The sequence below is a fragment of the Rhinolophus ferrumequinum genome, chromosome 26 (assembly GCF_004115265.2).
Source record: "Rhinolophus ferrumequinum isolate MPI-CBG mRhiFer1 chromosome 26, mRhiFer1_v1.p, whole genome shotgun sequence".
In the NCBI taxonomy this organism is placed as follows: domain Eukaryota; kingdom Metazoa; phylum Chordata; class Mammalia; order Chiroptera; family Rhinolophidae; genus Rhinolophus; species Rhinolophus ferrumequinum.
This window is the reverse complement of record NC_046309.1, coordinates 4,674,208-4,818,386: the sequence shown is the minus strand read 5'-3', so window position 1 is coordinate 4,818,386 and position 144,179 is coordinate 4,674,208. Positions and strand designations below refer to the sequence as shown.

Sequence of the window (144,179 nt, the reverse complement as noted above, 5' to 3'; positions counted from 1 at the left end):
GCTTTAAAAGAAATGCAGTAGTTTCATTTCTGAATATATTTAAGCATTCTAAAATAACAGGTGAATATGCTTTTTGACAATAACCTACACAGTAAGTTTTTCTACAGAGTGTGTTTGCTGATGCCTGTGAGAAAACTCTCTGCTCGGGTTGCCAGTGTGAGCAAATAAAAATACCAGGTGCTCAGTTACATTTGAATTTCAGATAAACACCAAATAATTTTAATATGATGTAAGTATAATAAATAATGAATAATTTTTAGTATAAGTAGGTTGCAAGTGTTACATGGCTGCCCATTGCTATTTCTTTGGGCCCTCCCTGTTCTAATACTCTACGAAAACATCCCCTTAACAACAAATCGTGAATATAACAATGTTTTTTTCTAAATGCATTTCGAATCCATTCAGATTCTCAGTTTATCACGGTCCACAAGTGCACTGTGTATTCGAATACTCTATTCCATTAGGTTTGCTCTGAACTGAGCGATTTAAAATGTCACAGAGAATAGCTGGGTTAGGTGAGACAGGGAGATAGCTTTGTAGCCTTACAACACCCGGGGTTTGGCACTTGGTGAAACAAACATCATCACAAATACTCACTTTGTTCATGACCTTCTTGAGGCAAACCTTGACTAGCCCCCCATTGTTTATCCTGACCTGATTCAAAGTGCTTTGCAGCTTACCTCATGGTACTTACTGACTGGTCTCCAGCTGTTACCTCGCTTTTGCTGTTTCACCTCCTGATTCTACACAGTACTGGGAAGATTTCCTGATTCTTTTTGATGAAATAAATTTTGCTTCAATATTTTTTTTCAGGCGTACCTAGGAACATAGAGCATTTTACCCTTTTTCTCTTTAATAAGAGTGACCGAAACTATGGCAAACATTTTTTTCTCTACTAAAAATAGACGTTGAATGATGTATACCATCCTGCAAAATAAAAGCATAACTCAGGAACTAACATCATTAGGATCAGTGAATTTGTACACACTCATCTCACCTCTAGAACCTTCTGAACCTGAGCCAGTGGAAATATAAACTCAATAGTCAGCGTTGGATCCATCTTAGAGCAGCAGAAATACACAATCGTGTTATTCTCCCAACGACTGACTAGAGCTCCATCAAGAAGCAAATCTGAGCGCCTAAGAATGACAGCACCACAATCTCCTTCCTCTCCCTTCTTTTCCAGGCGATGGATAATGCCTCCGAGTCGCCCACAGAAAGAGGTGGAGACACAGGGAAGTCTGATGAGACAGCAGCAGCTCCCAGGGGTCTCGGGGCTACTGCCACAGATGGAATCCAGGAGGAAACTGCCAGGGACGGTGATGAGGCCGGGAAAGAAGCTGCAGCTGAGGAAGCCGAGCTCAGGAGTCAGGACATGTCAGGTTTAACAGCATTTGAAAGGGAAGACTCATCACTGCTTACTCCTTCAGCCAAAAACTGAAAATAGATGCCAAAGAAAAGAAAGAGAAGGAGCAGGAAGAGATTCAAAAGATGCAGATCCTGGTTTCTTCTTTTTCTGAGGAGCCCCTGAGCCGTCATGAAATGTATCCCCCGTCAGCTTTCCCGAAGGCAGCCATTAGAAGGCTGGTCCAATCCATGTGGCACCTCTGCGGCTCAGAAATAACCTCTGTGGTTATTGCTCTGTCTGATATTTCCAAAGTTTTCAACAGAGAAATAGTAGGAGAAGCCCTGGATGTGTGTGACAAGCGGAGAAATGCCACCACTTCAACCCAAACACATGAGAAGTTAGAGACAAAGGGACAAGTACCCGACTTGAAGCACGAAAGCATCATCTTCTGCTAGACCAGAGCCTGACAAGGCCTTATGCTGAAGGAAGTGCTGCTTCCAGACGTGGAGTTGCAGGAAACTTCCTGAACTGGTGCGCTAATCTCTCCGTCCTCCAAGAATTCCACGCCGGTTTTAATGTCTTTCTCAAAACTCTGATCTTCATCACACCTAGAAGAAGGCATGCAGCCTGTTTCACACTTGCCTCTTGCCTTGACTAAATATGGGGACCTCTCTGGGCATTTTGAGGCATTTAACTGTCCCTGGGCTCGTTGGAAGAAGAAAGGTCCATGCCTTCAGCATTTTCTGGACAAGGAACTCCTCTCAGAGAGAAAACTTCCCCAAGAAAACTTTGATGATTTCACTCTGAAGCCTGAAATTGCCACGAGTTAAGGTGTTTCTTACATCTGGTGTTAAGCAGGCCAAACAACCAGAAACTTTTCACTTGCAACGCTCTAATATGAAGGACATAGTGAAGCAGGAGTGGTGAGATCGTTTGTCCCGGTAAACTTCTAAGATTCTCCAATGGGTTTTGGTGAATGATCACTAAACTGTTTTCTAACTCAGGGGAAAAAAAGAAAAAAGAAGAAGAAGCAAATGTGAGCTGCTGTCTTACTTAGCTGCTCTCCCAGGGCCACACTTCTTCAGATTCTGGAAAAATGCAAACTGTTATTCCAGCCTTGGGGGAGCAAAAAATAGTGCGTCATCTAGAATTCAGAGTCTGTATTTAGTTCCCATATCTGATGGTGGGTCCTAATTAGCTCAACCATCAGAAGTGGTCTTTCCTCAGACTCTCGCTAAAGTGAGATGTACTTCAGAGAGAGAGAAAGGAATTCAAGATAAATGGCCTGAAATGCAGGAAGAAATGAAGAACAAAGAAAGAGATAAATCTGCAGATTAATGCACATGAATAATGACTAAATAACTATGTAAATTACCAATAACAATGTCTGATGCAGTTTTGAAAATTAAAATACATGACAATATGTAAGTCAAGAAGGAGATGAATGGATTTAAAGTGTTCTAAATTACGCAGATTGTCCAAAATCAGGGTAAAGATACTGAGTAATTTAGACCTGGATAAAATAAGGATGCAAGTAAAAGGATAGAAACAGAAAAAATAATTTCAAAGTTGGAATTAAGAAATAATTGAATATTGAGAAACACTATGTCATTCAAAAATAAAGCAAGGGGCCGGCCCTGTGGCTCAAGCGGTTAGAGCTCCATGCTCCTAACTCCGAAGGCTGCCGGTTTGATTCCCACATGGCTCAGTGGGCTCTCAATCACAAGGTTGCCAGTTCGATTCCTCGACTCCCACAAGGGATGGTGGGCTGCGTCCCCTGCAACTAGCAACAGCAACTGAACCTGGAGCTGAGCTGCACCCTCCACAACTAAGACTGAAAGGACAACAACTTGACTTGGAGAAAAGTCCTGGAAGTACACACTGTTCCCCAATGGGGTCCTGTTCCTCTTCCCCAATACAATCTTAAAAAAATAAAATCTTCGTAAATAAATAAATAAAAATAAAGCAAGAAAAAAGTAAGAGAGGAAGAAAGAAGAGCAAAACAGAAAAAGCAGGGAAATGGAAAGCACGAAATAAAACAATACATTTAATTATAAATGCATCGTTAATTATTAAAAGAAACTAGAGTAAATTCTCCAGATAAAAGAAAAATATTATCAGACTGGATTTTAAAAATTAAATCCAGCCCTATGCTGTTTATAAAAGGCACATCCAATGCAATAATACAGACAAGTTGTTTTTGTAAATATTAATAAATGGATTCTAAAATGTATGCTTAAATGCAAATATCCAATATGCTCTTGAAGATGAAGAAACACATGAGAAGATTTGCTTTTGTTAGATATCAAAACTTATTATAAAGTTTTGATAATCAAGCCAGTGTGGCACTGGCTCAGAGAGAGACGGATAGACTAGTGAAACAGATCAAAAGGGAGAAACATACCCCACATTTATAGAGACTTGATATGAAATGACAAAGAGTGGAGAAAAGGACTTTTCAACAAATGGCCGTCGGGCAATCAAGCTCCCTATTACAAAGTTCAGTTGCATGCACAAAAATCAGTTCCAAAGGATGGAAACACCTAAATATGAAAAGAAAAACTATAAAGTTTTTAACATGTAACAGAGAAGAACGTCTTCAGGACTGCTAGGTGAGGTTAAGCTTAAAGACAAAAGCAAACACAAAACCAAAGCCCTGGGGTGGATGTCTTTGTGTAACACTTGTATCTAAACCAGGAAGAGAAGTCACAGTCTGGAGAACGGGCCAGTTTATCTAGCATCCCAGGTATTGTGAAAGGTCATAAAAACATTTCTGAAAATGAACTCTAACATATACATATTATTGCTTTTTCACATTGTCCAATTCTGCTAAATAAATTTGGAAAGTTCCCTGGAATTCCTTTCATTCTCCTTTTATGCCCGTTCTTATTTTGTGCTTCTCTTGGTGGAATGTTACTTCTTCACACTTAGCTCTTAGTTCTTCTTTCATACTCGCCCACTCAGATTATTTTCTTTTTGACTTCTTTCTATAGAAAGCATATAAAATCAACTTCCTTAAAATAAGACCTATGTTTATTCAATTTTTAGAGCATGACATATGCTTATAGAAATATTTTTTGAACTAAAAGAGAACATTTGTTTCTGAACTCGTCCAAATATGGCTTAATATGTATGACGATATTATGATTACATAATTATAACTTGTGATTGCATACGTCTGTTAACCGGGGCTGTTTTTTTCAATATTTGTGAATGACTACATTAAAAAAAATGTTTTTAACTTAATTTTTCAGAGCAGTGTCAGGTTTACAACAAAATTAAGAGGAAGGTGCAGAGATTTTTCCCATAAGCCCCCTGTCCCCACACATGCACCACCTCCCCCCACCTACCCCCCAGTTGCCAACATCACTCTCCAGAGGGGAACTTTTTTTATCAAGGATGAACCTTCATTGACACAACGTAATCACCCAAAGTCCATAGTTTACATTAGGGTTCACTCTTGGTGTTGTGCGGTCTGTGGGTTTGGACAAATGTATAAGGAAAGACATGTATCTGGCATTACAGTATCATACAGAGTCGTTTCACTGCCCTAAAAATCCTCTGTGCTCTGACTATTCATCTCCCTCCTCCCCCACCCCTGGCAAACCATTGATTTTTGTTGTTGTCCATTGTTTTGCCTTTTCCAGAATGGCATGTAATTGGAAGCATACAGTATGCAGCCTTTTCAGATTGGCTTCTTTCACTTAGTCATATGCATTTAAGGTTCCGCCACGTCTTTGCTTCATTAGTTTCTAAGTGTTCAAGCCATCTTCTACTTTTGGGGGAAGCTGGAAAGGAGAGTGTATAGGGATCTGTACTAGGAAACAAATGCCTATAGATATAAGAGACATTTTCTAATTTTAAAAATATACACGAGCACCATTTCCCAGTTGACACAGAGGTACTTATATATCTATTCTTTGTTCTTTTTTCTTCGTTTTGGTGGTGGTGGGGGAACATGGTAAATTTATCTCCTAAATAAATATCCCTAATGAAATTAATACCCACAATATCAAACTGCTTTTGGGGTGGGGGTTAGAAATACAAATTAATCATTGTGAGCAACCTTCTTTGGATGATTGAATATATTCAGTATTTGCTTTATTCTATTACTTTAGATTATTAGATTATTTAATCTGTTCTGCATGCTTGAGGTCTATTTTGCTCTTATTTTTCTGGGATCTTGAAGATAGAGTTTATGTTATTGATTTGAGACATTTCCTCTTTTATAATATATGCATGTACATTTAGCCATAAACTTCCCTCTTAGCACTGATATATCTGTGTCTTATAAATTTTGACATTTTGTATTTTTATATTCAGTGTGCGCGTGTGTGTGTGTGTGTGTGTGTGTGTGTGTGTGTGTTTAAATTTCCCTCAAGACTTCCTCTTTGGTCCATGGTTTAGTAGGAGTGTGTTGTTTAGTTTCCAAGTGTTGGGAAATTTTCTTGTTCCCTTTATGTTTTGACTTCCAGTTTGAGTCCATTGTCGCTGGAAAACATATTCTGAACGATTTCAATTCTTTTAAATTTGTTGAGGTTTGTTGATGGCTCAGGCTATGATCTACTGTATGTTCCATGAGCACTTGAAAAGAATGTGTGTTCTGTTGTTGTTGGGTGGAATGTTTTGTAAATGTTGCTTACATCCTTTATATCCTTGCTGATATTCTTTCTAGTTGATCTCTCAATTGTTGAGAGAGGGGAGTCTCCAACTATGAATGGGGATTTGTTTATTGGTCATTTGAGTTCTATGAATTTTTCTTCACATAAATTTAGCTTTTTAAAGGTTTTTTATTTTTCAATTACAGTTGACTTACAATATTATATTAGTTTCAGTTGTATAACATAGTGATTAGACATTTATATAACCTACAAAGTGATTACCCCGTAAGTCTAATACCCACCTGACACCATATGTAATTACTACAATATTATTAACTATATTCCCTAAGCTGTACGTTACATCTCTGTGACTATTTTTATAACTGGCAATTTGTGCTTCTTAATCCTTTCCCCTTTTCACCCATCCTCCCAACCCCCCTCCCATCTGGCAACCATCGTTTGTTCTCTGTATCTATGAGTTTGCTTGTTTTGTTTGTTTTCTTTTGTTTTGTAGAGTGTACATATAAGTGAAATCGTGTGGTATTTGTCTTTCTTGGTATGACTTATTTCACTGAGCATAATACCCTTTAGGTCCATCCATGTCGTTGCAAATGGCAAGACTTCATTCTTTTATCTGAGTAATACTCCATTGTTTATATGTACCACATCTTCATCCAATCGTCTATTGATGGGCACTTAGGTTGTTTCCATATCTTGGCTACTGCAAATGATATTTCAATGGACATAAGGGTGTATACATCTTTTCAAATTAGTATTTTGGATTTCTTCGGATAAATACCCAGGAGTGGATTTGCTGGATCACATGGCAGCTCTATTTTTAGTTTTTGAGGAATCTCCATACTGTTTTCTATAGTGGCTGCACCAATTTGTAATGCCCCCAACAGCGCACAAGCATTCCCTTTCCTCCACATCCTTGCCAACACTTGTTCAAAAAACAAATTTTTTAACAGATATAACATTCATGGTTTTGTGTAGGAAAAAAAAACCTGTTTGCACGCTTTGTTTCAAAACTGATTGTACTGAGGAACAAACTTAAAAGTTTTAATAATTGCTGAATAATATAACCATCAAGTGATCTAAACAGAGTGATACTGGTATTTTCACTGTTTCTCCCGGTAATTCATTCTTATTTGCCTCCCCAGAGAAAAAGGGACCTGTGAGGATGTTTACAGCCAGCCCCTACTGTGTTATAAAAGCAAAGACCTGAGTAAATAGAGTGTTTCTGCCTTAAACTTAATGAGAGGACTTGTCATCATGATCAGACAACAAAACTCACTTACCAACAATGAGCATTTAAGCCCTAAGTTCTTGTCGACAACATATGTGTCTCTTAAAGCACTAAGTGTTGTACTCTCTGTCTCATACAGGGAGGAAAATGCAGCTAAGATTCCCACTACCTGTTATTGTAAAAAAATAAATAAATAAATACCACCGCATTCCATTTTCTGAATTTTATCCTCATTAGCAAGAATGAACACTGTACTTAGAAAAACAGACACACCTGAAAATACCCTGATGCCAAAAACTGTGTATCCATGACTTGTATTCATCTTTTGTTGTCGGTATATATTGAGTATTACGATTTTAATACAGTTTTTTCCTTTCTTAAAATGTGTATACATTTTTTTGGCACCCTCTGTACGTTCAACTAGACTGTACTTACCCTGCCTTTTAGTTTCAAGGTGAGATTTCAGATCTTAAAATTGTAGGTACCTCAGATGATTACCCAAATGGAGAGGTAATGACATCCTATATGTGTGACTATTGATGTGTCTTTTTATAGAGTCGTGTTTGTGTTGAACTACTTACTTTATATGCATTGATGTGCATAATTGTAATTAGTTGTCTAGTTTGGTAAATGAGTATCTGGGATAATTTATGAGTGCTTCCAATTTTAAGTTTGGAGCTGACATTTTAATACTGACTTGAGTATTTTATGTTCCTTGCTGGCTACGTTTGATAACTCACATTTACAACGAAGCATATAGCTACAGATATTTATAAACTTGAAGGTAAGCCTTAAGTTTATTCACTCAATATTTCCTTCAAAGTGTAGTGAGCTTCTACTGCCCCAAAAGGACCCTCCAGCTTAGAAAAATATTCCTAAAAATATTCTGATTCCCTCAAGTTAAATTTATTAAAGTTATAAATTAGAAACCTAATTTCTTTTAAAGCTTTAAGCTCAATTTATGAATCTTGCTATTTTATTTATGACTCGAACAAATTTTGTATAAAAAATAACAATCACTTTGATTTGTTCTTTCATTAGTATTTCAATGAACTCTTAACAGACCAAATCATCCTTAAACACTTAACATTACTTAGAAGATTTATTAAATTCTTTCAGACATTTAAACTCTAATTACAAATTTAATGTATCTGGTTCTCTCAAATACTTCAAACAGCTACAAAAATGTCTTCAGTTGGGTTTATCAGTAGCGTACCCTGAGACAAGAGATCACGGAAAGGGGTTTAATGGGGAAAAATTGGTAAGGGGATGGAAATTTAGGGATAGAAAGACAAGGAGGCCACGTAAGGGTACAAATACCAAGGAAGGCCCCAGGGAAGGCCACTTTGTGGGACCGTGTGTCCCACACAGCTGCTCTGGAGACCAGGTAAGTCACACTTTAGAATTGTCCTAATTAGCTGCAAAAAAGCCAGAGTATTTATGCTGCATGACCTATCCATCCATCATCAGTCAAGGACTGCCTAGTGGAATGGAAATTCTCAAATACTTCCAACCTTGGCAGCCTGCAGGCATCCCTCTGACAGAGATGTAGGTCCTGACGGTTGAAAGAGTACCAGAAACCCGAGCACACAAAAACAGTAAAGGGATCCAAGCGGACGTGGGTGGAGCAGTGGCCCCCTCTTACTCCACTCTGATCCAGGTGTGCCTCTCACAAGTTCACTCCGCTAGTCCTTCAGGGGGGTGGATGGTCACAATTTCTAGAAGAAAAGACTTTCAAGAGAAGGGTTAGCGGAGCGAGCTACTGCTGCTTGGTCCATAGACTGAAATGATTTTCATCTCCCTCCTCTAGTCTCCATTCTAGATTCCCCTCACCCTAGGCCAGCGTCTGTCTCATGGGGTACTCCGGTCATCTCTAATGTGACCAGACCTCACCTGGAAGTATTTTAAACAACCTCAGCCCTCCTTCTAGCCCTCCAAGGTAGTTTGAATCCATGGAGTGTTCCTACAATAGCTTTTGTGGATTTGGGACCTGTCTCCAATTTGAAACTCCTTGAGAAAATTTGGGACTTTTATTTGCCCTTCTCTCCCCAACCAACACTGTTTGTTCCTCCCTCACAAAATATAAATCACTTATCTGTGTAATCCAAACAAATGTCACCTAGCCTCACTGCCTACCTCATACAATGGGAACATGATAACATCCACTTTTAAGGCCCAAACGATCATAAAACCTAGGGCCTTTAACGAGGTTTTTCTTTCCCAGGTATTTCTGAGAATTTACAAGGAATAATGACATGTCCTACAAATCTATCCAGTTCGAAGGTTTCTGCCTTCACCGGTGATCTGGCTTCGGACTGCCATTGTCCACTTCCTTAAGCTGTGGCTGCTCTCCCACAAAGCACTGCATTCCAATGCATAGACCCTTCCTGAATTTCCCAAAGTGATAGAAGACACACAGCTCAGGTATGTAACAAGATATCTTTAGGAACAAGTGACAGAAATCCCAATTAAAACTGACAAATCAAAAAGGGAGTTTTTTGGTTCTCATAACTGAAAAAGGGCAGGCGTATTCTCAGTTTGGGCATGGCTCCCTTAGAGGCTAAAAAAAAAACGTGGTCAGGATTCACTCCCTTTCTTGGCTCTGATTTCCTCTGTGTACTTTAATCTCTAAGTGGGGAGCCCAGCAGCTCCAGGCTTGTCCATCCCAGTTGTAAGACAATGACTCATTTTCAGTAGTCCCAGGAAATCTTAAGGCTGGCTCTGATTGTCCCAGGATGGATCATACGTTCAGTCATGAACCAATCACCATGGCCAGTACTCTCACTGGCCAGGGCTGTGTCACATACATGAAGACCTGGGATGGGGCCACCTGTCTCAAACCCAAGGAGCACATGGGGAATCCGATTGCCTGAAGGAACTTGAAGGTGCTATTACCAGAAAAGGGGTAAAATTAATATTGGGAAGGTGAAAACAATAGATGTCCACTGCCCTTGGGCATAATAGAAAGGAATTGCAATACAGAAATCCTTTAAGACTGCATTCCAGGTATGGCTGTTTTCAGAACACACAGGCACAGATCAGTCCACATGGGTCCCTACTCGGCCATGAGGCCCAGAGGAAGGCAGTTTCTCCAGGCACGCTTCCAGGCCAAATCCCCCTCTCTCAGTACTCCCTCTCCCCTGACTCACCTCTTTGTAGGACTCTCCACTCCCTTCAGGAAAACTCAATTTCTGCCTTCAGTGTGGTCTGGCCATAGGATTCCAACATGACATTCATATCAAAACACAAGTTCAAGATACATTAGATTCCCAGAACCTGGTTTATTCAGTCTAGAGTAACACCATGAACGGGACACCACCATTTTAGGGCACATTGGGCTTTGCCAGGCCAAGTCCAGTTCCTTCTCTCCAGATGAGAATTAGGCCTGTGGGTCCTTCCTTCTCTCCAGATCTATGTCAACAGCTACTTGACTAGGGAGCCATGTTCCCCTAAGAAAAGTTATTGGTCTGCAATTGTTTGGGTGAAGTGGTTTCGGGGGGATAATTCATTTGCAGTGCTTAGCATTTCAGAGCTCAAGACACATTAGATATCATTGTTTTCCATTATGATAAAGATATTTCAGGCAGGATTACCGCTCAGGTACAGACTGACTAATGTGAAGTCGTAGGTGGAAAAAGCCTCCAGTTAGGAACGTGGCAAGAGAAAGATGGGCCACAGCAGCTGCTCCACTGCTCCTTGGAGGAAGCTTCCGGAGCCCCAAGGCAGCTGTTGTCAGCCCCCAGGATGCCCTGACCGCCAAAGCCCAGAATAGAAGCAGGGCTGCTGGGGCAGTCTAATCGCACTGAGGGCTGCAACCCTTGGCTGCAGCACCGTGTATCTTTCCACAGTGCGGCAAGTGCTTCCGTACGGAAAGGGTCAAACATCTCTTACAGCTTTGTGTTTATATTTGGAGGTTTCTAGGTTAGGTGTCAATGTCTTAGGGACCGCCAAAACGTGCGTCTGAAATTATGGCCGAGACTTTTGAAACTAAATTCATCAGTATAAACATAGTGATGATAAACATTTTTAGCGTCTTTTCATACAAGGCAAAAGTCAAAGGTATATCATCAATGAGAAAAGGAAGTGTGTCGAGTGACAAAAAGTCAGGGTTGGTTTTAAGTAGACTTTGGGTTTGATTTTAGTGTAAATAGCTGAGCTATGATACTCCGGCTTCATCTGTGTAGATACGAAAACAGAGCAAAGCCCTAGAAAGTACCAGAGACACCTCACAGGACAGGGTCTTCATGCCCAAACGACCTCCCACCGTTGGCGCCATGCCTGGGCACTCATTCTGCTGCCCCGTCGCTGGTATGGAGGTTGAGGTTTGCAGGAGGACCCCTTCCGGTCCTCAGCAATGGGTTTATCATTTGGATTGGGAACCCAGGTGAACTCTGCTGATGGGATGGAATATAAATAGCCACCAGTGGGAACAATGATGCTTCTCTTTTGTAGGATAAATACCAGATAATTAGGGCTTATCTGTGAAACTAGTTTTAATAAATGTACTATTAAGGTAATAAAGCATTAGTATTAACTAATTACTAACGTAGGCAAAAAAGACATATTTTAGAGTAAAGGTGGAACACACACATTCATAGAGTCATTAACTGTGGATAAACAACACCTGGTTGAAAATTGAGGGAAACCTCAATTTCTCCCTTTTCATAAACAAAACTTTGTAATTTGGGGGGGAAAAGAAAGACAAAAAAACTTTGTCATTTGAAAGAGTATAAGATTTTATAATGATCGTGTTCCTCAAAATTATATGGCAGTTTTAGCTTTTCTTTAAGTAAAGAGCTTTCAACACTTTGACAGAGAAAAAGCATTGATTTCTGCCTCCCGGCTCCTTTAATTAGCTGTCTTGCTCTCTGCTCCTTTGTTCTTTTAGTGGTCTCTGCATGCGGAATGTCTTCTATTCTGCTAGGACAGTTACTAGTTCCGTTCCTGTCCCCACCCACCCCTCTAGCTCCATGCATGTTCAAGCTCCATGGTGTCATGCGGGGTGTCATGCAGGGTCTCTAGTCCCACTCCCCACATAAGAATGCAGAACATGGTGAGCCCAAAAAGGAACACCCATGGAGCCATAGATAGGGGAGTCATGCCCAAACCACTCTTGGTAGCTCAGCCACCGTCTTCTTGCTAGCCCCCATTTGCTGCTAGCGCAGCCACAGCAGTTATATTAGTGGCCAGTGGCTCACTGGTTACAGCTGACGACCAACGAGCCACAGCTGATGGCCATCCAATCACAGTTGATGGCCATTTACTACCTGAGCCAGCACCTTTCCACGTGAGGCCGAGAACCTGGAAGCTGCACTCCTGGCTCTGTCCCCACACATGGCCTGGGGAGCCCAAGCATATGCCCCAGGTAAGGCCACTGACAGCCGGTTTCTACCAGGACTACCAAGATCTGATTAACTCATGGGGTGGGTTGAAGGTGTATTTCTCACTAGCTCATCAGTCATCGTTCAGAGATGTAAATCTCACACACCACACAGAATCAGTGGCCTGGTGAGGGCATTGTTGCTCACATGGAGAGCTGGGCCATTTGTCGCAGCACTGAAATGTCCTGGCATTTTAGGTGATGGGGTAATGGTCTCTTTGTTCGTGGATTTCAGGATGAAGTCCTCCAGTAGGGTTCCATGACTGGATCATGTTTAAGTACTTTATAATGTCCCCAGACGGGGCCCTGGTTGATGAGACTGCATGTCACAGGGGTTAGGAACTCATCTAGTGTAAAAACCCGTCCAGAAAGCGAGGGACAGAGTGTCCCCTAGCACAGAGGCAGCAGCAGAAGAGAAATCCAGATCTCTGCTCTAGGATCAAAGGTCTTCGATTGTCCCTGAGGGGTTATCTTCTTAGTCCCTCCCCATTGCGTAACACCTGAGGAAATCTCTGCATCAGCGTATGACTCACAGAAATGCATCGGTATTCCCCGAATCCAACTGGGGTCATTAAAACAACAATTGGATTTGTCCATCGCCTCGGTCCACCCCTTGGGTGACCAGCTGTCTCACTCCTCAACCCAACTTCAGGAGATTCTTTGTCTGGGAATGACTTCCAGAATTCTCTGATTTACTCTCATCTAGGTCCACTGGTCTTGCTTGACCAAATGTTACGTGTTCCTAACTAAAGGTGTTAACATTTTTAGAGGCACTTTAGGAAATAACACCATGAGGTCTGTGTATTGCTCTAATGACTAAAGACAGAGAAGCAAAGGCAAGAAGAGTCCACGTAGATGGCTGCAGGTTCAAATTTCCACACCAAGTTCTTGGACTCCGGCCCTACCAGCCCTGTTCCAGGTCACCATTCTCCTCACCACCCACGGGAAGTATTTGCAGAAAAAGAAAATCCCCCCTCACCCTCCCTCAAGGGTGGTGTTGAGCCCATTAAACTTTTTCCCAGCAGTATTCAAAGGGACTCTAGTAGGAAAAAAAAAAACACCAAAATTCTGCTTCTTTATGCTTCCCCAGATGGCCCTAGGGGACATATGATAATCAGGTGCCAGGGACAGCCTCAGGTCTCCCATAATTCCCCAAGGTGCACACTCACCTTAATAGCAGCTGTCTTCTAAATGGGTCTGCATCTTTCTAGGCATCTCTTGTCATGCTAACCTGTTTGTCACTGCCCAGGAAGTCTAACATTTCTGCCATTTTAACTAATCCTAAGGGATTAAATCACACTGCATGATCTTCCTGCCGACAAACAGTATTTCATCCAGTGATTTATGGGAAAAGATTTGCAATCGATGGGCTAAGCCCATCCCTGGAGATTTATGAAATTGTCAGTCTAGGTGGAGACTCATCCATTAATTCCTCATAATTACAAGAGTAACAATAGAGGGGGAAATCATTCAATGAAATGACAATTCCAATTTGTAAATCTTATAATATTTTTACATTTGTGATGTGATTCTTCACGAAAAACATAACTCACCTCATCGAAATGAGATTTTTCAGGATGATATCCCCAATATTTTACTTTTACCTCTTGGTTTAGTAAACTCCCAACCACTTTTTCTTACCAAAAAAAAAACGTTTCTCATGATGCTCTGAAACATTAATTCTGATTTTCGAGGTTGAAGCTCATTTCCTCTGGGTGTTAATCACCTCTGGCCACGTGATGAGAGGGAGGTAATTCACCATTACTTTGCCATCAATGCCGTCACATGACCGTAGTACTGTCCGTCCTTCTGTTTATTTGAGTTCCTAAGAGCTGCAGGCAACGTGCTTGAATTACATGGAGAATGAGCTCCAGCTGACTTTCTGTAAATTCGACTTAGGATTCTGATCTGAGAAGACAGGAGCAGGTGGGGATCACAAGCGTGGAGGGGGCCGTTTGGGGGGGGTGCTGCCCGTTGTACCTCCCCACCAGGCCCCTCTTTCACCTCCAGCTCACATTTTATACTTAGCTGTGACCTCAGTGGTGGTCACGCCGATTTGGTGGTCAGGAGCCAGGCGCCCATCCTATTTCTGAACCGTCCAGCTGCCTCTGGGGAGAGACTCATTTCAGGGATTGGTGGTGAATGGTTGCTCTCCCTGACAGCATCCGGGAAAGTGGTTACTTTTTCAAAACGCATCTGGGAGTTCACAAGCCTCAGCCTTAAAGAGTGTTCCTGGGAATTGCCAGGCCCTTCATGGGAATGTGAAGAGCTCGTGCCCAGTGGGGAGGGCCCGAAGGGGGTCCTTGCATGGCTGAGAGGGCAGCCCCTGCTTGGGTCTGTTCTGATGGTGAGAGAGGTCAATTTAACATTGCACGGGAAGACGTAAGGTAAGTTTACGGTTCTAAGATGCATCAACTGCCATTTTAGTCAGTAGTATCTCTTGCAAATCCATTTATCCAACAGAGGTTGGTGGCTGTCTGTTGTTTGTCTGGGCACTAGGCTAAAGGACATTTAAGAGAGAGACAGAGACTGGTTTGCTGCCCTAAAGAGACCAGGACTCTCCTTTGGGAGAATAATCCTCACAAAGCAGTCTTCTGGGTAGTTTTTGGGTTAACCCCTGAGTCACGTTGACTTGACATTTTGCAGCATAAAAAACTGTCTATCTGTCCCCACCAAAGTGGTCTGCACTCTTCTCTGTTCTGGAGCCTGTGCTTGACTCCCACACGAGGTCCTGCCGTGGAGAGAAGGCAGCAGGAGGCCTGGACTTTGTCACCCACTGATGCAGAGCCAAGCACCTTCCTTACACAGCCCAGCACCTGTTCCCAATCTCCTGGCCTGGGTCCCTTCGTCCCTCTCTGGAAAGACCTGGACCTCTAACTCACCGCTTGTCTTTGAACTCTGACACCTCGTCACCCCCCAGGCTTTGCTGTTCCTGACTCCCCAGACCTCTCCCTCCTGCTAACTGTGCCTTTTGGTAGAAGTATGAGCCCCTCTTTGGATTTGTCTGGGTCTCAGGTGCCCCGTTCCTCTGGGACCATAGGCTTCCTCCTCCGGCTCCCTGCCACTGATTTGCTTTCTTCCCGTTTTTCCTTCCTATTGCCCATACTCGGTGGCATTGGGCCTGAAACTGACACATGCTGTGGGCTCAGTATTTTCTGGGCCCGTCATGAGAGGACAGAATAGGGCTAAACGATCCTTCCCTGGGAATAGCCACGTGATCAGACGGGTCAGCAAGGGGATGATAGGTACCTGCCAGTACAGGCTCAGCGCCAGGCTTGCTGTCGTTGGTCTGCTCCAGATGTCAGGGAAAACTAAGATAGCATCAAAAGATGGGGCGGGCGGGGGAGGGCTCAGAGAAGACGAAGTAAACACCTCTGAGGGCTAGGGGTATTTTGATGTGAAATACCCCCAATGAAATGAGTCTTTGAACTATGAATATGAATGATAATTAAATGACGTATATGTGTTTGAAAAAAGATGAGAAAAGATTATCACTGTCCAATCACATCTTTTGAAGGAGGCTACAAGTGGATGGGTGGAGCATATGGAGTAGATCTCATTTAAACCCAATTAAATCACTAGAATGTACATCAAAGTCTTAACAATAGTTGCCTCTGGATAGCAGTATGGGTGTCATATGATTTTTCCAAAATTCAAAATATTCTGAATTTTTTAAGTACAAGAGCGTAAATGTGTATATATTTCTGAAATATATATATTTAGGTATTATGAACGCTGTATGTATATACACCGTTCATAATAAGATTTTTTTTCATTGTATTTTATTTAAAATGTTAAAGTCAAGATAATTCAAAGTGCTTTTCCTCTGACTCAGTGTCTAATACATTTAGAGAAGGCTGCACATGGAGCCAATGTCAGGGGAAGAGCCTATTTGGAGGAGAAGATAAAAAGGGAAAGTCGAAGCTGGGACCAAGTGGAAAGGGACAGAGCCCCAGAGAGATGTCAGTTGGAAATGAAGTAAGAGGCGACACGGGGCCAACTGACCAAAAAGGAGTTGAGCTGACACCTAAGTGCAAAGCAGTCCAGTTATCACTTGATTGGCTTAGAGAAGGTGGGTACGAGATTATAGGAATACATAATCCATCCATGTGGTTGAGGGCAAACGTGATGGACTCTGACGTGTTACATGTATCCCTAGAGGTTAAGATTTGGCATGACCACTTTGGGTCACTTGTCTTCTGTTCAGGAGGTGACATCTGTGTGCAGGTTGTGGTTCAGGAACCTAAATGATAATCGAGCCCGTGTTCATGGCCACTCCTGGTCATGTGTGATGATCCGGAAGTGCCCCGCCCCCTTCCGGATCCCAACCCGTGTGGCCCTGGAAATCAGGGACTCTGGCAGCGGGAAGTCAGAGAAGTTCCTGCCACAGAAAAATGAGTAGCAGGGTTTCAAACTTAATGGTTTCTGAATATTCACCAGGTCACTGTTGGTTGCTTACTTGCTTGCTTGCTTGTTTGCTTCTTTTTAACCTACAGTATTCTTGACTACTTTACCTTAAAGCTGATTAGACTTGGGATTGTGAAAGGATGCTTTGGCTTAACCAGGTCACAACCAATAAAATTTCACCTTATCCACAAATGACTAAGAATCCTGGCAAAAATTAGCAACTATAAAATTACAAGAGATCATGTGCCACTTAAATTTTTTCCCAAATAGATCTCTTACGTTAACATTAAACATCCCTGAGTTCCGATCTCTATTCTGTGGTTGATGCAGTTGAGTTGGAAAAAATAATTAAACTTTTCACAGGAACGTGGATTTTTTAAATCAATTTTTTAATTAACAAACTATTTTGTAGAGAAGTTTCAGGTTCACAAAATTGAGCAAAATTGAGCAGAAAGTACAGAGAGTTCCTATGTCCCCCCTGCCGCCCCCTACATGCACCACCTCCCCCAATATCAACAGCTCTCACCAGATGACACATTTGTTACAGTGGGTGACACGTCATCATCACCCAAAGTCCATAGTTCGCCTTAGGGCTCACTCTGGAGATTGTACATTCTATACTTTGGATAAATGTAGAATGTCATGCAACCATAGTATCATACAGAATAGTTCCACTGCCCTAAAAATCCCCTGTGCTCTGCCTAGCACACTAACCCCTGGTAACCACTGACCTATTAACTGTCTCCATAGTTTTGCCTTTTCCAGGATGTCATATAGTTGGCACCACACAGTACGGAGCCTTTTCAAATTGGCTTCCTTCACTTCACTATATGTGTGTAAATCTCCCCCCAAGTCTTGTCATAGCTTGATAGCTCATTTCTTTTTAGTGCTGAGTAGTATTCCATTATCTGATGTACCACAGTTTATTTATCCATTCACCTACTGAATAACATCTTTTGCTTCCACGTTTTGACTATTACGAATGGAACCAAGTGCAGGTTTTTGTGTGGCCGTAAGTTTTCAGTTCATCTGGGCAAATACTAAGGAGCGTGACTGCCGGATTGTATGACTGATGGTACAATATATTTTTTTACAGAAAGTGTTTAACCAAAATTCAAACCGAAATATTTTCTGAATGTATTTTAAAATGTCTCAGACAAAAAGGCATTCAATAGCAAAACAACAACCTTCATACCCACTCCCCAGTCCTTCCAATCGCCCCCTTCCTCTCCTGGAAGTCGCCGTTATCCTGAATTTGCTTGTTGCCCCTTCCCTTGTATTTCTTCTACTTTTACTGCTTATATATGTACGCCTAAGCAACACACAGTATTGTTAGACCTGATATCTAGACCAGTAGTTCTCAAGATTAGAATTTGTAAAAATTATCTGGGATGCTGGTTAAAAATACTTTACCCCCCACCCCCAGAGATTCTAGGTCATCAGGCTGGTGTGGAGCCTCATGGTACACGTTTTTTAACAAGTGTCCCAGGATTCTGAAGTCAGTAGCCCACAGACCACACTGAGAAGTGTTGATCTAGATACTACCAAAATGAAGGAAATGATGTAGCATATACACAAAATTATGTATCTGGAAGAAACGGTCAAATTCTCCGAAATGTGTATTTGTTGATTACAAGGGGCAAAGAAAGAAAGGCTTAAGAAATCAGTTTGATGAAACTATAGGACTTCAGAAAGAGATCAGATCCTTCCTGCTTGGGTTTAGGCAATAAATGCTTCTTGTCTAACTGACCAAGACACCACGGCCTTCAGAGAAATAAACTAGGGAAATCTGCTTCTTTTAGTTTTTGAACTGTTCATTAGTTTAACCAGCCTTTAAAAGAATCCTGCAGGATATTTCCACTTAGTAACCACCCATAAACATAACTCTGGCCTGTCACCATGTAAAAGCATGTCAGGTTTACATATGTTTCTTTCATTGTACCCTGATGAGCCTTACTCTTCTCTTGGTATGTTTCTATATTTTCTTATTCTTTTTTTTTATTCAAATTTATTGGGGTAACAATGGTTAGTAAAGTTACGAGGGTTTCAAGAGTACAATTCTGTATCACATCATCTATAGATCACATTCTATGTTCACCACCCAGAGTCAGTTCTCCTTCCATCACCATACATTTGATCCCATTTACCCTCATCTACCACCCCCCTTATTTTCTTATTCTTAAGCCATGATTTATCTTCCTTCTTTCCTGGCTCCAAACCCCTTAATTCTCCCCCTTGCCCAGTAAATTTCTGATGATATGTTGTCACTTCTTCAGCCACAGGTGACCCCCATAAAATGGCTGCCAGTCCTTGGTCCTGTTTCCACTGTAGTATGTCCCATCCGCTCAAACTTCAAATGAAAAGTTTTGCTGGGAGACAGGTGGAGGAAAAGGAGATCTTTCTACCCAGAAAGACATGTACCTGGAAATTACGAATAAACCAGCCAGAAATTTTGTCCACAACTAGCCCCCTTCCCCTTGACTACTGAATGCCTCCGGTAATCACTCCACATGGACCTTAATTTACTCAAGAGCTGGTTTTATTTCCCATCAAAATTTCAAGGAAAGGCAAAAATCCATTTCACCAGGAATTTGGCCTGTCAATTTATGTCATAAATAACCCCATTTCCTCCCTATTATGAAGCATCAGGTTCTGCTAAGAGTTCTGGGTAAAGGCCCCTCTAGTAAATACGGCTTTACTTTGGCAGATACTGTGGTTGATTTTCCCTGGATCCAGAACGTAAGGGCTTAGGGCTCATTCTTACCTTGAAGAAGCCTAGAGTTGTTTTGTGTGTAGGGAAAAGAAAACATCTTTAACATTTTAGAGACCCTATTAAAAAATATTCAGGCCCCCTGTAATGGGCTAGAGATAGCACATAAACAGGATCCTAGAACGAATGCAGAATAAACCCTGGAGGACTAGCTACTCTGAAGTGATATATGACGTTCAGGCTTGCCAGGGGCTCTCTGGTATAAACTGTTCTTACATTCCTGGGCACAGAGGGAGTCTAAACATTCCGAGGGCGATCCAATTATATTTTGGCTCCTATAACAGAAGAATGAAAGAGGGAAACAATGGCAGGGCGTATGTGCCTGCTTCCAGATCCAGAGCAACAGAAAACCCAGCTCAAAGGTCTTTCCAGCAAAGGGACTATGTTTATTCACAGAAGGAGAAGTCCAGAGGTAAAGCAGGCCTCAGCTTGCCCTCAGTGCTGTTAGCAAAGACCCATTTCTTTTCAAAGCCTGCTCTGCAATTCACAGTGACATCTTTACCTTGAAGCTGGTTCTTCTCCTCCTAGTTGTAAAGTGGCTGCCTGTAAGAACTGGAGCTTCTCTCTAAACAGGGAGGAAGGACCTTATTTGATGTCACAAGCAACCCCTCCTTAAGGCCCTGTCATCAGATCTTGGTCACATGTCCACTCCTAAACCAGTTCCTGGCAAGAGTGAAGGCATGCCCTTTAAATTCTTCTAGCCGGGGTAAGCTTCTCCTCTGATACATGACTCTGTGTGTGGGGGCTGGGGGGGCGGGCAGGGGGGGTGATAAGGCCTGAACAAAATCAGAGATCTCAGGAAAAAGGAGAAATGCTGAGAGGGCCACCAACAGTGCCCCCACCTAGAGACAGGAGCATGAAATAGCTATGTTCATATCAGAAAGCCATTGAGGACCCTGCCAGCAAGCAGGTTCCAAGCAGCCTAGATAATTTCTCATCCTAAATCCGTCTGTTCGTCAGGTCTTAGCTGAGGTGCCATGTCTCGTCAGGGCTGTGTGCAGGTCCTGCAGAGGTGCAGAGGTGAATAAAATGGTTCTGCCTCGGGAGTCCATTAAACAGAGCCGCATGGCGTGTCTGTCAGTAACAGTAAGGGTTAGAACCACTGTGTGGCTAGTTCAGTCTCCATGAGGACTTCCAAGGTGGGAGATCTCTTCCAAGCCAACTAAGATGAGCAGCAGGAAGAGGGCATTGGCATCTGAGCTGAGAGATCAGACTTGACATGCCCAGTACGGGGCCAGGTATTCCTGGGAGAAGGGAGGGCAATGGGATGAAAGTTAAAAGATATGATGAGGGCGTTATCTGCCTTTTTTTTTTTCCTTTTTTTTTCTTTTTCTTTTTTTTTTTTTTTTTTTGGTGTCACTCGCTCCTTCTCCCTCACCCCAAAGGGAAAATGTCTAACTCACCACCTCGTGATGACACTAGGTATGTTTCTTCAGCTCCACCCTCCATTCTTCTCCATCTTGTTCTGTGGCCTCAGAGGCTGGCTTTTATGGACTGCATGAACCAGATCCCCTGGCTTTTAAAGGCACAGGCAGTGGATGACAGAGGTGAAGGTACCATTTCTCCAGCTTCCTCCTTGCCTCACTGTAGGTGAGCAATGACCACATACTTTTACTAAAAGTCACGCCTTCCCTTGAGCAACCAACCCTTCCCTATAACTAATTTCTGGTAATTGCTCCCTCCCTGTTCACCACATTGTGACAGCAGCTTCCCAGGGTGCTTCGTCATCATTTGTTGGTTTCCTTTGTGTTGGGGGCCGTGTAAAAGTCCTGTCATTCAGCTCTCCGCAGCTACCCCCTTTTAGTATCCCGTCTGCTTCCTGCCAGGACCATGAATGACATAGAGACCTTCATAGTCAACTGAAGTTAGCCCATGCTTTTTTTTTTACTCTCCTTTGTCAGCTGTTTTCTTATTTCTTGGTTCTACGTGTCTTATTTCCTCATTTCCAAAGTGTCACGTTAGTAATGAACTTCCCATCAGACTTGTAAGTTGTAGCTCTTTCACCTCTACTCCAGGGAGCTAGATATACTTTTCAAAATATTGGAATTGCACAAGTGACAAAAGGAAACATAGATAAAAATTGGACTTCATCAAAATTAAAATCTTTGGTGCTGCAAAGAGTATCAAAAAGAAAGTGAAAAGGCAACCCACTGAGGAGGAGAAAATATTTGCAAATCATATGTCTGATAAGGGTCGTGTATCCAGAATACATAAAGAATTCTTACAACTTGATAAGAAACAAAAAACCCAGTTTTTAAATGGGTAAAGTTTATGAATGGACATTTCTCCAAAAGCAATATACAGATGGCTAATACGCACATGAAGAAATATTCAACATCATTAGCCTTTGAGATATGCAAATCAAAGCTACAGTGAGACACCTACTAGGTGTCTCACTCGGATGGTGATAATAAAAAAGACAGATAATAACAAGTGTTGGCGAGGATGTGGAGAGCTTGGCACCCTCATGCCTTGTTGGTGGGAATATAGAATGGTGCCGACATTCAAATGGGTCACCCTATGACCCAACAAGTCCACTTCTTGGAATATACTCAAGAGACATGAAAATACGTGTTTATATAAATGTGCATTGCAGCATTATTTGCAAGCACCAAAAAATAGAAACAAACTAAATGTCCACCAACTGATGAATGGATAAAAAAAATGTGGTATGTCCATACAGTGGACCCTTTATCGGGCATAAAAAGGAATGAAGTACTGACACGTGGTACAACGCCGAGAACCTTGACATTATGCTAAGTGAAAGGATTCAGTCACAAAAGAACCACATGTGGTATGATTCCATTTATAGGAGATGTCCAGATGGCAAATCCGTAGCGATAGATTAGTGGTTGCCTAGGGAGACTTGGAGCGGAGTGGGGAGTGACTGCTAATGGGTAAAGGCTTTCTTTTGCGAGAGATGAAAAAGTTCTAAAATTGTGCACATTGCTGTGAATACACTGTTCTCTGTCCTCCTATTACCTCGTTCTTCTAAGTGTCTCTTAGAATTCATACCTAAACATAAATTCTGAAGGATCTCAGAACCTACGGTCTTAAGAAAACCCTCAGGGATCCTCTGTAAAACGTTCCCAAGAATTAAGACTTAGATGGCTTGCGTCTTGCTAGCGTGCCTGATATTTTATAATTCTCGGAATATCCAGCATGAAACAACCGATCGCAAGCTTTTTGGCCAGAGTGTTTTAGGTCAGAATAAAAGAAAACATCTTTACCCACCTCTCAGGGCATCCGGTTAACGTCTTGCTTCTCTTCTCCTTTATATTCATGATAACTAGTTTTACTAAGAGACCGTATGGCAACTTTAACAAAAGAGGAACTCAATAACGGGGGTCCTATGTCTAAGCTTGTCTATGCAAATGACATTGCTGAGCTAGTTTTGTGCTGTGGAAAGAGGACACTGCCGGAAGCCAGGGCCTCAGAGTTACGTGACCACGGGGAAATCACTCAGCACATGTAGCTGCTCCCTAAGAGCCTGCATCTAGGGTATCTCTGAGGAGCGCCCAACTCCAAAAAGTAATCAATCACCGTGAGCATTCAGATGACCTCCCTAACCTAAAATTTTAAAATACTGTGATTGGTACTACAACCACAAAATTGCTCTAAAATTATTATTGCCTGCATCACTCTAAATCTTTTCGATAAACAGAGACGTTCATGGAAAAATTCTGAAGTTGCAAACAAATCAAATAGGTTGACTGTCAATAAACGCTTAGATGAAGTAAGTAAAATTGATTTCGTTTGATTCCAATGGGAGTGGTGGAAACAGTGTTTTAACTGTTGTTTTAACGTGCTGTTGACATTCTGGGGAGAAAATAAAGCAGTCTGAGATGACGTAAGTCCTTGTAAGCTGCATGGACATGAAGCTCCAGCACCCTGCCCTGATGAGGCTTTAAGTGGTCCCTGAACTGGCAGCGATTATAAGAATTTTGCAGAATTAAAGAGTCATGTCTCCAAAGGTGTGTGGACTGTGGAATAGCCTCTTGCAAGAAGAAAGGGTAATCGCTGGAGTTACGGAAATAACAGCTGATGAAAACTTGGCAATCTAAAGCCTGACTTTGAACCACAGTAGAGAAGCTGAGAATTCTCTTCAATGATGAGCCCTAGGTCCATACACACCCCCAGGAATCAGTGCGGCAGGTGTGCAGTAGCGTTGGACCAAAATGAGCATGACAGGATGACACAGAACCAGGCTATGGCGGAGAGGAGGGTCCCACAAGAGCATGTCAGTGATGTGGCCCAGACCCTTGCCTGCTAAGTGTGTACCCAGGAATGGGACCCTGGCGTTTATACCTGAGCGACGCTGTCCTTCTTCTGAATATTATTTGCAATACCTGGTCTGTCGAAGTTAACTGTTCGCTAAAACATGCTATGTGACCGCCCTGTTGTGATGAGAACCAGCTAGTTTAAGGTTGGGGGGTTTAAAGTCATTAGGGTTTCAGGATGGAAGCTAGAGTAAAGCAAAACCAGAGGCAGGACGAGACTTTTCTAGAAATGTGTTCACAGCCAAAAGAAAAGGGAAAAATGATATCGCGTGAAACAGAGCTGGGAGGATTATGAGGGAGAAATAGGCAAGTTCAAAGGCCTTGAAGATACTTGACAAAGTGAGGTGGTGACCAACTGGATATGGGGGTGAGGGCAGAAGAATCGAGGGTATCCCCAAGATTCCTGGTTCCTCACACAGAGGATGCTGACACCCGTACACAAAGAGGATAATAAAGGCGCAGCACTGGTTTTCGGGAGGGAGTGAATTCAGTTTTGAGCCTCCGATTACAAGAGGCTTTGGCCTGCAGGTTTCTCCCACCCAATTCATGTTACCTAGAAATACCTGACTTTCACCATTTTTGTGAATCAAGATGTCCTGACATGTAACCTGGGAACTTTAGCTGTGCTCCTCAGCATCTTACACCGGAGCTATTCTGCTACTGCTTGTCAATATTAGATACATGGACCTTTATTTATCGACCTTTATATCTTAAATCGAAATATATCCTCAAGAGGTTTTTGTATGCAAAGTGAAACTCATTTCAGTCATACAGCAGATATGTGCGGGTCACCTGCTATGTTTCAAGATGTCATCCCGGAGACGCGGAGATCACATACGCAAATAAAACCCAGGGCTGTCCTCCAAGAGTTAACAAGCTGATCGCTGTTTTGATAACCTCTTTGTGATTCTTGGGGAAAGGCAGCTTTTCTAACCACAAACGACCTCTCTCTCGTTTACTAGGTAGCTTTCCAGCTACAAAGTAGGTCAGGCAAGCACCATGTGCTCAGTGACAAATGCACATAGTGCTTCTTGGGTCCAGGCCTTCCACAACACAATGACCTATTCCCGAGCCTGCTGCTGCATGCCCCAGGGCAGAATGGAGGCCACACCGCTGACATTCAGGGCAGGGCTATGCAGATGTGCAGAGCAAGCCCAGACTAAGAAAGACCAAGACAGAGGGATGGGCCGTGAGACTGACTCAGCACGGGCATCCCCAAGCAGAGAGCATCATTGCTCCCATTTATGTAAAACAGGGAAGGAGATACAATTTGTACGGACGTAGAAGATTCACAGATGGGTAACCCAGGAAGCTGTTCACCCCTGGGGACCAGAAATTCTTCCTAAGGAGGAAGGCCGAGGGTCAGAGTGGGAAAGAGACTTCCTTTTCCTGTGTCCCCTTTTGTTCTATTTGAATTCTTAACATGAGTAACTTCTTCAGTAAAAAAGAAAAAGTGAATAAGCATTCAAAAATAAATAAATACATAGATATGCCATAGGATCCAGCAATTCCACTGCAAGGGGTACACCCCAAAAAATTGAAAGCAAGGACCGAAACAAATACTTGTACATGCTGCTCTTAGCAACACTCTTCACAATCGCCAAAAGGTGAAACAACTCAAATGTCCACCAACAGACTGGTAAACAAAAGGAGGTCCATCCATCCATCCAGTGGAATATTACTCAGCCGTAAAAAAAGAGTGGAGCCCTGACACGTGCTACAACGTGGATGCACCTGGAAAACAAGCTAAGTGTCAGAAGCCAGTCACTAAAGGTCCTATAGTGTATGATTGCATTTACATGAACTATACAGAACTAGTACATCCGCAGAGACAGAAAGCAGATTGATAGTTGCCAGGACCCCCAGGGGAGGAAGGAATGAAGGACAACTGCTTAGTGGGTCCAGGGTTTCTTTTTGGGGGGTGATGAAAATGTTTTGAACTAGATCGGGATGGTGGTTGCACACCACTGTGAATGTGCTAGATGCCAATGAATTGTTCACTTACAATGGTTACTTATGTGGCTATCACCTCAGTAAAAAAATAAATTTTTTTTTAAGGGACAGGGATAAAGTGTAGCAGGCAGGTCACCCTGGCAATTGTAACCTGAATGTTAGTGGGGACAGGGCAGGAGCCGGAAAACTAGCTTTCCATGCATCAATCCAGGGCACGCTTTCAACACAATTCCTTGAAAACAGAGCATGACGAGATTACATCAAAATTCAAAATAATGATCATGAAGCTTACCCTTAATCCCATCACACTAAGAACTATTTTCATTTCAGTTCCAGCATCGTCTGGACAAAGCATTTCTTAGAAAACACTGACTCAATAAACTTTTCCTGACACTCCTGCTCCTGGAAGCACATCGACTCGTCAGGATACACTCCTCGTTCTTCTTGTTGAACTGGGCACGTGTCCAGCTTGAAAAGAGAATCACTCAGTTGTGTTTAGAACCTGCAGGGACCTGCCCCTTTAAAGTCCTGCTGTCAGCCAGGTGGGGGCGCACCTGTGGAAAAGGGTGTCTTGCCATGAGCTGTGGTCAACACTGTCCCTTCCTAGGCCTGGCATTGTTGGGCCCACCCACCCACAACCTCTTCATCACGTGGTTTGTGTTCACCTTTCTGACTCGGCACCTTTGCACTGACCTGTGGTGACTCCTTGCTGATACGCCCTGGTCCATCCTATACCTAGCCTTGGACCCCAGATAAATTCCATGTCCCAGAAGTTTCTTCAGTAGCACACGAAAACCATGTGGAAACCTCATATCGAGCATTAAGGAAAGAAAAATCTTGATTAGTTTGTAATGGAGAAGTTGGACCCCTGCTTTATTCTGTAATGATCTCACTGTGTTAGTCTCCTTGGGGCACCACAACAGAGTAGCACAGACTGGGCAGCTTAAACACAGACATGCTTTTCCTCACAGTTCTGGAGCCTGGGAGTCTGACATCAAGGTGTCGGGTTTGTGTCTTCTGAGGATGGGACTAGAGCCTGAGAGAGGAAAAGGCCCTCTTTTCCCGTTTTAAGTGTACCGTAAATGCAGATTCCTTTACAGCTCTCTACTCATGTCTGTTTTCTCTATGAGGTCGGAGGCAGGTCATCCTCTGAAAAGGGGAGAATGGTGGGGCTGGAGGCTTCACAGCGTCATCTGCAGAAATACTGCTGAGCGTACGGAGGGCCAGCTATTCCTGCATTTACCTGCATCCTCTCCTTCATTCTGCCCTGAGCTCTGAAAACCAGCGCCTTTTAGTTGAGACCCAGGCCCTTAATGATTTCCCTGCCCTGAGTCAGTACCAGATTTCAGTACCCTCCAGCTCCCCATCTGTTACAGCCAAGCAAGACCTTTGTAGTGGACACATTCCCTCCAAGTATCTGTCAATGGGGCTACCGGAGTTGGTTGTTCTCCTCTTGAAACTTTTCTGTGGTTTTGAAATTTGTCAAAATAAAAACGCAATAAATGAGTAATCCGCCCAAATCCTTTTCCAGACAGAATCAGGTTGCTGTATTGTGAGCCCTGACACCTCTCAAGGAGAGGGAGCTGTTCCGTGGAACAGTCAGTAGCACCCAGAAACAAAACCAAACTCACTTCGCCCTAGACCCTGTCCGTGCAGAAGCAGACACTGGAGGATACTGAGAAAGAGAAGGCAAGTTGGTGGATGGGGTGGGATCGCCAGCTGCCTTCTGTGCTGTCCCATCTACTTGCTGTGTCCCGTGAGTTCCCCACCGCCACCAGTGCTATATAATTGGCTTCTACTCTAGTAGACGTGTCAGTTGGAGCTTCCTAGTTGGAGTAACTAAGTGTCAATTTAGCTTTCAGTCTGGTGTGGCCCAGTCTCCTCATCCCCATTCCCAGTCCAGTTGTCCAGCAGCAACCTCGACTTACTGCTGACTTCTTGTGTTGCCTCATCCAGACTTGCCCTTTGCTCCTGGAGAGTTCCTGGTTCCTGGCTGCTGATCTGTCTTTGACCTGCTGCCCCATTTGATGACCTTTCCGATTTCTGTCTGCCAGATTTCAGCCACTCCCTTGACCCACGCACATATTCCTGATATTATTTAAAGCACTGGCCACGACCCTGGGTATTTTCTCAGCTCCCCCTGAGCTGGGTGCTTCCAGCCTCACTCTGGTTTTTTAGATTTGGCATTGACATGTTGTCCAGGCTAGGCTAGTTCATTGAAGCCATCGTGTGTGCTTATAACATGCACTGGGCTTTTGGACAGACTTGGCATTCACAGATCCGGTTCTGAGTCACTCTCGACCTTTGTCTTGCACCTGGCTCTGCTTACATCTTTCGCAGCTGCTTCAGTTGCTGCTGAGTCTCCCATTTTGGTCCTCACACCAATGATGAGACTTAATGCTTTCCATCATATCCCTGGCTATGGTCTCCACATTTCACTCCTGTGAGTCTGGTTCCCAACTTAGCGAAAGACCCACTCTGGACTTGACTAGCTCCTGAACCTCCCGTTTGGTAGCCTATTCATGAAGCTCACTCCAGCCCCACAAGGGGGAATGGAACAAAGACATTTACTCTAAAACTATTGGGTTAAATAATAAGGATGTCGATTACATTTTTTAAAATGGAAACAAATTCCTACCCTAAAAAGATCAAAGATTCAAAAGTAGAAAGAAAAACAGAGAGAGAAAGAGAAAGAGAAAGCAGAAAGGGAGAGAGGGAAGAAAGGAACTAAAGAAAGATAGAGAGAGAGACTATGAAAGTAGAAAACTTAAGAGCATTTTTTCTTAACTTTGGAATTGGGAAAGCCTTTCTAAATAAGACACATAATCCAGACATCATAAAATATTTATAAATTCATCTTTATCAAAATAAAACATTTCAGGTTAAAAATTAAGTCAAAACATAAGAAATTGAGAAAAAACAATTTTCTATCATATCACACAGACCAAGGGCTAAACTCACTAATATATAAAGAGCTGCTACAAAATAATTTTTTTAAAAAATCAACAACTCAGTAAAAGAATTGGCAAAGTATAGGAACGGACAGTTTACAAAAGTGAAATGCAAATGGCTTGAAAACATATAAAAGATACTCAGCTTCCCTCATACAGTACAAATGCCAGTTAAAACTACACTGAAGCATCGCTTTCACCTATCAGTGTGGCAAAAATCAGAATTGAGTAACACACTCTGATGCTAAAACCATCAGGGGACAGACCCCTTATACGTTGTTGATGGAAGTATAAATTGGTAAAACCCCTCCGGAGGGCAATATAGTGGTGTCCATCCAAATTATAAATGCATGTGCATTTTGTTCCAGCAGTTTTACTTCTAAGAATTGATTTTAGGAATATTTTTACATTCATGTTAAATAATTAGGAATGAGTTTATATATTCCAATCTTGTTTGTCATTACGATACTCAGACTATATTCAGTATTTCCTTTAAAAATTTTAGAAGACTTTTTTTACTTGACTGTGGTAAGAACATTTCATGAGATCTACCCTCTTCCTGAATTTTTAAGCGTACATTACATGATTATAGGAAGGCTCCATTTTTAAAATAATAAAGGAAATAGATCCTTAGAAAGGAGCAAAAGAAAGGTTCTGAGCGTCAGACCTCAAAACTTTGTGATTTTGTAACTCTGGCCCTGCAACTGGGTTGGCAGATTTTTTAAATGCATTCCTTGTAAAAAAAAAAAAAAAAAAAAAGCCTGACGGTTATCTGCCTTGAAAGCTCTATGACGTCTCCACAACCAGTGTCCTTGACAAGCCAGCTGGCTCCTGGGAGAGCGCAAGACCTCTCTGGTCTGTACTTGGCCCGTGGAGCTGTTGTTTTATGGGCAGATGGTGTAGCAGTGAAAATACAGCCACACAGGAGAGCAATAAAATCAGTGAAAAGAAGACCAAGACATGCTCTCCAAACAGATTCCTTTTTATTTTCGTGAATGTGATTCAGAATTTTTAAATAAAAACCCCATAGAACAAAATATTCATAGCAGGTGTGCTACCTATGAGGGGTTTAGGAAAATACCCACACTGCCTATGGCTGAAAAGCGTGTTAAGGGCTTTTTGCAAAAGCTGGTCATCTCAATCTTTATAGTGATGGGGTGGGGCGCGGAGGGGAAGACAATGCATTTTTAACAGCATTCATCTCTCTAAACGGCTTTTTTTTTTCAGTATGCAATTAATTTGAAAGCTTTATTTAAACGTCAATGGAGTGGATCAGTGTGGAAAGGTAAATGGATACACATCAGATTAAAGATAACTAAAAGAAACCGAGTGACCTATATATTCAGAGCATTTTAAGAATGACTGTCTTGTCTTTTTTACTCAGTGCTGGAGAAAGAAGGGAGCTGGAAGTTGGCAAAATAGCCACTGGGAAACTGTAAAACTGCCTGTCTGAAATGTGTTCTTTTTCTGTGGTTACGTGGGCCAGGCCAGTACTCCTTGCCAGCAGGCTCTACACCACCGATGCACAGCCCATAGCAGGCCCACGGTATCACGGGCACCCAGGGCCTAAGCCTTCACCTGAGCTGGGTCTGGTGAGATTACGGAGATGCTGTGGCCGTTCCCAGGATTTTTCACCTGGAGACTGAAAAAAAAAAAAAAAGCCTGATATTGGTAAAGAGCCGCTTTAAAAAGTTGTAAACCAACGTGAAGAGGCTTTCCTGTGCAGTAAGCTGATTTCATTTTGTGACATTTATTTCCCGGAGAGTTGCTTTTAAAAAACCAACTGGGCTAAATACCATATGTAATAAAAGCTAGAAATTAGCTTTAACCGTTTAAAAATGGCCATTTTCCAATCGTCCAAAGCCAGACAGAGTTGCTTTAATTTCTGAAAACATTTGTATAAAGCAGTCGTTACAATATTATGGAATAATATGTGGAAAGAACATACATAGTTAACAGAATGTAGTTCAACAGCCTAGGTCTAATTTTTTTCCAAACTGTAAAGTTTTCCCCTCTTTGTGCAGGAAGTCGGAACAGAAACTAAAAATACAGCAGAGTTTTACTTTAATTACTGACAGGCAACCAGGGTTTTAGTTTTCCTTACTTCTGGAATATTCCATTCCATATTGGCAAAACACATATTTCATAACAAAAGCAGAAAGAGAAGAAAGGTATTGTGAAAACAACTCCTACACTAAGTTCAAATACTCCCTACAAAAACTCTGTGTACCTGTTTGTTGCCTCCCGTAATGCAAGCTTTATTTCAGGTGAGCCACACTCAGCTCCACCTCCCTCCTTGTAGAAGGGTGGAGTTCCTTCCAGTTGTCAGTGGCAGGCAGGAGAAACAGGGCCAAAAGCAGGTTGAGCCGAGGTCAGTCCGTGAAGATGCCAACGCCTGGAACAGAGTAGAAAAGCAGGATTGGGGATGGGTGGAGGTCAGAACTTGAGTCAATAGCCAGAGACACCAAGTTCAAACCAGGACAAGCCCAAACCCAAGTCTTGGGGGCAAATCTAAGAACAAATCAGACAAGGAGGGATGAATAAGTAAGTTAAAAGAGACTCAGAAACATACGAAGTATGTGTGGCTAGATCTGCACAGACATTCTGCTTAGTGTTGGGACCTCTTCCTCTACGAGCAGGCTCCTACTGTCTTAAAGGAGCCGTGCTCTGCAGACATTAAGAAAGGAAACATAAGCAATGAATATAAGATGGAGACTAGTTATGCACAAGCGTGCACCATCACCACCACCACCCCCCAGAGGAAGATCTACAAGAAAGACACAAGCAAAAGATTGTTCACTGTTGTTAGAACAATAAACTATGTATAACTATACTGTAGCCCCCTTGACATGCAAACACCGATACAATACTCATCCCATAGTTAATTCATTTTAAATATCTGTTGAGTACCTATAGGCAGGCACCATGCGGAAAACTGGAGGGGAAATTGAAACAAAATATATAGTCTGTGCTCCCAAGGAATGCACAGAAAGAGATAGACACAGCAAACAAGCAATTTCAATAGCATGTGATGGAATACATTGCAAGGGGGAAATAATGGAGTTTTAAGATAAGATAGAAGGATGATGGAAGGTTTCCAAAGGAGATGAAATCTAAGCTGAGGACTGAAGGAGTGATGCAGAACCGGCAGGAGGAGACCTTACTCTACTGTCAAAAGTATCATTCTCAAGACGCTGAGAAACATAGAGAGAGAGCATGTGTCAAAACTTTATTTAGCTCATTTATGAGGGAACCAATAGGATGACAAAATGGTTGTAAAGCAAATACAAGAAAAGCATGTCCATATAGTCTATAAAAGAAAAGGAGACTAGACTAAAATTAAGTGAGATTAAAAAAAAAGAAAAAAACGCCTCATCAGCATCCTACAGGATAATGCACTGTCATCTTTAGGGTTTTCTCTAGTGAGCAAAAATCAATTGCATTGCCCTTGGGCAACAATGATTTTTATCTTATTAGTTTCTTATATACTATTAACTTCTAACCTTTGCTGTAAAATGTCTGGGCCCTATTCCTTAGTAAATAGTAAGTTAAATAAAGTTACCTGTGCCAAGAATCAGATGGTCCTTACGCTCGTTAAGTAAGGCCCTAGCAGAACAATAAAAATCACACCACTATGTTTTAGATAACTTTTTTTAACAGGAACCCTCTGAAACTTACCAGATATGAAGACATCCCACAGGGAGAGTTGTGATCATTTACGATAGAAATTGATGACTTACACAATTTTTTAAAAAATATTACCTGGTTAGAGTTCAGGAAAAATAACTGGCTGGAGATGTATCAACTAGTAAAAGGAATTTAAGTAGCAGCTCAAACTCAGCTCTGGCTGACTTAAAGAAGTGCGCTTAAAATCTGTAGGGTGTTATTGAGGACTAGTCTACTGCACCCAGCAGGGAGAAAATTCATTTAGAATTAAGGGTTGGGACCTGCTTTTCTTCTCCCAAGAGGATGGTGTTTTTTTTTTCCTTCCAGTACAATAAGAATTTCGTACCAGACTATAACTGCTTTTCATCTTGATCACCAGGAAATTCAGTCAAATCCAGCATCTGACGCCCACATTCTGGTTTCAAGGTAGACAGTCTCAGCAACCAACTAGAAGTTGGTTAAATTGGGGACCAGGCCCACATTGAAACATGGCCGCTGAGTCAGACCCAGCACGCTGGGCGAGGTCTCCTTCAGTCGCCTCAGCAAAAGTCAGGATTCATCCTAACAGACAGATTGTCTCACCTGGAGTTACTCGTTAAAAATACAATTTCCCGAGGCTCATCCCCACAAAAAGACTTGTCCACAACTGTTCTTAATCACCAAAAACATGGAAACAACCTCAATGTCCATCAACTGATGAACAGATAAACCATAAAATATTCATAGACTGGACTCCTACTGTAAACAAGGACAATAAAATAAACAACAGAAAGGAACAAAGTACTGATGCACCCAACAACCTGGGTGAATCTCACAAACGTTATGCCTCCCTTTGGACTGGCCATGGTGACCACCATTATCTGACAGGTCGAGGAACCAGTCCTGCATATGCTTGGGCACCCCTCACCAAGGCTGATTTAGCTACTGCCACTGCGGGATGCCCAAATCACCAGCCCCACTGTGGCACTGTCCTTTGAGGAGACCACTTGGTAGCAGGTTGACTACACTGGACCCCTTCCACCCCGAGAAAGACAGAAATCCATCTTTCCTGGGATGACACAAAGCTCAGGGAAGTATATTTCTTTCCAGCCCTCAGTGCCTCAGGATAGCACTACTTCCTATTCAAGGATTTAAATGGTTTTATCCACTGAAATAAAATCTCTCATAACAAAGTGGAACCAAGGGACCCACTTTGTAGCAAAAGAAGTATAGCAGTGGGCACATGACCATGAGATCCACTGGTACGGTCACATACCACACCACCAGGAAGCCACTGGCCTGGCAGAGCAGTGTGATAGCCTCTTAAAGATGTGGCCGTGGCACCAGCTTGTTGGCGATACCAGCAAGGATGGGGCATCAGCCTTCAAGATGTGTTACCTGCCCTAAATCAACAGCCATTATATGTTGCTGTGTTCTGATAAGAAGGATAGATAACGTGGTTCTAGGAACGAAGGAATGGAAGTAGGAGTGGCCCCACTTACCATTACCCCCAGTCACCCCCCTGGGAAATTCGTGCTTCCTGCCCTACAACTTTAAGCATTGTGATTTTAGAGGTTCCTTGTTCCCGGAGGGAGTAACACAGTAAGAATCCCATTGAACTTTAGGCCACGGCTGCTGTCCAGTCACCTGAGAATCCTTGTGCTAAGAGACCAGCAGACAAGGAAAGGAGTTACCATATTGTCAGGGAAAATTCCCTCTGATCATCAGAAGGGAGGGAGGTCTTCCCTCCCTTCTGATGATCAGAGGGAATGTCCCAGTGGATCACCTGAGTGTAAATCACGAGTATGATTGACACTCAGGTGATCCAATGGGACATCTCTTAGTGCCCCATTCTGAGCTTTAAAGGTAAATGGACAAGTACAGTAGACACAGCCTGAGAAGAGCAAGGTAACCAGAGGCTTACACGCTTCAGGGATGAGGGTCACAATACTTAACTGGACGAGCCACTAGATCAGCAGCAGTGCTCACCCAGGGAGAGAGAAATCTAGAATGGGTAGCAGAAGAGGGGACGATGAGTGTCATTTACAGCCTTGAGATCAGCGATAAATAACATCAAGGGCTGTAGCTCATCCTACTACTAACTCTTATAAGTTCCACAGGAAATCAGACCCACCAGAATTCTAGAGGAGCTGTTCCCAGATAGGATAAACTTGCTACAAAAAGTAAATGGAGCTGAGCAGCTCAAAGGGTGGACTGTAATGGATTCTGTGGCACTTGCTCAGTTTCCCTTTTTAAAGCCGATGCACCTATCCACCAGCTGCTGGAAAGACCAGCTGCTGAAAACTTACAGATGTGTCTCTCACTGGGAATTTCTCTCAGCCACAGGGCACTGCCCTGCACGAGTAGCCAGCCATCTCTCCCCACGCCAAAAATGTGAGTGGCTTGTAGCTATCAGCTTTTACAAAAAGGAAAACTTCTCTCTGTGTGTTTTTTTAATGAATTAAAAGAGGCCTTTTTCAACTCGACTTCTGGATAGATATTCTCGGGGTTTAGCAAGGAAGTGGGCTAACTAATTATGGTGGAGTCCGGTAAGGGAAGTGGTTGTGTGTGCACCCAGGCTTGCGTTGAAAGGCCACACGGCAGATGCTTCCAGCTTTTGAAGTCCCTCTCAGCCCCCTCGGCAGCTGCACACCTTCCACCCCAGTTCACCTTCCACCCCAGTTCAGAGCCTTACTCACCTGGGTTCTTACAAGATGTCCTGAGTTCGTCCCCTTCTTCTCCTCATACCCAGATCCTGGCTCTGAGGGTTTTGATCCTGGCCTCATCTATCTGATCTTCCGTCTTATCTCAGACCTTATCATTTCTTCCGTTTGCAAAGTTAGAATCTCTGTTTGCTTGCTCTGTCTTCTGAAGCCTTTCTTTTCAGGAGTTAAACGTCAAGTGCCTACCTGGAGTGCCAAGTCCTTACTCTCTCAATGGGAAAGGGTTCTGGGTGACGATGGCAGGGGCAGAACATAGCTCTCTGCTGGGGCTGGGCCTCTTTGCAAAGAGTGTGTGTTCTCCAGTTCCCACGGGGACATTGCCATGGGTCTCAGGGTCACAGTGCTCATAACCCTGTGTCTGACGGGGAGGACCCACAGCATTAAAACGATCAAAGTGCCTTTTTCTTTTCCTGTAAGTGACTCTTGAGATTCAATCTACTGGCATAACACAGGAAACTGAAGAGCCCCAACCTCAGAGAGATAATTATTTAAAAGCTAGAACTCATGCCATCTTTAGTGTATGTTATGATTCCCTTATCTTTGAGTTAAGTAACTTAATTAGCTGGTATGCAATGAGCTTAATTGGTATATTAGAAACAGAAAAATAATCACTAATATGATTGCTCAGAGCTCGGATTGAAAGCCTAGCTCTGCTCCTTTTGAACTGTAATTAATTTGTGTTTGTTGTAAAATACGAGTACATTGTGAGTACATGGAGATACATTAGAGAGCTGAAGATTGTACTGTGGGTACCGTTACATATACCAGGGGGCGCTGTGGTCCAAGATTTACATTTTACTCTTCAATAGTCTGGTTTGGGGCACAGCAATCCTGAATGGGATTCGCGGAGAATTTTTCTTCAACATAAAATGTTGTCTTTTAAGGGCTTTCTCTTTTTTTGCACAGATCCTGTTATTTTCTTCTATTCACAACTGTCAAAGTTTTCCCCCTCTCTTTCACTCTACACTGTCTCTTTAAAAAAAAAAAAAGTCTATATCCCTCTTATTTTAGTAGTTTCTCCCCTCATTTAACCTTTCTGTAAATCCAGTACTGAGGGCTAAAACGTTTCCTTTTGGAAATGACACGAATGCTAATTACGGAAGGGTAGCAAATGCCCCAGAGCGTACATGCACTGAAAATGACACCAACCAATAAGCCCAGGGACTACATTTTCTGGACCCAAACTTGGAATATGTGTCCTGATCAGCATGGGGGCACATGTGAGAGCAGCCAGATACAGTTTTTGGAACTGAGACCACATGATAAAATTGAGGTCCCACAGTCTGTTTGGTGTGAACAGGATTTCCAACGCCCAGCCTCGTGTGCTCAAGGCGAACTCCCCCCATAGGCTGACGTGCTGTCCCTTCACTTGTTGAACCTCCATCTCTTCACGTTACTGTGCCAGCTCTGGATCTTATCATAAAAATGAGTGCACCAGATCCACGATGCCTATCCATTGCACATATTACCTGGGCAAGAAAGGACCCTGTGGTTTCCTCACTGATTAACTGGCATACCTTGGCATAGAACACCATCATGAAAGGTACAGTGAGTGTCTCTGGAGCACAGAGATAATAGACATTGGTGGGGAGCAGAGAAGATGGGGCGTACAGCAGCAGAGGACAAGGCTCAACTAGGTCGGGGGCCTAATCCGAAAACCAAGAGTGAGGAAAGAAAGCTAGCTCCAGGCCCTCACCCGGGGACGCCTCAGGAAATGAGCCCAGACTCTTCCCTGGCTCTGTCTGCTGTGCTTGTTTGTCTCTGCCAAGAAAGTCTCTATACCTTTCCTTTGATGGGTGTTTTTCATTTCCACTGTGAATTCATGTTGTGATAGTGATCTCTATGAACCAATTGTCAAAAGCATTCTCTTTTCTTTACAAACTCATAGAGCGACTTAGGGGTATTGTAAATAGTACATAGTCACCTGGATGACAGAATTCAATGTAACTAGATAATGGACCTCACCGATAATTCCCATTTAAAACACCGCCCTGCCACCGACTCCCCAAGCCTGGGAGACATGCGAGGTTTCTTTCCAGAAGTCCAGTAAACTCCTTATGTGCAGAGGCTGGATGTCTGGTGTGCCCAGGCATCCTTGCCCTGATTCTCTGTCCGTGGAACAATAGAATTGTCATGTGAGTGAAGCTTACGTAGCATTCTGCTTGTAGTTCCCCTGAGGGACTTGTCACTTTTGATTCCTCATCCATCACACCCTGAACATGTGATGATTTTCCTTTGTGTCTCTGAGATTTGCACATGCTGTGCCCTCTGCCCACTGTTAATGTGTTTTGCAAACCTCTAGCCATAAAGTTATCTCGTCAGTGCAGCCTCCCAGGTTCATATGAGCAGAATTAGATGCATTCTCCTCCGTTCCTGGGTTCCCAGCCTCCAAACTCCACCTAGTTCCCCGCTTAGAGACCTAGTTTCCTGAAATGTAAGTCTCGTTATGTAATTCAACTCTTTAAGAAGTTTCCATGGGTCCCCATGGCTTCCAAAACAAGAAAGAAATAATTCTATATTAGTCTTTCCAGGCTGCCATAACGAAGTGCCACAGAATGTGTGACTTCAACAACAGCACTGTATTTTTTTCACATTCCTGGCACCTGGAAAGCTGAGATCAAGGTGCTGGCAGGGTGGGTTTCTTCCGTGGCCTCTCTCATTGGTGTATAGATGGCTGCCTTCTCTCTGTGTCCTCACACAGTCCTCCCGCTGTACCTGTCTGTGTCCTAATCCCCTCTTCTTATAAGGACACCAGTCACATGGGATTAGGGCCCACCCTAGTGACCTCATTGTAACTTAATCACCTCTTTAGGATCTGTCTTCAAATTCAGTCACATTCTGAGCCATTGGGAGTTACGTCTTCAACATATGAATCTGGGGCGGACACAAGTCATCCCATAACAATTCCTCCTTCAGATGTCTTTGCCTGGCTCCAAGTCGGCATTTTCAGCTCTGTCCACCTTGTCTCCCACCCCTACTCATATATTAAGGTCCAGCAGGTGGTCTCAAAAGAGTCTCATATTTTCTGTCCCGGACCATTGCTCCTTCCTAAGCCCGTCTCTTATCTCCGTCCATCAGAAGTTTTCCCATCCTTCCAAGTCTTTCCACAAAGACCATCTTCTCTAAGCTCTCCTGTTTTCTTAAAGGGAAGTGCTCTCTCGCTTCTCCTGAGTGGGCATTAGCTGCTTTGTCCACCTCATCCCTACGTTCCTTCAGCTCCCCCTTTCTTAGAGAGCAGTTTCTCTCCCATTCCGCTAGGTTTGGCAGAGCTTCCAGGTAGAGAATTCCTGGCCCCAGGTGTAGTTATGTGACCCAACCAATCAGATATATCTCCTGGAGATTTTCTCCGGAGTATAAAAACACCCGAGACAGGAGGTGGTTGGAGCGGCGTCACTCGAGATCACGGCACACGTAATGGTTCTTGAGTTCCTCCTGCTGTGTCTGCCATAGGTGACCTGGCCAGTCCGACTCATTCTCCAAACATCTGTTAAGCTCTTTCTTTGCTACTCAGCGAGCTACTCAGAATCCTTCCAGTACACCCATTGTTGGCCTCTCTTAAGTTAGCCAGTGTTCATTTCTTTCACATGTAACCAAATGTCTCTACTGATATACTCTGAACCCTAGAGCACAATGCTTGCACACCTCATAACACACCCTCTTTCTGCCGTGTGTGACATAGCGTCCATGGTTTCCCCACATTTCTTTGTCTCCCTTGCTCTTCTCCACATTCAAGCAGCCAGTTCTTTCTGTGTTCATGGCCTTAGTGAGAGGTGATGGAGCAGAAAAGAGGGAGGAAAAGAAGTTTCCTAGGGTAACAGAGATGGCTCAAGGCACAGACAAAAAGATTTGGACGCAAACATTATTTTGCGTAAGAGTTTGATTCCCCTAGCCCACCCCACCCCACCTGCCCAATCTTCCCAGATCAGAGAATTCTCGGGGCTAGAAGTGAGAAGGAAAGATGGAGGGCAAGCGTGGAGAGCCATGCGTCCATTGGTCCTGGAGGAAAGAGGCATTTTACCCTATGTCCTGTGGCGAACCTTGCAGAGGTGAGACCCCATAAAGAAGATTGGTATGTGACTTAGTTTGCTTGGGGTGCTATAACAAAATACCACAGACTGGGTGGCTTATGAACAACAGAAACTCACTGCTCATAGGTCTGGAGGCTAAGAACTCCAAGATCAAAGTGCCAGCAGATTTGGTGTCTGGTGAGAGCCCAACTTCCTGGTTCACGGACGGCATCTTTAGGTGGTCCTCACATGGTAGAAGGGGTGCGGGATCTCTCTGGGGTGTCTCTCATAAGGGTGCTGATGGTATTCATGAGAGCTTGTCCCTCGTGACCTAATCGCCTCCCAAAGGCCATTTCCTAATGTAATCACCTTGGAGGTTAGGATTTCAACGTCTGCATTTGGGGGGGAACCAAACATTCAGACCACAGCAGTGTGCGTAAGCATGCTGGGAAGAGGCGCAGTGGTTACCATGCAACCCAGAAAGGCCTCGAAGTAGCAAGACAATCAAAAAGTCCTTAAGAAACCATGCAGAGCAAATGAATATGTCTGCCGGCTGCCTGCATGAACTGGTGATAGAGAAACCAGAGGCAGTGGATGTGTCAGCAGGTAGTGCTGACACAATATCGAGGACCACAAAGGCACCCTCTCCTGGTGCCTTGGATCAGATAAATCCTGAGAATTAGTCATGACCCCCAAAATGGTGGGCACCCCCACCGAGTTTATTCCAACCTGGTAAAAAGTAGACTAAAAACAGAACTTGAGTTGTTCAAGAGAACTACAGAAATTATGCGTTCTTTTCTGAGTGGAATACTAAGATTTATATCCCTGAAACACTTATTTCTGTACTAGTCTTATCCCTCCTGCTAGATGATCACAGAGCAAGGACTGTAGCTTTCTTATCTTTGCTGTCTCAGTGATTTATGCAAAATTGACTCTCAGTAAGTATGTTTTTAAGTTGAATTGCATTGAATCCAGTACCGATTGGGACATGTACAGCAGGGTTGGATGACCAATGGCAATGAAACAATTATCTTGATTTATAGGAAGGGCCCTGGACATTTTTCGTATTTTCATGAGAAATGAAAGCGTGGCATCGGTGATCTGCCTGGCAACATTAATGGAATTTGCTTCTCCGGCGTAGTGAAGTTTGTCTGACCCATGATAAGAAGGAGTTGGCAGTGCATCCCGCTCATGGTCAGAAAGTGCTCACAGTCTTGCAAAACTGAACCACAGAATTGTGGAACTGGAAGAGATGTTAACCAAATGAGCCAACACCCTCACGTATAAGTGGGAGAAAAAAACAAAACCAAAGCCCAGATATCTGTAGCAATTTACCCAAAGTAACAGAGTCAATGAGAGAGCACGAATCTGCCCCTCTGTCTCCCCATTTTCCCATCCGGCTGAGCATCCATGACCTGTCCCTTTAACCAGTCTCTTGCAGACCCTCAACTCTCTTGCTACATTTTCTCCATTGTCCACCCTCCCAATCACCCCGCTAAACCTCAGCGTGGATCAAGCCAAGGTCTCTGATATCTTTGTACATCTGGGCAGCTAAGCTCTGCTTGAGAATATCCGGCAACCTCACAGTTTGGTGCCACCATAAATTCACAACGGCCACACTCAGTTGGGCCCTTGAGGCTGCCAGCAATCCATGAATCCTTTCCTGCTGCGCTCCCACATTCTCCACTCTAGTTATTTCACAATTTTTCTACTTCCCTCCAACTTTTGACCCCGCTATGTCTCCCTTTTATAATCACCCCTACTGAAATAAGTTCCTCTAATGGGAACGCCCTGATCTCCTACCACCAAACCTACACATACACCTGCATCCACACGCTGCCTTTCCCCCTGCAGTCCGAAGTCAACACTTCCTTCTGTGCTCTGCATTCCGCCTCCTCCAAAGAATTTATTCATGGCTCCGTCCCCTCCCTGCTCCATCTTTCACTTCTCCTGAACTACTTCCTTATCATCAGCACCCGAGTAGGTGCACACAGGTACTTCCCATATTTAAAAATCAAACGAACTTCCTCAGCCCCTTTTCCCCACGTCCTCTTCCCACAACCCCCTCACTTCTTCCCCCTCCTTGAGTTACCTGCACTCACTGTCTTCATTGCACACTACAGTCTGGCTGTTGCCCCTGATCAACTATGATGGTTCTCACTGGGGAACCCGTCGCTGTTAAGTCCAGTGGAGCGTCTCAGTCCTGTCCCTACTGGACAGCGCTGATCCTGTTCAGCAGTCTTCCTCTTCTGGAAACATCCTCTTGATTTCTGTGATGACACACTCCTCTGATTTTCTCAGACTTCTCTCCCCATACCCTGCCAGTCTCTTTGTCAAGCTATAGTTCCTGTGTCTATTCCTTCTATGTTGGAGACCCTTGGGGGTACCAGGCTGTCTTCTCTGGTCACCCTAAATACTGTCGCTAGGCAATTGCAGCTACTTCCTGGACTCCAATTACAATCTAGTCCGAGGATTCCCAAGTCTGTATTTGCCCAGCCAGGCCTGAACCTGAGCGCTACATCCACAGTTCAACTGAACATCAGCCAGGGGTATGTCCAACTCAGCATGTTGCAACGAGGCTCCTTATTTCCACCTCCCCCCACCAAGCCTTCCCTTCTCCTCCCAGGGAAAGTCGGTACCATCCACTCAGTCTTCATCCTGAATTCCTCCTCCCTCGTGGCTCCCAAATTTAATCACCGGATACTCTCAAGTCCACTCTCTCCATATCCCTCAAATCACCCTACGTCTAGACAGAAGCTTTAGGAAGTGGTTAAATATGCCGTCAGATGAAGTGGATTCAAATCCCAGCTCTACCACTAGGTGATGCAGGTAACTTAGTCTCACTCTCGTTTCTTTATTTATAAAATGTGGGTGGTAACAAAGGACCTTTCTTTATGAGTATTAAATGAGATGGTGTGGGCAAGCACTCGGAAGAGAATTTGGCACTGGGTAGGTACTGGCTGTCATCACGGTCTTCACTGCCCCTCTCCAGCGCCAGCCATGTCCCCACTGACCCTTCCCTGGCTTACCGTGACACTCTCCCTTCTAGCTCTTGTCCCTCCTCCAACTGCTGTCGAAAGGATCTTGTGAAACAAAATTTGATCAGGTCGCTTCCCTACTCCAAACTTCACAGTAACTTCCCATTGCTCTTAAAATAAATTTCGAATTTCCGAACACGACTTGCAAGGTCCTGTGTGCTCCGACCTTTGTTCCCTCCAGCTCAAACCCTCACCCGTGTTGGTTGTTCTACCTCCTTTGTAATCCTTCAGGTCTCAGCTTAACATCACTTGCTCTAGGAAGATTGGCTTTCTCTTTCCAAGTCTAAGAACTCCCGTCCTCTCCTTGGCCATAAAACTCCCCAATGGGCTTGTCATTGCATATCTGCCTGTTTCTTGATGTAGATTATGCTATCTTTTACATCCATTTATTTATTTATTATTGCCACCACGCTAGATTATGATGTCTTTGGGGGCAGGGACTTCATCTGGTTGACTGATGGATCACAAGAGTATCTGGCACATAGAACGTGTTCAATATATATTTGTTGAATAAATGAATGATGTCTAGACTATCATTTTTCTCAACATAGTTGTCAGTTTTTTCGGCAGCACAAAACATTGCAACTCGCTTTGGAAACTGAACACCCAGCACCTCTTCTTAAAATAATGTAATCTGTTCTTGTTCAGCGGCATCTCACCTTGAGAAACCTTGTGTAATCTTCTCAGATGACTTCTATCATCTCCACCGTAATACATCTTCATGGAATTGGCTCCAGAGACCCTTAACCTTGAAGAAACCTTAGTTCTTCTTTTTTATGGAAAGATTTTTACATTCGAAAAGCCTATGGGCTACTTTAACATGAAATAATGACCTTAATTACATTTGACAACCCTTCCTACTTAAAATTATTTATGAGATTCAAGTGAGTAGTTAGTAAATTAATGACAGATTTAACTTTAAATGGTCCTTCCCTCCTAACGCTTTTGCTGTAACGACTTGCAATATGAGCTGGCCTTTTGTTGGTTTTAGGAAGTAGGAAAAAGAAAGTTTCTTTCATTTTAGAATGTTCTTTTAAAATATCTTTCCTTGGGCTAAAACAGATGAGATTCAAAAAGGGTATGTGTCACTAATTATTATGATTAAGCATTTATTCTTTTCATATTAATGTTTGGACATTTTCTTGGTCACTCAATTCTGTTCTTATTCCCTTCCTCTCTTTTCTCTTCCATCCCTCTTCTTGAGGGGAAAAAAAGGAATGAATAACAAAAAGTATATAATATATACATATATACATACATGGAGGGAGAGGGATCTCACAATACGCATATTCATATATGGAAAAAGAAGTATTTGCATGTATGTATATATATGCTATTATTATATACATGACATGCATGTGCTTATGTGTGTGTGTATGTGTGTGTGTGTATATATATATATATACACATAAATATTTACTATGTCCCAACATGTTTATTAATTAATTTCCAAGGTCATCTTCATAAATGGGTAAAATTTCTATAGATGCATAGAAATGCATATGATTATTTGGATGTGCATATACGTATTATGTATATTATGTATATACGTATATGTGCATATACATATATTATGTACACAATACATGTATATTACATAATATATGCATGTAATGTGTGTACATATAAATAATATATACATATTAATATGTGTCCTATATGTGTGAATGGATATATATGTACATGTACACATATATATTACATGTACATATATGTACATAATATATGCACATATATATTACACGTACATATATGTACATAATGTACATGTACATTTCAAATGTATATTATGTATACATAATACGAATCATATCCATATGTTCGTATGAATCTATGGAAATTTTACCCATTTATGAAGAGGACTCTAGAAATTAATAAACATGTTAGGCTGTACTAAGTATTTATGTCCCTTACAAAACTACACCACCATGCATATTTATATTAGTTTGAATTTTTAATGCTTAGTAATCTCCAACCTTTGGGGAACCGTTGGTAACCTTTTAATTTGGTCTAAATTTGACACATTTCCTTTCTTCCAAAAACTGTCACATTAAGCCAAAGTAAAGTAAATGCACTCTAGAGTTGGGAATAATTCCTTGAGGCCACCTAAAAAACTGAGAGATGCTCGAGAATGTTACAAAGATAGGTCCCGACGTCCTAGTGAGGGCCATCTTATGCTTCGTACGTTGTCAACTGTCCACTGGTCGCTGGCAGGTCTCCAGGCAGCCACCATGCTGTGTCTTTGTCCCAGAAAGCACACAGCCTTTGCAGAAGCAGCTAAGGCCTTCTTTATTGACTCCTGTTGCAAGAAGAAATAGAAAAATCAGATAGTTTGTCCTCCCACTCCCTGATCCTCTGGTTCTGGCTCTGTCTGCTGTGTTCCCACTGAGTTCAGCTCACCAGGAGGGAGGGTGGGACTGCCAAGTGTTTCTGTGAACCAGACGACCTGAGTTTCCACCGCATTTTATTACTAATTAGTTGTGCCATCCAGGGCACAGCACTTTCCTTCTCTGAACCCCTGTCAACCAAGGAATTTGGATTCAGTCATCTCTCAAGTTCTTTTTAGCTCTCCTGTTCTATTCTAACTTTCTAAGTTGCCACTCATAAATGTGGAAAGGCAACTGTCAGGGTAGTCCCCAATCTATGTAGTAAAAATGTTTAACCAGTTTAATGAAAGTGAAGTATCTTTCGTACTGAATACAAAATTAGGAGTTTGGGGGAGGCTAACCGTAGACTTAACAGTAGTCAGTAACTGGAAAAGGGTAAATCCCGGAGCTTACTATCCCTCTACTAACGAGATCTTACATGGAGAAAAAGGAACGAAGAGGGCAGTTTGCAAAATAGTTTACCTCACTTGAAGAGTTTGGAAACAACAGAAATTACTATACCCCGGCATTCCTGACACAATGTCTGATTGTTAGGACAGGCATATAAAAAAGGTCTGACGGACTGGGAGGGGTGGATTACAGAAGACTCTCAATTCTGTATTTATATATTTATATTTGACTGCTAAAGCATGTGCTAGCTTTGAAGTCAGGAAAAAAGATAAATAAAATTGATGATAAATGAAAGTAATTACCAGACTGAATTTTGATCCAGTTCCCACAGGGTTTATTTTGCTCAAGTGAGAGCTACCTGCGTCTCCTCTCCCCATCCACCAGGAAGAAAGAAAAGACCTTACAGTGTGATGTAATTAAATGAAAGATCGCCCGCTTGTCCCACCCTGCCCAACAGAGGGGGAAAGCCATAATTTTCTCAGTGTCTTCTCCACATTCAGAGTGCTTATTTCGTGGAATCTTGCCTCTCCCAAGAACTGGGTGGAGAAAACAAACCATTCTCTCACCAAGAGAAACAAGACAGAACTTTTTGCCTAGTAAAAGAACAGTCAGCATGATAGACAAAGCAGAGTGGAAATTCACTAGCTAGTCTTTCAAAGACAGCCTTAAACAAATTGGCCCTCCACTGTATTTTGCTGATTTTAATTCGTTATTGGAAGTTCTGCCTGCCACCAACTATACTAAAAAGAGATTCGTATGCTGAAGAAACTTACCAAAGTTTATATTGCTAATGTGTCTTATTACGTGGTCTAGGAGATGTACTATTATAGTTGTCCCCAGTATCTGTTTTACCCATCTTCTATAAAGGGCTCAGCCTGTAGACCTAACCCAGCCTGCCCCTGTTCTTGTAAATAAAGTTTTATTGGGACACAGTCACAAGCATTCATATATGAATTGTCTGTGGCGGCTTTCACACTGCAACAGCAGAGTTAAGTATTTGAGACAGAGGCCACGTGGCTCAGAAAGCCTAAAATATTTACAGAAACAGTTCTAGATGAACAGGAAATAAATTCTTCTTTGGGTTTTTTTGTCTCTCACCACTAAATCTAATCCTGATATATTGGGGTATGCCCAATTTTAACATAAAATGTAGCTGAAGCTAAAAAGGTTTTAAAAATGTATCTTCCTTGAACAAAAACACATGTATCTACAGTCAAGTCAAGTCGGAGACGTTATTAGAGCCTCTAACGTAATTCCAAATAAGTGACCTCCAGACCATTCAGTAAAAACATCATTATGGAAAGATGTATGTATTCCTTGTTTGTACCTAAAGCTTTAGTTGTAAAAGGTATACTTTCGCAGTTTATCATCCTCATTCGGAATTGGATGTGGACAGGATGTTATTTCTTGTAAGTATAATAATTATTAAACAAAGTTGTGAAGCCTTAAGTAATTGAGAAGGTCAAGTTCCAAATGAGTGTTTTCCTCATGTATCATCACAAATGAATAGGCATTTGTGTATGTGTGTGTTCGTGTGTGTGTGTGGGGGGGGGTTATCATATTAGTTATAATTCAACTTTTCCCTTCTGCTATTATTTTTAAATTTTTTTGCCTTCATTGTTAAGTGGTAAAACTGTTCCATCACAAGAGACAGGAAAACTATGCCTGGTGACACAGCAGGTATGGGGCACATGTTTTAACAAAAATGCCTTTTTATTACTTTGATTAGCACCTGGAATCACAGGCTGGTGATGCAAGGCCTAGAAGCTGAAGCGTGAACTCTACAAAACCTTCCTTCCTCCACAGTAAACATCTCTCTGGGGCTCATTCTCCTCCATCTTCTCCCAGTGTAAAGTCACTTGTCATTTACACCTGCTGTCACCTATTGTCCTGATCACTCTCTCTCCTGGGTTAAAAAGGTGAAAATATAAGCCTTTCTAGAAATGTGGCAATTTATCCAAATATTGTGTTTCTATTTGATGAGAAAACGTTTGAGAATTGGAGAACAAATACTCAGTAATATACATGTTTAAAGTAGAGTCAAAGAACTTAGGAGAGTGGAAGATGCTATTAAAATCACTTCGCCTCTCTGGAAAAGGAACCCGAGGCCCAGAAAAATGGGGTGTTTTGTCCAAAATCATAGAAAAATCTGAATTAGAAAACAGACCCTTGACTTCTAATCCTGAGCTTGACTAGGTTTGTGTAATGGATTCTCAGGCCACAGAGATGTTTCCCAGAGAATGTGGACCTCCTCCATTTCTAGAAATGGACAGAGTTAGGATGGCCAAAGCATGGTCGTCAGTAAAGTGGACTTCGGGTTTCACAGATTTACTGTTCAAAGATCAGCCACCCAAGGGCAACCCGAAAAGTCTGTAGATGTAGTGATTTTGCTAACACAGGAATTTGAATAGTGTGTGTGTGCTCTGCCAGGAAAATCTCTTCGAGTGAGCCTACATTCACTGCAAGCAACCAGCCATCATCGCACATGGCTTTGTGATTCTCTTCTTATAAATGAGTACTCAGTAACAACCCTGAAGTGATGTTTTAAAATTATTTGTATTGTGGAAAATTGCTCTTTAAAGTGATAGGGCATTAGTTCAAACCGACCCAGGCCAAAAATAGGGGGGAAATGATGGATTCTTGTAACTGAAAAGTCGAGGATAGAATTACTTCTGACAAGGCTAGAGTTCAATGTTAAATAGCATCAGGATCTGTATTCATCTTTCCATTTTGCTTTCTTCTGTGTTGCCTTCCTTCTCGGGCAATCTCTCTGTTTGTGACAATAAAGAGGCCACAAGGCGGTACCAACCTATGTCCTACTAACTAACTTCTTGGAGCATGTCCCCATGATCCTGGGGTTAGAGCATGTGATCAAACTACTTGAGTCACGTGAACTGAGATGGGTTTGGGGGGCAGCGCCCACTGGTAAATATTTAGCTCTGGAGAGGGAGGTCGAGTTCTCATTTGTAATGTCTGCCAACTTCCATGGTGTAAATACTCTCACCACAGCAAAGTTCAAGCTACCAATGCGGTCCCTGAGCATGGAGTTGGGAAGAGACGTGCAGGAGCACCAGATATACAATATTTTTACCACACGGATAAAATATATGTAAGTAACTGCAAGACCATCGATAACAATACAATGTAGTAGCATAATCAGGAAGTGATGAGTTTTCAGCATTATCTTTGTTTTCAATAGAATTTCATCATAAGTTTGTAGAATTTGATGTTAAATAATGACTGTGTATGACAATGGGCTGGCCAAATTCTTGAAATTTTAACAATTTGCTCTTGTGAGCTGGTACAAGCCAGCTCTAACACACCGATGGCAAACTTCCCCAAAGGAGAAGGTTCCTGTTATCAGAATAAGGGACAATGGATGCTGAGTAGGCAAAAATATTAATAGGAGATGTTTCTGATGGATGAGAGGTCAGATTTCAAATGAAAGTTGAAAGTGGGCTTTATTGTAGCTTAAGGATATGCAAAATCAAATGTTTATTTTTTTTGCCAGAAACGTAAATCTTGGGAGAATTAGGGGGACACAAATATCTTGTGGGTGTTGGTTTGCCCCTCCTAACGTCAAGAGGTTTTGAGTTCTGCTGCCGCCTCAGTCCTAAGGGTTGGTGGTTTGGTGCAGGCCAGCTCCAGGGGAACCGTACCTGAGACCCTGAGGATTTACGGAGATGGAGGTGAGGGTGGGGGTGGGGAGTCAGCTGGAAAACGAGCTTCTCAGTATACTGCTCCCACCTGTATCCTCCATAAAAGTCGATATTAATAACTGAAATTAAATGCAGGAAAGACTTTTGTGACAGAAGTCTGTACTGTAATTTTTTTAAGCAACTGAAGTTGCATTTCCATCCACATGACAAACATCCTCCAAAAAGCCTGTCCTCACTAACCCACAGTGCATTGATCTCTACCTCTCTGAACTTCGGTAACACTTCATTGTGACACAGTTTACAGTATGATTATATACTCTCTCGTTTTGTCATACAAATATTTGGGGGAGAAAGCTTTCTCCTGTCAAGCATATTATTGCCTCCTTAATATTTCCTTTTTATCCCCAACAATGCTGAGTATAGTATGAAACATATAGAATGTGTTTAATAAAAGTATCTTGATACGAGAACTGGATGGAGGGTAACAAATTCCTATCTACTAACAGGAAGTAGTACTACTAACAGGACTAAAGGGGTGGCCGGTTAGCTCAGTTGGTTAGAGTGTGAGCTCTTAACAACACGTTTGCTGGTTCAATTCCTGCATGGGATGGTGGGCTATGCCGCCTGCAACTAAGATTGAAAACGGCAACTGGACTTGGAGCTGAGCTGCGCCCTCCACAACTAGATTGAAGGACAATGGCTGATGGGTCCTGGAAAAACAAACTATTCCCAAATATTCCCCAATTAAAAAAAAAAATTGGAAAAAAAAGACAATCTTATAAATTAAAAAAAAATAAAATAAAATCAGGACTGAAACAGTTGACACCATTTGACTTACCTTTAGAGGCAAAGTCATTTTTCTGGTAGAAAATCCAGACAATTATATCACTTAATCATCTTAATTGTTCATTCTACATATTAAAAAAGTCATTGAATCTCAAATGCTATAATCATAGTGTCTTCTTCAGCCTCACTCAACAGCTGTTCCTCAGCCACTTGCCCACCCCTCACTAAAAATGCTTCTTAAAATGATGCGGTTCAGCTTCTGGATGGCGTTTCCTAGTTTAAGTTAGATTTATAGCGCATATCTGAAGGCCTCTCCTTTTCATTTTTATTTCTCAGTCTTGTTGGGCCAGCTGCCTTCAAACAGATGGAAATTCGGTCCCTTTTTAAGACTGCATCTGTTATGGAAACTGCTGGCATCGTTTCTTCCCACTTCATGTTGAATCCCATACGGTTTTGCCTTTGGGCTGCTCTGGTCACACTTAAATTGATACCTGAATTTAATTGTAATTCCAAACACAATCTCTCAGAGCAGCAAATAAAAACAAGTAATTAGAAGTTTGTAAGTCTCTGATATGACAATAATTTGAAGGAACAGAAAAATGGTGTAAATGTGGAATTTAAGAACGAATATGTCAAACTTACAAATGTTGCTAAATCCACACACACACACCCTGAAGGAAACACAATAGGATTAAATTTCCCTGACATCCCAAGGACGCGCAGAATGTGATTTTGCATAGCTGACTTTCCAAAATGGTGGGACTGTGCCTTTAAGAATCAAAACTTTAAAATCAAAATCATCCTCACCTGAATACTTTGTAAGATATATTATAAAGTTTATACATATAATTTAATCCATTTCTTAATGACTTGCAGCCATCCTCAGAAACATTCTTCATTGCGCTGTGCCATTGTGACAGATACCACACACTAGGACAAAAATAAGTCTTATTCATTTCCATTCAAAACCACAAAACATTTGTGTGTTTGCCCTCTCCGCGGCAGACATGATGCTGCAGTCTAAGAATAGAGACGAATGAAACCTGGGTCCTGTATCCGGGGTTGCTCGTTTTCACTGAAGGAACATGAGAGCGCAGGAGATGGACAACGAATAATCACAGACAACTGGCCTTGGAGGTGAGCAGAACCAGATCACGAGGGAGTCTGATCTTGACCCTGAATTATTTTACACCGGGACTAACCTGGACAGACTCAGAGGTTTACCCTAAGAGCAACATGAAGATGGACAAAGTAGATGCCTAACTGGAGACGAGACAAGCTGGGAGAGGTTTTACTCTAGTCCATACAAGAACTGATGCCAACCTGAGCTAAGGCAGGAACAGATTCAGGAGGTAAAAACCAACAGGATCTGATGTCTCTCTTAATGATAGAATGAAGAAGAAGGAGGAAACTGTGATGATTTCTAAGTCTCTTGGTATGACAACCAGGTAGATGATACCATTGGCCAAAATGGGAAATTCAGAAAGAATGAGCTCGAGAGGAAAGATACCGAGTTTGGTTTTTCGGTCATTTATTCTACAAATATTTATTGGCCACTTAGTATGTGCCAGTCACTGGGCTGGCACTGTGGATACGATGGTAAGCAAAAGGAGACATGATTCTGCCCTCTTGGCGCTTACAAGAGAGGATTAACTGAGTCATCCATAGATATATTTGTAAACTTCAACTGTGATGGTTGGAAGAAAGTACAAGGGCATGGTGCAATGGGGAATTACCACTGGGGGTGGGGGTCACCTCTTCAGGGAGATCAGGGCAGCTTCCTCAGGAATCTGCATTAGGGCGGAGCTAGGAAGGATGAGTAGGAGTTAAGGAAAGGAGAGAAGAAGGTGTTCACAGAGGAAACAGAAGGTCCAGGGGCTCCATGGTGGGAGCACGATATTTTCAAAGAACTCGGACAAGTCCCGTGGGGCTAGAGCAGGAAGGGCAGGAGATAAAGCCAGGAGGCTGAGCGGATGCCAGACCATGGGCCTTGGAAGCAGGCAACACCAATATGGCCATGCTGTCTGTCATGACGACTGTAACATGCTTCTGAACCAGTTCATACTGCTACACTGAGCTCCCCTGGGGTCCCCCCACCCCTCTCCTCCAACCCAGCTGCCTGGCCCCTCTTGTGGGCCTCCAATGGTCCAGCAGCCGCCAGAGTCATTATTACCTGGCACAGTGGGACAGGGAGTGCAGGTTTTTTAAATGCTGCTCTAAGGTGCTGGCATTTGTTCTGAGGGGTCTGTACCTGTGCGATATTGATCATTCAATATTTTGTCTATTTTGAATATGATCCCTGTTTATGGGTCATGTAAGGAGTTCAGTGTTTCTTCCAAGAAGAATGAGATGCATTTGAAGAAGGTGACACGACCAGGTGCATGTTTTGAAAATACCACTCCAAGTTCAGGGGAAAGAACAGCAGAGGAGGGGCCGAAGTAAAGGCACATGGACCAGTAAGTAGGCTGTTGTTCTGCCTTCTGTCAGAGATGGAGAGAAACAAACAGGTTCAAGAGATAGTTAGAGAAGAAATCCCAATAAAAATCCCAGCAGGCTTTCTTATTGTAACCGACAAATTGACTCTAACATTTACAAGGAAATACAAAAGGTTTCAAGTAGCCAAACTGATTTTTATAAAGACGAACAAAATTGAAGGACTTACAGTTCCTGACTGCAAGTTTTATTAGTATAAAGGTCCAGCCGTGAATTCAGTGTCGTACTGGCATACGGAGAAACGTGCTGTCGTATAGTAAATGGAATGGTTTCCTTAATATCCTTTTTGGATTGTTCACTCCTAGTATATAGCAATACAACTGATTTTTGTGTGTTGATTTTGTATCCTTAAACTTTGTTGAATTCACATATTAGTCCCAAAAGTATTTTTGTGGATTCCTTAGGGCTCCTGCGTATAAGATCGTGTCATCTTTGTATATAGTTTTACTTCTTCCTTTCCAGTTTGGATGCTTTTATTTCTTTTTCTGGACTGATTGCTCTGACTAGAACTTCCAGTGCTATGTTGAATAGAAGTAGTGAGAGTGGGCGCTCTTGTCTTATTCCTGATCTTGGGAGAAAAGCTTTCGGTCTCTCACCATTGAGTGAAGTTAGCTGTGGATGCTTTATATTTGGCCTTTATCATGTGGAGGAAATTCCTGCCTGTTTCTACTTCTATTATTGGGTGTTCTGATCATGAAAGAGTATTGGGTTCTGTCCAGTGCTTTTTCTACATCTTGTGTAGAAGATGCGATGATGTAAATGAGAAGATTGTGTGTGTTTTCCCTTCATTATATTCATGTGGTGTATTGATTGATTTTCATGTATCGAACCACTCTGGAATGCCTGGGATAAATCCCACTGACCAACTGATTTTTGACAAAAGTCCCAAGGTAATTCCATGAGGAAAGGACACTTGTTCAACAAATGGTGCTTATAAAGTTTTATATGTATGAGGAATAAAAATAAACCTTGACCTCAACCTCAAACCATAATAAAAATTATCTCATATTTTCTGTGGGTCAGGAATTTGGGAGTGGCTTAGCTGAGTGGTTCTGGCTCAGGGTCTTTTGTGTGTGTGGGGGGGCGTTGGTTGGGAGGTCAGTGGGGGCTGCAGTCGTCTGAAGGCTTGAGTGGGTCTGGAGGATGCACTGCTGAGAGAACACACTTACACAGCCATCGGCCTCAGTTTCTCACACGTGGATTTCTCCTCACCACATGGCACCTGACTTCCCCCACAGCAAGCAGTCCAAGAGATGAGTGAAAAATTCACACACTCTCCAGGAGAGAAGAATTTGGCTCCACCCCTTAAAGAACTTGGTGGACATGTATTAAAGTCACTATAAAGAACCTTAACAGAAGTTGCATGTGACAGAATGGAAAAGAGAGGGAAAAAAAAAGAGCCTTAACTCTGGGGTCGGCTACAATTCAGAGGCCGAGATCTCTTTGGGTGGACAGAAGTGGCATGCAACACACAGGTAAAATATTGTACACTGTTACCTATGCAAAGAATGTGTTTTAAAGGCTGACAGCTGATTTTGGTAGAACCCATGTCATTGCTGACTTTAAAATTAGACAAATAAGAAAAACTCTTTGCATTCTTATTATTTCCTTTGGGAATACTAGTCAGGATGAAAAATTGACATATTCAGAAAATTCTTCTCTCAACAAAGTGCTATTTTCAGGAAATCCTACTGAAAAAAAAATTTAATATACCCTATACAATGATTTACCAAAAAAATCCTAACAGACTGAATGTCACGTTATAATTGTAATAGAGAATTTTCTTTTCACATTATTCATTAGCATGCTGAGCCTTCTGCCTATTAGGTGTGTATGTAAAATATAAGTGTTGAGAACTTTAAACCCAGACGAAAGTTGCCTCAGAAACCCAGAAATTCTTGAGAAATACTTTCTGTAACAATTTCTCTTGCATTCTTCTCTGACATCTATTTCAGTCACCAGGTTCTAAAAATTACTGGCTGACATCCGACTTCACATCATGCTTTTCTTACAATAATTATTCCATATACTCAAATGTTTGGGCTAAAAACACATTTAATTTCATCTTCTTTCACGTGCATGTATCCGTAACTATTTCATCTTGCTAAACAGCAAGAAATCCTAATTAAATGACGTGAACACAGCAGTTTTTCTTCTACAATAGTTCCCTTATATTTAACATCCTTTCCTTGTATTTAAAATGAAGTTGAGAATCGTTAGTTTACTTGTTATTGGAAGTGTATCTGTTAAGTTGTTTGAGAGGGAAGCGGCCATTTTAGATAAATAGCCCCAGGCCAGTGTTATGCTAGGGTAATTTCCTCTGTGGCACGATTTCAGAAGAAATCGCCACTGTTCCTGTGTTTGAAATTTACTCGGCAGGAGTCACAGTCTTTCATTCCACAGTTGGACTTACGGTAAAATGAAAACGATTACTATTTCTTTGGAACATAGTGAACAAACCGTATGTGCATGATCCCATTTGATGAGCCCATCAAAGCTGTGAACAGTTATTATCACATTCGTTCTCCTTTTCAGCCACAATGGATAAAGTGTCCATGTCACGTTGAACATCGCTCAACTAGTAAATAGTAGTAGGTAGCCAAACTTAAACTCTGGGCTTTTTGCTCCTAGGTCCTGGATCTTTCCACTGGAACAGGCTGACTTCATTCATCCCGCTACATAAGTCAGAGCTATCGTTGCTGCAAAGATGAAGTAGCGAGACTACATGTCACAGAGACTCTGACAGATAAGGCTAGTGGCTGACCAAGTGTGGCAGTGTGGGTCTACTCAGCAGGGAGAAGCCACATGGGAGGTTAAAAGGGGAAGCTGAATATAGTGAATTATTACTTATGATGAAAGGGAGACTATAAGATAGATGGAAACTCTTTCTGGGTGAGGGCGAGTACCCAAGGAAGGACACACTTGGTTCAGACCTCACTGGAGAAGGTGTGGGTCAGCTCACGGGATAGCAGAGTTCTCTGTTGTGGCCAGGCTGGAGTTGCTGGGCAAGCGGGTAGGAGAGTGGGAAGCCAGAGAGCAGCAACCGAGGGTGTGGGAATCGAGTAAGAGTCTGGGAGCCACAAGGAGGGGCAGAAGGCTTTGGGGTGCAAGTTGTGTATGTGGGGGGTGACTGTAGAGGGAGCTGCCACTGCATGTGTGACCTTCGAAGCCACAGACAGTTGTGTGCAAGCAGCAAGGGGAGGGGCAGTGGTGGGGGTATATGCAGCGGGAGTCCAGGTGCTGGCATGGGTGCAAGGCCATCAGAGTGGGCAGGGACTTTAGTTTCTGTGCCAAGGGGCCTGCAGAAAGGTTATTGCCAGGCTGAGACCACAGGGACACAGACATCTGATTCTCCAAATTTGACAAATTAATTCAGCAATAATTTAACTCACATTTATAAAGCAGTTACTAACTCTTTCCTTCTTTCAACAAAACTTTATTGAATAGGTACTGTGTGCCAGGTGCTGAGTGAGTGCTAGAATTTGCAAGGCAATAGACCGAAAGTATTATGTATAAAAAAGAAGCTATGTGTCTGGCCTGCAAGTCACCTTGAATCTAGACACATAGACCAATGGAACAGAAGAAAGAACCCAGAAATAGGAGCACACAAAAAGTCAACTAACTTTTGACAAAGTTACAAAAACGATTCAAAGGAGCAAAGATCACTCTTCCAAAAAATGGTGCTGGAGCAGTTGGATATGATCAGGCAAAAAAAACCCAAAAAGAACTTGACCTAAACCTCATACTTCTCAGACAAGAATTAACTCAACATGGATCCCAGAGTTAAATGTAAAGCATAAAACTATAAAAATGGTTAGAAAAACTATAGGAGAAAATCTTCAGGACCCAGGGCTAGGTGAGGGTTTTTAGACTTGACACCAAAAGCATGATATATAAGAGGAAAAAATGATAAATTGAACATCATCAAAATGAAAGCCTGCGCTCTGCGGAGGACCAGATTAAGAAGATAAGAAGGCAGGTGGCCTAGAGTCGAGGGCCGCAGAAACACAAACAAGAGTTGTATCTATGGCAGAGGCCCAAGCAAAACACTATGAGAATACAGAGAAGATCCCCATTAATTTCAGCCAAGAGGCTCTGGGAAGTCTGATGACAGTGATAACGGGGAACTGGGATTTGAAAGACAAGTAGAACTGCAACAGATGGTCCCAGGAGTAAGAAGAGCAACCAGGCAGAGTTAGCAAAAGCTTGAAGGAAGAAAAGTGCAAGAATGTTTCCACAGGGTGTAGCCCAGTCCAGACGGTGTGTGGGGAAGCAGAGAGGGAAGTGAGCCTGGACAGGTGGAGTGGGGACATAGCCCTGCTCCCAAAGAGCTTACAGAGAGAAAATGTTAACATGGTAGGAGGTGCTGAGAACCCTGGCAGGTGTGAGCTCTGCGCATCCAGAAGAATGGAATCATTTGGCCAGGTGTCCTCATACCAGATGCCCGTCTATTCCAGGTGGCATTGCCTGAGGCAGGGCAGGAGGGAGGAGCTGTGCTGCCTCTTTTTTGAGCCTCTTCTGTGCTCTGTCTTAGGCACATGCTCAGACGCCTGAGTCTGCCTATTTCCCATGGGAGTCTCTTCCTTGCTCCTTCCCACAGCCTTTCTCAGACTGAGGGTGGAGCTGAAAAAGCTCACGTGTAGCAGTTCCCGATGGTGCAAGGTAATAACCACCCCTACTTCCCGTGTCTAAACTACATTGTGGCATTTTAGCTGCAGGGGAAAAGCAGTTGAGCTAGCAGGAGGTTTATGAAGTGCTTACTCAGTGAACACATCCCAGTAAATGCTTTACTCTATTTTTCAAAACTGTGGATACCCTGGGATTTTTTCTTTCAATCACTTTATTTTGACCATTAGAGTTTTACATCCACACTTTACATCTCCTCACCTAATTCTGTCAGGAAAACATAAGTGGCTGTGGTTGAAAGTAAATATTATTCTGTTGCCAGTTTCTTCCACATGGCCTTGCTGGCACTTTTAGAATACAAATCCTTTTGCACTGTCCAACTTGCATTTCCTAATTGAAAGGCAATGAAATTCGGAAATGTCAGCCATCTTTCAACAGCTAGGGAGCTAGATTGCTAGATATTTACCTAGTTCTAATTTTTCAGTAAAAAGTTAGCGTTTTGGAAGGAAGGAGGTGGAGAAATAAAAGAAAATGCCCTTGACAGACTTTCCCACTGGGAGGGAAAGTCTCAGTGTTCAGATTAGATGTTTAGTTGCTGATTTCCCACCTGTCCTGTACTCTTGCTCCCCCACCAAGTTATTCAGGGGGTTGTTTGTAATTTTTGTTCTCATCATGGTATGTCCTGTCCCCTCCCAACCTCCCCTCCTGTGATTCACTGCTTAAGCTCACAGAAACACACCTGAACACAGATGGCATCAATAAAAAAGCCAAACACCTACCAGTGGCCTTATCACTGCTGTGATGAAGCAGTGGCTGATGATATTGACCTAAGTTTCTGGGCCATTATCAGCAAAAATACAATGTAGCTCTCATTGTACAGTGAGCGTTTCGTTTCTGAACTTTCTCTGCCGGCAGAACTAGCCAGGAGCGCCTATCCAGATTCTAAGTCTGAATTAAACACACATTCTTAAAAAATGGTCAGAAAAATCACGCAAATTCGAAAGGGGTCTCTTCACTTGCCATTCCACGGAAAATAATAATGGGAAGAGAGTAATGTAATTTCTCCCATAAAATGACAGTAGAATATCTTTTTTGGTTATCATCTATTCATTGAGAATTCCAGGCTACAGGCAGGCTCCTTTAGCATCCTTTTTAATCCCCAAAGTGAATAGAGTCAAAAAGCAACTGACCTTACAGACCAAGGAAACCAAGCTCTAAGGTCATTGGAATTTCTTAAATTCTCTGTTCTCATTGTCTAAATACTATAGCTGTTTTTTCAAATATGTCATATAAACAAATGGTGTTGATGGGCAATAAAGTTTTTCCTGGCACAAATGTAGTATGACCTGGAAAACACACTTCATCATTCATGACTAGAATATTCTCTCCAACCCATGCCAATAAAAACTTGGAATAATCCAAGATATACTTTATATGTATTACATACAAGAATACAAGAATAGCAGCTCAAAAACTGAAACCCCGTTTTTGGCAATCGAAAAAGAAAGTTCAGGGTTTGAGGGAATTTCTCAGAGGAATTTTGGTCAATGTTTAAATGCAAAAACATCAGGACACAGAGAGGGTAGAGAAGAGGCTGAAGAAACTTCATAGAGAGGATGAATTGGATCAGGGAGCTGGTGAATGATTCCGATTTCTTCAGGGAAAGAAAAAGGAAAGAGGACATTCCCAAACTACCCGGAATCCCTAAACTTCTAGGGAGATCCACCTGGTTGTCAAGTGCGGCTGCAGCATAAGAGCCAGGAATGGAAACTGGGAAAGAAGACAGAGGTTGTGCTGTGAAGATTACTATTGAATGTCTTCTTATGAATGTGAATTCATTGAAAGTTTTACATAGCAGAGCAATACAATAATGACAGTAATATACAAAATGCTTCCGATGTGTCAAGTATCCAGCACCACAAAACGTTCTAACTTCTTTCTTAAAACCATCCTGTAAAGTGTGCACTAGTCCCAGTTCACAGGTGAAGAGATTGAGGCATAGACCAAGGAAATAACTTTTGCAAGGTCAAGCAGCTAGTAACCGGTGGAGCCAAAATTTAAACTTAGGTCTTCTGGCTCCCATGCTGTCGCACTTCTTGAGGAAGTCATTACTGCAGAAAGATAACTCCATGGCTGTGTGAGGATGAATTAATTCAAGGAGAGACTAGAGGCAGGGAGACTAGCTCGGAGGCCATTGAACGGTCCAAATGAAAACTAATCCACGTCTAAATTTGGTAGGATTTAATGAACAAATGGACATGGACGTGAAAAAGACGGCACAATAAAAAATACCTGAGGTGTCTAACTTGAGTGACTACGTTGATGGTGAATACCAGAGACAGAAAACAAAGGAAAAGATATAAGATGAGTCAGGGGGTCAAGAAAGAATAGTACGCTTTGTTTGAGGCCAAATGATTCAAAATATGAAGGACATTCATGGAGAGGGGTCTGCAAACAGGTAGAAAAATCAGACCTGTGGATATGCCAGGAGAGGTTCCAGCTACCCATGACTTGAACTGGAATAAGCGGGGTGGAAAATAATCTTGTTTTTAGTCATCTTTCTTAAATGTATGTGGAGCTCACATGTATTTCGATGTTTACTATTAGCAGTGGGTCTTTACTTAGAAGTTGGTGATGTTTTTGTGACCAGAAATATGCTGTAAGAATTTAACTCTTGTTAATCAGCCTCTGGTAAAATCAGTTTCACTATATGGGGTTTCCCTTAAAGCTGCAGTTTCCAAGAACCGATCAACGAGGACGTTGAGTGAGGACTTCCTGTATAAGAAACCAGAGGAAGACAAGTATGGATGGATCTGTGGAAGCCAAAGTGTAGAGGGTGTTTTAGGAATGAAATGCTTGACATTCTTTTGGTAGGAAATGGGGAATTAGAAGGTCTTCGTGCCGGAACGTAGCATGGCTGAGTTTCATGGTACAAATAATCCCAACTAATGTATGAGTTGGGTTCCAACTGTCCCTTCAGTATTCAATGTGCCAGGCACTATGCTAAATACCCCAGATATAGTAATAAAAGACACAGTCTCTGAATTCAAGGAGCTCACAATCTGTCAGGGAGGAGGAGATAGAAAAGGGGAAAACCGTAATGCCCTATTGATAAACTTTAGTACAAGTAAGTATGTGGGATTCCTAATCCACCTATGAGCATGGGGCTGGGTTGATGTGTGGAAGGGTCGCAGAAAGCTTCCCGGGAAAAGGGATTTTAGGACTCTTTTCTAGAACTCTGAATAATTATCTTATACAGACCGGGTAGAATTATTTGAAAGTCAGTTGCAATTCCATATGGTCCAACCTAATAGAACATTACAAGGGTGTGCAGATCGCCCAGGGCAGACCTCAAAAGCTTCATTAATTCATGACTATCTTAGAACAGTGTTTTCTGTCTTATGGGTCCCCAAAGCAAGAGGCTTATGACTTCTCAATATGCAAAATCTGAAACTGGACAGATTAGATTTTTAAATCGTTCCCTCTTCTTCCCTCATTCCCTTCCTTTGCTAACTGCTCTGCTCCTTACATCCTCTGACCCAACCAAGGCCGGTGCCTCCCCTGAGGTCCTCAGGGTTCTCCCCAACTTGAATTACCCCAAACTCTCCATTCTTTAAGAGCTGATTTGTGTTAGAAAGCAGGCAACCTGACTGAATTAGTTAATGCTGATGTGTAAATGACACTTAAGCCCTGTTTACCCTCCCAGAGCTATTTGGGTCTTTAAGAGAGAATACAGGGAATCTGGTTAATTTCAAGCTGTTAAAAACAAGCCCTTTCTGTATTTGTTTGTATAGGCCATTTATAAATCAAGAGTTCAGAAGGTGGGGCTACCCATTCTCTGTTCCCCATCGATACATATTTAGTGACTTTGGTAAGTAAATTTCTGCTTCCTATTTTATATCTAGTTACATTTAACATCATTAAAATATTGTTTATTTGGCATTTGATGGACCAAAAGGAGCTTTGAAAGTTTTTTCTAACGAATTCAAGTAGAGGATTTAAAAACCTGCTCCTTCAAAAAGAATTTATGACTCATTGTCCTAAGTGAAAGAAATCATGGTATTATTTCATCTCTTGCCTGCATCTTTTGAATACTAAGCTGTGAATGACTCTGTATAGTTATAGCATATGTGTAGTTATTTTTCTAAGAGAAACTAGTTTTGCAAAAAAAAAATCCCGCATAATATATATTGCATGATTTGGATTAAAAAAACAAATTTAATTGAAAAATCTGTTTACTTGGATCCTCTTCCTTAACATACACTATTTCAAAACAAATAAGTCTTATTGTAATATGTCATAATGCTAATACCATAAGTTTTAAGGCCATAACATTTAAAACTTTAACAGAAGGAGTGGTTCATTAAATCAATGGTTCCCAAACTCAGGTCACCAGACTGACCTTGGGTAATTATATCATCACCATCATCATCTTCACAATGTTTATTAAGTATTTAATTTGCAACAGCATATGAGATACTATTATCATCCCCATTTTATAGATGAAGAAACTGAGGCACTGAGACATTAAGTAACTTGCTCAGTTACCCAGGTAATAAATAGTAAAACCAGGATATAAACTCTGGCAGTTTCAGGTTTCCTCCCCACCCCTTCCCACCCAATTTTGACTCAGTACATCTGGAATGGGCCTTGGAATCAGAATTCAAGTCCCCAGGTGATTCTGAAGCAAAGACAGGTTTGGGAACTATCGCATCAAATGAATTTACTTTGCACGGGATAGCTAGTTCCTTACTCATGTCTTAGAAATAACAGCTCATATGGCTAGTCAAGTGACGCAGTACCCTTTCACTTCATTGGTAAACACATATGTTTGGACACTCTTCAGTGTTCTTCAGGCACAATGCCGAGGGGTCTGGTGTACTTTAGGAAATAGTGCCTGGCCCAAAGCACAGATCCGCAGAAGGCAACTTCAGGAGGCACATAGAAGGCACGTAGGAGAAGCTGGTACTCAGGGAGAGATCACAAAACCTGGGTAGAAGGTGCAAAGTGGGCTTCCTAGGAGGGGTCATGAGCTGGATTTGGAAAAAGGAGCATGATTTGCGGATGCAGGAAAGGAGGAGGGAACTATTTCTGTTAGGGGAACCAATGTCAGCAAGCACTCATAAGTGGCGATCCAAAGCCGTTATCTGTAGGCCAAATGTAGGCCCAATAGACCTAGATGAAGTTGAGAGATCCTTTTGGAAAGTGGCTGGAAATAAATTGGGGAAAGTAAGTTAGGACAAGATTATTATGGTAGTGCCAAGTCAGAGTTTGGACTGAACCCTGTAAACAATGGGGAGCCACTGAAAAGTTTCAAAGGACAAAGATACAATGATGAAGGTCACTGGAAAGAACCATCTGCAGTCAGTCACTGCACAGGCGGCTGGAAGGGCAGAGATCAGAACCAGGAAAACTACTCAGAAGGTTAAAGAAACAATATAGGTGTGGGGAAATATCATAGTACAGGAGTGGATATATGCCGATTTGGGAGTCAGGTGATGTCACTGACCAAGCTGAGTGATTTGGAGCACATTGTCTAACATCTCCAAGTCTTAGGTTTTTCTCATTGGAAAATGGGTGTGATGATGTCTGCCACCCAGACTGAGACAAAATAAAAGACTTCTCTATGATGGGGACTAGCTCTGGGATGCAAGGTCAGTGGGTCAGGATTTGGAGTCTTCAGGCCCTTATGACTTAGAAAATGTTAGTGTTATCAATAGCAGTAGGGGAGTCAGTGGACCACCACTTAATGGTAGGTGAGGAAAGAAAGGGAACTAACAGTGAGTTTTCAGAAATTATGCTGGAATTATAAAGGAATTACTCTTCACTTAGGAGGTAGATCTTTTTATCCCTATTTAACAGTTACTAGAGCAAAAGATAGTAGTTTGAGTCTGAGTATAAAACAAAGTCTGCCTAAATCTAAAACTTGGCTTTTTGAACTTCATCATATCATTTGGGACTTGTAAAGTTCTATTATTTCACTGGTTTTGGCTAAATAGTCTAATCTGAGACTATTTTGCATTTTGATTCTGACATCTATCAAATTAATGATCCCTCCTAACTGTGGTCATCTTAAAAAGGGACATCAGTTTTGCTATGATGGCGGAGAAAGATGGAGGGAAGAGGTTTTGCAGCGGAAAGTAGATGCCCTGGATCCATCAGGTACGAGGCAAGAGTATCCGCCCAGAGTGGAAGTAGTGTAGATGCAACCTGGCTGTGAAGTGCATAAAAGTCAGTGGAACAGTCTAATTGCTAAGAATGATGATGTAGACGGGTGGAGAGGAGGGGATATAAGGACGTTAAGAACCAGGAATTGAGGTGGTGAGAAGTGGAGGCACAAGTGGACTAAATACTGCCATTAGGCAAAAATAGAAGGTGGCGGAAAGAAATAGTAAAGGGAACGCTGACCCACTCAACTAGTGTATTAACTGTGGGAAGTCACAGACAGGGAGACCATATTGAATGATGAGAGTGGAGAAGACAGGTTAGGGAAGATGGAGGTAAGTTGTTGTCTGAGGAAAGCACAGGTTCCAATAGGCGAAGAAATGAAGATATAAAAAAAGCCATATATGTTCTGTGGAAAGCGCTGTCCACAGGAACAAGTCTTCCATTTTTACCTTCAATCTAGTCTTACCATGTGCCCATAAACAAAGTTGTTTCAATACATCTAAATTTTCTTTTGACTAGGTTGTATAGAAGTATAGGATATAAACCAAGAATTGTACATCCTTGCACAGACTGAGATTACATACTTTGGTGACAAGTGCAGACAACGCAACACTTCTGAAGATATTTAACAGATGTTGACAATAGGCCACATTTCAATAGGAGGAACCACATATACTGGTGGGACATGTCTCCTAAGAGAAGCCCATGTGACTCAGGAAACTGGACTCTGGGGGTGGCCCTCTGCTCAGGGCCTAGGATTGCTACCCCAAGGTGTACCAGAATATCTGTACTGTTTTAGTTTAGAGCAAAACTAAACTAGAGGAAGTTCCACTCATCGTGTCTTTTGCCCAGATAGGATCATTTGAAATCCTTCCTTGCTTGTTCATGCAATTAGCCAGCTCTCTGGCATGTTGTGAACCATGGTACTCCAAGGCCCATGCTTTCTCTCTGGCACCGTAGCAAGCCAGGTGCTGCCAAAGTCTGTATTTAGAGTATTCCAAGTCCCCAACGGTGACAGTTCAATTTCAAGTGAATGCAATTAACTACTTCAGACTACACGTGGAAAAGATAGTGTTTTAGTCACACCTCATGCCATCCTTTTATGTAAATGCTTAAATTCTATCCTTGATTTGTCTTTACAAAGAGTAATGGTAAAGTGATTCTTTGTCAACATTTGCCCCCTCCCCCCCCAAAGAGTTGGTTCAAGTTTGAAGCGGGAAGCGTCGTATAGTTTTATCTTAGAACCGATTCTAAGGAGCGAGAATGAGGCTCAGAAAAGCTCAGGCTTTCAGGTGCTGATGGCTAAGGCCTCAGGTGAACAGGGGCTCCAGAGCGGACTACACGCTTCTCCGACGTCTGCGCCTGCTTTTCAGAGCCACTTGCCCATCTCCGCCGGTCTCATCAGCCAGCCGGGGATATTCTTTGGTAATAGTCCCGGTCCGGGGAGGCACGTTGATTGGGTGTAGTTGTAGCCGTGTTCCAAGTCGGTTCCGGGTGTGTGTGTGTGCGCAGGAGGAGGTGGAGGACCCTCTCCTTCGGGGTGTACTGGGCCACTTTCTCCAGAGGTCCGTGTCCCGAACCTAAAGCGGTGACCCCTCCTCGTTGGGTCGGAAGTGGCGGGAAGCCGGTCGTTAAGAGGCGGCCCGCTGTCGAGGGAGGCTGTAAAACCTGGAGGAGGACCCGGTCCGCCCGGCCCGGGACGGCGCGGGGTTCCGGGCAAGGGGCCCCGGCTTTCAGGTAGAGATCCCCCAGGCGAGCGGAGCCTCGGGCGGCGCGGGACGGGGGACCCCGGGGCAGTGGCCGCGGCGGGCGGGAGGTTTCCGGGCCCCTCCCGCGCTCGGGCTGGTGGGGAGATGGCGGCGACGGTTTCCCGGCTCCCCCGCCCCGGACGCCGATGGCGGTGCGTTCCGGCCCTCCCCCCCCAGCCTCTCCCCCACGGTAGCCGGAGCCGGTGAGGCCGGGAGGGCGGGGAGCCGGGGAGGAAAGGCGAGAGGGCGGAGGTTGCGCGGTGCAGGCGGCGGCGGCGGGAGGAGGGCCGCGGGCGGGCAGGGGAGGAGGAGGAGGCGGGAGCCGTGTCGCACGCAGCTCCAGGCGGGGCAGCCCCGGCGGCTCAGGGACGCAGCCAGACCTTGGCGGGACGGGGATTTAACCGGGGCCCAGGCCCAGCGACCAGGTGGAGACGTCGCCGGGGCCATTACGGCAGCAGGGACATGCGGGTGAGTGTCGCGGCGCCGGGGCCGAGGAGAGGGGCGGCGCAGGCCCGGCCCGGAGCCGCGGTGTCGCAGTGACTGGGGCCGCGGCGGCCGAGCCCAGGCGCCGGGCGAGGCCTGAGTCGCCGAGCCGCGGCGGGGCGGAATGGCGGCCGGGCAGGGGGACTCGTGGGCGGAGGACGCTGGGGGCGGGAGCCGAGCGAGCGGGGCCGGCCCTGAGTCACGGCGGCCGGCTCGGGCCTGGCCGGGCCGCGGCCCCGGACGCGGGCTCGGGGCGGCCAGGCCTGGACTACGCACTGGGAAAAAGCCCGATTCATCGCGCCGGCGCCGGCGGCCTTGTGGCGCCAGCCTCTTTCCCCACCGCGACCGGGCTGGGGCTGCAGAGCTGGGCCGGCGGGCGGCGCTGGGCAGTTCGGCCATGCGCGCCTCGCCTCCCCTCGTGCGGCGACCCCCACGGGGCCTCGTGCCCTTTCCCCTCGGGATCGCTTCCCCCCCGAGCGTCGCGTTTCCCCCGACTCGTGCTCGCCAATAAGTAGTGGGCTCACGCGCCGGGGGAGCCGCGGAGCCGGCCGCTCTGCTTTCCGGTTCCCTGCCCGCGGCTCTCGGTTCCCCGCCTGCATTGTTGCGACTGTGCAGGTCACTATTATTGGGTAATAGTCGTCGTTTTGCTCCGTTCCCTCGGGGGAACGGGCCGGGTAGGCGCGCAGGGATGCGAGTGCAGCCGCGGGACCGGACGGAGCCCCCCGGCGCTCGCGCGTCGGGCCGGGCCCGCGCCGCGGCTTCGGCGCGCCCCCGAACCTGCGCCCGGCGGGAGCGCGCGCTGACCCAGCAGGTAACCCGCGCGCGGCCCCGGGGCGCTCTCTGCCACCTGGGGAGCGCGGCGCACTGTAGACACGATGATGGTCAAGAGAAAGGCACATGCTTTATGAGCGTTCCTGGAGACGAATCTCCAAAGTTAAGGGTTTTCTCTCTAGCGATCCCTGTGCCGAAAATAGGATTCTGTTTTCCGATTGGATGGCTGCTGTTGCTTTTAGTTCGTAATTGGGGTTAGTGGTTAGCGTGCAAATACGGAATTGCAGTTAACTTAGGTATTTATTTGCTCTGTGTAATGGGTCTTCCCCGGGTGACATTAAAACAGTCCAAGTTAGTCGAGTAAATGGTCACGCTGTTTTTGAAAGGCACTTATTGGGTGACAGAGGGGAACTAAAGTCACTTTTACTTTAAGCCCTGAGCTTCTAGGACCTAAACATATCTTTACACTCAGCAGATGGGTGTGCAATCTTAAGTGTAACATTCCCTTTTGTGGCCACCCTGTCCATCTGACTTTCTGAAACCCTGGAGAGTTTGTGTGTTGTGTAGCAAAGGAGAATGATTAAAAAGCAAGAGCAATCATTGGGTTTAGAAAAAAATAGGATATGAGATTTTTTGTTTGTTAAAAAAGGTTCTTGGATATTAGAAAAAATTTTACTTGAAAGTTCTGTTTCTGCTTTCTATGGCAATTGGACATCGTTGCATCACATTTCACATTCCGAAGCTGCAAACACAGGACTGGCTCCCTTTAATTCTATTATGACCATTTTTGGAGGTTTCAGGAGTGCTCATTAAGCTTAAGAAGGTTGGCTGAATTATTCTCTAAAAATGTTTCAACTTTTTTTTTCTCATTGGTGTAATCTTTTAAAAACTATTTTGCCAAAGGAAAAAAAAGACTTTAACTATACTAGAACTTTTAGCTAATTTATGAAATCCACCCTCCTTGTGTAAGATCACAAGCTCAGGTCCTTGCAAGCATGCCCCTCCTCTCCTAATGTACTATCAGATAAAGTATCAAGAGGACCAAGGGACAAATGAATGCCTGAGCTGATACTGCAATTTCCTTAGCTATTACAGCTTCTTGGACTCCTCTGCCTCTTACTGAATGTTATCTTGTGTCTTAATTGTCTCCCGTGCATTTCAGACTATGAGTTCCTCGAAGGGAGGGGATCGTCCTTAGTTATTTTTGCATCCCCAAAGTAGCATAGGACTTGGTCATGGGTAACTCAGTTGTTTTTTGAAGGAGTAAATCTTCTGGAAAAATTCCAACCTAATGTTTGACCACTTCTGATTTTGGCTGCAGAGAATAATCACTGCACTTACACTGGTTAATAAAGAATGCAAGCTTTAAAGAATAAGAAAAGAAAAACAAAAAAGAGGCAAGTTTTATTATAATTCTTATTGTAGTGTTCCAGTATCCAATAGAGGGCCCCAACAGAAAAAACGCTCAGGTTTTCTTGAGCTGTTGCAATCCAGGAAAGTGCCAAGAAAACAAGTTTTAAAACTTGAATTTGCTAACCCCCAGCTGGTTTTAAGGTGTAGATTTTGTCTATTTTTTAAGAAAAAGACCGAGCTCTTTTTCCCGGTAGATATTTGCACCCTTGACTTTAAAATGAAATGGCTTGATGGTTGAGGTTCTTGCCTATACGTAGACATGAGGCAACCCCAGTGGTGGTACTAGTCTGCTGTGACAGCTCTTACAGGGGGGACCATTCTTGGGTCCTGAGGACCTTGTATCAGAAGTTCACTCCTAGTTTACCCAGCGGGCATAGTGTACCTTTCTTTCAGCATGGGAAGTTAAAATGAATATGCTTTAAATTGAGGTACTTGCCATTCTTCAAAATTAAAAATTAGGGCCCCAAACACTTAGGAATGTGTGTGTATTCTTGGCTATTTCAGCCCTCCATAGTCCCAAAGCCATGGGCTTCCTACCCTCAACAATCGAGTCAGTCTAGAATAAAATGTCTTTTGGGGATGAATTTTGAACTTGTTTTTCAGATATGTTTGGAGAAAAGAGTGTACTATTTTTAAGGACCAATTCGAAGTTTGCCTGTTTTGTGTGGGTTTTTTTTTTTTTTTTTTTTTTTTTTTGATATCTGGGAGTTTCTCAGTAAGGTGTGCCCTTTTGTTTGCTTTTCAAAACTGAGAAATGAACATTATATGAAAAATAAATCAGATTTAAATAAAACCTTAAGTTTCTTCTATTACTAAGGCCTTCAAGCTCCCTGTTTATAACATATACGTTTAATAATGCACGGCATAAACAACATCATTATTATAACACTTAATAACTTGTAAAGTTTTTATTCACACAGATACTTTCTGGCTTCTAAAAAAGCTGTGTTTTATTTTTGCTTAGCCATAGAACGTTTTGCTTGGGGAAGAAGACATAGGATCTAGTGTGAGCTTAATTTTGCTGGACCTCCATTTCCTCATTTGTAAAAAGAAGAGATAGATGATTTTTAATTGACACTGTTTGAGATTTCCTTAGGCCTCAAAGCCTGTGGATTCCATGGGGATGTCATAGCTTTTAACATTAACAGCATTTGGAAAACTGTCCTATAAAGCATAATCTTATTGATGTTTGAAAAGCAGAGTTGTGAAGCCTAAGTTAGAAAGTCATTTAAATTTTTCCCCTTGGGGAAACTTGGACCAAGTAGGCAGAGTCCCCTCCCAGGCTTCCCACTCCCCGCTTCCGCGTCATTGCAGCACCAGTTCCCCGAATTTCCCACGCTGCTCTTTCCTCTCCTTTTACTCATGCTTCTCCTTGGTCTGGGGTTCCATGTCCCTTCCTGGCACCCAACAGGCTCCTGCTCCTTCAAAAAGGCAGGGCTCAGCTCAGGCCCTGATACCACCCCCCTCCCAACCCAGGCTAGGAGACTTCCCTGGGATCCCATGAACCCCTTAATCTTTTGACCGGACTTGGTGGTTTCTCCCACTAGACAGACCTCCTTTAGGGCAGGGACCGTGGGGTGCGTGTCTGTCCCCCATGTCTTAACACGTGGCCCACACTAACATTCGTTTAATTCCCACTTTGTTCATGAGCATCCTCCCACTTAAAATCTTCACCAAACCTCATCAAGGGTAGGCACTATTGTTTAGTTCACCTTACGGCAGGTAGGGTAAGAAACTGAGGCTTTGAGTGGGTGAGGTGGGACCGAGGAGGTGATCAAGCCTGAGGTACAAGAATGGGACTCCAGAGCTCCAGCTTTTAACCAGACACCCCTACATGTGGGATTTCTATGGTGGAAGGTGGCGGAGGAGAAAAGATCAAAATGAAAATGCTCTGATGCTCTAAGGATTGATATCTGATCATTGATCTTTACGACAGAGTTCATTCTGCAGAACTCGGTGGATTACCAAGAATAAGCTTATACTAATTGGTCTTTTAGTAGCTGGTGGACATTGAAGGAGAGTAATTGGCCACTGATGGGATAGAAGTGAACAGTTCTGGAATTTGGGGAATATTAAGTTGGGTGTGAAATTTGTAGAACCACTTTTAAGTCTGTCAGACGTAACGTGCTCCAATTTTTAAAAAGGCCTGTCTTCGAAAATGCTTTTGGAAAGCAGATAGTATGAAATGTGTGCGGCCATTTAAAATGTGTGTGCATAAAGTGTGTATGCACTGGTGAAAACATTTAAAGTAGTCAAAATGATCATACTTTCAGGGTGGTGAGCTTTGTGGTTTTAAAATACTTTTCCAAAAAATTAAGAACCAAAAGTACCATACAAATGATCTGAGGATGGAGAAAGCCTCTTTAAGCCTAACACCAAACGTAGGAACTGTGAAAGAAATGATTCATTTGATTACTTTAAAATTAAACTTCTATATGTTAAAATGCCATAAACAGAATTAAAAGGCAAATGGCAAACTGAGAAAAATATTGTAACTTACAAGCAAATTTACTTTCTTTACTATAGATAGCTTATAAAAGAAGGAGCAAGAAACAGGAAAAAAATTGTCAGCTTCACTAGCAGTACTCCTAGAAATGGAAATCAGTGTGATACTGTTTTTAAAAGTTTTGGCGCACAGTAAAAGAGAAGCCACTTGTGGTGAGGATGTGGAGGAGAAATGAGCCTGCTTACATGTTGCTCAAAAGAGTATAATTTAGTATGATTTTTCTGAGAGAAATATGTTAACAAGAGCTTATAAAATATGTAACGTACTTTGGAATAGCAAATTCGTTTCTAAGGATTTAGTCTAAGAAAATTTTTAAAATGACAGATTAATCTGTCATGGGTACAGTTATTTAATGCCCTCCTACTGAGCATTTGTTTTCAGTTTTTTGCTATTAAAGATTATTATTTCAGCATTGTTTAGATAAATCTTTGCATTTCTCTAATACCGTATTTAGATTATTCAGTGCGTACTAAATGACAAAAGCATGCCATCAAACAACATATAAAATGTGTAACCAATTTTTTGATGTGTGTGAATATATGTAATTAAAGAAAGGAAATAAACTAAAATGCTAGCAGTGATTATCTCTGAGCAGTGGAATTATGGGTTATTTTTAGTTTCTTTGTTTTGGGTTTTTTCCTCCAGTTTTCTATGTATTTATAATACACATGTATTTATAATACAAAGGACTGATTTATTAAGAATGGGAAGATTAGACCAGCAAAGGAGAAACTTGACCGCAGAAAACACAGCCCCCAGAAGTCAGGTATCTAGCCCTCCGGGCACGACACCTGGAAAGGGACCTGCACGTAAAGCGGACACCCAAGTGATTTCAGCATGAAACGAAGCAGAAAGATCTTGCTCTCAAGTTGGCCTGCTGCTTCTACTGCCATTTTCCTTGCTATAGTTTGGAAAATTGAAAGGTTACTGTCAATTTAAGAATTGTATGTTAAATGACAAATTAGGAATACCGTTGGAATTATGAGAAAGAAGGTCCACAGAAATGCATTGCAAAATACCGGGAGAAAAATGCCTTACCATGTGGAAATTAGTTCAGTACACACTAACTCAAATAGTTGTGCGCCTGGCTGCATGGAAAGTCAGGACCTGGGAGAAAGGCCGGAGAGCCCAGCCCTCTCTGCTGATGGACGAGGCCTGCTCTGCTCAGACTCAAAGGATGGCTCCGAAATCCTGGGGGAGGGAGACAAACCAGCCATGGGCCACACGGAACCCCAGCAAGAGAGAGCCAGGCTCTGCTCTTTTCCTCCCCAAGCCGCAGGCTCATCTTTGGGAACTGGGAGACATTTGGTCTGGAGGAGGGTGGAAAAGACAAAGTCCAAGAATGGTTTCTTCTGACTTCTGGCTTACAGATTTAAAATCCAGACAAGATTTACTTGCAGGTTCATCTTACCTGTAATAATGCCACTATTTGTTCAGCTGAACACGCGTTGGTGACTCTGCAGCTGCTCCCTTCAGCTTGCTGCTTGCAAATGCTGCACTTTGAACAGAAGACTTTCCTCCGCTTTCCTGGTTGAAGGTAGACTGAGACACGGGTGCAGGAATGTTTTACTAGCCAGGCATCAGATGGAGACTCCAAATCGAAGCCTCTCCTGTTTGATACAGACCTAAAAGACAGAAGGGAAGGCCGAGGGACGCTGAAGACACACACTCCATATGCTGTTTTGGTCACTGTATTTTTATCATTTGGGAGAGGAAGAAATTTTCCTAGACCCTTCACGGTTCTTTTGGCTGGTCTAATAATTAAATCAACATGAGAGAGATCAATGAGAAAATAACCAAATTTAATTACATTCATGCATATGGGAACTTCACATAGATGAGAAAGTCAGAGACCCTGGTATGTGAGGGGTTCAGAAACAATGTGAAAATGAGGTGTGTATGGCTTCTGAGCGAAGGATGAGGGAAGGCGCCCTGGGCTTCAGAGGGAGGCAAGTCATTCACAGGATGGTGAGAGCAGATGTTTGGTAATTAGAAGTTTGCCCTGTGCTATTGACAGGTCATAAAAAATTATTCCCGGCAATAACTCTTATTACGGGCAAGGCCCCAAACTTAAATTGTTTAAGGGAGAGGTAGAAGTTTCTCATGAACCCACAGCGCCTCCGTTCCCTCCGGCTCCAAGGCTCAAAGTAATCTGCGTGCCTGTGACACGCCTCCGTGGGCTGGCCTGCGCCTCTTCAGTAAGGAAAGGAGCTCAGCTTTGCCACTCCGTGGTACTGCATTTTCTGTATTTTTATTTGTTTACAGCAATATTTACCCATCTATGTTCTGTGACAAGATAGGCATGGGAGTGGGAGGGGAAATCTGTGAATAAATTTAGGAAATGCTAGGTTGCCTTTTGAGGGGTCTTGAATGGAATAGTGTACATATAAACCTCCCTGCTCTTCCGGGCAGATGTATATCTTACAGGGTATATACACGTATGTACATGTTACCCTCAGCTTAATAGTAAGTAGCCTTTGAGGGAAGAAAACCGTACTCCCATGTTAAAGAATGGGTCTTGTTTCGTAGAACACATGCTGATTTTAGAATCACAGAATGTGAAGCATGACGTGACTTGCCGTGGAGATGTACGTAGGAATGGATGTGTGCCTTTTTTCACCCATCTTTGCTGGGGCTGATAGGCATCCTGAAATACTAGTGTTCTTTAGGGAGCGTGGGATCCTAATGGGCACAGAGTTACAGGTGTAGTTGTCTAGAAAACATGCTTCGCTTTATTCCTCGTTTAAATCTAAATTCTAAATGTGGTTATAGGAAGTATCTAAAAAAGTTGAAAGCACTTGGATCCACATTAATCCATGCGTGAGGAGGTGCAGCGACAATTAAATCAAAGCCTGCGTCATTCGCATTTTCTTGGCTGTGTCGGGTACGTGTGCTTTTCAAACCTGGAAAATACTGGTTTGTAACAGTAACTGCAAAGATACTATTTCAAATACTTTCTTCTTTAAAAGTCTAAACTGCCTGAGTTTGAAAAGCCTTTCAGTCTATTGAAACTCACACTTTCCTTCTCCTCTGGAAGGTTCTCTTAGATTCTTTCCTGATACATTTTTGCTCCTGCATTTCTAGCTCAGTGGTTTCCAGAGTGTGAACACTGTTCACATATGTGAGGTCAAATTAGTTTGGCAAATGGAACCAGGTCTATTTTCTAGAGCATTTTTGGCCTTTTAAGGAGGGGGTGTAACATGCAGCGTTTTCCAGACTTCTGGGCCAGGTTACCTTTCTCTTTTCTTGAATGATCTCTTGGCACTAGCTTCTGTGGAGAATACTTTGCTCTTCTAGTTCTATCATTTTTTCTCTTAATGGGCATTCAGGAGGTATCTCTCTGACTTGATTCTCTGCTCTGGTTTGTTTTGTTGTGGGGTTTTTGGTTTTATTTTGGCCAGAGCAGTTCTGTGTTAACCCTTCATTCCTGGACTCGTGCTGAGCCCCACGCAGTCTGTCTAACTGCCCCGGGCTTGGCCGAGTGGCCAGCCTTCCCTTCCATCTCGGCCTGCTCCAAACTGATCTCATGGGCTCCCGAAACCACATCCGCCTTCTCTGTCTCTAGAATTCTGTCTGAGACCTTAATTTTTGTCTCCTGTCCGTACTCAGCTGTAGATCTTGACAGGTGGATCCCCAGGCCCAGCAAATATAAACTGCTCCTCTGACTGGAGGTACACTGGTGGGAATTGGGGCAAGTGCTGCCCTGGTGCCCTCGGTTGTCAGGGGGTGTTGCAGAATTTTCGGGCAACATTAATTTACTTCATTTTGACTTAAAAAATAAGCATGCTTGTTTTGTCATTTTCCTCTGAGTTTTTTTTTGTTACTTAAGTGCCATGTTAGAAATTCCAAAGACATCTGGTGGGCTTTGGAGAAGCGTTACTATGAAGAGTAGCAAATGCTTGCCGTGTCCAGCAAGGTGCTCTCCAGTTTCTCCCAACAAAGCACCTTGTGAGGGAGGTGCGGTTATTACTCGTTCCAGATAGTTCCAGGCACAGGAGGTGCGGGAGCCAGTGAGTGTGGAGCCCCGACTGTGAAGTCCCACAAACACCCACATTTCAGTGTTAACTGCTTGGAATAATTGTGTCTCTGTAATGTGGCTCCCTGCTTCCTGACTTGTTTCTACAGTAAGAGCTGCATTTTGTAGGATAACCCCGTACACACAGAGACATACTGAAATACAAGATGCAGTGAAGAAACTTACCTCCTTATGTTCTAGGAGCTCCTCCTCTTTGTGACTTTTTTGAAAAGTTCCAGTTGCCATTGGCTAACTCAGTCTCATGGCCCACACATGAATGGATAGCAGTTCTCAATTTGAAAAACATACATAGTACTGTAGATAGATAATCACGATCAAATCTGGTAACATTTTTTTCTTGCCTTAAAGTGAATGAAAATGCTTGGAAATAAAATACATTCAAGCACCAAGCTAGATCATTGAATAAATGTGTTTATAAAATTACTGTGCTGAAAGTGGGATCTGAAATTTGGTCCTTAGCAGGTAAAGCTAGTTTACATGGACAAACTTTCTGTGTAGCTGCTGTTAAATCTCTAGTGGTTGTAGATGTCTGCACATTTTCAAGTTTTCTAAAGCAGTTTATACCAGTGATACTTGTGTCACCCCACTTGGATGGAAGTCACATGGTGATTAAAGCAGAAGGAGGTTGCTGACTGACTTAAATTCACTTATGAATTGAACAATATTTAAGACTTGGTGGGTTTTTAGGATTTAAAAGGACCCTCTTCTATTACATTAATTAATTGTTCAAGTATCAAGTCTATGAGAATGAAAAGTTTCCCAATACTAAGACATTCATAGGAGAAAATTCCATACTTAATGACACCTGAAATTTCTCCTAGTTACAAAATTGTGTGTGTTTGGGGGAATTAGTTGAATTTGCATGTTTCTGTGTTACATGATGAGACAAAGATTGCTCTCCAGGAGAAGGCAGCTTTATTAATTCATTTCCGGTAAGTTTGAGGGCCTACAAATTTCAAAGCTCTGCTAGCTTTTAGAACATGGGGGGAGGACGCATAGGGAGAACTAAATGGTGAAGCTTTAAATCTATTTGCTCTTATCCTACCTCAAAATTATGGGTCCTGGTCTTGTTTCTTACTTTTTTAAAGCAATCAGTTTTACGGTTTTTAGGAGTTGTTTGAATAATTATATTTCTCTTAAATTGCATACATAATGTGAAGGTTGTATTCTCCCCCCATTTTTCTCAATATTGTTACTATAGTGGCAGAAAATAAAATGACGTAATTAACTATGTTCCAGCAGTTTCCTTACTTTGTATTAGTTCTATATTCTGATGGGCTGAGTGGTTTGTTGTGTTTTTTAACATTGTTTAAGTACCATCGGAGATTCAGGTATGTACTCCACATATTTGGAGTAGTAAATTCACCAGTGTTTCCGGAGCACGTGCCATGTGCCAAGGTGCTGTGGGTTCACCTGGGCATTAGGCCCCGGCCCTCCAGCCACAGCACAGACCCCACAGGTCAGAGGTGTTGCTTCCATTCAGTCTGAAGGTCCCAGAGCCCAATGTTCTGTTCAGAATCTTTAATTATTGATAGGTGTTCCATTTCTATACTAAAAAGGTATAAATGTAAAATTCATGTATTAAAACATCCATTGTTCAGATAACAATAATTCATAAAATAGCCTAATTTTGAATTAAGGAAAATAATAAGCAAATACAGTATTTGATGTTTGGCACCAGCTTTTTGTCTACTCATGTTTTCAAGATTACAAAATACAAGTATGTTTTGTGAGCAAAATATAAAAATCAAAAGTAAGCCTCTGTTTTAATTTGCTTTTGTTTTGAGTTTTTTTAAGACGATTTTTTTTTTTTAAGAGCAGTTGTAGGTTCACAACAAAATTGAGAGGAAGGGACAGAGCTTTCCCATAACTCCCTGCCCCCCCCCACACACATGCGCAGCCTCCCCTATTACCAGCACGCTCACCAGACGGGTACATTTGTTACAATGGATGAGCCTCCAGACACATCATAAGCACCCAGAGTCCACAGCTGACATTAGGGTTCCCTCTGGGTGTTGTGCAGTCTGTGGGTTTGGACAAATGCGTACTGACACGTGTCCGTCATTACAGCATCACAGAGTACCTTCACTACCCTAAACAGCCTCTGTGCTCTGCCTGTTTCTTTGTCCCTCCCCCTAATCCTTGGCAACCACTAGTCTTTACTGTCTCCATAGTTTTGCCTTTTCAAGGATGTCCTGTAGTTGGGATTACAGTCAGTACATAGCCTTTTTAGATTGGCTTCTTTGACTTGCTAATATGCCTTTAAGGTTCCTCCATGTCTTTTTATGGCTTGATATCTTGTTTCTTTTTAGTGCTGAGTAATATTCCATTGTTTGGGTGTGCTACCACTTACTTATCTATTCACCTACCGAAGAACATCTTGCTTGCTTCCAGGTTTTAGTCATTTTGATTAAGCTGCTGTAAACATCGTGTGCAAGTTTCTGTGTGGACATAAGTAAGTTTTCAGTTCATTTGGGTAAATACCAAGGAGCGTAATTGCTGGGTTATATGAATGATGAAATATTTTTTATAAAAAGTGTTTAACCAAAATTAAAATTGAAATGGTTTCTAAATGATTGCTGGATCATATGATGAGTGTATGTTTAGTTTGTAAGAAACCGCCAAACTGTTTCCAAAGTGGCTGCACCCTTTGCGTTCCCACCAGCACTGACTGAGAGTTCCTGTGGCTCCACATCCTCACCAGCATTTGGTGCTGTCGGCGCTTTGGATTTTAGCCATTCCAGTAGGTGTGTGATGGTATCTCGATGTTTTAGTTTGCATTTCCCTGATGAGATAGGATGTGGAGCATCTTTTCACATGCTTTTAGCCATCTGTAGATCTTTGGTGAGGTCTTTGGCCCATATTTTTGATCAAGTGATTTTCTTCTTACGTTTTAAGAGTTCTATATATATTTTGTCTAACAGTCCTTTATCAGATGTCTTTTGCAACTATTGTCTCCTATTCTGTGGCTTGTCTTCTCATTCTCTCTCTTCTTGTGGTTTTTAGCCAGTTGTTTTGGGGGATAGATTCTTGAAAGTGAGATTGCTGGGTCAGAGGGTAAATGCATCTATAAATTACTGTTTGTGTCATTGAACATTCCCACCAGCAATAGTGAAGTGGTTTTGAATTTTTACGCTGCTGTGAAATTCTGGAACCCAGAGATAAATTTTTGGAGGTTTGAAAGTACGAGTTTGAGAGACAGCCCTTGTCATCCTTAATTCGTTCCTTACCTCTGCCCTGCGTATCCCGTCAGCTCAGTGACCATAATTCCCACTGTGTGTGGTGTGAAGCACCTGGCATTTCTTTTTCCATTGCTGTGCACCAACGTGGAGCCAGTGTCTCAACTCCGACAGCCTCCCAGTTAGTGGCACTGCCTTTCCTCCCAACTCCACAGCGCCGTTGGGCCTTCTTGGTCACTGTGGACTGGGGTGACTTCTTTCAGACCCTCTGAACTCGCACTGCAGTTTTTGTCTGTACCTTTCATACAGTGGCATCATGAATGCCACCTGACAGCTCTTCCTGGAGCTTCAGCTGAGTCTTTCAAGTGACACATTCACGTGCTTATATGTGTTGCAGGGGAATATGAGCCCCTCTGTTGGTAACGTCTTCAGTAGCAGCTCTTGGTTTCTTTCTGGTAGAACACCAAGCACACTGCTGTCCCTCGTGCTACGGCCCCTGCATCTGTACAGGGGATGCATTGCGTTCTGTGCAGTCGTGGAGAGATGCATTGCGTTCTGTGAATGAACTGAATTTGACCCAGATTTTTATAGCTAGCATGCTTTAAAGCTGTCTTTTTTTTTTTAAGTTTATTGAGGTATAATTCACATACCACAAGATTCACTAGTTTTAAATGTATAATTCAGTGATTTTTAGTGAAGTTACAGAGTTGTGCAGCCATCACCACAATCCAGTTTTAGAACACTTCCTTCACCCCCAAAAGATCCTGTGTATCTCTCTGTAGGCCAGACACTGATCTCCTTCCTGTCTTCTGCAGTTTGCCTATTCGGTAGATTTCATATAAAAAACGGAATCATGTAACGTGATCTTTTCCATCTGGCTTTCACTTAGCGTATTGTTTTTGAGGTTCAGCCATGCTTTAGCATGTATCAGTCAGTACTTTGTTTTTTATAAGACATTTTGATTATCCACTCATTTGTTGATGGACATTTGGGTTGTTCCACTTTTGGGCTGTTACAAATCAAGTGCTATGAGCACATGTGTCCAGGGCTTTGGGTGGACATGTTTTCTTGTTTTGGGGGGTAGATACCTAGTAGTGGAATTGATGGGTAATGTGGTATTTTTATGTTAACTGAACCTCGTCTGCTGACGTCCTGAGTGTTTAATTACTAACTTTGAGTAAAGACATAAACATGCAATTTCAGCAGTTCTGATCCATTTGGGTCTTTGGAATTTGGCTTTGAAATGGTTGGTTGAGAAATAGTAGAACTCATTTCCCATTTGGGCATGTGTTTATGTTGCGTGTCTTACTTTATAGCCATAGATTTAAAGGTTTTGAATGACTTTAAGTAGAGAGAGGACTCAGCTAATGTTTCTAGAAAGTATGTTAGGATATTAACTGGAATTTTTTATACTTGTCATCTGTAATTGCTGGAACTTAATTGTAATTATTCCTTTAGTTTTTATAGAGATGGAATAAAATATTTAAATTTTATAAGTCAGTATAAATTTTGCAAGCCTTGAATTTCCGTGATGAAGTCCTGCAGGCTAAGGCGGTAAATGTCCTTCCTGGGGTGCAGGAGAGCCCCTGATCATTGACTGCACAAATAATGGTCTGCATTTGCAGGATCTTTAAGTTAAGGTTCTTCCTTGATTAAAAAAGTGAAATTTAAAAATAATTGGCATTCAAGTATGAATTACTGAATATTCAAATAAAATAGGAAGTTTTAAATAGTTTTGAGGTGTAAGTATACATAAGTGTCCAGTTCATGAGTTTGCTGGCTCTTCCTCGAGCTGCTGATTTGCAGTCATTTGGACTTGTCCTTACACGGTCGCATCATGAACCTTCGCTTATCTTGTTGCACGGTTTCTTTGGAAGCCATGGCATCACACACTGAAAAGCAAGTCTTGGTCGCGCACTTTTTTAGGAAGTGGAGTGAGAACCTCCACCTTCCTGTGGAAACAGCTTGAGAGGCGGGCGGGGGGGCATGATAGCAAGAACAGGGCTTTGGAATCCAGGTGCTGGGTCTGCATCCTTGCCACTCATTAGCAGAGAATCTTTGCGCAAATGATTGAACATCTCCGAGCCTGAGTTTCCTCGTTTGTAAGAAGTAGATCGTACAGTGCAGAGAATATGGTTATGGAAGGGTTCGATGGAAGTATCAGAGCTCCTGTGGGCAGAGTCTAACATTGCCGCCTACAGCCAATATTCCGTCCTTTCTTGACACAGTAAACTGACATGGAGCAAGCAGTCCCACTGGGTGTGCTGTCTGGGAGAGGTCATGGGTGTGGCGGTGTACAAGGTGGCCATGGAGTTCATTGACAAACACACCGAAGGACTGTTTGTGATTTAGAAATTCACCTGGGAGGCAGAGTGGAGGACGGATTGTAGGGGGTGGCGAGTCCAATGACAGTGAGACCCGTGGAGGGATTTTGTTAGTGACCCCGGTGAGACTCTAGCAGTTGGAGTGGATGTAAAGAGAAGTGGGTGGTTTGAAGAGATAAGAAGGAGGGGGCATTGATGGAATGGACTTCACATCGGGGGAAGCTGCCTTGTCGTCCCACCAGGAAATACAGAAGGGGGCCTGGTTTGAAGGTAGACTAGGCCTGAGGCTAAGCATGGCCCTGAGGTAAAGTCCCCATAGACGCACTGGTGGGAGGGGGAAGTTATATGTGATTAGGGAAGGTGGCGCCTTTATTACCTCCAGGATTTTGAGTTGGGCGGCTGAGGCATCTGTTGGCTAAGGTGGTAAGACAGGTGGGGTGGGGGGGTTCTTTTGTACGTGTGAGTTGGTGGCCTCTCTGAGATCCAGGGAAGGGAGGAGAAGGAGCCGGAGCCGCAGGCGTCTGTCTGTACGTTGTCCAGGCAAAGTGGGAGCGCGCTGCAGCCACCTGCTGTGGAGACCATTCAGAACTAGACGTCTGTTATTCAAATCTGGGGCAGAACTTTCTGCAGAGTTTACAGCTGGAAGCTTTAGCTAGATAGTGTTACCTAATCTCAGCTGTATACTTCTAACCCAAGTTGGCTGCATCAGCCTCAGTTTCAGGTGTTGCATTCATTGAAAACTTGACTGGAATTTAAGAATTTCTAATACTATTTAGGAATTTCTCAGCTTGGGAGCTTTCCCGTCTAGGTTCTAAATGGCGCTGAGTATCCTTTAACCGGCTAAAGCGTAGCAGTTTTCCTTTGTATGTGTCAGCTAGACCATAAAGCATAGCAGTATGTTCCAGGTGTGTAAGGGGAGGACAGCACTGCAGTGGACGTCAGCGGACCTTCCCGAGCGGGGATCTCCAGGACCAGGGGGCTCCCTGCCGTGTGTGCTTCTCTCCAGTCTGTCCCTACCCCCAGTCTGGATCCTGAATGCCCCCCACGCCCGTTCTCTTGCTTTTCTTTCTTTTTTTACTTCATATGTTGTATAGATTTGCTAAATTTTTTTGTTAAATTTTTCTTATGGAAAATAGGGACTGCAGTACGTACCTATCACTCAGCTTTTTCTTTCCTGCAATATTTTAAAGAAAATCTCAGCCATCATATCATTTTTACCCACAAGAACATGTATCTAATAAGTATGGTGTTTTTTGTTCGTTTGTTTGTTTTTTAAACATAAGCACAGTCAAACCACGCTGGCCAGTGCCCTAATCAGATCTGTGTTGTGTGGTCCTTCAGCATCTTCCCATGTTGTCTGGGAGATTGCCAGCCTTCTCGCAGGAGTACTCTCTTTTTTAAAAAAATCAATCTTATGTATAAAAACGGTATCAAACTCTATGTATTCCTCTGTCACTGTTTTCACTCAGGACTCTTTCTAAATTTATCTATGTTGAAGTATGCAGCTGAAGTTGACTCAGTTTGTGTGTGGTCTATTGTATGACTATCCTGTAATTTATTTGTGAATTCTGCTGTTGGATGTGTGGGTTGTTTCCAGGTTTGGGGGTTGTATTGTTCTCATAAATATAGTGCGGCGAATGCATGGGCTTGCATGTTTCCTGTGCACTTACAGAAGTTTCTCTAGATCTAAATCGTTTGGTTTGCTGTACACTTCATGTTGTGCCACACTGCAAGGGAGGGCCAGAGTGTTATGCGTGCTTTTAACAAGTCTTAGAAAAGAAGTAATTGCTTTATTTTTTATTTTTATTTTTTTTTTTTAGTAATTGCTTTATTAATACCCAGGGTCATTTAAAATTTAAGCAGATTCAAAATGTTACTAAACTAGAAAAGCTAAATTTAGTCTTGTTTTTTTAACAGTGAATTTTAACCATTTTCGTTAGTTCTAATATAGACTTTATTTTTAGAAGATCCTGTAATGTTTTAATTTTTTTAAATCTTTTTACATTTTTCAAAAGCAATCAACGTAACTGAAGCAGCTATAGACGGCCTTTTTGGAGAAACGCTGTTTCTTGCATTCCTGTCACAGCTCTGACTTAGTGATCTTCACATTGGCGTCTGCAGCGGCATCTGCGTGTGTTTGGCCCTAATTGATAGAAACGGAGGCAAATAGCAGCGCTGCGTTAGTAGGCAAAAGTGGTATGGGGGCTTTTGAGTATTGGAAGTGAACGTGAGGGGGGCATAGTTCTCTCATTACTCTAAAGTGTGTGGATTCCCCCCCTAGCGTAGAAATGTAGTTATGTTCGTTAAAGTCTTAACGAATTTAGATTTAGGAGTTGTCAGGAGAATAATACATGAGGAGAATGCACAGAGCTGGTGGGGAGACACTGACCCTCTGGGCTCTGGGGGCCACAGCCCAACCTTGTAAAGCGGAGGCCGTCCCCCTTCCATTCTGATTTCTACCCTTAAAACCACAGTGAAACTTGCCTTGCTGAGGTCACCAGTGACTTACGTAAAACTAAAACCAGAAGCTACACTTCAGAAATCCTGATGATGATGAAAATAATAGCTAGCATTTAGAAAGCATCTGTCGCTTCATTTAATCCTGACCCCTAGAGAGATGAAGGGATATGCCTAAGATCATAGGAGAAGTAAATGGTACTGACCATTACGCGGTCCAGCCAGCCACGGCCTGTCCTTCCCTCAGCCTCCAGGAGGCGGTTCCTCAGTGTTTTGGGCTGTAACTTTGCACATACAAACTCTCTGGGTTCCCCATCATCTAGTCAGTTTCTAAGTGTCCCTCAGAACTGGGTTTGGGCCCATCTGTTTCTGTGATTTCTCTGGTTCGAGACTCCAGTAGTGCCTGTCAGAGACGAGCTCCCACAGCACAGCCCAGCCTTCTGGGATGATGAAGCCCGCAGATACACCATGTGCGGGAGTGAACTCCCGCAATCTGTTCCTCCGCGGAGGTGTTCTGTCCTCCATTTCTCTTACAGCTCCAGGCAGGTATTTGTCAGACACACTCAGGTCAGCAAGAGAAGTCCTCAGACTGCTGCTTGTTGCAGTATTGTTGACAACTGTTAAAAAGGAAACACCTAGAAGCTCTTTAGCAGGGGCCTGGTTTGATGAACAACAGAATATTAGATAGCTCCCCAGAACAGTGAGGTGTGTTTCATTAAGTGTGAAGTGAGGTATATCTTGTTATTCCACGAAAAAGGCTGCAGAACAGTGTGTGGTTGAGCCCAAGAGTTAGCAATCAGTCGAGGCCAGCACAGCTGTCTCTTTTCCTTTTTGAAGCTATATTCCTTGAAACAGTTTTGAAAATCAGTCCTGAGATGTGTTCAGAAAACAATGCTCTACAGCCAAGTAGCTTGAGAGAGAGACGCTTTATACTGTTTTTCTGATGGAAATTCCTAAGACGTTCACTTATTAAGGCCTCTGAAGTCTTGCAGCAAACAAAACAAAATATTTAACTTCACGAAAGCTGGCATTTCCCAAACTCCCTTCATGTTCTGTTCCAATTAGTGTTTAGTGGAAGGCTCTTACAAGTGTCCTTTCGTTACAAGGAAACTCTAAATTACTAATATGAAAGAGGATATATTTTTCAGGATTCTTGGAAGTTGGTTCACACTTCTTTCTACTCAGTGAAGGAATCTTACGCACCATTAATCTTGAGAAATAGGCTGTTTGATTAGTGCAGAGTCTGAATTGTTAGAAAGCTTGTTTAATACCGATTATGTAAGCGTTCATATCCCTTTGGAACAAGTCTTTTCTATGAGACAAGTCCTGAAACATAAACCCTTGTCCATCAGACCTGCTTATTTTCACTCTTGTGTTCCATCCCATTACTTTATTTTCGAAAGTGAAGTTAGAAGCGTGTGTTGTCGTGCAGGCTTCAGGAACCAGCGGCTGGTATGAGAAGCTACAGCTCGCTCTGCCACTGGTTCCTGTCCTCAGTTGGTTGTATTTTGTGCCTTGGTTCCTCTGTTTCCAAATCTGCAGCTTCTGTGTGCGAAAACTTCAGTGTTACCCGTGGATATGCGTGAGCACAGCTGTAAACCCTGTAACACCAAGGGTCTCTATGCCAGTGTATGTTTGCCTAATGCCCTAAGTATAATAGATATTTTTAGTTTTGGTTTTTGTTTTTTGTATTTATTAGCTTTTTGGACCGCCTGAGTTTTTTGGCTACGTGATGTGATTCATTGGGAAAATGTCTTTACCCCTTACCTCTCTGACTTCATGAAGTCTGCTTAAGGTCATTGACAGTTTTGGATGGCCTAGTTATGAGATGGAATGTAATAGTTTGTAACGTGGAATATTTCTGCAAATTCAACTTGGACCGATAAGCCAGTCTTTTATGGGCACCTATATTATACTTTATTACTCCAAGCAGTTTTACAATCAGTTTAATTAATCAAACACTTGAGTCATGCATAAGCAGATTACACACACACAGACCCCACCCACCGCACCCCCAGGGTTGAAAACTCCATTCATTACCAGAGCATCCAGTGCCTGTCTGTCTGGGCCTCCGGTAGATACACAGGTGCCCCACCCAGATGCTCTGTTGGGGAAGGACGTGACTCCCAGCATGGGACCTCCCGCTGTCACCTCCTGGGGGGGCCCCAGCTGCAGAGAGCTGCGCACCCACTCTCAGTGGCTGAGCGGGAGCTGAGGCCTGGCCTTGCAGCCCCCGGTGCCACGTGCTGCAGAGGGCCGGTGCCGGGGGGTAGGGGCTGCCGCACAGTTCACGCCCTCGTCAGCCCAGTCCTGCTTCCCCCTTCACGTCACAGGCGGTGTCCCTGAGAAGCGTCTTACACCACACTGTGTCCCAGCATCTGCTCCAGAGCCCAGCCTGAGACCTGCAGGTCAGCTGCTGCTGTCAGCATGTGACCTCACCTCCGTGTGCTTGCTTTTAACGTTTCCCTTAGGTTACTTTTAGATTTCTTTGCTGTAATAGTAGTGATAAATCTTTAAGTATATGAAAGTGAGGCTCTCTAGGCAGTATTAAAAATATAAAGTAGGGTTATCCGCTTTAAATTTCTCAGTTAAGTAGATAAGGACATGTGAATGTTTGAGACCCTCAGATTAACTATGTAAGAATTTTGGGTACTCAGACAACTAGGAAAAGGAAATGGGTAGTTTGAAAGTATGGAAGTCTGGTTTCGACCAGTAGGAAACACTGTTGATTACTACTGGTCGAGGAAATGGAGACGAGTGGATTTGAGATGACCTTGAACGGTAAACTCCAGCGCTTGAATGTGAAAGATGAGGGATGCAGCATTAGGGTATTCCCGGGTTTCTGGTTTGTGGATATGTAGTCAAATGGAGTTGCCACTCTACTGAGATGGGCAGCGCGGGTGGACAGAGGAGTTTGGGGACCTATCCTGAGTTTAGTTGTTGACCTGCTGGGCCTGAGACACCAGGAGAAGATGTGACTGAGGCACTTGGGTATGTGGACAGGCCCCGGAGTTCAGAGAAGAAATCCTGGGCTGGAGAATTTAAGTGATAATTTCCCCTTAGGGGGAAATTACCTAAGTGACAGCGAAAGGAGGGCAGGTTTAAACAGGCGGTGCTGCCCGTCCAAACCCCGATAATCCTCCAGTGGGGTGTGGGCATCATCTTCCCAAGATGAAAGGAGAGTCAGATTGAAATGGTGTTTAGGAAACATTTGCATGCTGGTTGCTGAGTTGTTAGTTTCTGTAAAACGTGATGGAATTCTTGTTAGACATTTTTTATATTCCACATTTGAACCTACCTATTTGAATGTATGACAAAATATAGGTTGGTGCAAACGTAATGGCGGTTTTTGCAAGTATTTGTAACCTTTTCAACCGCTATTACTTTTGCACCAACCTAATACTTTCAGGATCAGGAATGGTCGTGTGGCCATAAATGGAATGGTCATAAAATACTGCGTCTCACAGGTGAGATGATAAACATTGGATATGGTTTTGGTTTCAGTAGTTCAGACTTAGTCCAAAAGCGTGACCTACTGTGTCTTCGTTGACAGACAGCTGTGATGCCGTTGAGGATACAGGAGGCACTGAATTCCTTGTGGGCTGGCTCAGACTTAGGCTGGCAGGCTTTGGCAACCCATTCTTACTGTTCCAAAGGTCATTTCCCTCCCAACGTTTATGTTACGGCACCATCACACCTCAGTGTTTCTTAATTCCGCACTAGAGATACATGTTTAAAAACCTCCTCATTGTGATGTGATGTACGCAGACGATCCTTAAAGTAGGTCTATAATACTGCTTGTGGAGAAGCACTGCCTTAATACAGTATTGCACAGCTCAGGCCCTTTATGAATTCCACATCTGAAGCATCATAAATTGTATTTTGCAGTAGCTTCATACACTTAGAAATACTAGCCATTACCATTTGTTAAGCCTGTACTGTGTGTGAAATATTTTATATACATTATATTACTTAAACTTCACAACAACTATTTAGGAAGTGATTTGCCCCCATTTTGCAGACCAGGAAATCAAGGCTTAGTCTGGAAGTGAGAAGTGACTTCCCCAAGACCACGTACTAGTAGACGTGGAGCTCAGCTTCAAACCCAGGTCTCTGAATTCCAGGCACATTTAAAATTTTGCTAATTCTTGCCAAGCTCCTTTCTCAAAAGGGAGTGAGTGACCGTTAGCCTCAACAACATTTGCATTTTGCCAAGTGCTGAGTGAAAAAGTGTTAAAATTCACAGATAACTAGTGAGATTGAATGGTTTTTCCTATTTATTAGCTATTTGTGTTTTTCTTTCTGAGAATTTCCTTTGTCTTTTTTTCCTTTGAGTTTGTCTTTTTAATTGCTACACAGATGAAGTAAGCGTTGAAGTTCTGATACTTTTAGAAGACAAAGGCTGCATGCTAGTTGTGCTTGTGGAAGTTTTACTCAGCTTTTCTCGTGAGCGCTAATAGTCCCAAGGATTTTGAAACTAAATGTCCAAGTAAGCATATTTCTATGCACACATCATACAAGTTTCCATATAGAGAAGTAATCTGGGTTACAGCGGTGCCTGCTGACGCCTCCAGAGTATTTCTATCAGTGTGTGGTGGCAGGTAGCCTGTTACCTACCCTGGGGTGCTGAGAAGGAATTAACTAATTTCCTTTATTTCTTCTTCAGGTTTGCCTGCAACGAGATTTTATTCTCTACAATTAAAGGACATCCTTCTGAGCTGCTGTGAATAAACTTGGAATGATACTGTACATTTTCATCTAATGGAGAATTAGCTGTACCTTGAGTAAGGATTGCTGCACTGGACAACCTCAGAATATTGCTCACAATGTCATCAAACAGGAGTCAGAATCCCCATGGGCTGAAGCAGATTGGCCTTGACCAGATCTGGGACGACCTCAGAGCTGGGATCCAGCAGGTGTACACCCGACAGAGCATGGCCAAGTCCAGATACATGGAACTCTACACGTATCCTCCTGCTTGAGCTGAGGTTCATGTGCTGCACGTGCGATGATTTACTAGTAGGATCTGTGAATTGTTAGAAATTTTACTTCATGTTTTCTCTTTGCAGTTCATCCTGCGATAGAATCACGAGTTCATTTTTAGCTTTAAAAATGAACTTGTTTACTCTTGGGAAGTTTTTTGAACAGAGGTGAAATTGGCTAGTCAGTAGTCTAAAGCAGTGCTGTTCAGTCCAGTAGCCGCGGGCCATATATGTGGCTGTCTGCATTTGAAATCATTACAGTGAAGTAATGAAACATTTAGTTCCTAAGTCGCAGTAGCCCTATTTCTAGTCCTCAGTACGTTAACAGGCTGCCTGTGTCGCTCCAGAACGTTCTGCTGGGCAGCACTGGTGACATTTTTCGTGGCTGCCTTCATGCCGTGCGGGCAGAGTGGAGTAGCTGGATCAGAAGTGGTCTGGCCCGCAGAGCTGAAAGTATTTTCTCGCTGGCCCTTTCTGGGAGAAGTTTGCTGACCCCCATCTAAAGGGTTACCACATAGAGCCAAAGTGTTCCTTTATGGCCCTGGTTGCAAAAAGGGTATGAAAAAGTATTTCTCTCATTTATTGTGTGGGTCCATGGTGTGAGTGTGCCACGGGGGCTATGAGGGTGTGGACGTGGGGGCTCCTGTCTCTGTACGTGTAGACTTGGAGACGCACCATGTGACTTGCAGTGTCTTGTATCCTTTCATGTAGAAGAATTCGAAGTTTAAGCCGACTCACTAGAGAGCGCGTCGCCACTGACTTGCTGATTCCAGGGCTTTGAAGCTGCTAATTCAATGGATATTTAAGTGTAAATCTTTAATACGTTGTCAGACTTGGTTATGTGATATTCCAGTATGCCCTCAACTATGCTAATATTTTAGAATCTTAAAAAATGGATTAACATTAATTTAAAATATATGAAACTGTTTCTCTCTAAATTTCAGTTTTATTGTAGGTGTGCATACATACTCATCTGTATGCACTTACACTGTAGAACACTTAAAAAAAATAACAGCTTCATTGAGTATAATTTGCATACCATAAAATTCACCCTTTTTTAAAGTGCACAACACATTAGGTTTCGATATATTCAAAGTTGTGCAACCATAACCACTGTCTAATTTTAGAAAATTTTTATTGCCCCCCCCCAAAGAAGACTCGTACCCGTTAGCAGTCAGTCTCCATTCTCTCCTTCCCCGGTCTCTGGCCACCACGGAGCCACTTTCTGTCCCTATGAATTTGCCTGTTTTCACATTTTACATAAATGGAACCACACAGTGTGTGGCCTTTCGTGACTGGCTTTTTCACTTAGGACAATGTTTCCAGGCTTCATCCTTGCTGTAGCGTGTGTCAGTACGTCATTCCTTTTGATGGCTGAATCGTGTGGCTATGGAGCGTTTTGTGTATCCATTCACCGATGGTACCTGGGTTGTTTCCACTTTGGGGCTGGTAGGGATAATGTGGCTGTTACGACTGTTGGGTCTGAGTTTCTCTGTGGACGTGGGTTTTCAGTTCTCTCAGGTACATACATAGGAGTGGAATTGCTGGGACACGTGATACGTAGAACACTTTCAAGCAGGATATAATCGTTGTAAATGACAGGATATCAGTGCACTCAAGAGGCTTGTGGCTTGCTAGATAATGACAATTTTTTTTTAATTCTTGGAAGTTAATAGAGCTGAAGATGGGGATTCCACTGGTGAGACGAGGTACTTGGCTGTATTTCTGGTTTGCGAAACAACAGAGGCACACTAGTGAGGAGGCTTAAGGAAATTTAGTTACTGATGTGTCTCTGGGGAATTTCTTAATAGTAATTTTTTACTAAATCAGATTGGTCTTTTGCGCAATAGGATGTTTTGCTCTTAGAATTCCAAGAAAGTAGACACTTTCCTTGGAACTGTTACTGAATTCTTCTCTTCTACAAATAATTATAATTTGTCGTTGTTCTGATACCTGCAATTTTAATCATTTTAGGAGTGCTACTCTTAAGTCAAGAGTCATTCTTTCCCCCTCCCCCGACTTGGTCTGGGAGACGATAACAACTTCATACATTTATTGAGAGTGGAAAATCTGACTTTAATTCTTGAGATACTATTTATGAACTCATCGCTACAGTTTTCCTGTGTGTCAGCCGTTGTGCTGGAACATCTGCATTTATTTAGGGATTCCGTCGCCCAGGAGACTTGGTGGCAGCAACCCTCCTATTGGTGTCAGAAACCTGGTCGTGGAAAGCTCAAGTGACTTGCCTAATTGTCATAGCAACCACTGATGAATGCTGATGTCGGAACCAAAACTCTCAGTAGTCTGAATCTAGAAACTGCCCTTATCACTAAATGACCTTCGGGTTTTGTATTTAAGTGAATCGCATGTCTTATTTTGTGTGTTTTTCTTACGAAATTCAAAGAGTGCTTTGATCAACTTAATATATTAAGTCCTAGGATACAAATGAAACAGTAGAATGTCTACTTGTATTTATTAATTTATTGAAAATCATAAAATTACACTCCCCCCTCACCTGTATTTTCTTTCTTTTTTTTTTAAATTTTCTAAGACAGTGACAGAACTGGGGGTCCTCGGAGGCCTATAGCTCCAAAGCCTATGATCTTTTTTTTTAAATAAAGTTTATTGGGGTGGCTGATCTTTTTATTTTACCTGCATTTTCAATATCAGTGTTATTGTCATAAGTGGAAGAGCTTTGAGACCTCTGACACATCTTTCTAGAAGCCCATCTTCCATTGAAGTCATTTAAGATATAGTACTTTTTGAAACTATGTTGCCATTACTGCAGTTTTATCCAGCTTCAGTTTGCATAACAATTTTTTTAAAAGTTTTGTCTTACGGCTGTGCGCTTTCAACCTCCCATGGAACCACCTACCTGTGTCGCCCTTTAAAATAACCTCCAGGCTGGTTTACAGCCGCACCTACCACTAGGGATTGTGAAGTTGGGTTTCAGGTGAGGAGGAGATTTGGGTCCTGAGAAGAAGGGGCAGACTGCATGTCACCATTGCGATGTCACTCTTCAAAGTCAGACCTGCCTTACCAGGAGTGGGTGAAGAAACGTTGAGAAAGGAAGGAACACTGGTTGAGAGAAAAAGGAGGCTTCCTTTTCTTCCCATAAATTTGGCTAGTAGTTCCCAGCTAGACTTTTGCCCTTTGTTTATCCTGGATGCACATCTGACATGTGTTCTAGAGGAAGTAACTTACTTCTGGATGTAAAACAAATATTCTTAGAGCCCTTAGGAACCTCTGGCATTTGTGGCTATAATAAGAAGGCGGGTTATTATACCGCATAAACATTTTTCTTGATTTTTCAACTAAAATGGCAAAGGAAAGAGAAGGGAATTTGGGGAAAGAATAAAAGGTCCCAGAGCATCTGCAATCAGAAAGATCTAGTTCAGTTAACTTTGTTTCCAGCCACTTCACAGAGGCTTTATTTTTCTTCTAAAGTTTTAGCCTTAAGTCCTGGCTTTCCACTGTGCCTGTCTGTTCAGCCCTTCTGTTCAGTTCCGATTTTCTGTGATGTCTCACATACGTGTATGTAGTTACAATGCAACGACTATTTTTCTTTTGCAGTAAAATACAGGAGCACATTCTATGCAGGTGGGTAAATAATAGTAGGTTTCCTTTCTTTGGACTTGAAATAAGTAATGAAATTTGTTATCAGTTTCTCGACACTGTTCTGTTTCCAGTGTCCTGCTGGGCTCTGGACAGGCGTGGGTCCTGACTAGTGGAGCAGACATTGCAGCACAGTGTCAGGGTCGCTTAGCACAGCCGAGAGCGGCCAGTCTGACCGAGTCCAGACCCCAGGCCCTCTGGTGGGGGTTTCCCTTTGTCTTTGCGAGTCCCCAGATCTGCCTGACTGACCCTCGCTTCCAGGTCGAAGTTCTTTTCTTGCGGTCATGATACATCTCAGATCATAACCCCAGCTCCCCTTGGAGTCACTTTGCTGTTCTTTGTTGAAGTCTTTCTCTTTTTTCTGTTTCCTGCATAAGTTCTCATAAACTTTGCAGTTTCTGTTTTCCCCCCTGTCGTCTATGGGCTGAATCGGTTTATTCTGTTTTCTTAGCCTGTTTTTTTCAAAATCATTTTTTCACCATCCAGTACACTAAGAATGACATTCATGCCTCCTAGTCCTGTGGCTTCCCCCTCAGAAAGTTACAGCATCAGTATATGCAGAATTAATACCTAACCTCCATCCCGGTGATCTGTGACACAGTTCACGGGCGCTGGCGATGGGGGCTCGTTAGCCCAGAGTCACTCTGCCAAGCCCTGGGCAGCCTGCAGCCTGTGCCTGGCAGGGATGGCATGCCAGGACTTGCTGGTCCTGCTGCCGCTCTGCACCTGCCAGCTGTGCAGTCCTGTCACGGCTGCTGCTGTCACTCTTCTCAGGCCCACGTGCTTTGCCCCTTACTGGCTCTTCATAGGAGTTGTGAGCACAAGTGGGGAGTAATCCAGGCAGCGGCCGTTCTGCTCGGCTCGCCTGCTGCAAAACCCTCTTTCCTTATATTCTAAAAAGTCAAAATCTCAGAAAACCGGATCAAACGGAAAGAGGAACAAATTGTTTTCACAGTAGATTAATGGTGATTCATTTGGAAATAACCATCTATATCTAGCCCAGTGACTGTATTTGGATATTGTTTTATCTTGTGCTTTTTATTCAGGAGTCTTACATTAATATGATTTTGCTCACCTAATGAGTGTGGCTTACATCAAATAAACCTAAACATATCTAAGTATTTTTATATTTTTTCCAAAGGTAAGCTACCATTCTCATATATATATATATATATTTATCTGTCCTCTTAGAGTAAAGCTCTGAAGGACATAAATGGTTCACAGAAAGAAGAAATGCAAATGGTCAGTCGTAATATGGGGAAATGTTCAACCTCATAATTACTAAGGAAATGAATGTAAAAATTTTTTAACCTGTCAGGTTGAAGAGTTTTAAAGAAATGTCTGTAGCCTGTGTTGGCAGGAGTGGCGGGAGGTGGAGCTCTTGCCGTGAGGTGGGCGTGCAGTTTGCTGTGATCCTTCTGGAGAAAAACTTAGAAACATAAAGGCATAAAAATGTACTTTCGTCCAGTAGTTTGAAACATAAAGGCATAAAAATATACTTTGGTCTAGTAGTTTTTGTTTTTTTAACTTTTAACTCTGTCCCCAGGAAGTGGTTGTGTTGAAACTGTATGTGCAAGGCTATTGAGAATACTTTAATAGGAAAAGTGGGAAACCTCCGTCTTCAACACTAAGCATTTGGTATTTGATGGCCATAAACAGCCTCTCAGAATATATTGAGTATTCATGGACATGTAATAACGTTTGCAATGAGAGGAAAAGCAGGATATAAAGTGGCATCTGTGCTGTGACCCCCCTCTCCCCCAGCGCACCCTCTACTTTTGAAAGAATGTGTGTGCCACCATATGGAAAGTGGCTGTTCGTAGGTATTGGGTTTGTGGATGATTTTTTAAAAACGATCCGTGCTTTCTCGATTTGGGTATAGAACATGCATTTTAAAAGACAGTTCATTTGTTTTTATTAGTTTTCCTTATGCAAATATAAGTTCTCTATACCTTTCACTACTAACTTGGTACTGTTAAAATAGTTAAAATAGGATTGAGAAATTTTATCTGCCTTCCACAGAGAACCCACAGAAGTTACAATAATATTGCAGAGTTGCCTCTAGAGGTGATTATTTGTTTTTATTAGTATAAACATGGATGTCCAGCGTTTTTCCTTCTAAATTTGATTCATGGTGTATGAATATATATACTCGGAGTGCTTGGAATATTCTCAGACAAATTTCATAGTTAATCACCATCAGTTGCAAGCAGGCTTTGCTTTTGAAATATGCTGTTAGATGTGAATTTGCTTGCTTTGTATGGGATGTTGCCTTCCAGAATCCTGTCTAACCATAGCCTCGAGAGAACCCAGTTCTTTTATAACTTGACAGACAGACTGTAAAGACCGGTGGGTGAGCCCGCTGCCTTTTGCCAGTTGTACAGGTGGGCCTGTGGGGACATGTGAAGATAGGAAGTGGTTCTAGTTTCACTGCTAGTGCCAGTCTTTCCAAATGCGTTTCATACAAGTTAATTGTTTAAATTTCCACCTTACGTTCTAGTTAGGTAAAAGTGGTAGTAGTAAATGGTTCTGCTCTGTTTAGTTTTGCTCCTTTAATTGAATTGACTTTCCTATTAGAAAATGAAAATGGTTTGAGGTTTGGTGGCATCTGAAAGTTGCAAATCGATTCCCAGATGTGTATGCTTTAGATTCACAGCGCGGTGCCGTGGGGCAGGCACATTGGAGACCCCTGCCTCTCCCTGCAGCCGTCGCGGGACCACTTGTGTCACACCTGGCTGTGCGGCCATTCCCACATCAGGCAGTGAGCTGCTGTCTTAACCCTGGTACCGGAGGCCATCATTTCACACTCAGGAAATGTCTGCGGAACGATGCGCGTGTAGCTTTCCCTGAGACCTCTTTGCATTTGATGGGACCCCTTTCACAGTGACGTGTCCCTACCAACCATGCAGAAGGTATGCCTTGGCAAACGACTAAACAGTTCTAGGGTGACAGAAGAGGTATGTGACCTATTTTGGAGGCAGAACCAGACTTGGCTCTTGGCTTTTTAACATGACTGCCCACCACGTCACCGCTCCCGGCCTGCCGGAGGATAGAGACCTGGTCAGGCCCCCGGGAGGCCCAGATGTCTGCTTAGATTCTTATCTGCTCTCTGCTTTTGGCTGTGCTGCCAAAGAAACTCTTCCAGGGAACCTTTGGAAAAGAACCTCAAAGTTTTAAAAGTCAAATGTGTGGGTTTGCTAGACTCTGGCTGTCTTAGTGTAAAACAGCTAACTCATTGACTCCTGAATGAAGCTTCTGTTTTATTGCCTTTTAGATTTTTACCTCTTGATGGTTTTTCTTTCCCGTATTTCCTCTTACTTCCTATATTTAACTTTTCCTCTTCATCTATTTCAGTCGTTCTGCTTTGAAAATAATTTTAGATGTGACCATTTTTTCCTAAATATTAGTCATACTTACTTAGTTTTTATACTCCTCCTGTAAGTGATGTATTAACTCGTAGTTGTGCACGTAATTGTGCATGGGTGGTAAGTATGGTCTCGGGGGGTGGGGGCAGCAGCGGAAGGAGCCCCATTTTATAGAGAGAGCAGCTGGAAGCCTGAGGCCTGGACTCCCCCCACAGCGGACAAAACCAAATGCAGTAGTTGAGGAACGCCTCCATTTTGGAGTCGTTTGAACATGGACAGTCTGGCCTGCCCGGGATACACTGAGTTACTCCAGTGGTGCTTTTTCCTCCGGTCTCACACCAGTGACATGCGAGGAACGACTGGGTCCCCTGGATAGAGGACTTCTCTGGCAGCTTTGAGACACATTAAGAATCTGCTCTTTTCTTTCCTGATAACGTTTCCCCATGTAGCATAGTTGATTTAAAGCTAAGATTGAAAAAATACGAAGTGAAGACTGTGTATCTCAAAGCTCCATGAGGTCTGCCCGGCTGGGTGGGCTGTGGTTTCCGCCTTTCTGATGACAGCACAGTTGGTGCCATTCTTCTGGAAAAGGTGGTTCACTACTCCCTCAGAAGTGCACAGCTGTTTGTATATGACCTTTATGTCTGCTTCTTTCTCAAGAAGACGGCAAAGCATGGGTCCCCCAGGCCACCATTTCACACAAGAAATCGGCTTTAGACCGAACTCTTCCACAATTGGACACAGCTACTCACGTGTGGGTTAAAACTATTTGCAGGAAAAATTGCACGAACTCAAGAGTAGATCCATTTTGGGACTTCTTAAAGTGTAATTTTCGTGGTTTTCTTTTTTTTAAAAACATAAGTAATCCTGTTGTAAAATTTTAGAAGTCCAGAAAGGCACACAGTGACAAGTGCATGTCCTTTCCATTGTGTTGCGTCTGCGTCTCAGCCACCCAGGCAGTCGCTGTAGCTGCCTCCTGGGTACCATCTGTGTATGTATTTATCTACACACGCATACACGCATACATACACACACACATACATACATACACACACATACATACATACAGTGTATGTAGCTTAAAAGTAGCTTTCAACACGGACAACTTCCCAGTTGCAAGTAAATGTATATCTGTAGGGTTTTTGTTATTTTTTATACAAATGGTTCCCTGGTAATAGATCCTGATAGAGAACTTGCTCTGAAACATCCGTGTGAGTGAACAGGAATGGTCTCCTGACGTGTCGTTCTTAGCTCATATCTCACCACTTGTAATTGTACCTGTGCGATCCAGAAACAAGCATCTTTGTTAAATGGAAAAATTCGTTTTTCCTTGATTGCTTTTATATTTGTACTTGAGTCAGAAATAGGAATCGCCTTAACAGCCAGTCCTGTTACTTGTGTGCTGGGACTGACATTACTTTTGGCACGTGGTCCTCCAAATGTGTAATACCTTTATTTCTAATAATTCATTGTTAGGTTAGTCTGTTTGGGTAAATTTTAGGATTCTGACTTGGATGTTGTAATTTTGGATCCTATTTTATTTTCCTGTTATGTATTTATTCTGGCTTACATTTTTATTTTTCTGTTATGTTTCAGGTATTATAAGCTCTCTCAAATGCCTACTAAATGAAGTGGAGTGTGTGTACCTGTGTTGGAATATATGTGACAGGAAATGTTAATGGTCTCATTTCATTATTAGGAGATCTATGATGGGTAGTGCAGACGGCTGCCACGCGGAAGGTGACAAGCGGTGCAGATGGTAATACTGCAGAGGATGTGCTGAGAGTAGGGAGAAAGGTGGGTGTGAAAGTGGGAAGTAACACTTTTAGAGGACATGGCTTTGACTGGCTTGAGTATAGTAGACTAGTAAGAATGACTGTATGAGTTGGTTAGTTTAACTGGCTTGGATAAAGGATGACGCCAGATTGTGGTGAATCTTGAAACCCAGGTAAATGACTGTACATTGTGTTTTTTGTGTGTTTTTTTTTAAATAGTGTAGGTCCGGGCCATAGAGCTGGAAATACGACTTGACTATTAATGACTTGATATAAACAAATTTGAGGAGGATTAATCTGGAAACCAAATAGGATTAAAATAGGAAAGAGATCAAAGGAAGGGAGAGATTAACTTGCTGTTAGTAGTAGTAATCCAAGTGTGGTGTGTAACTTCTGAATCAGGGTAGTGGCCATAGAAATAGAACACAAAAAGGAGCAAATTACTGGGCTTCTGGTTAAAGATGAAATCTAAGTTTTGACTTTCCCATTTGTGATGTTACTAAAATGATAGTAAGGTAATTTTTGAATCAATGAGGACAAAGAATGGAAGCGAACAGACATTATAGGTGAGAATTCAGGTTTTTTTGGAAGATGGAAAGCAGGTGGAGACGGGACTGGTCACCAGGGTATGAGAAGCCTTGATTTAGAAGGTACTCGGAGGAGGACGAGACAGCCACTGGCCCTAAAGCCCTGGTGAAGTTTGGGGCCTGAAGGCTCGGGTTTGGCAGAAGGTAGAGGTGCGAGACTGGACAGCACCCTGCAGATGACAGATGGATTCAAAATCTGTAAAATCAAAAGCCCATCACCTCCCTCTATTCTCAAGTGCAGAACACTTGCAGCCAGGAGCCTCTGTTCTAGACAGACTTGTTGCTTGTATTTAGGGCACATTGAATGGGACCATCTTAGAAATTTGGGGACAGGAGGCCTAGCAGAGGTTGGCAGAAATAGGAAGCATAGAAAGCATCTAGAGTGATGGGTCCCCAATTCCATATCAAAATACTGATGGTCCTGCTGGACCCAGACAATTGTTCTTTGGAAAAACTGAACGGCACTGAAAAATAAATCCATTTATTGACATGAGAGGATATAGCAGTGACATGGCCAGCTCCCAGTAAGGCCCCCAAAACTGTGGCCTATGAGTCCCTCTCAGGCCAGTGGTGTTTCCTGTTGGTTTTATAGTACCTTTAGTACTAAGGATTAATAATTGTATGAAAGAACAGAATAAACAAACATAGTAGTAAGTACAGGGAACGAGAACATGCTTTAAACATTAACATTGTCTGATATGAGAAGATGCTTATTACAGCAGTAAATTAGGAACAGGATACTGTGAGAAAACTCACATTTGAAATGGTAACTCAGACTTGAAAAAGTTAATAGAAGAGCTAGAAGAACATTTGAAAGTAAATTAAAAGGGCTAGAAGCTTTAGAGACTGAGAAATAACCCAGGGTTCCTAATTTCTAATTGTTAGGAAGTCTATAGAAAATCGGGATATTTGTAAAATGTATAATAGTTTATAGAGAATATAAAATAATTTCCCATAACTGAAGATGCTAAATCTCTAGTGCCCACGATGATGAAGAGAAGGATTGATACCAGGAACAAAAGCACGGAATTTCTGTGCACGAAGAATTCCGCGTGATCCGAGGCCGAGGGATGAAGTGAAGGGAGCAGGCTCAGGTTCCCAGATTAGCACCGCCCGGTCCTAGAGCATCCAGTCTATGTTGGGAGGACTGGGGGAGCTATGGCAGTGGTTGCCAGAATTAACACCATGGCTGTGACGAGTGACACCCAGCCGTAAATTACCAACGGTGGCATATAGGACGTATCAAAAGCGCCAGGCTATCGTTATGAAGAATCACAGTTAAGGAGCTCAACCTAACTTAGCAGCCTCAAATATTACAATAGCTGGAGTGCGACCACCTGTCTCACACGACTAGCCTATCACATAATTAGCCAAGAGCACCGAGGTAGTACGTCTTAACAAGAGAACCAAAGTTGTGCACAGGCTTTTTGTTCAGCAGTTTCATAAATGACTGGTTTTCTATCTTCGCTTTTGGTTTTAGATAATAAAGCATTTATAATTGTCTTTGGCTGATGACATCAGAGGTTCAGATTTTTGTTTTGTTTTGAAGGTTGTTACATTTTATTTTGTCTTGGAGTTTGCAACCTCTTATAAAAAATTTCAAACATGAAAAGTTAAATGAATTTATAGTGAAGACCCATATTCTGTAATTGACATTTTATTGTACTTGCTTAATCACATATCTGTCTGTCCTGAATCCATCCATCCATCCCTCCATCTTATTTGATACATTTCTGAGTAAGTTGTCGGCATCAATCAATGCACCTCTCCCTACATACATAAACGTGTGAGTTTGATATTCGTTTGATATTCGTTTGGAGATTCCATCAGATACATTTTGACTAGTGCATCTGCCTGTGTAACCCAAAGCCATACCAAGGTAGAGAACATTATTATCCCCACAGAAAGTTTTTTCATGCTTCTCTGTCAATCTTTGCCTCTCCCGAGGCCACCACCATAGATTAGTTTGGCCTGTGCTAGAACTTCACCTAAAGAAAAGTATGGATTATGTACCCCTTTGGGTAAGGCTGCTTCAACTCAGGATGCTTTTGAGATTTATTTCTGTCACTGCAAGTAATAGAAGTTTTTCTCTCGTTGGTGCTGAGTGATATTCCATTGTATGAATACGGCAGTTTTTTTATTCTTCTAATGATAGATATCTGAGCTTGTTCCAGTTTTGGGCTATAATAAATAAAGCTACTATGAACATCCAAGTGCAAATGTTTTCGTGGGCATAATGTTTTCATATCTCTTAGGTAAATACATAGCGGGATTGCTGGATTGTATGGTAATAATAGTATGTTTAACTTTATAAGAAACTGACTATTTTTCCAAGTGCCATACCTTTTTGCATTCATATAAATAATGATTGAGAAAAGTTCTAGTTGTGTCACCATTTCACCAACACTTGTTAGGTCAGTCTTTTTGGTTTTAGCCATTCTTGTGTATGGTTATATCTCAACGGTTTCAATTTGCATTTCCCTAATTAGTGATATTGAGTCCCTTTTCATATGCTGATTGATTATTTCTGCCTTCTTTTGTTAAGTATCTGAGTCTTGCTTTTTTTGGGATGAATGAATGTACTTTTTATTGTTGAGTCCTAGGAGTTTATTTAAGATACGGTTGTTTTCGTCAGCTACGTCTCCCTAGTCTTTTCTCCCAGTCTGAAGCTAGCTATTGCTTTTTTAAATGGTGTCTTTGGGTGAGCAGGTATTTTTTATTTTGAGGAAACTTACTTTGTTTTAATTTTCTTTTACAGTTATTGTGTTCTGTGACCTGTAAGAAACCTTTGCCTAGATCACAGAGATACTGTATTTTCCTCTTAAAGCTTTATGGTTTGGGCTTTTACATTTGGGTCTGTGATCCATCTTGAGTTAATTTTGCGTATGCTGTGAGGTAGGGCTGAGGGTAATCTTCACCCATTAGGCTTTCCACTTAGTACAGTGTCGTTTGTTGAAAAGACTGTTCCCTAGTGGGTTGTTTTGGTACCTTGGTTAAAATTAAATGACAAAGTAAGTGTGGTTTTGTTTCTAGAATTCTGTTTCATTGATCTATATATTAATGTATCCATCCAAAAATGATACATTACTAATTTGACTTTTTTATTTGTATAAAGTATTTTTGTATCTACGTTTATGTGGAATACTGTTTGGTATTTTCATTTCTGGAGATTTCTTAATTATGTAGCATTACGAAATCTCTTGAAGTCAGGTAGTGTAAAGTCTTCCAACTTTGTTTTCTTCCTCATCCCCAAGATTATTTTGACAATTCTAGGTCCTTTGTATTTTTCTATAAATTTTATTTTCAGCTTGTTAGTTTCTACCCTAAAAACTGCTGGGATTGCATTGATTTTTTTTAATATAAATTTTATTGAGATATAAATCACATGTCATAGAATTCATCTGATTTAAAGTGTAAATGTCAGTGGTTTTTAGTATATTCATGGGTATGTTTAACTATCACTATATTCAATTTTAGAACACTTACATCAAAAAGAAACGCTGTCTCCTTTAATTATCACCACCTTACTGCCCTCACCCCTTACTAATCTACTTTCTATAGATTTGTCTATCTGAACATTTTATATAAGCATACAATATATGGTGTTATGGACTGAATTGTGTACCCCCAAAATGTATATGTTGAAGCTCTAAGCCCGGTTTTATAGTATTTGAAGTTGGGGCCTTTGAGGGAATAACTAAGATGAAATGAGGTCATACGATGGGGCCCTAATCCTATAGGAATGGTGTCCTCACAAGAAGAGAAAGAAACTGGAAAGCCCTCTCCGAGGCTGCAGGGAGAAGAAGGCCGCTGTTTGCAAGTCAGGAAGCGAGTCCTCCCCAGAAACCAATCCTCATGTACCTTGATCTTGACGTCTACCCTCCAGAACTGTGCAGTGCTGTGATGGTTTGCTCAGTAAGTGTTTATATACTTCCGTGATAATTTCTCCATGTTAAGTACTGATGAGTATAATTGCTGTAGCAAAAAGAACGGAATTTAACGCTTTTGAATATTTTCAAATTTTATTCCAGAAAAATTGTAAGTGTATATTCTGACCCCAATGGATAGAATCTCCCATTCCTCCTGTATTTTGGCTATCATTGGGTTTCACTGTTTTCTTAAAGACCTTTGTTAATTTAATAGCTGGAGATTAATATATTGCCAAATAACAGAGGTCAGGCTCAACTAGATAACCAAAAAAAGTGTCCTGGAACCCAACACCTAGAACTGGGTGCTAGATAAAAATTATGAGCCTCTGTGTGGTACCTGTCAGGGATTTGGGTGAGAGGTGGGCTGGGAGATGGTGGCCACACAGAAAAGGAAGCAAAGCCTGTGCCTGGGCAGTTAGTGGGGGTGGTGCTGGCGTTTTCATGGAAATCTTCAGTGAAGAGCTGAACTGGAAAACAAAATAATTGAGCCACTCTCCTGGGAGACAACTAGGAAAGTATTTGAGCTGAGTTCTGGATGTGATGGGGTGCAGGGAAGGCCTGTCGAGATTTGTCACCTAGGGTGTGTTTGGGGTTTGAGTTTGTACCACCAACTTGTTGCAGGATTTCCTCAAGCATTCTACAAATGTAAAATAAAATCCTTAAAAGTAAACAGTAAATTTGACACAGCTGAAAGAGGACCACTTAACCAGATAATAGATGAAGAAAAATTAGGTTTGAACAAAGATAAAGTGATGGCAAATAACTGAAGGTATAAATTGAGATAAGGAATGTGATGTGAGAATGTCCAACACACATACAGTAGAAAAGCTAGGAGAAAATAGAAAGGGGATCAGAAGTATTTGAAGAGGAGATAACCTGAGAATTTACCAGAATTGGTGAAAGGCAAAATATGCACGACAAATTTTAAAGTAACCATTACAAGAATACAAATAAAATGTATAACTCCAACATAATAAAATAACTATAATGGAACAGGGAGGGAATATTGACCCAATGGGAGTGAAAAAAGGAGACAACAAGCGTGGAAGAAAAATAACTAAAATAGAAAATGCAAAATAAGATGATATAAGTTAATCCAAATAGCAATTAAAGCAGTGTAATCTGAAAATCAAAGTTGCCCTTCAGAAACTGTCAAACTCAATTTTTTTAAAAAGTGAATTTTCCAGGAAAATTCACACAGCAAAACACTGTAACATAAAAGTTGAAAGTAGATAGACTATATTTGAGGAAAATTCTAACCAAAAGATAGAAATAACTATATTAACATCAGAAACAATAGATTTCTAAGGTACTATTGTTAAGAATAGACATAATATAATAATTACTTCCTAATGATAAAAAGAACAAGTCACCAGGAATATAATTCCAAATTTGTATGCTTGTTAACAGGGCCTCAAAATATATGACCGATGTTGTAGAGACTTGTAAGAGAAATTGACAAATCCATGACTAGATGGGAAGATTTCAGTACTTAATAAACAGACAAATACCAACAATTTAGATTTGAAAAACAGAACTGATCAGCTTCTTCTAACTAGCAGTTAAGAGAATGGACATTCTTTTCAAGCACACGTGAAGAAAATTACATACTCAATTATAAGTCTCATTACATTTTAAAGAAACTATCAAAAAGGTAACATTTTCTGATTACTTTTAGAATACAGTTAAGGAGTTTTTTTAAGGTAAAAAAAATATACTTTGGGAATCTAAAAAATTCTAAACTCTTAAGAGACCTAATAATGGAAAAAATATATAACTGAATAAAGAAAACACATATCAGACCTTGGTGGTGTGGAGCAGAAAATTAGTAGTTTTCAATGCTTATATTAAAAAGAACAGAGAATTGACAAAGCTAATCAACCAAAACAAAGATTTACAGAAGGAAAGCAAATATAAAGAAAGAAGTAAATTGAAAACAGAAATGAAATATACAGTAATGAAAATCAGTAAATCCCGAACTGGTTATTTAAAAAAGACTAAAATAGACAAGCCTCTTGCAAAATTAATCATAAACCATATTTTAAATAAATAAGGTACCTTTAAGACTGAACAACTGGGCAGTCTACTTGAAAACTTCATCAAAATGGACAGTTTTCTAGAAGTAGCAATACAGATAGTGGGAAAGGATAGACAATGTAATACGTGGTATGTGAACCATTCGTTCTCCTCATACACAGTTGTACTCAAGGTGGATTAGAAACCTCAAGGTGAACATCAGATTTAAGACAAAATACAGTAGAATCATACCAAATATTGGAACCTGCCAAAATGATCATTGGCAGGGTCTGTCCACAGGAGAATGGATAAATTATTGTAAATCTGTACTACATACCGTGTTTCCCCGATAATAAAACCTCGCCGGACATCAGCTCTAATGCATCTTTTGTAGCAAAAATTAATATATCACATCACATCACAGTCACCACATACTGGGTTTTATATTAAGTTTTTCTCCAAAAGACGCGTTAGAGCTGATTATCCGGCTAGATCTTATTTTCGGGGAGAAACAGTAGTATATTGCAGCTGTAGCTATTTCACCTGTTATCAGAAACAAATGACAGAAGCAAATGTACATGTCATAACTTGTGTAGTCTAAAATTTGAAAATATGTAAAATAATTTCATATTTAGTTACACAGTAAGATATACAAACATGTAGCGTAATGATAGACACCAAATTTTGGGGATGTTGGCCCCTAAGGAAAGTGAAGGGAGGAATGCAGTTAGGGAGGGATACATAATAATAGGAGATAATTTCTATTATAATCTGAATTGTTTCATTTCCTAAAAAGGTGAGGGAGCGGTTTGGACAGAACGGGACATGCGTGGGAATGTAGGAAGATTTTTCCAGGTTGGGTCATGTGCTTACGAGAGTTCATTGTGTATTATAGTCTCTGACTCTCTCTACATAGGAAACATCTAATAAAATGATTCATTGTTTTAAGGCACAGTTCTTTGATTACTACTGAGGTTGATGATTTGGGGGGATTTGGCCACTAACACATATTTCTTTTAGCTTTGGATTTCCTGTTGGAATACTTTGCTCATAGTTCTATAGAGATTGATTTTTTCATATTGTGTGAAATTACCTTAAGTTATTAAAGATAGTAACTCTGTTTCAAAGATATTTTTTACTAAAATATTTTCAGAATTTCAGATTAACTATTTATATGACTTTGTTTAGAAAGGTTTTCTCCAACCTGATATCAGGGAAATATTCTTGTGTATTTTCTTTGTTTCATGGTTTCAGTTTATATATTTTAATTCTTAATCTATTTGTAATATTTTAGAATATGGATTATTTTTTGAAATTGCCTCTTGCCATGTCATTTATTGAATAATCTGTCCTTACCCGCTGACTTGAAATATCTTTATATAGTAAGTTAATAAAATATACCAGAATATTCTGTTTTACTGATTTTTCTTTCAGGCTGAATCAGTATCAGTGTCTTTCCATTAATTTTATCCAAGTAAAATACATGCAGCTACACTGGAACAGCTTGAAAGGTTATCACAAAGCAGAGTGATTCTCTGCCTCATCTGTTCCCATTTCCCCCTTGTCGTCACTGCCCCTTCCCCAGAGGCAGCTGTTTTAGACTTCAGCTTTTTCTTGGTTTTTTGGTTTTTTTAACACATCTCCGTAGTTCTGCATAGTGCCTGTGTACTGCTCTTCTCTGGTTCATCCGTTTTAATCATCTATGACACTCCTGGAGTAAGAAGACTTGGTCTCTTGCACTACCATTTCTTCTGTTTCTCGTCCTTCATTCTCAAAGTATAGCTTTGTTTAAATCCACTTAAATAATTTTAAAATTAAGTTTTGGTTATTTCTATATAATATATGATTCTGGGAGTACAGCTCTGCATCGTGATAGGTTATTAGCTTCTTGTTTTTACTGAAGTAGATAATTGCTATTTTTATTTGGGACCTTTCCATGGTACCTATTGCCAGTTCTGTTCATACCTTCTCATATACTCTTAGGGCAGTTTTCCACAAGAAAATTGCATTAGATGATGTAGAAGGTCTAGTGTTTTCTTGGCGACCTTCCTTAAAATCACTGTTAATCACTGTTCTCATCAATGATGCTTGTTGGTTTCCTTAACTTTCCTGCAAGTCACGTGTACAACTACTGCACAAGTGTTCACCAGTCGAACCAAGCTCGAGGGGCTGGCGTCCCTCCTTCTAAATCGAAAAAGGGGCAGACTCCTGGCGGAGCTCAATTTGTTGGCTTGGAATTATACAAAAGGCTTAAAGAATTTTTGAAGAATTACTTGACAAATCTTCTTAAGGTAAGATGTTTTACATATGTACTGAACATTTATAATAGAATGTTGTAGTAAAATCATGATTCCAATTTCAGTGCTAAATCTTTCGCTGTCCTTCGTTCATTGTTTTCATCACTGACGTGTGCGGGAGGATGTTTTGCTATGGCTTTTATAGTCTTTTGCCTGTTAGGAAACCTTTAAAAGCCGTATTCTGGTTTTTAATTTGTTAAATCAGAAATTTTTGATAACTTTACACCATAGTAGTGTAGTTTCCTCCAATTTCTAACCATTTTGTGATTGGGTTGTTAGAAATTGATGAACCTTTTGGTTTAAAACATATAGTCATGACTTCATACTACCTACGTTGTATTTTGAACTCAATGTGCTGTTCTGAATCAAAATGTATCAGTGATTGTAAAGTTATCCAGCCTTTGGTAATCACATCTTTGCAGTATGATCTTGCCTTTTCCACATGGTCGTGTAGTTTATTTCAGAATGACGATGAAACTGCCCCTGGTTAGGATGGGTTTCCCTAGGACTCCCCTTGCCTTCAAATGTGGGTTCCTCCTGATCTGAATCTGAGCCTTTTGCTTGGGCAGGATGGAGTTTTTCTCCTTTGTCTTCTGCCTTTTTCTTCTGTCTCCATCCTCTGTAACAAAGGCAGTGTGATGCGTTCCGTCCAGCCCCAGGACGGGCCTCCTTCACCTGGGGCCACACATATTAAATAGAGTGTGTGAAGACATCTGTACTCCCACACTGGGAAATTTGTGCTCTGGATATAGTTTAAAGATTTCTGATTTACAGATAACAGGCAAACTTTTCAGCATGCTCCAAAATTGTTTTTCTTAATAGACTTTACAAGCTAATTGGAAACTTAAACATGATTCTAATAGACTATAGTCAATAGCCCACAGGTGGTGACCAAGATAGTCCCTAAGCAGTGTGTTTATGATGTCTTGCTGAAGCCACTGTGTCTTTATTTTCATTCACAACATTTTGTAAAATGAACACGGGAATTCTTTAAGTAAAGAACTTAAAGTAAGGAACCCTGCGTTGTGTGTGTAAAAGTGCTGATAACCATGCTGTCAGAGAGATTTGCGTTTTGAAAAAGGTCATACACACTTTCATCCAGAAGAGCTTAGCTTTACGTTTCGTAGTTCATTTCGTATTATTGAAATTTAAATGAGCAACAATTTGGTTGTATCACAATAATGGTCAGGTTTCCATATGGCTGGTTGGATTTCTGTGGACCGCATGTTTAGGGAGCTTTTCCACAGTGAAGACGCAGGCTGGGGGGTTCCCGGGCTCCCAGGCCCGTGGTTCACAGAACTCCCTCCGTCCAGTTTCAGCCTTACTGCTTTCCTGCTGCAGCATATTTCAGAGGCGCTGCAGTTAAATGCTCAGTTTTTAGAGGCTAACACTTACTCTGGAGATGTCATTAATACCTAAGAAAAAAATTTCAAGTTAGTTCAGTTCAAATAAAAATGTGTGGTTTAACTTGGGGAAATCTCAGTAAAAATAATTTAGGTTAATGTACATTTTCCTCATGAGGTCTTGTTAAAAAAGAAATACTGTACCATTACACTTATTTTTAGAAAAATGTAACATTGCCACAAAAAGCTTTACATTTTTATAATGTTTAAGTAAATATAATGCAGAAGGAAGATGAATTAAAAAATAAATGGTGTTGGCCCCATGGTCTAAATTGTTAATAGGACATGTTAATTTTTTATCAGAGAGAAAATATCCAAAGGATGATTTCGAGGTAAATTCCTTATTTGTTAACAAAAAGTGATTGCCTTCATACTCAAAAAGTTCAGGGTTCTTTTTATGGGTATATATTCATATTTAATACCATGGGGAAAGTTCCAATTTGAGATGAAAGAATTTTTATTAAAATGCTCTCTCCAGTCTAATTCTCGTTAGCTATATTCTTGTGAGAATTTGTATTAGTGAGATATTTTTGTATATAGAATAATTTAAAGAACCCATCTAAAACCATACACATCAATGTGTTTTAATGCAATAGATTTTAGTTAACGTTCATCTTTATCGTGTGACAAATTAGTCATTTCAAAGCTCTGGTTTCCTTGTTTTCAGGATGGAGAAGACTTGATGGATGAGAGTGTCCTGAAGTTCTACACTCAGCAGTGGGAAGATTACCGATTTTCCAGCAAAGTGCTGAATGGAATATGTGCCTACCTCAATCGACATTGGGTTCGCCGTGAATGTGATGAGGGACGCAAAGGAATCTATGAAATCTATTCTGTAAGATTTCCTCAAATACACTCCAAATGCCTGTTCTCTTAGTGATGCATCAGCTTTTCACATAAGGGATCTAGACAAATGCTAAGCTATTTTCAGACTAGTAGGTTCATTTTACCTTTGTTTTAATTCATCAGTAAATGACCCTTGAAATAGTTTATGGCAAGAAAGGAGAGGGTGAGTAAATCGGAGTTCTAAAATACAACCTGCACACTTCTGCATTCTTATGTCAAGTTCCTCCTCTGATTGTTTGACCAGCCAACCATCAGGTTTCTCTTGGAACTGCCCCAGTTGTAGCATGGAAAGCCCGAGTCCTAGTAGCCCGAGTCATGCCCTTACCTGAGACTCAGGGTTCCGTGACCCACCCTCACAGTCTCCTGTGGTCTGGGAAACCACTTCTGGGGGACGCGCCCCTCTCACTTTACAAAGTAATATAAGTGATGGTATTTACAGAGTTTAAAATTGAGGGGTTTTTAATATAGACTGCATGAAAATAAATTTTGAAGAGGCAAAATTGGAGTTGTTGAATCACCTTCGTTAATATGCTCCTTCAGTCAAGGAGCTTTTTCTAGGCCCACTGGTCTCTAAGTGTGGTCCCCAGATATGCAGCATTGTCTCCACGTGGAAACTTGTTAGAAGTGCACACTATTGGGCCTCTGCCTAGATTTCACTTAATTAGAAAGTCTGCAGGGGGGGCCCAGCAACCTGTGTTAGCAAACTCTCTGATACAGTCAGGTTTGAGAGCCTGTTGTAAAGCAAGCTGGGGAAGACTCAGCAGAGCGGTCTGTGCTGGTGACGGCTGTCGGACACACAGACGGAACCAGTGGCGGCAAATGTCCAGCTCTGCACGATGAGCTTCTCTCTATCCACAGTGTTGTTATCATAACAGTGCTTTGTTGCTTTACTCTAGACAAATTTAATTGAAGGAAAAACATAAAGTGTATCACAGACGCAAGACACATTTTTATCATTCATACTACATGCAGCTTGATCTCTGTACCCAACGGTTACTGCTGCTTAATGGTACTTCGTGGTTATGTGGTTTTAAGAAAACTGTCTAGGTTTATTGTTCTGATTTGAGCTTTTTGTACTTCTCCTTTTCTCTTCCACTTACACACGCTTTTTTGGGGACTGACAGTTAGTTGTCAGTGTGGGAATCCGCATGATTTGGGTCGGTTTCCTCTTAGAAGCCTGCTTGACCTGAAATACCACATACACCTCTAATATCAGAGTCCTAAAAATCCAGTTTTCTTAACCTTTTCTCTACTATAGTCAATCACAGGTAAAGAAAATAAGAAAAAGTACAAGTCTACTTTATAGAGTATTTTTTTTAAAGAGTCATATTAGGACCATGGAAGGCTGTCTTAATTTAGAAGAAATGTTTGGGAAAAAGTCATTTTTAAAGGTGTAGTATGTCTTTACTACAAGTTCACGTCCACGGCTTTGCATTCTCCCTCCTGCATTAGAGGCTGACTATGTGTTGTTCCTGCTTTATTAAAAATACTTTCTCTTAAATACCACTTTCATGTTCTTCTTTTGCGGGGTGGAGGGAAGAAATACCCTCATTGAAAGTTCAGTGTATGAATTAAATTTGCATACAGTCTTTTCAGAAGTCTGTATCTTACATAAACCCAGTTTTGTCTATTACATTTGTGAAAAATAAGACCACTAGCATTTATGTTTAAATGAGTTTCTCAGCAGTTTGTATTAGAATGTTAAATGGTTATAAATTTGAATTTTATTTTAACTGAATAATACATCTCTCAACAAACAGTTTAAAAGTCACGTGCAAATTATAAAATTTCTCTTTTGGGGAAAATTTTTATAGTAATTTTCTGACATAACCTCTGTGGAAGTTTAAAAATCTTTTAAAAATGCATCATACACATATTCCCCCAGGAGTATAAGTGAAATGGGAAATTCGAATAACTTACGTACAATAAACCATATCTGTTTAACGTGTAGTTTGATGCCTGTATATTTACACAAATCCATGAAACAAATCACCAAGCCAGGATACAGAACTTGTTAGATTTTTATAGTCTGTTACTCATTTTACTGAATATTAGAAAACTATGATGATAAATGGAATTACCTTCATTAAATGTGTAAGGTCAAAAATTAATTTGTCCCAGGGAACAATTTTATGATTGAATCCACTGTTATCCTTTAAGCTGATATGTACATTCTCTTAAATCCAAATTTTCTTTTTATCTTAATTATTAAAATGTGAGCTGATAAACATCTGTACTTTGATACCTCTTAAAGTTGTTAATTCAAGAGAGTGGCTCTCTGATTTCATTGTAATGATAGAAGAATATCGATAAATATTTCAGGCTATTTCCTATGACTTCAGTCTTAGTAAAACATAGTGAAACTATAGACATTTTATACTTCTCTTTTTCTTTTCACCCAGCTGGCGTTGGTGACTTGGAGAGATTGTCTGTTCAGGCCGTTGAATAAACAGGTACCTGCTTGTGTTACTTTCCTTTTAAAATCCCTTAGATCTTATTTCTTAGCCATTGTCTTCCTCCTTTGGAATGTCTCAGGCGTATCTCTCCTCTTGCATTATTTAATCGATTTAAGCGTTTAAGAGCTGTGTAGTAGTGTGACACATACTGTAGCCTGTAACACACATATCTTCTTCCTGTGTCCTTTCTAAAGGTAACAAATGCTGTTTTAAAACTGATTGAAAAGGAAAGAAATGGTGAAACCATCAATACAAGACTGATTAGTGGAGTTGTGCAGTCTTACGGTAAACAATTTTCCTTTAATTTATTCGAAGTTTTCACATCAAATGTTAGTTACAACAATATTCCACCAGATTTATTTTCAGACATTTTAGTGTTACCGAGAATATTGTTAGTATTTACAAAGGTACTCATAATTCTCTGTGTGATTCCATTTGCTATTGCACATCATAAAAATCGCTTGATCCTTGTACCTAAAGGAAATTTTGATGGCATAGGCATGTGAATTATTTTCTTGTCTGACCTCATACTGAATTACTGGATATATAATATGATATTGTCATTAATAGAGCTGAATTATAAACAGAAATTTATATCAACTTGAAAAATTAAGATTGAAAAACAAATAATGTAATACAATGTTTGAAAAACTTAGGTGGCATTGTATTTCTTTAAAAGTTTAAAATTAGTCACTTTTATTCTTTTTATGTTTTTAGGAAACATAAAAGTTTTCTAAATAAACTTCATGATAACTTTGAAACATGCCTGGCCATGGGTCAGAATTAATTGGTTTTGTATGTCTTGGATTTTATTCTATTTTATGGAAACAGTATATTGTTTCACATTTACCTGTTAAGCCTTACTTAAGCTGGATGCTACACCTAAGTATATTCTGTAAAATACAACAAAAAATAGGGTAATTGAAATATAGTTCATATTTCTTTCTAGTGGAATTGGGGCTGAATGAAGACGATGCATTTGCCAAGGGCCCTACGTTAACAGTGTATAAAGAATCCTTTGAGTCTCAGTTTTTGGCTGACACAGAGAGATTTTATACCAGAGAGAGTACGGAATTCTTGCAGCAGAACCCAGTTACTGAATATATGAAAAAGGTAAGCTTCAATATGGTACTTATAGTGGACTTCAGTTAAAAGTTACTGCTGTTCAAAGGAGTTATTCTCTTTAGCATATTCAGCTTTCTCCAGAAGTCATTTCCTGGGCCGTGTTACTGTCTAGTGTCTGTAGCAGGGGCAAGGGCTTCTGAGTCGCCAAAGAGCTTTTATGACTCAATTTGCTAATCATGACTCTTCTCCTTACTGTTCTAAGGATACAGCCATAAGAGCGGTATGACTTCTGCGTTTTGAACTCTCTCTCCTAGAATGTATCTCTACTTCTAGTGGGAGCCACAATCTCACCATGTCAAGGAGAAAATACATTTTTTACAAATAGTCTCAGATTTGCAGACTTCAAGCTTTGTTTCTTTGCTGCTAAAATACCCCCTAACAATCTGTAAAACAGACTTCCAGTTTGCGTTAGAGGAGAGGTGCTTCTGAAATGATGGGATCTAACTCCTCGTGTAGGAGAAGATCCAGAATGGGTCTGGTGAATCTCTTTCCATGCTAAGTGGTGTTATAATGAAGTTCCACTGTAAATGTTATTTGTTCTCTGTCTTGGGAATCCGTATCCTAGACTTATGCCCTGAGGAATGGCCTAGGTCAGGAGTCAGCAAACTCTCCGAAGGGCCACATAGTAACTGTTTTAGACTTTGCGATGTGCAGTCTCCATTGCGACTGCAGCCCTGCCACTGGGGTGCCAGTGCGCCATGGCAACGTGTAAACAAGGGAGTGTGGCCGTGGGGTTTGGCCCCTGGGCTGTATCGTTTGCTGACCCCTAACCGAGATGAGCAAGATTTCCAGGGAGTCTGGGGTCGACTGTCTGATACCCGCTCTCTTGACCTGGAGAGCAAATGCGATGCACAGTCACTGTTTCCATAAGCCGAGAAACAGAGTTAGTAACCTAGAATATAACCTAGGAAGACAGAAGCCCCGCCTGGAGTCGTCAAGTGCTGCCTGATTGGTTTGTGATGATCTGAGTGTATTTTCCCCTGGGAGCAGGTAGTGATGACGAGAGGGTCTGAGAAGTTTGAAGTCGAAAGTCCTTGACAAACTAATTTCTGATACCTCACAATTCTTCAGACATATTATACTTGGAATAGTAATAATTCTTTGTGTATATTTATGGGTTAAATTAGCTTTTGTATCCCGACCTGGAATTAACCAATAACCAGCTCATTCAGGGTTTCAAACAGCTGCCTGACACATGAACATACTCTGTGCTGAATCGTTGTTGCATTGCCTGTTACTTCATTTTAGTTTGGCAGTGTAGTTTTCATAAACATCTTTTACTATACATGGTGAGTCTTTTAAAGCAGTCTGTGTTTTAAAAGTGGGGCCTTTTATGTATCGAGGTGTACGTCCGCTGTGGCCGTGCAATCCTGTTCTTTTTAAGGACTTTAGTGAACTACGGTCCGGTCCGTTATCCACATCGAGGAGAGTACACTCTGGTGTCATAGAAATCAGCCTGTTAGGTCAGGGCCACATACGCTCTCCCAAAGCAGGGCAGTCTGGTTTTCAAATCAGGCACGAGACCCAACAGCAAGTTGAAGAGCAAAGATTTTGGATGGCCTGGATGCTTCCTACCCAGCGTGAGTCCTGCTGTCAAGGGAGCAAGCGTGCTTCCTGCATCCTGGTTCTCTTAGAGGGGACTTCTTTCTGGAGGGGGATTAAAGGTTTGGGCCAAGTCCAGTTGGATCTCACCAGACACAACTTCTCTCACATTCTAGAAGTCCTTACGCAGACAGTGTATAAGCAGAGTGTTGGAATTAACCACACGAACAATTCTGCTCTTCCCTCCATATAGCCTTGCATCTCAAAACTATTTAGAATGCCCCACCTCCCCATTTACTAGAGGGTTGTCACTAACCTGTTCTCAGCTTCCTCATCTGTAAAATGGGAATAATAAGTAATTACAAATACATATTTTATATGTATATATTCTGTTTGGTGCTGGGTAAAGATGAAAGTGGTTGGTATCGCACACACATTTTGAGAACCTCCAGTATATGCAAAACCACGGGACAAAAAGGTCGCACATTTTACTCAGTAACTTAAGGAGAAATTATATTCATATTAAAATGTTGTATCAGGAAATAGAATGCAAAACTCGTGGAACAGTATTGAGATAAAGCATGAACACCCAGAAATATGTATTGTGCTTTCAGCAGCCAACTTGGGCTAGCTGTGCAGATTCCCTGGGGGTCTGTGTTCCCTTTTCTGTGTTTGAGTGGAAACATTTAAGAATCCTTGGCTTCTCTCTCTAAGGATGGTGTGATGAGTGAACACCCCTAAGCCACACCAGTGTTTTGATATATCTTACTGTCTCATGTAATGGAGATTAATCTGAGCTATAGAACGTTTGTATGACTATTCTGGGTTTCTAGAATCATAAAGCAAAACTTTAAAAATACCTTCATTTAATTTGGCTTCCCTTTTTTGATCCGTTGTATTTTTTGTTTTGTCTTTCACTTTGTTTTTTACTACAAAATGATCCTGATAGAATTAGTAGGGACAGTCTTTAATAATTTTATTGAGTCATTTTGAATTTGATCTTGGTGTTCTAATATGCTTATCTGCCGAGTACAGTGAAGATCAAGAGCATGACTTAGAAACAACAAAGAATCCCCAAGCCTAATAACACAACACCTAGGACCTTGGTTTCTTATATGTAAAATAAGTGATTAATGAGGCCGCTCTAGACTTTAATGTTTTCGTAATCACTAGAATGCTACTATTTATACAAGAGATGGAAAGCCAGTGTCCCTCAGAGAGTGTAACAGCCTGGTCTGGGAAGGGGTAAAAGTATGTTGCAGGGGAAAGGAAAGTTTTTAAGACAGATGAGTTTTTGCTGCCCAAGCTAGTTATGTTCTTATGGGAAATAGATATAATGTAAAGCAAAAAAAATGTTGTGCTTTTGGGTGTGCATGTCCTGTATTTCATCAGCTTTGGCTCTTGAGGTATTGGGCTTAATGAAACATTAGACATGAAGCAGCAGGTTCTTAACTTAGACCTTTCTAAGTTAAAGCACGTAAACATGTCATTGTTTTTAAAAATAATTTTGTAATCAGACAAAAATATACATTAATTGTAGACTTTTTGCAAAAGACAAATAACATAAACTTGTAAGCTTGGGACACTAAGTATGTATACTGAACCAAATTGGAATAATACGATAGGCTTTTTTGTAACCTGTTTTCTTCACTAGTAATTTGTTATATTAACATTTTTATTTATTTTACTGAAAATAGTATTCCATTAACCAAATATGCTATAATTTAGTTACCTCTTATGGAAACATCAAGTTTTTTATGTTTCTTCATATGGAAATTGTCTCTTCCTTTTTCTTTCCCATGTTTTTATTTGGATATACTTGTTGATTTTTTTCACAGATCATATATTAAGGATATTCACCTTTTGTTTTGACACATACTGTTTTCCAGGTTTATTTTATTGTTCACATTTAACTCATTATTTAGAATGTATAAGGTTCTAACTTGTGTAGTTTAAACAATTATCTCCTTGTTATTAATTCCTGACAGTTGCCAGTCCTGTCTTGTCATTTTTTTTATTTTATGTTTTCTTAGCTCCTGGATGTTTATTCTTTCAGATGAATTTTTCCAGATTTCTCTAAAATTATATGAAATTTAAAAATCATTTTGGAGCGTATTGGCATTTTTATAACACAAAATATAGTTTTTGTCTCTTTTTTTAGATCATCTGAATATCAGATTATCGTTGAAATTTCTGTTTTGCATTGATAATTTAGTGGTTCCTTGGTGATACTTTACACCACATCTATTTCTTGCTATGATGTATCGTAAAATATGACTTTTATTAATTTTGCAGCTTTGTTAAATTGTATCTTTGTTTTCTTTTTTGAAGGGAAATGTAAGAAATCGAGATGCATAAGTAATCCAGTAGATACCAGAGGTATACAGTTAGTGATTGGCAGGAGATTAGCTATAAAAAGTGTTTTTAAAATCTAATTACTAATAATTATTTCCATGTGGTCATTTCAGGGATTATATTTATGTGACTCTTGATTTCAAGTATCTTTCAGTCAAACGTAGTGGTTCTTGGTGTTCTGCATATAGGAGAAGATCACCAGGTATCTCAGGATCAGAGAGCGGTATTACCCGCAATGGTGAAAAACCACATATCTAAAGGAAGATAATTTATAATCATAATCTTATTAAGTCATTTAAAGAGCAGTGTGAATGGGAAATACATATTGTAGAAAAAAATGGAACCCATCAATGCCCGCTTAAATATGCTTGGCATTCACCCTAAAACCAGACAGTCCCTACCCCTGTTTTCTTAAATCATAGGTGATTGGAGCAGGTTTGTGAGTTGAATTTGTCATTTTTCGTGTAACAGTTCTTTAAAAATGAACTCAAACCGCTCACTTGAATTAATTCCTCCAGGCAGAGGCCCGCCTGCTCGAGGAACAGCGAAGAGTGCAGGTTTATCTCCACGAAAGCACCCAGGACGAACTAGCAAGGAAGTGTGAGCAAGTGCTCATCGAGAAGCATTTGGAAATCTTCCACACAGAATTTCAGAACTTGCTGGATGCTGACAAAAACGAAGGTGAGCCACTAAGACTCACAGCCTAGACACTTACTATGTTCCGCAGTTTTGGACTTGAAGGTCTTTCTTGACTCAGGAGTTCACAGTATCACCAACACCACAGATATTTTAAAAGATTAATATGTGATTGTCTACCTTGTGTATTGATTTCAGACCTCTGTTTGGGGTGTGGCTTTTGAGAGAAGAGCACCTTTTCAGTTTCATACGGAATATAGCTTGTTCCATGACTGGAACGTTACTGATACTGCCCCTAATTTTCTTCTTGAATGTTTTTCTTTTGAAAATTCTTCAAGATGAAAAGGCTGTTGTGTATTTTTCTGACCCCTCCCGTGTTTTACTGGGACATGTTGGAAGCTCAGTAAAATGTCGGTATTTGGACTTAGGGTTTTTCTTCTTTGGCCTCATAAACTAACCATGTGCCATACATATAATAAATGAAAAATTTGAGGGTCCTTTTGTGACTCGTTTGTATAGTTGAGGTGGATGTTTGTATTCTTAAATTTCAGTTTTAAAAATAAATATGTGCCTATTACACTGCAGGCATAAATAATAGCTCAGTGTTTAGGAAGCATCAGATACCTCCTGATAAAAAGGCTTTTTTCTCTATTGTGATAGTGGATTCTGATAGTAAGGGGGGAAACAAATGTCCAGTAGTGAAACTTCATTGTCACTTTTAGCTAAATACACATACATTCAATACGAAATATTTTATTATAATTATGTACTTGGGTTATTAAGGTCTGAAAACATGGTCGTTTTATTTCAGGGTGTCATTCATCTCAATACTAACACATAAGTAGTGGAATGGCTATGCAGAGTTTATTTTAGTGCATAAAGGTGGCTCCTCCTTCTTTCAGATTTGGGTCGCATGTATAATCTTGTATCTAGAATCCAGGATGGCCTAGGAGAATTGAAAAAACTGCTGGAGACGCACATTCACAATCAGGGTCTCGCAGCAATCGAAAAGTGTGGAGAAGCTGCTTTAAACGTAAGTACTATTTAACTGAAAATCAGCCGGCCTAACCATTTCCATGCACGAACTGCAGATATGTGTTGAGTGTCTCCACTTACGAATCCGAGTGGTAAGATTTTCACTAGACTCCCGTAGAGAACCCTGATGTGCCTTAAAGACAGTTCACAAACATCTTTGGTAAATACCTCCAAAAAACTCTTCTGTGCACTTTGTAGGCATTAAGGGTGTCATTTCTTGGTATGTTTTTTTCCTTTATATCTTCTCATTATTACATTCCATACACTGGGAGATTATTCCATAGAAAGAACAGGCTGAAGCCTCCTAGAAGCTTTGCTCTGGCACTCACAGGACTGACCTGAGGATGGCCCTCCAGTTCAAGATCATAGGACTGGTGGCCCTGGAAAGGCCCTGAAATTTATGGTGTTTCCCTTCCCTCCCACCCACCCCCCAGAGGTACATAGCATATCCCTGCTAGGGTAGCAATAATTCAAGTCGTAGTTTTACATAGGAAGTATGACATGTCTCTGAGACAGGTTAAGTTGTCTTCAACTTCAACTTTCTAGAACATAGTTAATGCTGTGACTGAATCAGAGCACTTTTTATCTCTCTGATTTTACCATGTTTAATTATTTTTAACAATACTCTCTTTAATACGTTTTTAAAAGTTCTTTATGTCCCTGCTGTCTTTGGAAGACTCCTTTTCCAATTTTAATTAGCGGGGTTGCTTGCTGTCTCGTTGCCACATCTATGAATTACTAGAGGAATGAATGTAAACCCCTACCTTTAGGTTTATAAAATAATTCATTTTATATTTGGATGGAAGGGAACTGGTTTAGTTAGTGGGTTTTGTGAAAAAGAGCTCAAGGTTTTATTGTAAGTTTAAGAATGAAGTCCCAGCATGGGACACATACAGTGTGGTGTGACAATGGGGTGACTGAATGCGGACCCCAGGACAATCTGTCGGGACACAAACCCCAGCACCACCGACACTAACTGTAACCTTTGGCGAGTTGCTTTTCCTGTCTATGTCAGTTTAGAAGAAATGGAATAATGACAGTGCCCACCGAAGGGTTTTTGTAATACTGGTAAAATGATGATTAAATCAGTGCGTGTAAATGCTCAGCAGAAATGGCCACAGTTTTTACGATTGTATACAGTTTTAATTGTTAAAACTCGTTTAAAAATTATCTGTGCATCTTGATGTTTATTTCCAAACTAAATGTTCCTTTTTAAAGGGTTTGCTACACATACACACATGCATACACGTTGTTCAGAAGAGGCCAGCTTGATGAAGATATTTCTTCAGTAATGTAATGTGTTTTCACAGTTGTTAAATTAAAACTTGAATTAGCTGTCTGGACAGCAGAGCCAAGTAAAAGACTTAACTTCCCTTGCAATGAGTTAAGTGGTGAGTCTGTTATTTCATCAGCTGGGGATTAGAGGAGTAGATAAATGAAGCAGGTTTTGCTTTTTCCTGTACAAGCAAACTTATGTGTTAGAGAAAAGGTTGGTCCGAGGGTACTTGTGTTCTAAATGAATGTAGTTAGATTAAAAATAAATACTATAGATCACTTTTTTCATCTTCACAGAATGATGGAGTATTCTGAAAGTCCATCTTTCCCAACCAAGGGCAGGGCTTAGATCGGAGAAATACACTCTCTCTAATTCTCAGGTACCGTCGTTTTATCTTTAGGGCACAGTCAGCTGCCTGGTTGGCTTGGTCAGTGAGTCTTGAATCTGATGTTTACTTTTTCAGCCAGTTAAAGCAAAAGCCCGGCTTGTAGGTAAAATTCTTTCTCTATTTGTGGAAATTTCATCTGTCAGCAATAAACAGCACAAATAAACTATTTACCAGCAGTTATTTTTCACTAGAAATTAAGCTTGTTTGAGTTAAAAAAAAAAAAAAAAAAAAAAAGCCCTACAATCATACATAATTGTAGGAGGTATTTAATTACTTTGAGAATACAATTTTTAAAGTTTAAAAATTTTGCCTAGTTGTCATAGTGTATGAGAATCATTTATAATTAGCATATTAAATGCCGCAGAAAGCACTGCTTAAATGATTTTTTAAGGGTTAGAAAGGTTAAGGTATCTAGCCCTCTGATTCCATATATACCATCAGTTTGGTTAGAAAACAGTTTTACTGCTTTGTCAGTCTGGCCTAGCCCGAAATGATTACAGGTTTCAAATCTGTAGTGTGATTCAAATATTTTATGTGTTACAAACTTCAAAATTTACTTAACAACTTTCTAAGGCATTTTTTTCGTAGTGAAAACAGACTTGAAATTTAAAGGTCTGTGCTAGGGAAATCCCTGGTGGTGTCTGCGTCCCGCACCTAAACCAGAGTGGTGGTGTCCGAGGGGAGTGCCGCTGGGAGAGCCTGAGCTCGGCTGGGCCTGGGACCTACCCCGCCAGCCAGGCCCCCCAGGCCCGGCCGCACTCCCGCACTGCAGGCCTGGCTCAGGGCTCCTCTCAGAGAACCAACTGGCTTCTCGGCCGAGGGACGCAAAAGCAGGTCAGTGTGGGTCCATCCCGCCCGCCGCCGTCATGCGAGGTGCCAGCACGTCTGGCAATTCTCTCCAGAGGAGAACCTCGTGCTGAGATCATTGCTGCCTAACTGCCGTGCTGCAGCATAAGTTGGCATAGCATTGGGTACCAGTAGGACTTCAGGAACCTTGTACACAAACATCCAGGGATGGGATTCAGAACTGGTTTCGAACTGAACAAAGGATCAGATAAGTCACTTTCTAATAGGCGAGTTTGTTTCTTAGGCAAGTTACCCCAGGTGTGGTTTCTGGACTGAGGAGAAAGTGGGGCAGCATTGGTAAATTAGCACATTTTAGCCGGCACTAAATCTCTTTTGGAAGTCAAAAATTGGAAAGATCTTGTGTGCCTGCGTCGTTGGGCCAGAACATTGGCAGCGTCGTGACCGTTGTGTAGGAAAACGAGCTGTATTGAAGTGTAGGAGGAGGATGGGCCCCTGCCCCATGGGTCTCCTAGGGGCATCTCGCAAGCAGCCCACACCTGCAGGTGCTCGTTTTCAAGACTGGAGCCCACCGTGTGGCTGGCCCTGTGCTCAGCTCTTGATCCCAAAGCCACCAGCTGCATGGTGCTGTATTACAACTCAAAGAGCCAGCAAATGCTACAGATAAGATGGAAATCATTGTTTTCAGTCATTCATTCATTCATTCAGGCCCTTGCGGCATTCCTGCAGTGGACTTGATGTCAGGAATTCTAAATTGAAATGCCTCATTGTGTCCTCCCGTTGAGTGTCCGTGACCTCACCTGGAGGTGACTGTACTGCATGTCCTTTCCACACTCACGTCATCCTCCCTCTGGTCCTTAGCACGGAGGTGGCAGCTGCGGGAATGTACCTCCCTGCCTTCATCCTTGCCCGTGGCAGCCGCAGTCATGGACTGTGTGTAATTTCCTGCTGAGTCTGGACACGGCCTCGGAATCCTCTCTGAGGATTCCCCTGTGTCCCCCCTGTGTCCTCTGGGGGCTCAGAGCATAGACTTGCCTTTTCCTGGGCGCTCCGAGCCTTTCTGTCCAGCCCCAAAGCTACCATCTTCATCTGGGTCCCATCGCTCCAGCTCCCAAATGGCCTTCCATCTCGCCCATTCATTCCCCTTTGTCTCTCAATGCTTAGCAGTTTAATCCTTCAAAAGTGCTGCTTAAGGCATTAACAGTTTTATGCCACATTCATTATTTGTTTTAAAGCAAAATAAAACCTCTTCCCTATGACAATATATTAAATCTCTAGTATTACATTAAATCAAAATCCTCTTCTAATTTGCCCCCATTTTCATGAACCTCCTCGTCCAGTGAAACTGTTACATGACCACTCCCTCCCCCCAGGCCACACATGTCCTTGTCTGTAGTCGTGCTGCCGTCTGCTTGTGACGCAGTCACCTGCCTTCTGTTGCCTGAGGCCTGCTTTTAAGGCCAGCGCAACTCCTTCCTCAGAAGAGCTCCCCACTAGCTATCCCAGCCCTAAGGGACTGCACCTCCATCCTAAACCTTGAGGCATTAAAAAATCTATCACGTGCCACTTTGTGTATGACTTGTTTCCTGTCACTCCGCCGTCGACTGTAAATCCCCTGAGTAAGGCTGACACCTCATTGCAGTTGCACACTCGCTGCAGTTTTAGTGGTAGCATCGTACACAGGTGTTTATTGAGGATGGTGGTGGTGGCGAGGAAGAGACATCTGCTATGTGGCCGCCACCCCCTTTCTAGTTATTTCCTCTGTTACTCCATCCTTCTCATCGAAAGGCACTTCCAGAGACGCCTTGCTGAGCCTCCCCAGCTCGCTCTGCTTAGCCACGTTCCTTTTTTTTACCTGTTAAACACCTGTTTATCTCCCCAAACCCAGCTCAAGTGCCATTTCTTCCACAAAGCCTTTCCCCATCACCCTTTTGAAATAGTGGCTCGTTGGATTATTTCCATGACGTTCATGCTCCTTTAGACGTACTTTAGACGTCAGATGTCTGCAGCTGTCTTCTGCAGGGATGGCTTCGTCCAGCTCCCTGCCCTCAGAGCTCAGCACAATGCGTTGCACAGAATAGCGTCTCAGGACTTAGGCTTTCATTCCCCCTCGTTGTTCCCAGCAGGAGCCAGGGCTGTATACACCGTACGCAAAGGACAGCCGGATAAATGAAACAAGTAGAGGAGCAACATAAGGATGGGAGGTACCCGTGATGCTAAGTGTGAGGCGGCCGCGCTCAGAGCGCACGCGGGAGGTCGGGTGCTCGGTCGTTAGGGGCATCACCTGTGCCCCCCGATCCTGGTCAGTGCAGGGAGCTTGCCGGGAGAGGCAAGCAGTGCCCTGAGTCCCAGGGGGCGCAGAATAAGCCGTAACACAGGAACCACTTCACTGCCCTCAGGACTGGGGATCCTTCCCCCAGGGGCCCATGGGGAGGACACGGGTGGTGTGGGCAGTCGTCCACGCTCCACTTACGAGGAAATACGCTGTTGAGTCATGGGATGGTCCTGTGATTCCCATGGCACTGGCTCACAGCAGAATGCCGAGGTAGAGACCAGGAACAGGGCCCAAAATGCAGACTTGTAAGTACTTGCTAATGAATGCTTGGCCATGCCGTTGGTTTCATGTTGAATTTTTAATTAACACGATTCCAAGCAGCTGGGGGCTGTTGTGCTTCCCTACAAAGAGAGCTTCGTGAATGACCATAAATCAGGTTATAAAGGAAAGTGTCAGCACTCTGTCTTCAGGGCAGAAATGGCAGCAGCTAAGCACAGAATCCTCTTGGAAACCATGTCTTGATTTAGTGTTCTCCGTCTGAATGGAACTGAAACGTAAGCCAGCAGTGGGCTTGTGGGTACTTTGATGTCCAGCAGGCTGTTTTCTGCCGGGGTGGGGGGTGCTGGGCTGCAGGGATGGACTGGGGAGCAACGTGGTGAAAGGTTATTTGCAGCTTTGAGAGAAATTGCGCTGAGACAGGAGGAGACAGGAGCTCCGGGACCAGCACTGCTGGTGCTTATCAAGGGGGCACTCGAAATGGAATCGGGAAGCTCGGACAGACATTTGTCAGCATAAGACAAAGGCGTGAGTCTAGGACCTTATCAGAATTAGGGGTAAGTCCTGTGGTTTGCATTGAGAAGTGGAGCTAGAAACAATTACAGGAGCCCCACTGTGTGTGAACTGACACCAGAATGAGCAGTGTCGTTAGTGCTGGGTGCTTCTGGCAGGTTTGGGGTTTGTTTCTGCATCCAAGACTCATTCCCTCTCTCTTCTGGAGTAAAATGCTTAAATGACAACTCAGTCTGTGGATGGTCGTGGAAGGGAATATCCACACAGTGATAAAGTTAGCAAGGGGACCCCGCATTTGGAGTCTGACTTGGCTCTTTGGTGAAAGGAGATGAAATACACATGCATAAAATCTTAAGAGTATGAGGAGGGTGGGATGAGAAAAATCCTAGCCGTCGCTGTAGGCTGTCCCTTAAAGCTGGGCGATGGGTTTATGGGGTTGATTTTCCTGTTCTTTTTTATTTTGAGTGTATTTGAAATTTTTCCATGATAAAACATTTTTTTAAAAAAAGTACCAGTTTTGATGCAGTGGGTGTGGGAAAGAAGAAGGGGGGGGGGAGTAAGGAGCTGTTCTGGGACAAAAGAAGCAGTTTTGTACGTAAGACTAGTTACAAAGGAACGAATATTCGCTGACAGTATAAATTTGCTGACAGTGTAAATTAGCTAAAGCCTATAGCTAAATTTATTTTGTCTTGTCATGGGATGAAAAAAGTGACCATTTTCTTTAAAAGAAAAAGTACACAAGTGTCCATTTTTAGTCTAGGATAACCAGACTATGAAAAGATTCGTTGTTTCAGTTTTATATTCAGGATAAACCCTTCTTTCTTTCATCTCTAGGGAGGGCTTTAATCCTTTCCCAAGCAAACCAATTACGTAAGCCTCTCCCTACCCAAATCTGACTTTATACCCCACATCAAACTAAATTTTGGTTTAATCTTTGTCATATATTTTTAAGTCCTGAAGTGGCCCCTGCTTGGTTCAAGACCAGTTGGAGACTGCCCTTGAACTTCTCTCAACACCTGTCCCTGTTGAGATGAGCAGACCCGCCCTCTGCAGGCACTGCCCTGCGTCGGAACTGGTGTAATTACTACTTTCTGAAACGTCATTGTTTCTCTTAGAGAAGTCACAGTTTTTCCTGGCAAGTCAAACTTAATCCCACTTTCAAAACTTAGTATTTTCACCTCTGATCATTCAGTGCCTCTGTCCAGTCATCTTAGGGCCTTGGCGCTTCCAGGGTAATAGCAGGGGGATTCACGGCAGATTGAAGGGCGCTGTGTGAGCAGGACAGCCGGGACAGGGGAGTAACCAGGGCGGTGACGGCCAGGGTCAAGAATAAAAGCCCAGTTACATAACTGCAATCAGTAGTTTGTAAAAGTTCCCCAGAAGCCACAAACTTACAAAGTATGGTCAGACACTAAAAGTCACCACGATCACTAGGTGAAAATATTAGGTGGACAGAAGTTAAAATGGTGAGACTAGAGAGCCCTGGGTAAATTGCCAGGTTTGTCCTGGTGTTTTAAACTTTAAACCCCTCTCAGCCAGAAAAACTGCTGATTTCTGCATATCAGAAGAGATTAGGTGATAGAGTAGAAAAAGCCCTTAAGAAAATGCAAGGATATTTATGTTAGTATACGAGGCCTCCCCTTTGTCTCCCAGTTTCTTGGGTTTTTTTTCTTTTTTTCCCCATTAGTTAATATCAAAATTAATTTTAGCACCTGGGCGCACACAGAGGCAGTGGCGGGAGCCCCTCAGAAACACTCTGAGTGATGGGGGAGAGCCAGCCCAGGGTTAAAACTTCCACAGGTAATTGTCAAAGTGGGTAATCTGTATGCCCACAGATTGTTACCTGTTTTTCTCTGTAGTTGATGGTTTGTGATTGTTCTTTTTCTGAAACTTCTTCTCCGGGTTTTGTGTGGAGATAATCTTACCAAGTGCTAGTGTTTATGGAGGAAAAGAATTGCTCTGCCCCCAGATAATGGCATGCCGTGTTCTCAGGAATCAGTGAGACCATTTCTTTCCCTTTCCTGAAGGGCTCTCAAGGTAAGGACGTCAGCAAGGGGCTCTGTGTGCCCGGTGGTGCTGTGACGTGGCTCCTGCATGGGTCTGCTTTCTTGAGTCCCGGCTGGACGAGCCATGTGGGTGCGTCAGGCGGCTCCCGGGGAGAGCAGCTGTCCAGGAAAGGTCAGCTCTGTCGTTGGCTTGGAGGGATGGTGCACCCCTCACGCCTGCTACACCCTGATATGCAGCGTTCCGGTATTCTTAGGGAAGTCACATCTCACGTGTACTAGCTGTCCCTGAGATCATGCCCTAAACTCTTAAGGGGATCAGATAAAATGGAAGCCCTGTGAAGCTCCTAAAGCATATTTTCTCTTTGTGAGAATTATCCTTTCAGGAGATGTGTGGAGTGAAAGGTAAGAACTCCGTTACGATTCTCATTGTTTCTGATTTAGCTGGTGAGCGCCACTGCACCAGGCACTTCCGTGCAGCGGTGGTGAACAGCTTCGGCACGGTCTCGGCAAGTCGCCATTGGCAACGACTCACGGGGTGAGCAGCATCCGGGGGTGGGGGCCCTGCATAGGACAGGGGGCCTAACCTGTGCTTGACGTTCAGAGCGCTTCCCTGAGACCCACAGAAGAGTTGGAGCTAACAAGGCAAAGGGGGTCCTGGACAGAGCAGAGGCCGGCAGTGGTGTAAACAGGACTCCTTCTAAGACCCCAGAGGTCTGGTGCGAGAAGGAGAGGGGAGTGGCACGAGGGAAAACTGAAACCCTGAAAGCCCTGTTAATGATACTCCCTGAGTCCTGAGGGCGGGAGGAAACCCGGGAGGAGTGGTAATGAACTTGAAACTTATAAGATCAGATTTCTATTTTTAAAATCTCTACCACGAAATGGATTGAAAGCATGAAGAGTCATGAGTAAACCAGCTCGGCTGATACAGTTGTTCAGATGGAGAGTGACACGGAGGCTGGTTACGGTGGGGATGGAGAGAGGAAGGAATTAGAGCATTAGACTCTGTAATGGACTTGTTTAGTCTGCGGTCGTTGTTGAAGCTAGATGATGAGTACCTGGGGTGGATTTTACCATTCTTTGTGGTTTTGAATATATTTGAGTTTTTCCCACAATATAATATTGCAAGAAACGAAGGAAAATGGAAAGACATGGAGAGAAGAAGATCCAGAGCAGGTCGGGGAGGTCAGCTCTGCAGCCCCAGTGCCCTTCCAAGGGCAGTTCGTTTGAGCTGAGTCGGGAAGTCTGGTCTGGTCCGCAGATGAATGTGACATCATTGGCATAATAATGACAACTGAAAATGGGAGGAGTTGGGTGACATCCCTCCACGTCCAGCCCTGAGTGGTGTCGTGTTTCTTACGCAAAGAGCTCTTTGTGTGCTACAGAATAAACCAATAGTCATGAATCAACTCCGGTCATTTTTTTAAAAAGCATCAGAAATCCACAAGTCTTCATTTTCTTGAAAAAGCAGGCACTTGATCCAGCCGATCTTTTCCCTCCCCCTACTTGTGTTGCCTTTATCACCGTCACTCTGCTGCCCTCGCGACACCTGAGCAGGGGTCATTTACCACCTGCTTGCTGATCACTGCTGGCTGCTCCTTCCGTAAAAGTCTCTACTGTTCCAGTGTGTGCCGTCTCCATCTGCCCTTCCAGGTTCAAGTGGCTTTTGTCTGCATCTCAGATGCTAAATTCGGATTTCCACGGATCGATGCTTCAGCATATTCTGCCCCTAGCAGATTCCAGTCAAACCTGCCTTCTCACCATCCACACTCCTGGCTGGGTCTCCTGTAGTATTAGGCTGGTGCAAAAGTAATTGCGGTTTAAGAGGTTAAAAATAATTGCAAAAACTGCAATTACTTTTGCACCAACCTAATAGAAAAAAACCTTGAAATTGGAGTCTGAGGACATCTGTGCCCTTGGGGAAGATTCGTCTGTCAAGAAATCCTTCCTGGCATTTCATGAGACATTTCTGTTTTTCCAAGTCCTGGATTTGAGAACAATTGGTCCAGAAAACAGGGAAAGGCATTGTAAATCTCCAACCAGCATAATAGTCAACACAGATATTCCTGGTTCAAAGGAATCCACTGATGACAGTCCAGAGCAGTGGTGGGGGTGCTGACGTGTAGTCGGAGGTGAAGGTCGTTGTCTGGGCTAGGACGAGGGCACGTGGTGGAGAGGCAGTGCAGCCTCGTCGGTCAGTCTTGTCGGCGATGCCAGGTTCTCGTGTGTGTATGTGTGGCCCTTCTGCTGCAAGGGGGAGTCATTCTTGCAAAGAAAATAAATATTTATATGTGATATACATAATATACTTTGTGTAAATCCTGTGAGATCCTCTGAGTGGTGTTCCAAGAAAAATAGCAAGTTTTGGAAGCAAAAATAAACGCTTCAATTGGTGATTTTGACATGAACTTCTTAGTAATATGTTGGCCTTGATCCTGAATATTATCTTATTCCGATACTACCCAGTAATGTTTGTTGGCATTTTCCAGTGTTTGGATACTTGCTGTAGGCTAAAGTTTTTTGTAAATACTTCAACAGAAAAATGCAAAGAGAAAAATATGTGAATGCTGTGAAATAATTTGACAGGAAATCAGAAAGCGATCTGAACTGGCAAAAGCACTACCAGTTTCAGTGCAAAACCAAAATGAAGTCAAGCAGACGATGTTTTCATTGTTAAAAAAGAGAAATGAGTTTATATGAAGTACAGTGTATGCCCACGTGGGAGGTGCTCTCATGAATAAGACCATCGGTGCAGAACAGAGAACATTGTATCTGACGGGCCAGGTAGTGCTGTGTGCGTTTTAACATTTTATGGTAGATAATGTTTATATATATATGTATATGTGTATATTTATATATATATATGTGTGTATATATATATGTATGTATGTATGGTAAATGTGTATAAGCTTTCAATATTTTAAGTGATTTTTATTTCACAGTTATTAACAGAAAACCTCTGGAACTTTTAGTATAACACGATCACAGAAAAATGATTCACTCTTAATGGTTACTCATTATTTAAAAATAAGTAAATTGTTAACAAAAAATGCAGACTACTTAGAATTTGGGGAATTCTGCTTTCTCATTCCTGAATCCTGAGGCTTGCCATCTGTCAGCAATTTGGAAACATTTGCAAACCACTTAAGCTCGCTGCCTCTCCAGCCTCCATTTGTGAGGTGACACGATTTGTGTCTTTGTGTCACGAGGGTGCGGGGAAAGCTTCCTACTGAACACCCAGCAGCAGGGCATCTGTCGGCACTGCGGGCGGACTTGTCACCCAGGCCTCTCCCTTTTCACAACCTTGGAGGAGATGCTGAACTCGGGGGTCGGGCTGCCTGGGGTCCAGCCTGACTGTCGCCACTTAAACCCTGGCCAGATGCTTACCCGTGACTTGGTTTCTTCATCTGTAAAATGGTGGTACGCCCCAACCTCATGGTGCGATTGTGACAGACCTGTTTGGGCTCAGCACCCTCAGGCTGCAGCCAGTCCCAGCACCAGCCCGTCTTTACTGTCACTCAGGTCTGTCTCCCTTGCCCCCATCCTGCGGTCTTCCTTCTGCATCGCTCCTGGGTCTGTCCTTGACGTTCGGTTCCCCTTATGATGTTCCTTTGTCCAGAGAGCCCCATGGCTGCCTGCCTCCCGGGCCCGGCCCTCGCCCCCTTAGTTGCCCTTCTTTGTCCACAGCAGTCGTCTGATCTGGTCAGTGGGCTAGTCAGCCCCCCACTGCCACGTCTGACCCCCTGCCCCTCCCCCACGCTTCCACAGACCTAAACCCTGCAATCCTCTTGCGTCACCTGCCCCGCTAAGTTCTAGAAAACTGGCTGATCGGGTGCCCCAGCCGAAACAAGGCTAGAATTTGAATTTTTAACAATTATTGGCTAAGCAAAGCTGTCCCTTTTTAAACTTTGTTTTCTGTGATCCCTTTGAATTTTCAAATCATTTGAAAAATCACTGTTTTTCATGAGAATGGATTGGTATTTAATTTTGAATGTAGAGAATATGTATTATTATATCTATAAACAAAACATCCTGTGTGTTTTGATGATGGAGCCAAAACTATTTCTTGATCTTACTCATTAATGTCTTTGAAGTAGTATCGAAACCTTTTGGAATACATTTCCAGTAGCACATACATATGCAGTTTCACCCCCAGTAACCAACTTTTGTTTGTTTCCCCTCAAGGACCCCAAAATGTATGTCCAGACCGTGTTGGATGTTCATAAAAAGTACAACGCCCTGGTCATGTCTGCATTCAACAACGACGCGGGCTTCGTGGCCGCACTGGACAAGGTGGGTGTGGCCCTGTGGCTCCCGGGCCGTGGGTGGCGCTCTGTCCTCTGACTGGCTGTTGTGTGATCCGCAGGCTTGTGGTCGCTTCATAAACAACAACGCCGTCACCAAAATGGCTCAGTCGTCCAGTAAGTCCCCTGAGCTGCTGGCCCGGTACTGCGACTCCTTGTTGAAGAAGAGGTATCGGTGACTTTGTTTTTTCTTAGTAAACCTACTGAAAAATCTCTGCTTTCAGTGAGGAATTAAAACTTAATTACATTTTACGTACGTTAAATTGTAATCTTTGTACCTCTTGAGAAAACACTTTAAACCTGATACGTCTTCTTTGTCTTCCTAAAAGGTACTTCGTACTATATGTTACATGCTCAGGTCCTTTTAATTCATACATTACTAGCGTCTTTAAGCGTGGCAGGCAGCGTGGCCCATTTAGGTAGCTAAGTAAAGTTCCATTGGGTGGGTCCAACTGGTTGTAAACGAGGCTGGAGATGAGAGCAGAAAGCAGCCATTTCTCCTGCTCTCTAGTCGTTCTTTTCTCCTGCTTTAGCTTCATTTTTTTCCAGTTAAAAATCTGCTGCAATAGCTCCCACTGGCTGTTTTTTAAAAGAGAAGCCTGTCCATGTACTAAAGGACTTTAATTATCCCACATACTTTCAATATTTATCTTCATTTAATGAGTTTGTTTCATAGCTGTTTGATATTCTTTATGTTTTAACCATCTTATTTCACAACTGATATTTTTTCCTATCGGGGTGTGTATGTGAAGAGCTAGAGGCACATAATCTATGGTTCTCTTCTCTGGGCTGTGTTTTCTGATGTCCTCACTGATTTTTTTGTTTGTGTGTTGTGGTTTTTTTTCTCGTCTTCTCTTCCCCTTGAACAGCTTTGTTCAATGAAGGAGTGCTCAGAGCTTATTTTATTATTCCAGTTATCACATCAGCAAATGTTGTGATAGTTTTTTACACCCCCAAATGGGACAGGTTGTGACATAATAGATGGTATCTTGGGTGGCTCCCTAAGGCTCACATTAACCCCATTACGAAAAAGACTGAGAATACAGACACGTACCAAGAAAAGACTGCAAACAAGTCTCCCTTAGAGTAAAGTTGTGGAAATCTTAAGTAAAATGTTAGCAAATTAAATTTATCAGTGAACGGAAGAATAATTCTCTGGGGCATAGTATAGCTTTCTTGGAATGTAAGGATGGCTCAATAATAGCAAATCTAATATAATTTACTATATTAACAGCTCTGGACAGCTGCGTGGTCTCTGGACAGGCATGGGGAAACATTTGATAGGTTGTTGTCCATCTCTAACTTTATCAGAAAGCCATTTGCCCAAGGTCACTGAGGATTGAGTATTTGGGGTTTTTTATAATTATTGCAGTGCTGGTCTAATGTATAACTTAGCAACTCCAATCAGATCCTCTAATGCATTCATTTAAGGAATGAAAACGGACTTTAAATTGGAATGCCTCTCCTGACCTGACTTCATATTTCAGACTGTGTGACATGAAAATCTTTAATATGTTTAATAGGGTGGTACCACAGTCGGGACCGCCATATTTTGTTTGGCAGAACAGTGTCCTTTCTGTCCGTTGTCTTTTCATGAATGGCCTTCATCAGGTCTCTTGATTTCTAAATGAAGGTGCGAAAGCAGACAGAAGGGCAGACAGTTCCAATGCCTGGCTTTGATGAGCTTGTGTTAGTGAGTGGAGGAGTCAAGTAGGTGCTGAGTTAAACGGCTGCGGGGAGGAGGCAGCCTGGCCTTCCTGAGGAACAGGATTGGGGTTTCTGAACGGAACCAGCTGTTCTCAAGTAGGAGCAGCTCGTCAGCACCTCTAGTTTGGTGGCTGGGACCATTTTATATGCATTTATGGGGGTCTTCTTTATGAAGGACTCTTGTCGTAAAACCTTTAAAATTTCATTTACCCCGAAATCTTCCCTTTCAGTAAATTTTTGTTCATAGTCTAGAATGAATGAATCAGTTCATTCTGGGCACATCAATTAAAGGACAAATCGTTAAATGACAGCCGTCTCTTTATAGACATAACTACAAACGGAAGGCAATACTTTATTAGTAGTTTAAGCCCTTTCATTATCTTTAATTATTAGGCTATTATAAGGAAACTATGTGCGGTTTTATTTTTTTCAAAGTTAAAGCATATTGTATAGAAAGCAATTAGAAAAGTAAAGTTCATTTGCTTATGTTTAAATGGGTTCATTATATTTAAATGGTTTCTGTTAAAGGAAAACGATTCAGGATGTTTGTGAACTTTTTAATAAAAATCTGTTGAAATTCATCTCAGATATTTTAAACGATTGTTTCATACTCTGTCCTTGCCTGAGAGACATACAGTATAAGATCGCCAAATTGCCATAGTGAGAAATGCTAGCCGTCCCTCTTCGGTCCCAGTCTGAAGAAGACTGACCCTCTGGATGTTCAGACCCCTGCTCCCGCGTGATGGGTGGGCTGCGTGGTGCTTGCTGATGTGTGATGTGTGCTGCTGTGTTTTACAACCCTGCCTTTTTACACAATTCCAGTTCCAAGAACCCAGAAGAAGCAGAACTAGAAGATACGCTCAATCAAGTGGTAAGGTGCTAATGATACCGTTTTCAGTCGCCACTTATCTGACAAGTTGTTTTAGGTTATTTGTAGAGGGCGCCTGAAATGTGGAAAGGAATGGAATCATTTATTTTATTTTGAATTTATGGCTTCATTTCCTAAATTGAGCCATTCATTGATTTTAGCATTTGTCCTTTTCTCATTAGTACTAAGTCCTAACCAAACTAATGTTATTTATGGGGGTGGTGAACATATATAAAGCTTGGGGGGGGCGGTATTTGTTGCCATTGTAAGTATTGGCACACAGGCCAGATAACACCGCACACGTGTTGGTTTCTGGCGTGTGTTGGGTGAAGTCGGGTTGTAAGTGCATCAAGTGTGCTCTCGTGGTGGCTTTGCCAGATGGTCGTCTTCAAGTACATAGAGGACAAAGACGTGTTCCAGAAGTTCTACGCGAAGATGCTGGCCAAGAGGCTCGTACACCAGAACAGTGCGAGTGATGACGCCGAAGCCAGCATGATCTCTAAATTAAAGGTAAGTTCCGTCTTCTCCTGAAAAATGCAGCTTTTCAGTCATCGTTCAAGTTCTTAGTCTCCCCAGAAATATTGTTGGTAGTTGGGCAAAGCCGTTCGTGAGTGTATAACAAGGAGTGTGTACTGCGTGGGCTCTGCTCCTCGCTGCTGGAAACCTAGCGGAGGCATTGTGACAGTGACACGTGCAGGCCTGCCTTCCCGGCCCCTCGCATGCTCGCCACGTCCCTTCCCACCTCTCTTCGGGGCCGACTGGGCTCTGCTCACCGTCCGAGCGTCCTCTCCTGGCTTTCTCACAGCCTGGCTTCACATCTGTCTCGCCCGTCAGAATGGCAGAGTGGCACTGCCTGTAGTCCCATTTTGCTGGCTTCCAGTGTAGTGGGCGTTTCCTTTCACTCCGGGGGTACTTACCTGTCTGTAGCCCTGCACCTACAGGAGGGCAGGAAGGTCAGTGCAGTGGTCCTTTCTGTATTCAGCCCCTCTGCACTTGGCCTGCATTGGCATCAGTGCTCACTGGCCTGTCGGGCGCTGTTACTGTCTGAGAGCGTGTTTCACGTGGACCTGAACTTACGGTTCTGTGGGTGTCGTGTTCAGCTCGGGCTGCCGTAACCGGGTACCGTAGGCTGGGTGGCTGAAACAAGGGGAGTTGGTTTCTCACAGTTAGAAGCTGGGAGGTTCAAGATCATGGTGCCAGCTGGTGTAGCTTCTGGTGAGGGCTCTCTTCCTGGCTTGCTGACGGCCCCCACACCGTGTCCTCATGGCGGGAAGAGAGAAGAAACCCCGTGTTCTCTCCTGACCATGGCGCTAGTTCCATCATGGAGGCCCAACCTCGGGACCACATCTGAACTTAATTATCTCGCTGTGGCCCCACCTCCAGTCGTCACGTGAGAGGTTAGGGCCTCAACATAGGGCTTTGGGGGACACAGTCCAGTCCAGGATAGTGGATAAGTACATAGACGCATTATGTCATTGTATTCTACCAGTGTCACAAATCCTTGCTCTTAGATGCTCAAGTGATAGTTATTGTGCGTCTGAAGACGTAACTGCTCAGTTTATAGCTCTCTTATTTCTGATGGTGTCTTAATTGTAATCAGTGTATATTTATACTGTGAGATTAGTTAAATGGTACTAGCTTAGTAGCAGTTTAACAGCAATTCCGCATCATGTGCTGTGATTTCTGTGAGATTCTGTTGTGAGCATTTACATTTCTGTGGACATTAATGAGCTACTGTCTGGGTTTATTTCAGCAAGCCTGCGGCTTTGAGTACACCTCTAAGCTTCAGCGGATGTTTCAAGACATCGGTGTGAGCAAAGATTTGAATGAGCAGTTCAAAAAGCACCTGACGAATTCGGAACCACTGGACTGTGAGTATCCACGGGTTTACAGTTCTGACACAAGTCCACGCCCTTTGTAGCAAATGAGAGAGATGACAGAATATTAAGTAAGGGTGCTGCATCCTGTATCAAAAATTCAAGGACAGGGGTGGCGGTTAGCTCCCTTGGTTAGAGCGTGGTGCTAATAACACCAAGGTTGCCAGTTCGATCCCCGCATGGGCCACTGTGAGCTGCGCCCTCTTTTAAAAAAAAAAAAAAATATTCAAGGACAGACACACAGGAAGTTCCTCCCAACCGCTGTGGATGCCTCATGACTCCGGTGTGATGTTAGGAGGTGACAGACGGGGGACCTGGGGCTGAGCAGGGCTGGTTGGGAGTTTGGGGTGGGGGATGAGCTGGTGGCTTGCATCCCGGTCCTGAGTCCCGATCCCTCCTACTTGCCAGGCATCTGCCAGCCCAGAACTCCACACAGTTTAATTTTTAATTGTTTTTTAACCTTAGTTTGGATCCATCCTAGAATTTGTTTTAATTATAAGAAACTGACTTAGCCATGTGGAGAACAGAGTCAAACTAATAGAGACCACGTGGCTTCAGATTGCCGTTGGTGACTGGGGCCGTCCTGGGCCGGGACGCAGCCGCAGGAGGGCCAGCGCGGCTCCTGCTGTAAGGGCTGCGGCAGCCGTGGGATGGCAGATGCTGCTGGCGTCACCACAGGGGAGTGTTGCCTCTAAAAGGAAAGGGGGGTTTTATTTTTCCCAAAGCAAAAGAACTGACACTTGTGACGGTGGACTTGTGGTCAGCTGTTTATGTTGCTGAAGTTATTGTCATGACGTATAGATTATTTATATGATGTGTAGTCTGTGTGTCCACAGTGACAGTGCTATACCAAACCCAAGGGAGTTTGTTGTTTCTAGTTGGGGTTCTCGTTTCCCGAGTTTGCGGCTCTAATGCCATCTGCCTGGCGACCAGATGTGTCTTGAGTGGTGGGCATTACTCATGGCAGAAAACTAAAGCACACGAAGCAAAGCAGGCATACAGTGTCGTCATTCTGAGGTAGAAGTGAGACGAAAACCTCACCCTTTGGAGGAAAAGAATTTCTGCCTTTCCCACCGTTTACTAATTTTAATTGAATAAAAGAATTGAAATCCTTAGTTTTATATTGAAGCAGGATTTTTATTGAACGTGTTTTCATAAGGAGTGATCCACATGTATCTGAAACGGTGGCAGTTTTCAGTTTGTAAGACTGACTGTGTTCCTTAATTTCCACCCCCCGCTCCCACAGTGGATTTCAGTATTCAGGTTCTGAGTTCCGGATCGTGGCCCTTCCAGCAGTCGTGCACATTTGCCTTGCCTTCGGAGGTAAGGATGGCTTGTCTTTTGTTCCTTTCGTGCTAAGTAGAGATGAGGGCAGCTTTCAGCACCGATGAACATGGTGTCTGCAGAACCTCCTGGCCGGCTGGTGCCTTGAAGCGGGGCAGGGCCAGGGCCGAGTCCTGTGCAGGCTGGCTGGCTCCCTCTGGCGCCTCAGCAGCATGTTCCTTTATTTACCCTTAGACAATAGAACCTAATTAGTGCTGGGATGAACACCACAATACCTCCCCGTCTTGAAGTAGAAACCTTTTTGATTTTATCTTAAAGTGCTCGGTTCCACATGCTTTGTAAGAGTCATTTGTATTTTACTTTTATATCATTACTGCTTTGGTGCTGTAAACTCAGAACAGTGTGTTTTATGTAGAAATGCTGATTACAGACCGTGGTAAGATACATATTCCATGTGATGCTGTCCTTTTGTCTAGTTGGAACGTAGTTATCAGCGATTCACAGCTTTTTACGCCAGCCGTCACAGTGGCAGAAAATTGACATGGTTATATCAGCTGTCTAAAGGAGAACTAGTGACAAACTGCTTCAAAAACAGATACACTTTGCAGGTAAGATCACCATTTTATTTTGAAATACTTTTTAAAATTCTAAATGAAAATAAGACAAATTATAGAACTCAGAATCCGGTGATTCATGCAACTCAATTTAGAGTTACGCTTCTGGGAAAATAGCATAGAGGTTAATAAGCAGCCTGGGTTTTAGAGTCAGATGAGCAGAATTCTAATTCTTTCTGGCTAAGGGACAAGCTACTTAATGATGACGCTGAACCTCGGTTTTCTCTTCCATAAAATGGAAGTGTTCGCGCTAAGTGTGGGGCACAGCTCCTGCCTGACATACATTGTGTTCCGGTGGTCGCTTAAAACGCTGGGGTTTTGTGTATTTAATTATGATAGTTCTTTTCCTTTGACAAAGCAGTTGTACATTAGTCATACCCTGCAGCACTAAGGATCAAATAACAACAACTTTCAGTTAAGGTCTTTTCCCTTAAAGAGTCCAGGTGCTTTCTAAAACTTGTGAACTTTTGTGAAGAGTGGGCTTCGTTCACTAGGAGCTTTGTTTTATTCTCTGAGAAGTTTTCGCTGGTGAGCTTATAAAAACAGTCATAAGTCAATTTTTAAGTTAAGAAACTTCAGACTGCGTTCTGCAGTCTTACCTTCTGCTCATTAGTTCAATAATTCTACTTTGATAAAATAGTTAAAATGTATAATACCCAGGTCCAGAGGTCTTTATCAATTTGCATGTAGGTTATACAATTGAAATTTTGATTCATTATCCCAAATACACATAGAAAAACGTGTGAGTTCATCATCCTTTAGTCCCTCAAATTTCAGTGCCCTTTTCTGACCAGGTGGACACGCAGCAGGGGTGTGTTTACCGTGTGAGGGTAGCCCAAAAGGGCGGGCCGACGTCATGGCAGAACGCTGCTCGTGCCCTGCCCTTGACCTGTTATTTAAGGTACAAACAAGGTCCTTTTCAGTGGGGTTGTTTTCTTGTTTTTTGGTTTTCGATTCTTTAAATAATTTTTATATCAACTTTGTTGAGGTAATTTACAGACAATAAAAGGCACCACCCCTTCTAAGTATATAGTTGGAGTTAAGGCAGATTGCACATATCAGTGGGACCGCCACCAACTAGAACATTTCTTTGAGATTTGTTTTGATTTGGTCACTGCCATAGAGAGATGAGAAGGCTTGTACATCAGCTCGGGGAGGCCTCTGGAAGCCAGTTAGGGTCCTGCCCCTTCCCGCTGGCTGTTCTCCTGGCCGGCGTCCCTGAGTCCCCAGGAAAACCGTTGTCCGGAGGCAGTGATGCCTGCCTTGCGGCATCTGCTTCGCCTCTCATTGGCCGAGCTTTGCTGCTCATGGTTCTTTCCTGTTGCTTGGGTCAGGGAGGAGGAGAAGGGTGAAGGGATCCCCAGGAATGTGGGGGAGACGCTTCCAGGCACCCCCCTGCACACTCAAGGACTCAGAAGCAGTGTGTGCATCCTGGCGCCCGGTTCCCTGAACGATACCTTAGAGCAGCTGTGGTTTGCTTTACCCCGTTTCATACTTTACACAGCTACAGTAGGTAGGATAAAGAAATCAAATATAATTCAATTTGCAGGTGGTTTTATGTCAGCAGTGCACCAAAAGATGATTTTTCTCAGCATTTATGCAAAAACAAATTTGAAGATTGATGCTTAACGTTTCTGTATACACCGGGTGGATGTGTGTATCTGTTCAGTGAGTATGGATGCCCAGTCACAGCGACACACATTTTAGAAGAAAATTCAAAATCGTTTTAATGTTGGAAAAGGTGGGAAACGACCTTTCAGGAAAGTGTTGCATTGTAGTGGAATTGGCACTTTGTGTTCCTTTTTGAATTGATCTGCTTTATGTTTTGCATCGGTTCCGAAGGGTTCGTTTTATAAATAAGGTCTTTAAACTTAGGCAGTGTAGTTGGGAGTTTTTTCCACGTGTGTAAATTTTGCTTCTGCTTCTCCCCGGGGCTTCCCAGGCCTCCACGTTCCAGATGGCGATTCTGCTTCAGTACAACACAGAGGACGCGTACGCGGTGCAGCAGCTCACGGACAGCACGCAGATCAAAATGGTACCTGAGTGTCTCCTCCGCCTTGTGGATCGTAGGGAGGGAGCGTGCGGAGAGGGTGTGAAATGGATATTTGCCTTATGGATATGAAGATGCTCTATTCCAGGATTTGAATACGTGGCTTTAAGAAGCTTAACTTTTAAACTCAGTGTCACACACACATAAGTACACTCACGTGCCTTTCGGATTCATTTAGCCCGTTCTGAATGCTCTTTCCAGAAAGCTTTTCTTACTAAGCTTAAAATCTTTGCTGAATTTCAGTGTTATCCTTCCTATTAGTCATTTCATTGAGATGTATTTCACGTAATACAAAACTGTATCCAATTTAGAAGTTTTTCACAAGGTGTCCAAGCACCAGCTCTGCCAGAAGTGTTGTCATCACCCCAGAAAGAAGCCCGGTCCCCGTGACTGTAACTGCCCCTTCCCCGGCCTCTCCCAGACCCTGCCAGACGTTTCGTCTACTTTGTGTCTCGACAGTCACACAAATGACCCTGTAGCACGTGGCTTGTTGTGTGTGCCTCCTTCTACGCGGTGTCGTGTTTCAAGGTTGCCCCACGTTGTAACGTGTCTGGGTGTCGTCTGTGTGTCATTCTCTTATGGCTGAAGTGTATCCCAATGTATGGACAGACAGACACGTTATGTAGCCATTCATTTGTCGATGGACATTTGGGAGGTGTCCACCTTTTGGCAACAGTGAATAATACTTCTGTGAACATTCATGCGCAAGTTTTTGTATGAACATGTTTTCAGTTCTCTCAGGAATATACCTGCATGGGCGGGGGGGGCGCTGAGTTATAAGAACTTGTACTTAACTTTGCGAGGAATTGGCAGACGTTCCACCATGGCTACCCCGTGCGTGTTCTCAGCAGCAGCGTGTGAGGGTCCCGCTTTCTCCAGTCCTCGCCAGTGTTTGTTCTTACCCATTGTTTTATTATAGCCATCCTGTGGTTATGATTGTATCTCATTGGGGTTTTGATTTGCATTTTCTTAACAGCTAATGATGTTGAGTAAAATCTTTTCCAGAGCCATTTGTGTATCTTCTTTGGAAAAATGTTTGTTCAAATCCTTTGCCCATTTTTAAATTGTTGTTGAATTGTCAGAATTGTTTATATATCCCATATAGTAGACCTTTGTCCGATGGAAGATTTATAAATATTTTCTACTGTTCTGTGGGTTGGCTTTTTGTTTTCTTTATCACACAGTTTTAATTTTGATGAAGTCCACTTTATTTTTTCTTGTGTTGGCTTGTGCTTTTGGTGTCATGTCGAAGGAACCATTGCCTATTCCAAGGTCAAATACTGTTCTTTCCCTGTTGATTGGTCCAGGCAACTTTGTCAGAAATCATTTGGCCAAAAACAAACGTAGGGTTTATTTCTGAGTTCTCAATTACTTTCCACGGATCCAAAGGTCTACCCTTCTGCTGGTTCCCCACTGTCTTGGTCACTGTTGTTTTTTACTAAGTTTTGAGACTCCAGTGTTGTTTTTCTTTCTCAAGATTGTGTTGGATATCCCTGGTCCCTTGCATTTCCATGTAAGTTTCAGAATTAGCCTGTCCATTTCCACAAAAAAGGCAGTTGGAATTATGAAGGGGATTGCATTGAATCTGTGGGTCGCTTTGGGCAGTATTATCATTCTTAACAATATTAAGTCTTCTAATCCATGCACGTGGATGATTTTCCCTTTATTTCGGTTGTCTTTCATTTCAACTGTGTTTCACAGTTTTTCAGTATACGAATCTTATACTTTAGTTAAATTTATTCCGAAGTCTTTTACTTTTATTATATTTGATGCCATTATTGGAATTGTTTGGTCATTGTTAATGTATAGAAATACAGTTGATTATTGTATATTGATCTGGTTGTAATACTTTTTTTGTTTAGGGCTTTTTTTGTTTTTAATATGCAATCATGTCATTTGCAAATACAGACAGTTTTCCTTCTTCCTTTTCATATCTGGATGTCCTTGTTTCCTCTTGCGGTTGCTCTAGGTAGAACTTCCCGGTACAGTGTTAAATAGAAGTAGCCTCCTTGCCTTCCTCCTGATCTTGGAGGAAAGTTTCACAAGTTTGCACTGTTGGGTGTGATGCTAGCTGCAAGTTTTTCTTAGATGCCCTTTATTAGATGTTAGGAGTTCCCTTCTATTCCTACTTTTTTTTTTACTGGTTTTATCATGAGAATGTGTTGGATTTTGTTAAATGCCTTCCCAGCTCTGTTGAGATAATTATGTGCTTTTTGTCTGTTAATATGGTGTATTATGTTGAGTTGGTTTCTTATGTTAAGCCACGCTTGCATTCTTGAAATAACCCCACTTGGTCATGGCTTATAATACCTTTTATATGCTGCTGGGTTTGGTTTGCTGGAATTTTCTTGAGGATTTTTGGCATCTATATTCATAAGGGATATTGGTCTGTTTTCTTGTGATGTTTCTGTCTGGCTTTGGTGTCAGGGTAATACGGCCCTCATAGAACATGAGTTATGCTTCAAGTGACTCCAAAATATATCTTCCAATTCTACAACAAAATGCATTTGCTCCTTGTACGTTAGTCTTGTCTCATTTCTCCTTCCTCATATCAGAAGGAGGAGCCTGAAATGAGGGGAAAGCTTGCGCTGTCCCAGACAATGGGGAGAGATCTGCAGGCTGCCGCCCGCTTTGCAGAGAGAGCACTGCTGCTGAAATCCTGCCGAGAGACTTGCTTGGCTTTCTAATCAAAACTCTACACCATCTGTCCGCTAGTTTTCAATAGCAGAGCTAACCCCGCGTGGGGACGTGGCTGCTCTCTCCTGCCCACGATCGACACTCATTGCTTGGTCAGATTTGGTTCCTGAACTGGAGCCTCTGTCCCCTGCTGTAGACGCAGCCGGTGGGGTTCCGATCCTGCTTTGCACTTCCGGGCAGGTCACTAGGCTAGCGGCTTGTCACTTTCACAGCTTTGACCCTGTGCACTCTGACCTCAAAGACGGGCCCTTTCTGTCCCTGGTAGGAGGCGCTAGGTAGGTGGGCATCCGTGTGACTGCAGGTTGGGCTGGGTGCACTTCCATTTGGTGGGACACGAAGCTGTGGAACTGAAGGAGCTGAGACATGCCGGCCACTCACTGTTCTCCGGTGAGGAAGGTGGCGCCAGGGCCACACGACCAGCTTAGAGTTCACCAGAGGCAGGCAGGCAGGCAGGGTGGCCGCCACCGGCCCCGCTGTGCGGGTGAACAGAGCGTTCCTTGCTCCCCGTCCTACCCACCCCCCTTTGTGGCCCCCTGTGTCCAGGAGGGGCTGGCAGGCATTTAGGAAGGGAGCAGGTTCCTGCACGTTTCTGTCTGCACTTGTGCCTGGTTTCTCATGTTGATCAGAACTGTCAGTGTTCCTGTTGGGTGATGATGGCCAAAAAGGGCTGGATTTCACTTCCAGAAGTAGGTGCTGGGGAAGTAATGAATTTAGGGAACCTTGGAAAGTGTCATCTCTTTGTCCTCTGAGTACAGCCTTCTGTTGGGTGAGTTTGTGGTGCGATTGCCTGCGTTTTTTGTTACAAAGAAAAATGCACTTTGTCTGCACTTTGTCTTTAAGTTACTTTTTTCTCTGTAATTGCAGGACATTTTGGCACAAGTCCTACAGATTTTATTGAAGTCGAAGTTATTGGTATGTTTGTGCACTTTTTATGTTAAGCTAGAAGAAAGCCGTTTCTGAGATTACCTAGTAACAGTTGTTTTCTTACAGGTCTTGGAAGACGAAAATGCAAATGTTGATGAGGTGGAATTGAAACCAGATACCTTAATAAAATTATATCTTGGTTATAAAAAGTAAGGAAAAATCGAAGCAGATGGTCGGTCCCAACCCGTAGACCTGTCCCCTGACCCCTGAACACATTCCCTGCTGTCACTGCAGACAGGGAGGTGACGAGCTCAGGGAGGGCTGGACGGGAGTTTGATGTAGCCCTTTGATTCTGTCTCACGATTCCAGGCGTTTTTCCATTTAACTGTTTCAGTTTTTGGTTTTTTCTTCATTTGGCAAACACGTCTCCTTAAATGGCTCACCAGAAAGTTCGGACCTTTATGCCCAAGTGTCTGGATTTTATTTTGCTTGACACAGTTCGGGGAGCAGATGAAGGGGGCCTGTGATGCAGGCCCTGCATGGAGCCCCTTGCCTGGGTTCGAGGGAGGCCGGGACGGTCACTGCCCTCTCAGAGTGAAAACAGAAACCTTCACTGCCTGTCTTCAGAACAGTAGTCATTGGTTTTCTCAATTCTCTCGACAGTAAGAAATTAAGGGTTAACATTAATGTGCCGATGAAAACCGAGCAGAAGCAGGAACAAGAAACCACACATAAAAATATTGAGGAAGACCGCAAACTACTGATTCAGGTGAGTCGGGGGCCAGGGCATGTGGTGTGTGCCCCTCACACGCGGGCGGGCGGCCCGGCGGCCCTTCCGCTGCTGCGCTGCGCTTCCAGGAGGAGGAAGGGCTCTGGGCGGAGTCGGTGACACAGGTGACACAGGTGAAAGCAGCTCCCTGGTGGGGGGTCTGGTGAGGGAGGGGCCGGGCAGCGTCCCCGGCTTTGGAGGCTGGGCTTTTCTCATCTTTTAGTGCTTTGTATATAGTTGGGTTACGTTACTAAAATTGCTCATAAGGCCGTTTTAATGTTCGTTGTGTCAGTTGAACCACGGGGTAGAGAACTGGTACCCTGCCCCTCACCCACAGTGTGTGTGTTACCTGCGACGAAATCATAATCCTCTGCCTAAATATAGAACCTTTGGCTAGTTGTCCTTAGTTTTTAAGAATAAGTTGTTGCAAGGCTTTGAACACACTCGGTTCCCCATCTTGGTCCCGTAGGCAGCTATCGTGAGAATTATGAAGATGAGGAAGGTTTTGAAACACCAGCAGCTCCTTGGAGAAGTTCTCACGCAGCTGTCGTCACGGTTCAAGCCTCGGGTCCCAGTAATTAAGGTACAAGAATGACGTAGCAGAAGCGTTCAGTTTATCCTTTTACAAGAGAAAAGATGGTACGAAAAGTAGGTTGCTTACTGTTCTGTAAGGAAGGAGCTTGGTTTAGTCATACGTAATAGATTCTCCAAAAGAAAATCGGCTTAATGCTTAAACTCGTATTGAAATGTAGGCTGAGAAGTCTCCCGCCTGCTGGCCCGTCCTGTAGGGCGCCCGCAGCTCCAGGCGGAGGGCTGGTGGCCGGCCTGGCAGCCCCACCCGCCTGCCTCCCGTGGGGTCCCCAGGACACTGCTCACAGCAGCAGTTGGCCTACCTCTGCATTCTCAAGAAACGGGGTTCCCACTCTCCTTTGTGCGCTGGGATGTTCTCAGCTTCACGTCAGAGAGAGCCGTCTCTTGTCACCTGTCACCGAGTGTCCGTCCTTACTGCTGTGGGGCACGCTCCAGTCTGCAACCACAGCGACTGGTGGCAGCCATGTGACAGCTGCGGTTGTTTCCCCTTTCTGAACCCTGTGGGTGGGCGGCACTTAGCTCCTGCGTCGCATTCAGAGCCCCCAGGACTAGTTGTTAGCCTGCTGGTGACGTCAAAGCGTTGGCAGCCCGGGAAGTAAAACTGCACGCCAAGGGGTGTATGACGTGTATGACGTGACCTTGCTCCCTCCCCACTGAGCTGTCAGGTCGGGGAGAATCCAGCTGACGGTGGTCTGTCTCTCTTCTGATAATAAATCTGTTTTTCTTCCCTTTCACTACCTCTTCTTTTTAAAAAAATAATGCCCAGAAATGCATTGACATTCTGATCGAGAAAGAATATTTGGAGCGAGTTGATGGGGAAAAGGACACCTACAGTTACTTGGCTTAACCCTTCTAGAAGGGTCTGACTGTGCGACCCGCAGCAAAATAGTTCCTGGTGGAAAGGATGAAAACTCAGCTCATAGCAGCCAGCCTGCCGCCACTTGGACCTCCCTTTTTAAACCTGAGACCAAGACTCCCACCACCGGTCTCACGTGTACATCAGAACTGCTCAGGATGACACATGTCAAGTCTGTAAATATGGACACCGCCGCCATTTAACCTAATTTAAGGACAGAGGGGACTCGACCCTTCCATGCTGAGGGCTGCATGCTACTGCATTGAGACCAACACACGCCACGCGGTGAGCAGCTGCCGCCCAGGCAGCCCCGACAGCGCTGGCAGCACTTTGAGAGCGGACCCACGTGTAATCTGCTATGAAAACCCATTTGTATAGTGTGTTTCATTTTTTAATGTGTGAAAATAAAGAAACTTAAAGGATTTCTGTACAAGTTGCATTGGGTTTTGTTTTCAGTTTTACTAATTTCTATATGTAAATAAAAGATATAATGATTGTGCAGATTTATATCCTAGTGTCTTCCTGTAGTCACAAAGGCTGCATTCTTCACATTGGAAGCTTTTTCAAGACCTTAAAATGTTAAGCCCCGAAAGTTCACGTGTCCAGAAGACCGGAAGCCAGGTCTCTCCTTGCGGTTGCAGCGCGAAAGCAGAGTACGAACTGCTGCCGGAGTCGTGGCAGGACAGGCGTTTAGAAAGTTTCTCCCCCTCTTTGAGCGAGTATTAGTTGAAAGGAGGGCTGCGGAAACTAACCAAGGGAGGCAATATGCTTCCAGAAAAGTCTCAAGGAAAAAAGTATTACAAGCAACAGTAGTAGCTGTTGGATCCGAGTTTAAAGGAAAGGGCGGAGAGATTCAACCAGTTAGCGTGAAAGTTGGAGATAAAGTTGTTCTTCCAGAATACGGAGGCACCAAAGTAGTTCTAGATGACAAGGATTATTTCTTATTTAGAGATGGTGACATTCGTGGAAAGTATGTGGACTGAAATAAGTCACTATTGACATGGCATCACGTGAAGCTGTCCATTCCACTGAAGTTCTGAAATCTCGTGTAAATAATTTCCATGTCTCTTTTGTAATAAACTAATAATATCCAAAGTAATGACAAAAAAAAAAGTTCAGCCCCACGTAATCCTTTTTTCCCAAACTTTCATGCTCACTTCCCTGACTCCAGTGCCGTGAATGCCGCCCGGGGGGTTCAGTACATGCTGATGGCGTCGGCCACGCGTACGGACTGACTGGGTTAACCCTCTGACAACCTGACCTGGGAAGTAGTGCCCCTTCCCGCAGGTGGGGACCTGAGGACAGAGGAGGGACTGGTCACCGGGAGGTGGAGGATTGGCGTTTGAACGAGCGTGAGCAGCCAGCTCAGGGACGCGCTCCCTACCTCTGCCGCCGAGTCCGCGGCCACAGAGTGGGTGTTGAGACGAGGTGTGCAGGGACTCGTCGCTCCTGCCGTCTGTTTGTACCACAACCAGCTGTTCGGTACAAGAAGCAACAGTTTGAGATGAACTCGGCAGCTTTCCCCGGTGCAGCTCCCAGAATTCGCACCAGGGGCACTCCTGTCCCTCCCGGCGACAGGCGGCCCAACGCTTTGCTCTGCAGGCACCGACGGGTGAGTTGGAGTGTCCTCGGCCGTCTGCCCCGGGGAGACCCACACGCTCTCCAGCTCCCAGCTTTGGGGGGCCCGGCTCCAGCCTGCGTGTCCCCGTAACACCCTTGTTCTTCGTTTGCAGTAACGCAACTCGGGGCAGGCTCGGCCCTCGGAGTGTTCTCTGCACACACCGCACACCGCGAAAGCGATGTGAGCACTTGAATATATTTGTCACACTAGACCCACTCTGAGTCAGTTACAAGTGGAAGAAGGTGTAGCTGGAGGACGAAGCAAAAGTTCTTACGGTTTCTTGGAGCAATCGAGCACTTCACAGTGAGTTTTTCAAGTTAAAGGTTGAATAGGTTGTAAAAAGCAATAGTAATAATGGTTTCCACACTTCAACAATCATATACAAATGATGCCGTGTATAAACCAGGCAGAAAGCAGGAGTGCTGCCCAGGGGACCCCAAAGGCCCCGGGCACCCCATGCATGCCCCACTGGGAGGTGCCCCGGCTGCTTTTCCTCCCGGCACTTCTTGCATCTGCCTCTGGGACAAAGACCCAGGGAGCCACTTGCAGAACTTGGGGGAGATCTTTTAATGAGATTTGCGGGTGCCTCGATTCCTGCAGGACCAGGAGTGCCCTGGGGTGAGTCCCAGGACGTCCGGAACTGGGGTCACCCCACACCCTTGGTTTCAGTACGCATACTGCTGACGGGTGTGGGGGAAGCACCTTCCTGCCTTGATCCCCCAACCCATATCCCAGCCTAACAAGGGTGGTCAGCAGCCTCCAAATGGAAGCCTGAAGAGTCACGCTCCCCGACAGGCCAA

The 144,179-nt window shown here is 42.7% G+C and overlaps 1 protein-coding gene and 2 pseudogenes across 7 annotated transcripts; all 3 read left to right on the top strand.

The window, feature by feature from the left end:
* Window positions 1–1,189: 1,189 nt before the first annotated feature.
* On the top strand, window positions 1,190–1,803 carry LOC117017980 (transcription initiation factor TFIID subunit 11-like; annotated as a pseudogene).
* Window positions 1,804–64,456: 62,653 nt separating this feature from the next.
* On the top strand, window positions 64,457–142,188 carry CUL1 (cullin 1). Of its 7 annotated transcripts, none has more exons than XM_033098831.1 (22): window positions 64,457–64,598; window positions 86,445–86,744; window positions 104,164–104,338; window positions 106,415–106,582; window positions 108,996–109,046; window positions 109,244–109,334; window positions 109,999–110,162; window positions 114,590–114,752; window positions 115,610–115,740; window positions 127,463–127,570; window positions 127,644–127,750; window positions 130,111–130,159; window positions 130,535–130,666; window positions 131,910–132,027; window positions 133,280–133,356; window positions 133,794–133,925; window positions 135,874–135,966; window positions 139,543–139,590; window positions 139,669–139,751; window positions 140,206–140,311; window positions 140,781–140,894; window positions 141,669–142,184. In XM_033098831.1, the coding sequence occupies exons 2-22, from the start codon at window positions 86,605–86,607 to the stop codon at window positions 141,747–141,749; spliced, it is 2,331 nt and encodes a 776-aa protein (XP_032954722.1). In that variant the 5' UTR covers window positions 64,457–64,598; window positions 86,445–86,604; the 3' UTR covers window positions 141,750–142,184. The 7 variants fall into 7 exon arrangements, 6 of the variants coding, with proteins under 6 accessions (XP_032954722.1, XP_032954725.1, XP_032954724.1 ...); XM_033098834.1 differs by lacking the exon at window positions 64,457–64,598 and adding an exon at window positions 64,703–64,761; XM_033098833.1 differs by lacking the exon at window positions 64,457–64,598 and adding an exon at window positions 64,703–64,812.
* On the top strand, window positions 141,996–142,774 carry LOC117017979 (10 kDa heat shock protein, mitochondrial-like; annotated as a pseudogene).
* Window positions 142,775–144,179: the final 1,405 nt, after the last annotated feature.

Excerpts from the sequence above, each read along its gene's own strand:
- CUL1 (XM_033098830.1), top strand. The coding sequence starts at position 86,605 with ATGTCATCAAACAGGAGTCAGAATCCCCATGGGCTGAAGCAGATTGGC. Across the intron at positions 106,583-108,995 it reads GAATCTATGAAATCTATTCT|CTGGCGTTGGTGACTTGGAG; the intron begins GTAAGATTTCCT and ends CTTTTCACCCAG. Across the intron at positions 140,895-141,668 it reads CTCGGGTCCCAGTAATTAAG|AAATGCATTGACATTCTGAT; the intron begins GTACAAGAATGA and ends AATAATGCCCAG.